Below are 144,179 nucleotides of genomic sequence, written 5' to 3'. Positions count from 1 at the left end.
GGCACTGAATGCAGCAGTGAGTGCATGGGACCTTTTGAAGGAGGTCACTATTATCTTCATTACCTCCACCATAGTTTGGTCTCAGGTCAAACAATACGGAGGGAACAGGGCCCCGCCCATCAACAGAATGCCACTATTAATGCCCCGGTATCTTCCTTCCATGGAGAAGGCAATGGCACACCACTCCAGTACTCTTGCCTGGAAAATCCCATGGATGGAGGAGCCTGGTAGGCTGCAGTCCATGGGGTCGCTAAGAGTCGGACACGACTGAGCGACTTCACTTTCACTTTTCACTTTCATGCATTGGAGAAGGAAATGGCAGCCCACTCCAGTGTTCTTGCCTGGAGAATTCCAGGGACTGGGGAGCCTGGTGGGCTGCCATCTATGGGGTCGCACAGAGTCGGACACGACTGAAGTAACTTAGCATAGCATATCTTCCTTCCATCTCCTGCCTGAGCTGCAGCACCTGGGTTACACATAACAAGTGTCTGAGTTTTTTTCCTCCTGTTTCTATGGTCACTAAACATGTATGTTTCTCAGTTCTCCCAAGAATATAATCGACCAAATAATCTAGAGATTTTCTCCTTCAGGGCACCTGAAAGAATGAGAAAAACATCACCAGCACCACCCTTAAAATTTTAATTCATAAATAGATAGGCTGCAAAGCTGCCTTCTTCTTAGCTCATATTTATTCTCCTCTAGCAGCTGGAAGTCTAACTTATGAGGAAATGGAAAATAGATGAGAGGAGGGCTTTGCCCAAGAGAGCTTTCATCAGTAAAGTACCAAAGTAATTACTGCACCTGACAAATTCCTACTCCTTGTTTTAGCCCAGTTTTAATAAAAGAAAGATTCAACAATGGTTTATATTACCTGGCATTGCCTTTAATTTCATCAAGCTCCAGCATGAAGACTTGCCACATTTACACTAAACTTCTTTTTACTCCTGAAGTTCATTTGTGAAGGCAGCTGCTGGGGCTTTAATCATCTTTTCTTCAATCTTTCATTTCTAACACACTGTGAGTGATAATGGCTCTCCCAGGCCCCCCTGCAAACTAGGCAAATTCTCCTTCATGTCACTCCCAGGTAGTCAGTGGTACAGAAAGCATCTACTAATTAAGAACTGAAAGGCCATTTCAAATGCTCTGGCTATAAAGACTTACCATTTCACATTCACGGTGGGCCCCATGCAAAGGTAAGGTCCTCCGACCTGCTGGACCAGGCAGTATTTCTCCTAACTTAGGAACAGCAGGCAAATTCTTGGCATTTCAGAGGTTCTGCAGAAATCTAGGGTAATGAAATGCTGCTCATGTTTGAGAGCACAAAGCCCTTAGAATAACCTTGTCAGTATTAAGTAGATCACAGGAGTTCAAATCTCAATCACTGAGGCCCCAATGTCTCAAGGAGCACTTAGAAAAACCTCGACAATGTTTTATGCCTCCAGGGTCATTCTTTTCACACTGATGCTACTTAAAAAGTTTATTTCCTATGATTTTCTCTAAAAACCTGTAGGCTGCAAGCTGTTGCATGATTTGAAGAGTGTTTAAAATTCCATCTGGCTCAGACTGTAAAGCGTCTGTCTACAATGAGAGAGACCTGGGTTCGATCCCTGGGTCGGGAAGATCCCCTGGAGAAGGAAATGGCAATCCATTCCAGTACTATTGCCTGGAAAATCCCATGGACAGAGGAGCCTGGTAGGCTATAGTCCATGGGGTCACAAAGAGTTGGACACGACTGAGTGACTTCACTTTTTCACTTTAAAATTCCATCTAGAAAAGTTACTGTTCAAGATGGCAACACAGGAAGATCCCAAACTGACCTCCTCCCATAGACACACTGAGTTTAGAGCCACATATGGACAAGTTTTTCTCTTAAGAAAACCTAAAGTTAGGCTGAGTGGCAAACAAGAAACCACCCGCTCCCCACACAGCTTGCCACAACCAGAAGAAACTCAAAACCCAGGATTTCTCCCCAAGAGGAAAAACTTTGAGCCCCACATTGGACACCTTACCTTTCAGTACCTGCACCTGAGAGATGAGCCCCCAAAAGCTCTAACTTTGAAAGCAAACAGGGCTCACATCCTGAGACCCACAGGACTATAGCATCCTGAGAGCATGCTTTTAAAGGGTGCACGTGCTCAGCTCTACCCACTCCAGGACCCAGCTTGGAGGCAGCCAATCAAGCCCTGAATTAACTGAAGGAGACTCACCAGTTGATAAGAGTGTTGTCCTGAGGGGCGGGCATCTAATTAACATCCACCTCTAGGAGCCTGCTGGAACTCTACAGTGAGGGAGGTGGGGGAAGGGGCCATTTTCACACTCTCCCTTTGCTCTGGAGCACCAGCATCATCCAGAAGGGAGCTTTTACCTGTGTCTGGTGCCCAGATCTCTGTGACTGCCACCAGGGGCAGTGGGTACCTCTTGACTACCTGGCTCTGGAGGCAAACCGAGCTTGCACTCCTGGTCCTGTGGGACTGTAATAATCAGTATTACCCAGAAAAGAGCTCATACCCTAATTTTTGCAGCTGCTACCAGAGGACACGTCTGTAACACCAGCCTCTGGCAGCCAGTGGGGCTTTCACCTGTAGGTCTCACAAGACTGTAACCAAAGGAGAAAGAGTTCTTAAGTAGCTACCACTCCTCAGGGCACAGCAAGAGGTAGCAGACCCAGAAGCCTGTCTCTGGGAAGAAGTGCTTAGTCATTCAGTCATGTCTGACTCTTTGCAACCCCGTGGACTGTAGCCCTCCAGGCTCCTCTGTCCATAGGGATTCTCCAGGCAAGAATACTGGAATGGGTTGCCATGCCATCCTCCAGGAGATCTTTCCCAACCATGGTACCCAGATTTCCTGCATTGCAGGTGGATTCTTTACCATCTGAGCCACCAAGGAAGCCCAAGAATACGGGAATGGGTAACTTATCCCTTCTTCAGGGGATTTTCCCAACCCAGGAATCAAACTGGAGTCTCCTGCATTGCAGGTGGATTCTTTACCAGCTGAGCTACCAGGGAAGTCCCCTGGGAAGAAGGCCTATTAGCTTATCATCATGGATGTGGCCTGAGGGGCAGGCTTCTAATTAAACACACATCCAGGGGCTGACTGTAACCTTGGAGGACAGGCACTACCTCCAGGCTTTCCTGCTGCTGTGCTCCAGGGAGCCAGTGTCTCCTGGAGGGGAGCTTTCCACTTGGCCCCAGCCTTGGCTTTTGCATCCAGTGCCCCCAGGTTTGCAGTTGCTGCCTAGGGGATGCCCTTTGATCACCTGGCTCTGATGGACAGGGGATGGGGTGCTTGCATTCATGGATCCTAATTGTGACAAATCAAAGAGCCGGTTCTTGGAAGGCAGCCAACCCGGGGACTGTGCGGACAGACTGACGCCACCCCGCCCACACCCGCCAGTCCCAGGTTTCTTGGCTTGTCCTGGAGCTCTGGCCTGAGGGGCAGGTGTGAGATCCCCCACACATCTAGCAGACTCTGGAGCGACTCTCAAGCAATGCAGGCTGTGGGTACCATCTTGGCAATCTCCTTCTGTCTTGTTCCAGCTCCCCAGTATCTCCCAGAAAGAGCTTATACAGTTGTTTGGAGCTCCAATTGTTGTGACTGCCAGATCACCTGGCTAGCAGAGTACACACTTATGATCCCACAAAAAAAAAAGTATGTATTTTCATACTTTAAAAAGCCACTACCTGAGGGGTCTGGCTTCTAAACAGTCTGAATCTAGATGCTGAGATCTTCCCCCTAGAAACACTGACAGGTCTTGTCGCATCCTCAATTACTGAGAGTTACTAAAATTATAATAGGCTGCTTGGATAAGCACAACGGTTTGAGAGACAACAAAGCATTGGGGCAGGGTTGAACAACAAGGTTCATCTCCTACACGAGGCCACTCCTTCAGGGCTGGGAGAAGTGGTTGTTTCATCGACTGTATAGAAGCCAACACGGAGTGTCGAGCAAAATGAAGAAACAAATGCAAGAACAAGGTAAAATCTCAGGGGAAAAAAAAACCTTAATGAAATGGAGGTAATAGGAAGAGCAACAGGATAAGCATCTCCAAATAAGGAGTGAAGATGGCAGGGCCAGCTGACAAGAACCATCTTTCTTGACAATTTCCTCATCATCCCCATCTGGATGGGGATGTATCCTGGGATAGAACTGATCCTGGGACAACGAAAAGCCCTGATCAGACTTCTACTTCTTTGAGATTAGCTTGAGGCATCATCTGGCCTGCTTTCCTGGGAGCTCTCTGGTTTTCACAAAGGAGAGCCAAGTGTATTGTAGAGGGAGTGGACGGGAATTTTATAATGATAAGAGTCAATCCAACAAAAGGACATAACATGTGTAAATATATATGCAGCCAACATAGAAGCACTTAAATATATAAAGCAAGCATTAACAGATCTAAACGGAGAAACAAACAGCAATATAATGGTAGGGTATTTTAAAATCCCACTTACATCAATAGATAGATGATCCACATGGAAAATCAATAAGGAAACATCAGCCTCAAATGACACATGAGATCAAATGAGATTAACATACAGAACATTCCATCCAAAAGCAACAGAATACACATCCTTCTCAAGTACACACAAAGCATTTTCTAGGATAGGTAATATGTTAGGTCAAAAAACAAGTCTTAATAAATTTAAGAGGGCTAAATTCATATCAAGGATCTTTTCCAGCACAGTGGTATGAAACTAAGAATTACCTGAAGAAAGCTGGAAAAATATGTGGAGATTAAACCACATAGCACTAAAAAACCAAAGGGTCAAGAAGAAATAAAGAGAAAAACTTGAAAATACCTTCAGACAAACAAAAATGGAAATATACCAAAATCTGGGGGATGTTGCAAATGCAGTTCTAAGAGGGAATTTCATAGCAATAAATATCTACTTCAAGAAACAAGTCTCAAATAAACAACCAAACTTTACTCCTCAAGGGAGCAGAAAAAGAAGAACAAAGGAAACTCAAAGTTAGTAGAAGTAAGGAAATAACAAAGGTTACAGTAGAAATAGAGACCAAAATGACAGTACAGAAGTTCAAACTTAGAGCTGATTCTTTGAAAAGATAAATGAAATTGACAAGTCTTTAGCTAGACTTAACCAAGAAAAAAAGGACTCAAATAATATCAAAAATAAAAAGGAAATATTACAAATGATACAGCATAAATATGAAGGATCATAAGAGGCTGCTATGAAACATCAACAAACTGAACAACCTAGAAGAAATGGATAAATTCACAGAAATATACAACCTACCAAGACATAATCATGATTAAATAGAAAATGTGAACAGACCAGCTACTAGTAAGAAGATTGAATCAATAGTCTAGAAGGACGTCAACATCATTAATCATCGGTTCAGTTCAGTTCAGTTCAGTCACTCAGTCATGTCCAACTCTTTGCAACCCCATGAATCGCAGCACGCCAGGCCTCCCTGTCCATCACCAACTCCCAGAGTTCACTCAGACTCACGTCCATCGAGTCAGTGATGCCATCCAGCCATCTCATCCTCTATTGTCCCCTTCTCCTCCTGCCCCCAATCCCTCCCAGCATCAGAGTCTTTTCCAATGAGTCAGCTCTTCACATGAGGTGGCCAAAGTACTGGAGTTTCAGCTTTAGCATCATTCCTTCCAAAGAAATCCCAGGGCCGATCTCCTTCCGAATGGACTGGTTGGATCTCCTTGCAGTCCAAGGGACTCTCAAGAGTCTTCTCCAACACCACAGTTCAAAAACATCAATTCTTTGGCGCTCAGCTTTCTTCACAGTCCAACTCTCACATCCATACATGACCACTGGAAAAACCATAGCAGAATGTGGTCCACTGGAGAAGGGAATGGAAAACCACTTCAGTATTCTTGCCTTGAGAACCCCATGAACAGTATGAAAAGACAAAATGATAGGATACTGAAAGAGGAACTCCCCAGGTCAGTAGGTGCCCAACATGCTACTGAAGATCAGTGGAGAAATAACTCCAGAAAGAATGAAGGGATGAAGCCAAAGCAAAAACAATACCCAGTTGTGGATGTGACTGGTGATAGAAGCAAGGTCTGATGCTGTAAAGAGCAATATTGCATAGGAACCTGGAATGTCAGGTCCATGAATCAAGGCAAATTGGAAGTGGTCAAACAGGAGATGGCAAGAGTGAACGTCGACATTCTAGGAATCAGTGAACTAAAATGGACTGGAATGGGTGAATTTAACTTAGATGACCATTATATCTACTACTGCGGGCAGGAATCCCTCAGAAGAAATGGAGTAGCCATCGTGGTCAACAAGAGAGTTCGAAATGCAGTACTTGGATGCAATCTCAAAAACGACAGAATGATCTCTGTTCGTTTCCGAGGCAAACCATTCAATATCACAGTAATCCAAGTCTATGCCCCAACCAGTAATGCTGAAGAAGCTGAAGTTGAATGGTTCTATGAAGATCTACAAGACCTTTTAAAACTAACACCCAAAAATGATGTCCTTTTCATTATAGGGGACTGGAATGCGAAAGTAAGAAGTCAAGAAACACTTGGAGTAACAGGCAAATTTGGCCTTGGAATATGGAATGAAGCACGGCAAAGACTAATAGAGTTTTGCCAAGAAAATGCACTGGTCATAGCAAACACCTTCATTAATCATCAGGGAAATGCAAATCAAAGCTACAACAAGATATCACTGCAAACCTATTAGAGTGGCTACTATCAACAAGACAAGAAATAGCAAACACTGGTGAAGATGTGGAGGAAAGGGAACCCTTGTGATTGTTGGTGGGAAAATAAATTGGTGCAATCACAATGAAAAACAGTTGAGAGGTTCCTTAGAAATTTAAAAATATAACTACCATATGCTATGCTATGCTATGCTACGTCACTTCAGTCGTGTCCGATTCTGTGTGACCCCATAGACGGCAGCCCACTGGGCTCCCTGTCCCTGGGATTCTCCAGGCAAGAACACTGGAGTGGGTTGCCATTTCCTTCTCCAATGCATGAAGGTGAAAAGTCAAAGTGAAGTCGCTCAGTCGTATCCGGCTCTTAGGGACCCCATAGACTGAAGCGCACCAGGCTCCTCCATCCATGGGATTTTCCAGGCAAGAGTACTGGAGTGGGGTGCCATTGCCTTAATTTCACTTCTGGGTATTTGTCTAAATAAAACACTAACTCAAAAATATATTTTCACCTCCATATTCATTGCAGCATTATTTAACAATAGCCAAGACATGGAAACAACTGAAGTGTCTATCAATGGATGAATGAATAAAGAAGTTATTGGGTGTGTACACTTATATGCTTGGAATGCAACACTGTGACAGAAATAACTGAACAATACACTCCATGCCTCGACCTCTGCACAAGACCTATAGTGTCCTTCACCCCAAGTGGCTGAATCCATGGAATATGATTGGAATTCATTTATAATCTACCTAAAACAATCTAGAAGTTGTTTTTTTTTTTTTAATGTATACAGCAAAGGGTAATGCCTAACTACTTTAATTCTACCACATGAACTTGCAGAGTGGTACAGAAATTTACTGTATGACTATTTCCACTTTGTGCCAGTATATAAATTCTTCATCTCTCCATTGATAGCTCATCATGAGATTACATGATCACTTAACACATCAGTTCTTCAAAGGGGGCAATTTCAATTACATGGAAGCCTCCCAACATTGTCATTAACAAGGAAACATAGTAGAAGGCAAAACCCCAGGCTAGATGTTCATACGGAAGAACTAATGATTACCTCCAAAGTCCACATTTCCTTAATTATAGCATCACATTCAGTAAAGTTAAAGCTTTGTCAGGCATCTCTGTGTTTATGGGGGAAAGGAATTTGTATCATTCAAAATTGACATGTTGTACAAGGGAAGGTTACCATCAAAGCGGAATGAAATAGATTGCACTGCAGTCTTCCTTTTTAGAACAACACATTCTCCCAAAAGGGAGAAAATAAATAGAAGGGTAAATCATCTCTGTTGTTACATTATTTCTAATTCTGCACTCTTTTGACACCCAAAAAAGAATGCACTCCATAGAGTGTATACTCAAACATGAAGCAGCTTGATTGCTAGTCCTGACAATTGCATAAATTAATGACAACTCTCCATCAAGATCTAATTTGATGATGTTTCAAAACAATGTCTAAATTTTTTGCAGTACCCAGATAAGATGTAACAAATCATTTCAGTTAGTGCTTCTTGGGCTAGATGTGACAAGCTATGACCTAAATGAAAGAAATATTCTTGTTTTCTGTGATTATTTCTCCTCTGAAGGATAAACTAAATCTAAATCTAGATCTTTTACAAGATACATTATTAAGCTGGACTCAATACTGCCCTATAAAATGGAGAAGGTTGACTCATGGGGTTAGAAAGTAGTGAAGAGGTGGAAGTGCTCAGTCGCTCTGTCGTGGCTGACTCTTTGCGACCCCATGGACGTAGCCCACCAGGCTCCTCTATTCATGGAATTTCCCAGGCAAAGAATACCGGAGTGGGTTGCCGTTTCCTTCTCCAGGGAGAAGTGAATGAGAAAGAGAAGGGAAGTACATCCTACTGACAATGATGGGAGAGAAGAAATTATCCAATCTCTCCATGTTAGTACCAGGTGACCTGGTCACTCAGCTGACCTATATTTCCTTTCCAGGTTTGTGAAGGGAGTGAGGAAGGTGAGAAATATTTGCCAGGGAAAGGATGCTAGCTAACATAGTGTTAGGTAGTACAGTTAAACAGAAAATGATATCAGCCTGAATCTGAGGAGTCTTGATACCTATCCCAGCTTCACTACTGATTTTGTCCGTGGCTTTGGAAATGCCCCAGTGCCTCCAGTTCTCCATTTTATCATCTGCAAAATGGATCATCTCTAAACTATTGCTCTCCAGAAAATGTACATAGTAGCACAAATGATTTATAGAGAATGCTATGCAAAGAATATTATTCGAGCTAAGTGATGCTCACCAAGAGAAAACTGTGTCCACCTCTCTATTTGCATTTATGATTTGATCATATATTTTTAATAATAAGGTCATAAGTTAAATTGGCCAAGAGGCAAATGAGTTACTCTAAATGTTCCTAATAAACCTGTATTAGAATCAATTTTTCAGGAGGGAAAAATCAAACAAGTTTTTCGATCCATCTCAATTTCTCTTTCTAGAGTCCCACGCTTTCCACCATCTTCCTAGTTACAACAAGCCGCTGTCACACCTCGAGTGTGAACCAGCCAGTATGGCTCATGCTAGTTTCTCTGCCCTCTCCATAACAGCCCTTTACAAAATATCTTTGGAGGGGAGACCTCATTCCCCACCTCCACATATCCTAGAATGTGCCTCTTACGTCCGACTTTCCCCTCTCCCCAGTGTCTTTCCCAGTTTCCCCTGCAGAATCAGCCTTCCTCGGGATGTCACCCCCACTCCCTCAGCACACACCAAACTATCCCCTTTGCTGCTCACCCCCAGAATGACAGAGTTCATCCCATGTCCTCCCTACAGAACTGTCTTTGGAGTCCACTGGTATTGATGGAGGCCTCTGCAGACATTCCATGGGGTTGCAAAGAGTCAGCCACGACTGAGCAACTTCACTTTCACTTTTCTGCAGAGTTAGTCTCAAAGAAAGAGTGTATTCTTTGTGGGTGGAAGGGTGCAATGAGCTCAGCTCATCTCTCTACAGCAGCGTTGCTGGGTTGGGGGCAGTGAGTCCTCTAACTGCAAATACAGCTGTTCTCCATTATAAGTCATCACGTTCTGGAGGATGTGGGCCCTGTGGATCTGAAGCCTAACCTCTCTACCTACACCCAACCTAGGAAGCAGTTCCTAAGAATGCTTTTACAAAGCCAACTTTAACCCAACGTCCAGAGTATTCCCCCGCTACATTATCCTGAAAGCGCTTTTGCTGCTTTCCAGGGTCACTTTCACCTACAGAAATTCGTATTAACTCCTGGAGACAACACAGATGTGGACTGGTACACAGTTCACTCCAGCTCTCCTATCACCAAATTTCTGCTTCTGTCATGGGGAAAGGAGCTTCAGTGCTTCCACAAATGAATCATGTGTGTGTTTCATAAGGAAGCAGATGACTCAAGTTACGTGAATATATAAATTAATTCCCCCCAAAGACCTAAAATGGAAAAAAAATCTATGAATTCTCACAATACCTGGTGAATGGAGAGTCCCAGTGGGTTCAGCAAGGATGGGAATGGGAATCTGGGGACCCTACGTCCATGGTATCTCCTTATGCCCTGCCTGCCTGAGCTCAGAAAAGACTCTCTCTCGCTAATCTTTCATCTTCCCCATCACCAAAATGATGAGTCAGATTTGCTGTCCCTCAGTTCCCTGCCGACCCAGACACTCAAGGATTTCTATCATACTCTTTTCTTCCATAAACAGTGAAAGCAACTGCTTCATTTTACCTTACCAGTTCACTTTTTGTAGTCAGATTTCCAATGGTAGCCCAGAATTATTTCTATATACGCTAAGTTGGGAAGCAAAGAAAACACTTACTTTTTTTCCTCATTATAAAAAATTCCACAATAAAATAATATGGAAATGTAACTTAGAAAGAGATAGTAACCCATTATCTTACTTCTCTTGGAAAATAAGTTGGTTACCGTTTCTTTCACAGTTTTATAAGACAAACGTGCATTATTCTTACTATTAATATTTTAATAAAAACAGATTTACACTAAATAGACTTATTACAAAATTGTCTTTGTGTTTAGAAATCCTTTTTTGTCAGCAAGTATAAATCTCTCTCTTTCTTTCTTATCAACTGCATTAGATTCCCCTGTGGGTCTGTACCATAATATGGTCATCCTTTTAATAAAATTTTTTGTTCAATTTCCTAATCACAAATTTCCTAAACACACAGTATCTTTATACATGTAAATGACTATTATAGAATAATTAAACCGAGACTGGAGCTTACCAACTCCTTTTAGGTTGTGTTTTGGTTTATTAATAAACCAACATGTCAGCATCCATCATTTAGTCAAATATGGCACAATACACTATCCTGGAAGGCAAATAAGAGGTAACCAGAATGTAAGTTATTATATATGATAAAACTTAATTAGCCATTTGCCTCAAAATGATTATATCTCTTTTAAAATGTCTGCCTCCTTTGTTTGCTATAAATATTCATTTAGATACATAAAATATACTAAGCAGCATTTTGTCTGCATCCCATCAAGCAAATTCACTGAGGCGTGAGGGCTATATAAGCAGTGGAGCAGAAGACCATGCTATTACATGGATAAATGCTCTGGAGTTACTGAAGCAAGACAAAAACAATCACGGGAACATGGATTTGGAATATGCTGAAGCAACCATGTTTGGGGGGATGGGGAAAAAAGGAGAGTTGCTCATAAATAAGAAAATACAGATGTCATGATATTCCATAAAATTGAGTGTGTTTAGTCTGATTCAGACAGATTGTTACTGTTATGCTATCTGCCTATCAGATATTTTAAGTTCATCAAGAAGCCATGGTCAGTTAACAGACCTACATAATGGAATGTTTTATAAGATGATTTTCTTTTAATCACCCAGAGGTCTAATAGGGTGGTTGGCCTGCTTCCCTAATAAAATTTAAATAGCTTTGCCTCAGGTCAAAGTGAAGTCGGCCATCCTACAAGGAGTTCATCTGTGACATCCATAATAGCTGCCCAGTCTCAAGGGACCATTTGAGGTTACTGCTTCTGTGGGAAAATAAATAGTCACACACACACACACACACACACACACACACACACACACACTGCAAGCAGCAGTTTCCTGGCCAAAATGAATTTCAATCCATAGTCTATGTCTTTGTTTTTAAGGGCTGAGTAAGCAGACTAACCTCATTCTATATCTTCCTGGCCCAGCACCCTTCATGACTTCCTCCTCACCTACTGCAGAGTTCCGAGATTCCCTGTGGCAGGTACCACAGCCAGAGGCCGGCAGTACAGCGCCTCTCTGCAGGCCCCATTCTCATCCCTTGGGCTATAGCCTTGGCTCTCTAGTGGTTCTGTGGCCTCCCCCCCATTTTCTGCCCCCTTGCTGCATCCATGCCTCTAGTGTAGTTTCTGCTTGACTTTTAGTGGTGTCTTCAGCCTTGGGCCCATTCTCTAATGCTGAGCCCAGATCCCAGGGCCAAGGCCCTTAAATGGGAGGAGATTGAACCTACACAGTTGATAGGCCTTTAACTGGTAATTACACATGGCACACATGTGCAAGGGCGTGCACACACACATGCACACACACACACATACACATGTTAATAAATGTATCTAACCACGTATGGGTAAACCTGCCCAGTTACTTTAAGTAAAGCTCAAAAGGCTTCCCAGGACTTGAGTTCTCTCCCTACATGTCTTTAAGTCCATTTTCTCTTTGTGGGTAACCTTACTGTGCACACATGGTAATAAGGTGAGATGACCATGGCAGCTCTAGTCCTTCAAGATCAAGCCCAGGAAAAAAACATCTCTGCCTCATCCTTGAATTCTCAGGCATACATTTGATTGTATTTTACTGGCTTTCAGTTTGTCTCGTGACATTCCCTGAACCAAATGTTTTCTGGCCAGAAAATCGTAAACAGGTGCCTTCCAAACGCACCTGAAGCACAGGTTAAGGACTGGAGAGAACCTCCAGAGATTCTGAAGATTTACTGCTGAAAGAAGAGAGAATGAATGTTGGGGTGAATGATCAAGTACCTGGACGTTAAGATAACCAAACCAATTGCTTCATATTTTTGTGCCAATTATATAAATTAAGAAACAGTTCAATTTGAGCTCACAGGCTCAAATACTAGGACGACTTAGCAATCACGTAGCTCCTGGTTATTTAAAATGTGCTTCCTGGACCAGCAACAATAGCATCACCAGTTTTAGAGTTGCAGCATCTCAGACCCCCTGGCCCTGCTGAATCAGAATCTGCAGTTTAACAAGATCTGCAGTATATACAGTAATGTTGAAAATGAATAGTCCAAATTTAACTCTCAGTTTACAGATATGGAACCTGGGATGAGGCAGATGAAGATCCTTGCCCAAAGTCATACATCCAGTAAGTGGGATATTAGAATCCAGGTCTCTTGTCATATGTGGGAGGCTTTACTCCAAATTGACGCTACTTTGCACTGTCAATTTTTCAACCAATCACAATTATATTTTCAATGATGTATTTGTTATTAAAACATACAAATCAGGAAAGAAGTCAGCATAGCATAATGGTTCAGAAGTACAACTCTGAAATCAAAGAGGTCTGGATGCAAATCTCAGCTCCAGCATTTATTACCTCAGAAATTTGGGAAAGTTATTTGACTGCTGTAAAATGTGGCATCTCAACTACCTATCTTACAGAATTATTGTAGGAATTAAAAAAGGCATATATATATATATATACACACATATATACACACATACATATATATGTTAAAAACTTAATCAGCATGTTAAGCATATGAAGCTTAAAAATATTATCTTTAACATTTTTCATAGAATAACCTTTTCCATCCATTTATTCTATTCATCTCTGTCTTCACAGGTATCAGCAATACAAACATGGATAAAAATGAGTGCCTGCCATCAAGAAGACTACATTCTATCAGAGGAGGTAGAGTAGCAACAAACTAGGTTGTGACAAATGCTAAACCATCGCACAAAGTGCCACCAAACCACAGAGAAGAAGCAATTAATTTTGCCTAGCAAAGGAGAAGGCAATGGCACCCCACTCCAGTATTCTTCCCTGGAAAATCCCATGGACGGAGGAGCCTGGTAGGCTGCAGACCATGGGGTCTCGAAGAGTCGGACACGACTGAACGACTTCACTTTCACTTTTCACTTTCATGCATTGGAGAAGGAAATGGCAACCCACTCCAGTGTTCTTGCCTGGAGAATCCCAGGGACAGGGGAGCCTGGTGGGCCACCGTCTATGGGGTCGCACAGAGTCGGACACGACTGAAGCGACTTAGCAGCAGCAGCAGCAGCAAAGGAGAACAGGCTCCTCAGAAAAAAATCATATAGCTTTCACCTGAAGGGGGCCTGAAAGTGCATCAAGGTATTCAATTGCAGTGAGTTTTTGACGAATTAACATATATGTGGTGTTGAGGGTTGAGGGCATTAAAAAATTAATAAGATCCCCAACAGCATCATAAGATCATCAAGTGCAGAGCTATATGTGACCGCTGTTGGAGGCTGTGAGGCTCAGCCAATTATCTCCCCACACCCTTGCCTTTATATTAGTTGTAACAAAGAAGGGGTAGACATAATGTGTATCTGATCCAGAGCAGAGCATGGGAGAGAGGGCCTGAGAACACACATTCCATCTGGTGCAGTTACAAGATGGTAGAGCTTTGTTCATTGGAAGGACTGATGCTGAAGCTGAAGCACCAATACTTTGGCCACCTGTTGCTAAGAGCCAACTCACTGGAAAAGAAAACCCTGATGCTGGAAAAGACTGAAGACAAAAGGAAAAGAAGGCAGCAGAGGATGAGATGGTTGGATAGCATCACTGACTCAACGGACTTGAGTTTGAGCAAACTCCGGGAGATAGTGAAGGACAGGGAAGCCTGGCGTGCTGCAGTCCATGGGGTCACAAAGAATCGGACACGACTTAGTGACTGAACAACAAGAACTTTGTGATGGCTTCACAATAGAGTTTCCTGCTGACCGAGTTAGTCATGCTGTGTGGGCTAGAAATACACTTTGGTGGAGTAAATCGCTCTGACTTGGGGGTTGCTTATTATCATAGCATAACCCAGAACACCTGACTCACGTGGGATGATAATATTCATGAAGGTGACTCCAAGGAAACTATGACTTCAGAAGGGGTAAAGGGAGGGAATTGGCTCCAAATCAAGTGTGTTTTGGGGGGTGAGGGGGGGGGCCAGAGGAAGTTTCTTACTAAACCTATCAAAATGTGTTACTAAGTAATACCTGCTAATCATATTTCCCTGCTCAAACAACAGTATTTTTCAGAATTTCATCTTGAAATCCTCCTCAGGATGCACCCTCTCTCATGACTAGTGAAACCACCGTACGTCACCGGGTCATCATGCATGTCAGTGTTACAAAAACAGCTATGAATCGCTTTAAACAAAGCAAATCCATCTGTCCGTCTTTCCATGCTACTTCAAAGCCGCCCGACCATCTAAAGTCAAACTTCTCTGGATTAAATAGGCTACAAGGCTAAAGCCCAGCAAGTGTCTCTTTTAACCTCTAGCAGATTTTCACAGCCCAGTGGCAAACTCCTCCCAAACAACATTTCTAATGGGAGGCTGACAGACTTCTAACTAAAGCAGTTCCAATGTGCCACTATAATAACCTACTTCTTTTGATTGCATTTATTTTTAATGATTATTTTCCCTGCGTGCCAATCCAACCTGTGCTTCCAGCCCAGAAAGAGGGGGGAGGGGAGGAAGCCAGGACCGAGAACGTTATCTTGGGCTGCACTGCCACCTAGAGGTACTGCGGAAGAACTGCCGCATTGCTCTTCTAAGAGCAGTGGCCGCTGTTGACACAAAGCGGGACCTTCCTCCCTCTGCATAGGGTTGGGTAAAATAACTGAAATGAGCCCCTCAGTTTCGCTTAAACAAAATACAATAAAACAATCATAAAATATATAATAATTTTTCACTTAACACACCCAAGGTGGTCCTAAAGAGGGAGATCCTTTAAGAAATGGTTCTGAGGAGCTCTTAGAAAAGAACAGTTTTCAGTATTACAACAGTTAGATTTGATTTGCAGCTTGAACTGCATAGATGGAAAAATCATTTGGAAACGGATTGTTGCCAAAGTCTGAACAGGTCTATCTGGTCAGAACTACACTTCGATTGCAAAACTGAAATTTATTCAAAAGTTATTCAGGCTCAAATCAGAAGCCAAGGAGTATCATGGAGATAGAAAAAAGGACAAGGCTAATGATGTCTTGATTACTGAAGTTCTGCAAGTGACAGAATTTGACAGGTGCATTCCTAATTGTCATTATTTCAAGGGCAAAGTCAAAAGTTTGTTGTTGACAAGGTCTTTGACGTTCTCCTTAGGCAACGTCAGCGTGTACACAAACGCAAGCTATTTTAAATAAACCTGAAGAACTTGTATTTCAGGAGGATGTTATTTCCAAACGATTAGTACAATGAACACACAAGTTCAGGGAAAAGATAATTTGGGCAGGCTTCAGGAGAGGTAATGATTTAGTCCACATTACTAATGGCACTTGCAATGAAAGAGGGGCAAAAACCTGAGATGAATCATTCAAGGGCTTGGAGATTTTCAGCTGCAATCTCTCTGTGACATTTTAAGCCAGGAATGATGGGCTGTTCTTTGACTTTAATGAGCACACGCACATTCAGGAACACATCCCAGGACCACAGACTGTGTGGTTCCCTTCGTTTGCATCGCTTCTCTGCGATCAAAAAACGGGGTTTTGAAGTTGAAAAAACAAGAAAGCAAAGAAACAGAAAAGGGGAGAAAAAAGTTATTTTGCAATGCAAAAAGCCTATTACCCTTACTAGTACAAAATTCAAAATTAGGCAAATTATCAGTTCCACTCACTGGAAGAGGGTTATTTTGGGAAAGTCAAAACAGCTCAGTTAAAGTAACTGTTTACATTTTTGAGTACTTAGAATGGTCCTGGTGCTATCTTAGGGCTTTACTCATTTAGTCCTCAAACCACCATGTGGGGTGGATACTATCACCCCATTTACAAATGAGGACAGTGAAATCCAGAGAAGTAAAATAAAGATCAAAACCCAGGCAGTTATTCTGACTCCAGAGTATCCATTCTTAAAAACCATGCTATTAAGCTATCTCATTAAAGAACATTTTCTATAGGACAATGCAAGAAACTACTGCTTTTTCCTGTGGGATTTTTCAAGACGGTGCCTCTTGATGACTTGATGAAAGTCATTGCCTTCCTGGACCATTCCCGCTGCCACTCTGTAGGTTTCCTTTCCTGCTCAATGCCCATTCAGGTCAGATCACCTCACTAATAGAAGAGGCCATAACCCTGTTAGTGTTCAGGACCTAGTGGCTTTCCCTCTTGGACCCTTCTCTGGTTGGAGCTGAGCCAGCCCATTCTTCAGTCACCCCATGAGGAATTTCCTTTTCCCACCCAGAGTCCACATGTGCCCTCCCCTCCCAGGCCTTGGGTGAAGGTGACTTTTCTGAAGTCAATCTGAGGTAGGTGTTCAATAAACAGTTGAATAGGATCGATGGAGGTATTTCCGAAAATTAATCAAGCTGGAGGCGTTTTTCAATATTGATGGGGTTCCTGGCAGCTCTTCTAACCTCACCCAAGATCCCTGATGGCTAAAGGTAGAAAGTGGTCAATGGTCTACAGACATTCTTTGCTTTCCCTAAGATGCCCTCTGAAAAAACTGGAACACTGAAAAGCCTCAATAATAAGGATTTTTATTGGTTCAGGAAAAAAAAAAAATCAGCCAAGAGAAATAAAACTCGCCTGCAAATGTCATTAAAATGAACACTTCTTTGTTATAGATCCTTTCCAGTGAGCATGAAAGGAAGGTCATTTAATTGTAACCCCCAGAAACTGCCTCTGTTAATGTAACATGTTCAATTGGTTTAATTATTCAGTCTTTTGCTATCAGAATGTGATAAAAACCTAAATTATCCATGCAATTGGGGAAAAGGAAAAGTAGAGGGAAATGAAATTCCCAGGCACGTCTCTAATATTAATTCCACTGAACCATAGCTTGTTTCTCAGGTTCAGAAGTATTGAACGAATGAATGAACAAATGAACCAACAAATCAACCTTTGAAGAAACAAGTGAATGAAGAAACCAAGATGGCCCGGGCTAATCAAAGGTAAAATGTCACCACAGAGAGTCCCAGTAATACATCTACACAATGGACAACCACACAGACCATTCCTTCCCTGTGCCTCGGCAGGGTCTGTGGCCAGGAGACGCATGTTGTCTAGTGACCTGGCTGGCCTGGCCAGGAGTCAGCTGGCTCCAGAAGGCTGAGTCCCACAGAGCCAGAGAACATGCAAGAGAGAGAGCACCAGAGATGGAAGCCAGAGGACCCTGTCTGAAATGGGTTTTCAGGACAAAGGAGACTGGTGGTGGGTATTGGGAGTCAGGAGAGAGCCAAGGTGAAGATCCAAGAGGCCAGTGAGTCAAAGGAGATTGGTCCAAGCACATTAGACTAGATGAGTGGGATCGCTGTTAGTGCCAGCACTGAAACCACAAGAATTATATTTGTTTGGCTGGCCTTTCTATTTGCTTTGTGTTTATTTTTTCTAAATAGGAAATACATGTACATTAAGCAAATCTCCAAAAAGATTCCAAAGGGTATACTAAATGGTAATCTCACTCTCACCCTTGGCTCCCAGCTCCCCAGTTCTCCTCCCCTGAATTTCTTCTGGGTCCTTCCATAGGTAGCCTGTACATATATAAGCATAAATGTATTTACATCCTATGTATCACAAATCATATCATATTATACTTATCAGTTCTTTATCTTTCTTTTACATTTACCAGTACATCTTAGAAATGGTTCCATAAGTATATGGAGAGCTGGTTCATCTTGATGGCTGAGTAATATTCCTTTGCACAGACCCACCAAAATTAATCCTGTTAAAATGTCTATTTAGCTCCTCTGTGAACTTTGCTATAACAGATAATGCTGCAGTGATGGACATGTCGGGCACATGTGAATATATGTGTAAAAGTGAAAACAGGTTAATAAAGTTCATTTTAAATTTTGATATGTATTGCCAAATTATTCTCTGAAGAAGTGATACCAATTAATATTCCAAACCATACTCTGGTATCCAAGACATCTGGGTTTGGAGTCTGATGTTGATGGACAGGGTTTGATGGAACACCTACTACCTGCAGACACACTTGTCCCTCACAACAAGCAGGAACTTGCTCTTCCACAGTGTATTGTTTATCAGAGAAAAGTTGGTTAAATGGTTTTTCTAAAGCTACATGACAAAGCTGTGCAACCTTGGGTAAATGATAACTTACCCAAGAGAGGTCTCAGGTTTCCCAAAGAATTTGTCAAAAAGCTGGAGTCATTATCTTCTTGTCTTCCAGTTCCCAGTCTGCAGTACCTTGTAATATGGCAAAAATTCAGATGTCCCATAGGGAAAAGAAGAAGGCAATGGCAACCCACTCCAGTACTCTTGCCTGGAAAATCCCATAGGTGGAGGAGCCTGGTGGGCTGCAGTCCATGGGGTCGCAAAGAGTTGGACACGACTGAGCAACTTCACTTTCACTCTTCACTTTCATGCATTGGAGAAGGAAGTGGCAACCCATTCCAGTGTTCAGACCCAGGGACGGGGGAGACTCGTGGGCTGCCATCTATGGGGTCGCACAGAGTCGGACATGACTGAAGTGACTTAGCAGCATAGGGAAAAGAAAAGCTAAGGTCCTGGCTCATGAACATGCATTAACATAACCGGCACAAAACCAGAGTCACTATGGATCCCCTCCTCTCTTATGACCAGCTCAACTCTTCATATGAAACAAGAGCTAGGGAAATGGTCACAACTTAACTCAAGCCAACCCAGTAGGAATTTACCATGTACAAGAGGAGCTGGGAAGGGGTGATGCTAGAGCCATGTGGGTCCTCAGAAGCTGGTGGCCTCTGCACCATGTTTCCCCCTTGAATCCCAGCTCGAAGTATTTTCAGACAGAATTTTCTTACCCTCTACTCTCCGATTTCTTCATCTTGGCGAAGAACCTCCAAACAACTCCAAACAACTCTAAATACTACTGTTGTTCTTTCAGTGGTTGACAATTCTGGCCTCAGTTCTCATTGAGGCTGACCTCAGTGATGGCCTGACTCCCAAGACTCACTAACATCTCCTCTCCCAACAGTGTTGCCTGCGATCACTTCCTGCATGGAAAGTGTAACACACAGATGTCACCATGGATGTCACCTGTCCTTAACTGCTGTTCTGAAAAGTGGATAAACCTGTGAATGGGATGGGGGCATCACTAAGGTTCCTAACAATACTGCCAGACTCTGAGTGCCTGAAAGTAAAAAAAAAAAAAAAAAAACTGTTCTCTGCATCTCTTTGGTCCTCTCTTCCCCACCATGCAGGCTTCTCAAAGCTTCTAGCTCTAGCAGGGGTTCTGGAAATGTCTGAGGACTGTGTTTGTTTCCAAGGGTAACTGGAACAAATGACCACAAACTATGTGATTTAAAACAACACATATGTATGCTCTCTCAATTCTGGAGGTCAGAAGTCCAAAACCAAAGAGTTGACAAGTCCAGGCCCTCTATAAAGGCTCTCGAGGTAAATCTGGTCTATGCCTGCCTCTTAGTTTCCGATGTTGCTGGCTATCCTTATGGTTCCTTGACGTTGCAGCTGCATTGCTCTCATCTCAGAGTCCATCATCGCATGCTGTCCTCCCTGCCTGCCAGTCTGCCTTCTCTTCTGATGCGCATGCCGGTCACATGGGACTAGGAGTCACCCTAGTCAGGTATGACCTCATCTTAGTTTGAGTATATCTGCAGGGACCTTATTTCCAAGTAAAGTCACATTCATCAATACTAAAAGTTAGAATTTCCACATATCTTCTGGAGGGGATACAATTCAACCCACAACTGTGATTTAATGGAAAGTGCAAGTACATGAGCAAGTTCGTACTTTGCAGAAAGAAGAAAGGAAGGAGGAAGGAAAAGAAGAAAGGAAAAAACTGAATTTTTCATAAGATACACATGATAAGAAAGTATCATAATTTATGTATCTAAGTATCACATCAGGAGGAAAAAAGGCCATTTTAACTTGGTTTTCTGAATTTATGTTCTGCAGAGTCATTATGTGATTTGTAGTCCTTTATATAACTGAGGACACATGAACAGCTCTTTTCCTCTTAGTTAATTTCTTCTTTTGCCTACTAGCTTGCTTATTAAAAAAAAAAAAAATTACCTGACAGTGAGAGCTTTGCATTAAATACTCTGAGTATTTTAGGTTAAGGTCTTAAGGGGGAAAAAATTACTTCTAAGTTTAACAGGGGCTTCCCTGGAAGCTCAGTTAGTAAAGAATCCACCTGCAGTGCAGGAGACCCCAGTTCAATTCCTGAGTCAGGAAGAACCACTGGAAAGAGGATAAGCTACTCACTCCAGTATTCTTGGGCTTCCCTGGTGGCTCAGCTGGTAAAGAATCCACCTGCAATGCGGGAGACCTGGGTTCAATCCCCGGGTTGGGAAGATCCCCTGGAGAAGGGAAAGGCTACCCACTCCAGTATTCTGGCTTGGAGAATTCCATGGACTATATAGTCCATGGGGTCACAAAGAGTTGGACGTGACTGAGCGACTTTCACACACACACACGCGCACGCGCAAGCTCAACAGGGGAGTCACTAATGATAGGGCCATATGATTCTAGTTGTCCTTCTTTCCTTCTGGGCCTGAAACAAAGCCCCCACATGTCTTGTGCCTTTACCTCCACACTCAAGAGAAGGAAGGGAGGGAGGGAAGGAGGGAAAAGCCAGCCCCACTCTCAGCTCCCAGTCCTGCAAAGGAGGAATAAGTGTGTTGGCTTGAAGACAGGAACCCTGGGCTCTCCATCTGGCTCTGAAACCACACCAAACCATCACAAGCTGTCCAGTTACTTCACCAATTAAATACAAAGTGCTTAGGATGGATAATCTCTAAAATCCCTCTCAGCAGGGCATTCGTTCTATTCTGGGTGTCCACTCACTGGATTAGGTCCATGGAGAGGTGAGTGTTTCTTCTGCTCAGCATCCAGTTGAGAAGTCATGAACTGATTCTTCGAAGAACTTGAGAGCTTCCAATACTCAAGAGGGAGAGAGAAAAACCCTATGGAAACCAGTCATTCTAAAACAAAACAGCAAGAGACCTGGCCTGCCATAGGGTAAATGCCATTGAGATGACTCAGAATGTGAATCTGAGCAAGGGTCACATTACAGTCTTTTCCCTCCTTCCAAGGAGTCAAAACAACAGAAAGCTGTTTCCTATCATTTTTAAGACATATGTATATATATATACATATATATATACATACTTAATAATAATTAAGTAGTGAAATATTTTCTTCTCCAAAATCATCTGGACTCAGTAAATCCAGTATTCTTTAACACACACATTGTCTGAGGCAGGGTGCTATAGTGGAAAGACTCAAACAGGCCCAGGTTAAATCCTATCACTACCCTCAGGCCCTCAGTCAACTGAGCTAAATCACTCACCTTGGTTAAGTGTGTTTCCTCTTCTGTTAAAACAGGGGTTCTTGAAAGGATACCATGAGAAGATCTGTGGAAAGTTTGTGGGACACAGTATTTAGGAAATACTCGTTTTTCACACTAAAATAAGAAATATATGTCCTCTCCATACCTTGCCCAATCTAAGCGAGCCGCAGTCTGGCTGATGCTCTGCAGTACCCTCTGGTATCACTCCCTTTATGATAGTGCATCTGCACAAGGTCAGCCGAACACGCCGTGATGTGTATTTTCAGTTGTTCATCTGTGTACTTGCCCAGTGCTCCCACTGAAATCCCATCGAGTCTACAATCTCCAGAGTTATAAACTCCTCAAAGGGCCATATCCATTTACAGCCATTTGAACAGCCTCTAAAATGACAAGAGGCGCAGAGTACACATTAACCCAGTGGCTAGCGGAGAAGCCCACGGGAACGCACATTCTCTCAGGCACTGCACAGCTGGGATTTATCAATGGCTCCATTTTCTCCAGCGCAGAGGAGATGGCCTCTTCTGTGATCTTGTCAACTAAATGACATGTTCCTCAGGAATAGGGAGCATACTTTTGTTTTCTTTCTGCCCAGGCTTTCAGAGAGCATTTCCTCTAATCGATGCTTATGTAAGTGTTTAGTTGGCCAACTCTAAGTCAGGTTGTGTTCATTTAGATGAACTTTATGTTTGAAATGATAAATGCTCATTTCCTAATTTCAAAAAGCATCCATGAATTTTTAAAAATCACTTCACATGTAAGTATTAAAATAGGTCTCAAAATGTTTGGTTCTGTGCTTCTATTTACGTTCTCAAAATTAGAAGATGAAAAGGCAAACTATGGAAGAGTGTAAAAGCATTCTTCCTTTATAACATTTAAATCACTTAATAACTTACAAAGAAAAAAAAATAAAGGTACAAAATTATTGTGTTGTGGCAGTAGTGAGACTAATAGCCCACCAAACTACCAATCCACAGAAACTGTAATATGTTGTTACCTTACTGGCAAAAGGATCTTTGTGGGTGTGATTAATGATCTTGAGATGCAGAGGGCATTCTGGATTATTCAGGTCATCTCAAGAAAATCACAAGGATCCTCAGAAGAGAAGGAGCAAGGGAGGAAAGTCAGAACAAGAAAGAGATGTGAAGGCAGAAAAGGAAGTTGAATGATGTCGCTGCTGGAGGGCAGGGGGAGTGATGTCATGCCAGGAGGCACAGAACGTGGGCAGCCTCTAAGGAGCTAGAAACAAGGAACAGATCCTCTCTGCAATCTCCACAAGAAATTCCATCCTGTTGACATTGTGATTTTAGTCCATGAGACCTACTTTGTACTTGTGGCCTCCAAAACTGTAAGATCACTCTATGCTGTTTTCAGTCATAGGGTTTGTGATTATTTGTCAGATCAAGAAGAAAAACAAGATGAAATACATATACTAATTATTAGGGGGAGTTGATACCAAAATTAAGAGGTGTTACTTGTAAACAAACTAGAAAGGTTAATGGATTAATTGTATTTATATCTTTTTAGTATTAGCAGAAAATAATCTTATCCATAGGCCTTGGGTAACTCATAGGAAGTGAGAAGGCTTAAGTGCAGATTACAAGCAGATATCAAGCAAGGGGAGCTCAGTCCTGGGGAGTACAGCCACGGCCATGCCCCAGAGGGTCCAGGGTAGCACCCCCTCTACCATCACTGTGGGGTGAGTGATTTAATAACTACCTTTAAGTCTGTATCACTCCTTTAGAGATAGGTACTAAGTCGAGGTTGTACACATAAGCCTGGGTTTTAGGAGATGCAGAGAGGAATGTTTGTTCCTTTAAATTTCTCTCAGGATCTGTGGAGTTCTGCTTCCCACTAACATCCATGGTGTGGGATTCCAGCTAAAGAGGAAGGGTACTCAGATGCTGGTAGTATAGAAAGTGACAAATGGCTGTCAGAGAGTCTGATAACCTGAATTATCTAGCACAGTACTTAATTAAGAAATTTAAAATTCTATTGTGAAGACCCATTTGTCTGTAGTAAGGAAAAACAGAGGCAGATGAGTAAAAAACTTTTGAATGAAATTCAAGTATCTAAATTAGAGAATATTTGAAAATTGTGTTCCATGTAATACTAATCCACCTCTTCCATCCCTCCCTTCCTCTTTATTTCCTCCCTTTCTTCCTTTCTTTCTTCCTCCCTCCTTCTGGATACATCAGTTGAAAGTCCAATGAGCTACTCTCTGGAAATAAGGCTCACTAGAGATGTGCAATCTGGGAGGATCTAGTGAGAGTGGGCACAGAATGTCTGTGGCAGTATAGGAAGGGAGAGTGTACAGAGCTCTCTTTCCCTCCCTCTCTCCTTCCTTGCTTCCCTTCCTCCCTCCCTCCTTCTCGCTTTTGTTTTATAGTCCATGCAGTCTCCCATCAAGAGGCAGAAACAGAATAATCCTATGAGGCAGAATGAACAGCTAATCTAAACAGCAGGGCATGAAGGGAAGGAAGCAGGACTCCATCAGCATGTGGAGGCAAGGACAGGAGAGCACAGCTGAAATAGAACTGGGGTCAAGCTCTCCCCACGTTCTGTCCTCAGACAAAAAGATGGTGTAATGGTGCTTGATGATGACATTTTCTCTTTTTTTATTTTAAGTGGACTTTTGTGGGGGTTTTTTCCCTTCAGTATTATTGAGATATAATTGACACGCGTTGTTTAGGCTTGCAGTGTACCGCATAATGACTTGACTTACATACATCATGAAAGTCGTATCACAAATTTAGTGAGCGTCCATCATTTCATTTAGATAAAAAAATTTAAAAAACAGAAAAAAGTTTTTCTTGTGATGAGAACTCCTACATCTTCTCTCTTAACTTTCATGTATAGCATTCAGCAGTGTTAGCTATATTTAGATTACAGCCTTCTTAAGTCACACGGCTCCAATTTGGACCAGTATCCTTTTGCACCTGGCAAAGTCTCCCATCCTGGGATCTCCCTTCAGTATCTTTCTCAGAATATTCCTGTGCTGAATCTCTTATGTCCTGTATTCTGTGTCACTTACTCTTCCTTTGTCGGAACAAGTTCTCCAAGCACTTCTTTTAAAAGCATGTATAGTGTATGAAGGAGTTTTCTGAGATTGTGAATGTCTTGAAAATGTCATCATTAATGACATTTTACTGACAGTTTGGCTAGGTATGGAATTAAAATTTAGAAATTATTTTCTTTCAGAAATCTGAAAGCATTGTTTCCCTGCCTTGTGCTTCTGGTGTCTCCATTGAAATGTGAACAGCCATTCTAATTCTTGTTTCCTAATTTTATTTCTTCTTTTCTCTGGAAACTTGCAGAGACCCTAGGCATAGGGTCCTAAGAACCTTGTACTCTATCTTCATTCCTTCTGATTTCTAGATAGGCTGTTTCAGTCTAGCAACATGTTTTTTGGTTCTGAAAGTTTGTCTTGAGTATTTACGTCATTCTGATTTTTCTGCTGTTGCCTTCTGGAAAAGCTATTTTTGAATGTTGTCCTTCCTTTCTCTCCTGGTTTCTCTTTGTGCTTTTCTTTCTGAAAGACTCCTTGAATCTGTATTCCAAACTCTGGTGTAGATTGTTTACTTTTTAAAACGTTTACTGTCATATTTCTAAGAGCTTATTTTTGCTCTATGAATGTTCTTCATTGATAGTACCTTGTTCTTATTTCATGGCTGCAATAGTCTTGTCTCTCTCTAAATATATTAATGATAGCTTTTTTCTCTGCAAAAGCTCTATTCCCCCCACCCACCCCAGGTTGATATTTTTCTGTTTATTTGCTCTCAATTTTACATGTTAGAGCCTTTCCATAAAAACCCAGTGACCCTTCAATTGTTCAGAAGATCTAAAATCCTGATTGAAAGCTCCAAGTAATGGGAGCAACTTGCCAACTTTGAACTTTACTGTAGGGTGAAGAGGACAGGGCCTATTTCTTAGAAAGAGGTCTTTCCTCTTAGCTGACCAGTATTACAGGGAAAAGTCTTTCAGTCTCTGAAAGATAAAGGCATCGGTGTCCCGAAAACTGAGTGCATATTTTCAGCTTTTAGCACTGAGCACTCAGATAGTGTCACTTAACTCTCCTGCTTTTTGAATAGTACCAACACAGTCAACAGTGCCCGGCCTAGCCCCTAATCTAGCATCCCTCCCTTTCACTCCATAAAATACATCTCCAGACTTTGGTCACAGTAGTAGTGGCACAGCATGGGAGAATATTTAAGAATAGAACTGCTTCTCAAACTGCTTTCCCCTGCCCACCTTCCCTTTTAAACCCCATGCTTCCACCAACTCCTGAGCTGTGGGAGAAATCTGCAGTGTAAATCTAGAGTACTCTCAGCTTTCCCCCACTACTGGCCTCAGATTCAGCTTTCTTGGGCTGTTAGCTCATTTCCAAACTTTAATCTGCTCTCCAGTTTCATAACTTTGTTGCTATTGTCTTCTGTCTTTGCAGGTTTGTACCTTTAAAAGAAATATCCATTTGACTCTAGTTTCAATGGAGTTTTACAGAGAAGAAAAATTATATACCATCTCACCCCAGAAAACATTCAATATTTCTGACCCTTAACCCAGTTATCTTCAATCTTTAAACCTTCCTTACTTCCTCAGCCCATGTTCATGACTGTAAGAGGGATGATTAAATCAGGTTAGTTTCAGAGCTCCAGTCTTAAGGCAGGAGTAGACTATACAACACATTCCTGCAAGGGCCAACACATTTTATCCTTAAACTTCAGCACACTTGATGGTCAAGAACTACTGGCCACATGCATCTTTTTCTTCTTTGAGATTTAGCTTGCTAACATATAAAACAGCGTATATGGTGTGAGCACCAGGCTCCCCTTGCTTGGAGCCTCAAGGAATATCTATGTATTAGCAGTAAGCAGTAAATCAGAGGTGCAGGACAGAGCAGGGAATCAAGCCCTCCTTCCCACATCAGGCTTCCAGGCTGAAGCAGCCCTGAATGAGAGCTTATAAAAAACTAACATCTCTAAATCAAATTTGGAGTTTTGATTACTACATGGGAATTATCATCTGAATATACTAAATTTGCAGCTTCTCACTCAGGGTAGGGGTTCTTATAATACTTGCGGTCATGGTCTCATTGGGTCTATGGATAAAAATCCCTATTTCTGTCTCAGATGGGAAAAAAATTACATGTTTTTGATCAATGCCCACAAGAATGTAGTCTGCTTGAGAATCTATCTTACCGCTACACTTCCCCAGTGTCTAGAATCATATCCAGGATATAGTCGAGCTCAATAAACACAAGTGAATTAGTGAGGGAACAGTTAGGAGGGAGATCACCAAGGGCCTGAGAGATCATGCTAAAAAGTTTTGGGGTTTTATCTGAGACAAAATATCTATTTCTGGAATAACCAATCAAGAAGAGATGATATTTTTGGGAAATTAATGGACATGGAACAGACTGGTTCCAAATAGGAAAAGTACGTCAAGGCTGTATATTGTCACCTTGCCTATTTAACTTATACGCAGAGTACATCATGAGAAACGCTGGGCTGAAAGAAACACAAGCTGGAATCAAGATTGCTGGGAGAAATATCAATAACCTCAGATATGCAGATGACACCACCCTTATGGCAGAAAGTGAAAGAGGAACTAAAAAGCCTCTTGATGAAAGTGAAAGAGGAGAGTGAAAAAGTTGGCTTAAAGCTCAACATTCAGAAAACGAAGATCATGGCATCCGGTCCCATCACTTCATGGCAAATAGATGGGGAAACAGTGGAAACAGTGTCAGACTTTATTTTGGGGGGCTCCAAAATCACTGTAGATGGTGATTGCAGCCATGAAATTAAAAGACGCTTACTCCTTGGAAGGAAAATTATGACCAACCTAGAGAGCATATTAAAAAGCAGAGATATTACTTTGCCAACAAAGGTTTGTCTAGTCAAGGCTATGGTTTTTCCTGTGGTCATGTATGGATGTGAGAGTTGGACTGTGAAGAAGGCTGAGCGCCGAAGAATTCATGTCTTTGAACTGTGGTGTTGGAGAAGACTCTTGAGAGTCCCTTGGACTGCAAGAAGATCCAACCAGTCCATTCTGAAGGAGATCAGCCCTGGGATTTCTTTGGAAGGAATGATGCTAAAGCTGAAACTGTAGTACTTTGGCCACCTCATGCGAAGAGTTGACTCATTGGAAAAGACTCTGATGCTGGGAGGGATTGGGGGCAAGAGGAGAAGGGGACGACAGAGGATGAGATGGCTGGATGGCATCATTGACTTGATGCACATGAGTTTGGGTGAACTCCGGGAGTTGGTAATGGACAGGGAGGCCTGGCATGCTATGATTCATGGGGTCACAAAGAGTCGGACACAACTGAGTGACTGAACTGAACTGAACTGAAAGCACATTAATTTTACTCCTAAAACCACACTGGAACTACTCATAAGACTCCCCATGCAGAGATCTTTATCCGGCTCCTGAGTTGTATCCTGCTGCACAGCAATGGGATGATGTGCCAGAAAACTGGGGTTGAAAGGTTTTTAGAAAGCCAAAATCCTAACAACAGCATAGGACTCTATGAAAATATATTTCAAATGCCATGGAACATGGTTTATGCACTGCCACCCTGCAAGGTCAAAAGTTAAAGGGTCTTACAACTAAATTTCCACTCTCTGAAAATATTTAAGAAACATAAATTCACAAATAAATCTGATACACAGATGCAGAAAAAAGAATTTTAATAAGTAATTAATCCTAGAATTTTGCACATGAAAATTTATCTTGCCCTGCAATTTTGAGTTGAAGCATTTGTGCCTCTTTTCCATTTTCAGCTATGAAGACATATCTTAACATCTAGATCTGGATAGAAGAGATGTTATTTTTACTTTAAGGCTTGCAAAACAATATGCTTTGCTAGGGATGTATTCTCATTTTGTGGTGTTTTGGGTATATCCACTGGAGATCCCTGTTGACAGGCTACATCCTATTATTAACATAAAGGTTAACTTCCATGTAGTTAGAAATCACCACCACCATTTACTATCATTTAGATTCAAAATCTTGATCAGAAGTCATATATTCTTAATCCCTTCAACTACTTCATCTAATCAGCCCTTAATAACTAGAAATTCCATACTTATAAGTACTCCATTCACAACTTTACCTTCTAACTCCATGGGCCTCATTTTTCTTTGTGATTTCCTTCTCTTTTAATCCACTCTACACAATATCCTATCCTGTATGATACACCAACTTTGTGTCCATCGAAACACCAAGAATATATGTGACAGGTGAATGAACTTATGTCACAATGAATCCTCTCCAATGCCCCATCCCCCAGGTAACAGGGTAAATTTCAGGAGTTGTCATGTACTTATGGTAGTACCCAGGGTCCTGAACAAGACAAATGCAATCAATTGTGCTTCAAATTTTTCTTTTTTAATTGACTGATCACAGTGCCAGGTACTGTTCCAAGCCCTTTTCATACATTAACTCATTTAGTCTTCATAACAACTCTTTAAGAAAGCTATTGTCATCACCCCTATTTTACCAATGAAGAAGCTGGGATACACAGAGGTTATGCCCCTTGCTCATAGTTACCTACCGGTAAGCACATGGGGCCAAGTTCAAACCATGCAGGCTGGCTGCAGAGTTCATGCCCATGGCCACTACATATGCTGTCTCTTATTTATACTGTTCTTGTCCACTGTGTATGAGTGTCTCTGTGTATGTGCCTGCAAAAACTCTGCAAATCCTGCCTTAAACAGTTCATTTTTGAAGGACTGTGTAAAGCAGAGTGGAAGCAGCAGCAAGCAGGGATAAAGCTCAGGGCATATGTCTAGCTGAACAAATATAAGAACAGTGAGGATGTTGACCAGTTGGAAAGGGTGCTACACAAAGATAGCAGGCGGCATCATCCTGGTTTGGGGTCAAGAGGGTAAACTTCCTGAAGGAAGTGATGTTTACGCTAAAGCAAAAGGGGACTTCCCCAGTGCTCCAGTGGCTAAGAATCTGTGCTCCCAGTGCAGAGGGCTCAGGTTCGATCCCTGGTCAGGGAACTAGATCTCACATGCTGCAACTAAGAGCTCACAGGCTGCAGCCAAGACCTGGCTCAGCCAAATAAAAAAATAAACATTAAAAAAAATACTAATACAAAAGGATGAATAAAAGCTATCTGGGGGACACGGGGCAGGCAGTGGAGGCGGGGGAGGTGGGTCAGAGAAAGGGACTAACCCCTGAGATCGTGAGGATGACCAGAGCACATCCTGAAAATTTTCTATGACAGCCTCACTATTCCTAACCATCACACTCCAAGCTGGTCAGCTGGCTGAGATGACAAGGCTATGCCACAGCACTGCAGACCATACGTTCATCCTCTTCTCACCCAGGCCAGAAAACAACAGTGCTTTAAGGCACGGTTTCCTGAAGGCACATCCTAGAACTAAAACTGCTTCAGGGATGCCTGCAGCCATACTGAAAGGGAACACCCAGAAGGCCCAAGTAAGCATGCTGTACTGAATTTATAATGCAGAAAACATTTGTAGTTCCTTGGACATTTGCATTGCTATAAAAATTATACTTTATGGGATAATTATTAATGGTTTGAAGAGACATAAACAGTACAAACGAAATATAGCTGATACTATGAAAATGTAAACCATGTAAATCAAAATCATAAAACAATTATTCAATACTCAGAGGCCTACTTAATATATACATATGAAATTCTTACACACATATGCAATAAAAGCCCACAAAAACCATCACTCTAAAGTCATTCACTATACAAATATGAAGATAAATCTTTATCTTTAACCTCAGTTTTATCTTCAGCAAGAGGGTTGTGTGGTTTGGCTTTATGCAAATCACATTTAGTATTAAATAATCAAATGTCACATATGTCATATAAAGCAGCAAGTGGAAAAAAATAAATTATGAAAATGTATGAGGCTAAAAGTTAACAGTGAAAAATGTCTCCATATTCAATGTTCTTTTCCATGATGAAACTAAAATATTATCCAATGTATCAGGATACATAAAAGAGTGTAGCATAATTGTGATTTTAAAAGCTCTCAAAGGAAAAATTGAGCCAAGATGAGTTACTTGCACAGAACTATGCAAATGTATTGAATTAAGTCTAAGTTAAAAACATTAGATACTTTTGTTCTTACCAAAAACATTATTTAAACTTGTGAACACCTTCATGAAATCAAATGTTGGTAATAATCTTGATTCCATTGCAAGGCAACAGAAAGAGCTTTTGTTTAAACAAGATTGCTAACTGGAACTTTAAGTCTCTAATTTGGATTTTGTTGCAAAAATATTTATCCAGGTTCAAATAGTTAAAGATGATGGCTTTGTCTATCAGAGGTACCGTTGTAATCTAATCAGTTTGGGTAAGCTGGTGGTAAAACCCAGAAGCAAAGAACAAGATGATTCTTCTATATCAAAGGTACATTCTTATATATAAATTGTAAGACAAATATTGACACTCTGCTACATGGAACTGTTTTAATTCAACAAAAAGGGATGTTCTTAGATTACTTAGTACAATAAGTAAGAACTATTATTTCTGTTTTTCTCAGCAAGCTACTTGGCCTGGCCCTATGAACCAAGGTAAATTCAAGTCTCTGTCTGGGAATAACTTGATTGGTTCAGGTCACTGAAAACCAAAACCTGAATACCAGGCCTCAGTGAGCCAGCCTGGGGTCAGGCGTTGACTCTTTCAGCTCTTAAAGACATTTTGGTGGGGAAGTCTGGGAGGCAACATAGCTTCCAGCAAGCAGGACCCACCAGGCTGTGTGCAAGAGTAAGTCATCAGTCACCTCAGACAAAAGACTCCAACTTGCCTGTCCCTTAACCACAATACCCCTTCAAAAGAGATGACTTTCCAAAACCACACAGAACATTTTATTCACTGTTCATTATTTAAGAAATAGAATGCAGGGAGAGTTAGGAAATTTGCATTATATTGGAGATTATGCTTCTAAACCATGGAGAGATTCAAGCATGCATACTTTCATTTGGCAAGATGTTAAATCATTCTAAGTACTAGTGTATTTTTTTTTCAGTCAGTTCAGTTCAGTTGCTCAATCGTGTCCAACTCTTTGCGACCCCATGGACTTCAGCATGCCAGGCCTCCCTGTCCATCACCAACTCCAAGAGTTTACTCAAACTCATATCCATTGAGTCAGTGATGCCATCCAACTACCTCATCCTCTGTCATCCCCTTCTCCTCTTGCCTTCAATCTTTCCCAGCATCAGGGTCTTTTCCAATGAGTCAGCTCTTCACATCAGGTGGCCAAAGTATTGGAGTTTCAGCTTCAGCATCAGTCCTTCCAATGAATGTTCAGGACTGATTTCCCTTAGGATGGACTGGTTGGATCTACAAGGGATCCAAGGGACTCTCAAGAGTCTTCTCCAACACCACAGTTCAAAAGCATCAATTCTTCTGTGCTCAGCTTTCTTTATAGTCCAACTCTCATATCCATATATGACCCCTGGAAAAACCACAGTCTTGACTAGATGGAGCTTTGTTGGCAAAGTAAGTCTCTGCTTTTTTTTTTTTTTTTAACATTATTTTAATTTTAATAAAAAGTTAAACCAGGGATCTCTAAATTTTGGAATCCTAGTATTAATCAACTATAAATAAGTATTAGCCCCTATCACTAACGACTGAGATGTTTCTTTCTAATGAATTGACCATTACATTTCCAAGATCTGAAATGGCCAACAGACCATAGAAAGAGACTTCTTTAGGCTCCTGTTTGAAACCAACAGCTTCAGCAAACTGCTGGCCTTGATTCAGGGCCAATGTCTCTGCTTTTTAATATGCTGTCTAGGTTGGTCATAACTTTTCTCCCAAGGAGTAAGTGTCTTTTAATTTCATGGCTGCAGTCACCATCTGCAGTGATTTTGGAGCCCAAAAAAATAAAGTCTGCCACTCTTTCCACTGTTTCTCCATCTATTTGCCATGAAGTGATCGGACCAGATGCCATGATCTTTGTTTTCTGAATGCTGAGCTTTAAGCCAACTTTTTCACTCTCCTCTTTCACTTTCATCAAGAGGCTCTTTAGTTCTTCTTCACTTTCTGCCATAAGGGTGGTGTCATCTGCATATCTGAGGTTATTGATATTTCTCCCAGAAATCTTGATTTCAGCTTGTGCTTCTTCCAGCCCAGCGTTTCTCATGATGTACTCTGCATATCAGTTAAATAAGCAGGGTGACAATATACAGCCTTTTCCTATTTGGAACCAGTCTGTTGTTCCATGTCCAGTTCTAACTGTTGCTTCCTGACCTGCATACAGATTTCTCAAGAGGTAGGTCAAGTGCTCTGGTATTCCCATCTCTTTCAGAATTTTCCACAGTTTATTGTGATCTACACAGTCAAAGGCTTTGGCATTAATGAGATATAATTCACATACCATAATATTCACCATTTCAAATACACAATTTAGTGGGTTTTAGTATATTCACAAAGTTGTACAATTCCAGAACATTTTCATCATCCCCCAAAGAAACTATACCCATTAGTAGTCACTCTGTTTCTCCTTCACCAGCCCCTGGCAGTCACTTGCTGGTGTGTGCTTTTTAAGTGAAATGTGACAACTTTCCTACACATTATGCTTTCAGTAGTGTGTTGCTTTATATGTTCTCATCAGAACTTTTAACACAGAATTCAAACCATGAACTTTACAAGTATTCTGAGATTTAAAAATACCCTCTTCTATACACAAACTTTTTCTCTTGCAAAAATATTTTCATTCTTTATACATAAAAAATAGATTTTTCTGTCTCCACTGAAGTTTAAAACATTACTATTTTTCCTCTCAATTAAATTCTGTTCTTGTATAAAAAGTAAGAAGAATAAATGCTCCAATATTTAAAAAGCATGAAGGACAAGAGTCCTTATTAACTGTGGCCATCATGCTGTCCTTCCCGCTGCTATGAGCCGAGAGGGTCCAGGTCTGAAAGGCCATGCTGCCTGCTTACAGAGGAGGAAAATGGATCTATGTGGGCTGGTGACCACAAGACTAATTAACAGTGCAGCTAGGCTGGTAACCCCCATTTCCTAGTTTTCCAGTATTGAATGTTGGAAGTAAATGTTACAGGTTATCTACAAAGTCAGCAATCTTCTATAGCTTTGATCTGAGCATATGATTTTTTTTTAACCACTTTAAAAACATTTACATGCCATCTGGTAAGATTTTGTAATGACAAGACAGGTATATTTAACCAGAGGGTCCAAATCATTCATTGAAACACAGCAAAAAAAAAAAAAAAAAAAAAAGAGCCAAGGTTCTGGAGGGACCCCAGAGCACTGCTCAGATTCCACACATGGTAACTCTCCACACGACAGTGTCCACAGGATTGCACCACTCTACATAAGAAGCAAACAAGCCACATACATTCAGTTCTCTGAGAACAAAGGCTTCACGGGCTAAGGATGTTTGAGATTTAACCACTGCAACGATTCTTATCTGGGTTGACTTTTTGGAACTGGTCCCACTCAGATTGGTAATTGTCATCCTCATTTTCATCTTTTTTTTTTTTTTTACTTCTCTGGAGAGAGAAAAAGAGAGAGAAAGATTACTGAGGTATAAAACTGAACCATAAACAGAGAAATAAAATAGCACCGCTGAGCACTTACTATGTGCTACCCAGACAGCATTCTAAATCCTTTGTAGGTCCTGACTTATTCCTTGCAACAACTATGCAATTTTGTTGTGACCCACATTATATGTGAGGAAATGAAAGAAAAAAAAGTGAAGAAATTTCCCTTGGGTCATAAAGCTGGAGAAGTGGCAGGGCTGGGATTCCAACCATGCAGGTGGATTCCAGTGCCTGCATTCTGAGCACCAGACCACACACTCATGCATGCATGCACACACACACACCCAAATGCATACATACATGTGTACACACTCACATGCACACACAGGCTACTCCTGCCCTCTCTTGTGGTTTCACATGATTTATATATAGTCTGCCACACACAGCTCACTCCTTAGGACCCTGGAACATGGCTCCCATTCCCAGCTAATGCTTATGATAAAAGTCATTGCTTTATTACCATTTATGATCATGGAGATAACAGATGGTTAAAATTCAGGGGGAAAGGTCTTCCTCTTGCCTCTTCCTAATTTTCTTGCAGAATTAACTTCTAGAGGCAATATTGGACCAAAAATATCCACAATCTTAAGAAAAAGAAGTCTCCTACCCCTGGGGATGCATGGGAAATACACCCTCAGACAAGCTGAACCACAGTCTCTGGGTGAGGAGAATGTGACAGCTCGTCCCCAAGAGTTTTCACCTCCCTGCAGTGTCTGGCACTTCCCACGAAGTGGTGAAGCTTGTGCCGCTCCCCCATGGCCAGTACCTACCTGCTCTGTGACTGCTCAGACCAGTAGAAAAGCGAGGAAAGGCTGTGCTGACACTTTCAACCCAGGCATTAGTAAGGTCTAGAGACCTCCCTGGTGACCAGTGGCCAAGACTCTGTGCTCCCAGTGCAGGGGGCCTAGGTTTGATCCCTGGTCAGGGAACTAGATCCTGCTTACCACAACTAAGACTTGGCGTAGCCAAATAAATAAATACATGTTTTTTAAAAAGAGGTCTGGCTACTCTGAGCTGCAATAAAAGCAGCCCAGGGATCTTCACTGGAGAGAAGCCAGCAGAGAGGTCCCAAGGGCTGAGATGCACAGGGAGGAGTATCCTGGCAGCAGACAGGCAAACCACGTCTAAGTCCCTGTTCATCTGACTGCAAACACATGAGGGAGAGGAACTGTGGACACTCCAGTGAGATCCAGTCAACTCCAATAATTATAAAAACTAAAAAGTGGTGCTCTAGGCAACTACAGTTTGGGCAGTTTGTTACAGAGCAGTAGATGCTGATTCCTAGGACAGTGACACTATTGAAGAGGAATAGACTGTAATCCACAAATGTCATTAAAATGTTTCAGCAGCCACATCCAAAATGTAAAGAGAAATAGGTGAAATTAATTTTATTAATATATTTTAACTCAGTATTGCAAAGATATTATCATTTCATCATGTTACCAATAAAAATATCAATGAGGTATTTTACAATGTTTATACCATCTTCAAAAGCCAGTATTTATTTAATACATTCAGCACATCTCAGCTTGGATCAGCCACACGTCAGGCAGCCAATGGCTACTAAACTGGTCAGCATAGCCCAAGAAGGAGCTGATATGCGCTAATCTTTGAAAACCACTGCCCTGTGAGTAGGGGAAAAAGGAAAAGCTTGTTCTTACTCTTTAGTGTTCATAAACACTATGCTACTATTTTCACATATTCCTTATTTAATACATGCAAAGCACACCCACAAAATCCTGATGGGTAACAGATGAGCATCAGTCTACTTACTTCACAGATGAGGAAACAAAGACTCAGGAAAAGAGAGAGTTGAACCTTCTTCACAGTTCAACCCATAAACCATATCAGACTCAGTTCAGAATTTTAACCTCCAGAACTGTATGATAATACATGTTTATTGTTTAAACCACTAGGCCAATGGGGATTTGTTACAGTGACAACAGAAAATTCACCCAACTTTCCAATGCAAAATAGCAACCATTTGGTCATTAAACAAATGTCTGATTTATGCCAAGCTCTGGGACCCTCAACCAGTGAGCTTTGAAAGAGAGAGAGATAGCTGTCTTCTAAATAAATCATTAGCATGTGCCTGAAAGAAAGTTGCTAACACAAAAGCACAGCTTTTGCAGGAACACAAAGGGTGCACTACAGCCATGCTGGGGTGACGGGAAGGCAGGCTTTGTGGAGATGCAGTTTCATGGAGACTTTGCCAGTGGAGCAACCTCTTGATGGGATAGGAATTCACCTCCATTTAATGAGGGAGATCCTAGGTGTAGGAAACAGCACGCATGAGGCAAAGAGGTATAAAAGAACGTGGCCATGACAGGAAGCAAAGTTTGCTGTGTCTATAGATTATCAGTCATTTGGGAAGCAAGATAAGAGATTCAAACAAAGGTAGGTGATGCTGGGCTCTGAGGGACTATTTGCCACTTGCTAGGGAATTTGCACTCTCTGTTGTAGGTAGAACACCAATGTCGGGGTGCGAGAAAAAAAAGTATGAACTGGATTTTCACTTATAAAGATTACCCTGATTACAGGGTAAAGAATGAACTAATGTTGGAGAAACTCTGAGGCAGAAACTTAGGTGCCTCCTGAACTAACTGGGGTAGGAAATTCTCAGGCCTAAAGAAGAACAGAGAGAGAGAAAAAACATGGACAGATTCAAGAAAGATTACAGAGAGGTCACTAAGTCAATAGGGACCCAGAGCCCACTAAAGGTAGGTGATGGAGAAAGCCAGGAAGGAGTCAAGACTGATTCTGGGTGACTATGTTTTAGTGATAATGCTGGTAGTTTCTGAGAAAGGGAATGTAGAATGAGGAATAATTGTAGAGAAAAATTAACACATTAGATTTTAGATATGTTGGGGGCAGTCATGCCTATGGAATTTCCATCTGTTGGTGGGTGGGAATGTGATCATGGAATTTTTTTAAAAGATGGAGATTAAAATACAGAAAAATACAGAAATTGGAAGTCATCAGCTAGACAAAATTCTAGAAACCATGAGGGTAGAAAACAGTCAGAGAGAGAGAGAGTAAAGAGGAAGAGAGAACAGAATCTTCAGATTACCAACATTAAAGACAAGCCAGAGGTTCAGAGTAGCAAAAAGTCCCAATTTTGCCACTTAGTATTAGGTTGCTGCAAAAGTAATTGTGGTTTTTCAATGTTGAACTTTGCTGTTTTGATATTGGATACATTCTTAAATAAATGCAGCTCTGTTATACATCATTTTAATGTGCATTTCTCACTTTATGTTTTTTACTAACCACTTATTACTTGCTGTTTATTTTATATTTATTTTAGACTATAGAAATTATGTTAGACAAAAAGCAAATTCAAGTGATTTTCTTATTCGAGTTCAAAATGTGTCATAAAGCAGTGGAGACAACTTGCAACATTAACAATGCATTAACTGCTAACTAGCATACAGTGCAGTGGTGGTTCAAGAAGTTTTGCAAAGGAGTGGAGAGCCTCGAAGATGAGGAGCCCAGTGGCTAGCTGTCGGAAGCTGACAACAAATTGAGATCATCTAAGCTGATCCTCTTACAATTGCACGAGAAGTTGCCAAAGAACTCAATGTCAACCATTCTACAGTTGTCTGGCACCTGAAGCAAATTGGAAATGTGAAAAAGCTCGATAATTGGGTGCCTCATAAACTGACCGAAAATTTTAAAAAAGTCATTTTGAAGTGTCATCTTCTCTTATCCTATGCAACAATAACAAAACCATTTCTCAATCGGATTATGACATGCAACAAAAAGTGGATTTTATAATGACAACCGGTGACAACCAGCTCAGTGGTTGGACCAAGAAGAAACTTCAAAGCACTTCCCAAAGCCAAATTTGCACCCAAAAAAGGTCAAGGTCACTATTTGGTATTCTGCTGCCTGTCTGATCGACAACAGCTTTCTGAATCCTGGCGAAACCACTACATCTGAGAAATATGCTCAGTAAATTGATAAAATGCACTGAAAACTGCAATGCCTGCACCCAGCATTGGTCAACAGAATGGGCCCAATTCTTTCCCATGACAACATTCAACCGCATGTCACACAACCAACACTTCAAAAATTGAACGAATTGGGCTATGAAGTTTTACCTCATTCACCATATTCACCTGACCTCTCACTAACCAACCACCACTTCTTCAAGCATCTCAACAACTTTTTGCAGGAAAAACACTTCCACAACCAGCAGGAAGCAGAAAATGCCTTCCAAGAGTTCAGTGAATCCTGAAGCAGGATTTTTACACTACAGGAATGCGTGTGTGTTCAGTCACTCAGTCGTGTCCTGACCCTTAGTGACCCCATGGACTGTAGCCCACCAGACTTCTCTGTCCATGGGGTTTTCCAGGCAAGAATAGTGGAGTAGTCTTCCTCCTCCAGGGGATCTTCCCGACCCAGGGATCGAACCTGCATCTCTTGTGCCCCTTCTTTGTCAGGTGGATTCTTTACCATTGCACCACCTGGGAAACCCAAACTACAGGAATAAACAAACATTTCTCGTCGGCAAAAACTGTGTTGATTGTAATGGTTCCTATTTTGATTAATAAAGATGTGTTTGAACCTAGTTATAATGATTTAAAATTCACGGTCCAAAAGTAACCACAGTTACTTTTGTACAAACCTAACAGCCATGTCAGTTTGAGCAAGCTGATTAAGCAGTCTAATTTCCCATTTTCTTATGTACAGTGGGTATAATAATCACAGCATCCTCACAAGACAACTCACATCTCTCCCTTAGGCCTCTATCAGCTACATATCGTATGATTGCCTGGTCATATAGTTTCTTTTTTCTCTAATGTTAAATTACATGGTCTATCTTATATACCCCGATATACGGGGCTTTCATGCCACATACTCATAACAATGGAGACATTACTGAACCTGAATGCAAACATTAAGAGAGAAAAGTACCCATATTGTTCACCTGGCCTTCAGTTTCTTTAATCCACCAAAAATGCGAGCACGTTCCATTTTAAGAAAATCAGGAAGACACAGTTCTAAACATCTAAAGCAGGTTAAGGCTGGGAAAATTAAATTACCTCACCAAAAAATACCATATGCTTAACAATTGCATTTTAAAAGACTCACTCTTACAGACAGATTTACACCCAGTGGGGTCAACAATGGAGCTCCACTGATACCTCCTCCAGATTTTTTTTCTTTTTTTCAAATTTCAGGTCATTGATCAATTTAATGCCTGTTGAACTTGAATTTACTGCAAAATATTGAACATTTGTGGCTCCAGTGACAGCATATGTACTTACAGTGGTTAGGATAAATGTCCTATTAGCCATACAGGAAACTGCATTTCAAGGAGAAACTTTCCCTGGGATTGAGAGGTTTTCCAGGAAAAAGCAGTGTTCAGGTTGTTAAGCAAACATGTATGACTTTCCTTCCAAAATGAATTCTGTTTCAGACAGTGAAAATCTTCAACTCTTTTAGTTCAAGTTCTTTATGACATGACATGGTAGGAAGTATCTTATGAGATCTTATGAGATCTAAATCAAGAAATTAACATGTTTTCCATTATACATAAAGTTCTAAAGGCTGTAAAACTTTTAAATGGTAAAGTTACCTGTGGAAACTATATTGTTTTCATTTAAGAAAATTTGGGTACTTTGCAAGTAAATCTGATGCCACAATAATAAAGCAAATTAAAATCTTTACATGACTATTTATTTTTAATTTTCATATTTAACACATTGTTAACATAACTTAGAGGCCTCAAGTCAGGCCATAATACCACAACAACAATTTTTAAAACTCCTGGATAAATGGTTCACAGGAAGTGCTTATGTTACCAAAACACTTCTGCATAAGATGTTTTAGGTAAAGAAACGTAAGCCTGGGTGGAAGCTACACTGTAAACAGCATGGCTGCCGAGCTAACCCAATTCACCCACAGGAGCAGGTGAGGGAAGGGCATAGACAGCCTCCAGCTCTCCTATCTTTATGATATAATAAAGAGGATTGATCCTGCATTCTGGGTATGACAATGGCAATCTGGAGTCATTTAACTGTAATATGATTCCACAAGACAACTCAGCGTTAAATAGCGATTATGTTATTCAGTGGAGTCCAGGCTGTTAAACATACAGAAGCATACACCATCAGAACTAGAAAGGGCCTTAGGCACCATCTTCTTCAGCCCCTTCCCTCACTGTACAGATTCAGTTCAGTTCAGTTCAGTCGTTCAGTCGTGTCCGACTCTTTGCAACCCCATGAATTGCAGCACGCCAGGCCTCCCTGTCCATCGCCAACTCCTGGAGTTCACTCAAACTCATGTCCATTGAGTCAGTGATGTCATCCAGCCATCTCATCCTCTGTCGTCCCCTTTTCCTCCTGCCCCCAATCCCTCCAAGCATCAGAGCCTTTTCCAGTGAGTCAACTCTTCGCATGAGGTGGCCAAAGTTCAGAGATACCGAAGGAATGATGCTAAAGCTGAAACTCCAGTACTTTGGCCACCTCATGTGAAGAGTTGACTCATTGGAAAAGACTCTGATGCTGGGAGGGATTGGGGGCAAGAGGAGAAGGGGACGACAGAGGATGAGATGGCTGGATGGCATCACTGACTCAATGGACGTGAGTCTGGGTGAACTCCGGGAGTTGGTGATGGACAGGGAGGCCTGGCGTGCTGCGATTCATGGGGTCACAAAGAGTCGGACACGACTGAGCGACTGAACTGAACTGAACTGAAAAAAGACTAAGAGACTTAGTCAAAATTGCACAGGTGTTCAGGGTAGACTTTAGACTGGACTTTGAACCTCCTGACACCACACTCCTCCAACATGCTGGGCAGAAGCCAAGGGCCACCCATAGGGCCTGACCTGCAGCATCCTTTCCTGCTCAGTAGGGGCAGCAATTCAGCAACCCCAGCTTGAGGCCAAGGTAGCACTGAGCCCCTTATTCTACTAAAGTTAAGATTCTGATGAAACCAGAATCTCAGAAATAATCAGGGGAAGAACTACATGCCTAAAGTTACATTTTTGCTTTGTCAGCAACTAAAGATCATTATGCACGGATGTGAGAGTTGGACCGTAAATAAGGCTGAGTGACAAAGAATCAATGCTGTCAAATTGTAGTGCTGGATAAGACTCTTGAGAGTCCCTTGGACTGCAAGGAGATCAAACCAGTCAATCCTAAAGGAAATCAACCCTGAATATTTGATGGAAGGACTGATTCTCAAGTTCCAATACTTTGGCCTCCTGATAGGAAGAGCTGACTCACTGGAAAAGACCCTGATGCTGGGAAAGATTGAGGGCAGGAGGAGAAGGGGCTGGAAGAGGATGAGATGGTTAGATAGTACCACTGACTCAATGGACATGAATTTCAGCAAACTCTGGGAGATAGTGAAGGACAGAGGAGCCCGGAGTGCTGCAGTCCATGAGGTCACAAAGAGTCAGACACAACTTAGCAACTGAACAAAAACAAAAAGATCATTAGCCTAGATTTTGTTAATGCACATTTTTTTTATATTTAATTCTTTTAGACCAGCAAAGACTCATCTTTTCATTTGTGACAGAAAACTGTACAGAAGAAATAAATCCAACATAAAACACTGCTATTAAAAAAACAACAACACTGTTCTTTCTTAAGAATACTGCAAGGATTAAAGTATAGTTAAATCCAAATTCCTCAATGATGCAATTTTCATTCTAATCCACATCCTAAAATGTTATTTATTATTAACACCATTGCCTTAGCTTAATAATTACCTGAGTAATAATTTAAACAAAGTGCTTCCAACTGGCATGATATACAATTTGCTTTATTGAGTTTTTTCCTCCCTTTATCTTGGAAAATGTCATAATAGACAGTTATATTCATAATAGTCTCTTGTGTTTAAAATCTAGCTCCTGGAATTGATTCATACACGTCAACTATTAGCTTTGTGATGACATTTGCAGAAATGTCAACGATTTCTCAGATGCACCTGCTTTGTTTGGCAGCAAAGGTATTATATTTTGCCAGAGTCCACAGTGAACAAGCAGCACTACCAGTTTTTATAAAAACTACATTTAATTGTTTCTCCAACGACTACTGAAAGACTAGACAGTGTTTTCTGGTGCAGACTCATGTTAGGGTCAAGAACCTTGGCACATGCAACAGCTAAGTGAAAATTCTATCTTGCATCCAGTTTTCTAAATACAAGGCAAAACTTTACCAAACTCCCACTATATTCAAACCATCTTTTAGGCTGTTTTACAAAATAATGCCCCACAGATCTATAAATACACATACACACACACACCATTAAGTGAAGGCTTTGATTAGGTTTCCTGGAATGTTAGCTTTTAAAACTAATAAAAGAAAATAAAAATATTCTCCTGTTGAGTTTGGTAAAACAAATACTTAAGAAATCGGATTCAATTTTTTACTTAATAAAAAAAAAAAAAAAGGTTTGAGCCTAGTTATTCCAGGAACAACTCCTAACTAGATTTTTATTTGTATCCAAAAAAAAAAAAGACCCTACAGTACAAAATTTCGTGATTTAAGCTTCTTACTTCTAAGAGTCACCCAGGCTACCAAGTGTTCTCTACCAATAATTTGAGAGAGAGAAAAATGATAGCTTAAGGTAAGCACTCAGGAATTAAATGTCCTTCAAAAGTACATCTTCTCGTGGCCAGAAGCTAACACACTTCCCCCTTCACCCTATCATCCCTATCATCGTTTTCTATCAAGATTCAGCAGCCTATGTCACTGCTGTCCGGTCCACCATATTTCAACCTCCCCCAGGGGTTATGCACATGATCATCCATCATACTGTTCTCCTGCTTCAAACCCTTTAATGCTTCCCCCATCCCGCTCAAGTAATGTTGAAATGCTTACCCAGCTGATAAGGCCTCACTTGTATGTGGCCCCAGCCAACCTTCCAGTTTTATCTGCCACCTCTCCCCCTCACTCACAAGGCTCAAGTTACCCTGGCTGTCCCCCTATCTCCCCAGTGCTCCAAATTCCCTGCCACCTCAGGACCTTTGTACCTGCTGTCCCCACTATCTAGGTTATTCCCTGCCCCCATAACCCCCTTTACCAGGCTTTTACCTACCTTCTAGATTTTTAGGTAATCCTCTCTTGAAGTTCAGTGTTTTCTAACTCTGAAAAGCTGATATTAGGTTTTCCTATTATTAAACCTCTTGACTTACGTATTTTCCCAGCACAACTGTAACTGACAAAGTTATTTATGTGTGTTTTTGTTGAATCAGCTGGAGACAATTTCCCTTAGGAAAGGAGAACTGGGTGTGTTGTGGGGCCGGGTGTGGCTACACAGTCCAGTGTGGGAGACGGGGAGGGTGTGGTAGGTGCTCTGGAGCAGGGAAAGAGGGAAGAACCAGGTAACAGGGACAGACTACTATGAAACCTCTACCCATGAGCCCCCAAATCCATAGAGAACCTTAAAAAACCGAAACGAATGTACTTCTAGTAGAATGGGTAGTGCTGCTAAGTTTCACAATCAATATGCTATGGGGTAAAATAGAGACCCCTTTGAAGATGCAAGAGGGTGGAGGTCGAGAGATGCATAATAACCAAATCTGAAAAATTGTGGTTAGGGAATAAAACTGGCACGTAGCCAGGAATTACAAGATCTCTAGGGGGACATGTGCATTATATGAGTTTAATATCTGTCTGCCCCTGAGAGCAAAACCATGTGAGGGCAAGGACAGTCTGCTTTATTCTTTACCCTCTGCTCAGCTCACACTGAAGTGCTTTTCATGTGGTGGATACAATTAAATATGTGCTGAATGAATCTGTTCTGTATTTCATTGCCTAGTTTTTGATTCTTATTATATCAGGTTCACAGTTCTAAAGCTTAAAACAAGGAATAAGTCCAACTTAAAATAGTGAACTCAGAACTTCCTTTTAAAGTTCATGTGTATATACTACAAAGTGGTCTTTTCATGGTGGTGAGGACAGACATCAGGTCAGATGCTATATTATGAACTTCTTATTTGACCCATCTGGTTCCTTGTTTGGGTTGTTGTTCAGTTGCTCAGTCGTGTCCAACTTTTTGTGACCCCATGGGCTGCAGCACACCAGGCTTCCCTGTCCTTCACCATCTCCCAGAGTTTGCTCAAACTCATGTCCACTGAGTCAGCAATACCATCCAACCATCTCATCCTCTGTTGTCCCCTTCTCCTCCTGCCTTCAATCTTTCCCAGCAACAGAGTCTTTTCCAATGAGTCAGCTCTTCAATCAGGTGGCCAAAGTATTGGAGCTTCAGCATCAGTCTTTCCAATCAATATTGAGGGTTGATTTCTTTTAGGATTGACTGGTTTGATCTCCTTGCTATCCAAGAGACTCTCAAGAGTCTTCTCCAGCACCATAATTTGAAAGCCTCAATTCTTTAGCACTCAGTCTTCTTTATGGTCCAGCTCTCACATCTGTACATGACTACTATGGTTTATAGCTTTGACTATACGTACCTTGTTCAGGTAGGACAAGTCATAAGAGACCCACGTAGCATTCTGACACAGTGACATAATAATAACAAGAGAATAAACACTGCTCACAGTAATAATGGGGACAGAAATGGTATTCAACTTCAATACAAACACATAACCAAAAATAATTGTATACTGTTCCAACTGAGTACGAATCCTGGAGAAAAGAACAAGTTTTCCAACTCTCTTCACCTCTTCACCAAGATGATACACTGCACCATCTACTGCCCCCTGGCACAGAGATCTTCCAGAATCAAACCCATCTTTTCCAGATAGGATACCCATTATTTTTCCTTTACCTGGATTCCAGAGCAAGAAAAGAATTTCAGAAACGGGAAGAGCGAGGAGGAAGATGGGTTAATTTTGCCTCCTCTTTGTCATTGATACTCAGCAGGGGGAAAAGATCATGTGATGGTTTTATCTCTACAAGGGATTTAATTCTTGGTGCAATTACTTACCTTCATGGGGCAGAAGGGGGCCACTGGGAGTACTGCCTGTATAAGGACAAAAGACCCAACAAACAGAGTGGAGGTTTGTCAAACAACCTCTTCAGTAAAGTTAGACAACAGTGAAAGACCCCTTCCAGTTTGGACCCACTCTCTCTCTTATCACAGCCAGTTTTTCTCCAAGGTACACTGGGACACATTTTTGTCCCTCTGCTTCAGCAGCATCATGAAGATCAGCCTTGTTTCATGCCAACACAGAGGAATGCTCTCATGGGCTACATCTTACCTCAAAGAGAAGAAAAAAACTGTGCACATGTCAAACATTTCATAAGTTACCAGGATGATGATGACAACAGCTACCATTTCCAAAAGCCCTTTATGTGCCACTTGATTTATAGACAATATCTTCAAACCTCAAACTATCTGTAAAAGGAGCCAAACTTTTTCCCACTGCCAGGTGAGTTAAATAAGACCTTGTAAGGCCAGGACCAGGGTCTAAACTGACTCTATCACCCCTGCCACTGCACAAACAATACAAACTCAAGAGGCGTGCCCACAAAATTTTATTTGGCTGCAGCACCCACATAATTTTGAACAATTTTCACTCCAAATAGTGGTGATTATGAGTCAACTTCATTATTCCAGATACAAAACACACAAGAATTACCTATGATGGGGCAAAATTGGAGTTTGAAAGTTCCACATTTGCTGTTATCTGGTTTATAACAAAAGCAAAATACAAAGGCCCTAAAGGTCAACTTTCTCCTTGTGAGGAGTCAATGAGCAATCATTCAAAGCTACAGATTCTCAGGATAATGCTCCCAAATCAGCACTGCACTCCGTCCCTCAGCCCTGGCATGCACAGAGGAGCGGGCAGCACAGCGGGAAGATGTGAGAGGCGGAGTTAAGCTGGAGACCCCGCCCCTCCCACCACCTCGCGGCTCACTGGCTGTGTGAAATCAGGCAGGGGTCTTCCTGTTTCTGCCTCCATTTCCCTATGTGTAAAATTAAGGCGTCAGTAAGGGCATATTCTCCGCTCAGCAAGCGGGATGAGAACAGAGGACAACCTGACTAGAAAAATAGGTTTCTGGTGTCTGAACAAGAGAGGCAGCAGCCCTGACTGAGATGTGGGGAATGACTCTTTGTGGTGCCAAAAGGCATCCAAGTGCTCATCTACTCTGGTGCCACACCTGAGACAGCATCAAAAAATAAGCCTCAAAAGCAATGAAACTATATTCGACTTCCTTTCTCTTCAGACCATTTTCCTCCAATGGAAGGCACCAGAGTGAAGTAAAAGCAAAGGGGAGAAGGAAATGAATGGCCTCCCCCAAAACTAGATCCCCTACCCATTAATGTTTTAAGTAATTGCATTTGGTGGGGAACCACTCAAGATCTAAGGGGGTATCACATGGAAGCCATGAGTCGAACATTCACTTAAGTGAGCCAAAAGTCTGTGCGTCTAAATGACTTCCCACAGGCATACAGGTAAAATAAATCCTGGCACCTCCTCCAGGTCCTGACTCAAATGTCACCTTCTGGTGCGGCTACCCTGACCACACTGTCTTTAGCCCACTGCCTCACTATGAGGCCTGTCACCTTTCCCTCTTTTTGTTTCTATAACATTGATCACTTTCTATCATTCTATGTATTTTACTTATGTTTGCCCTGTGTTATGTCTCCCACACTGGAGCATAAGCTCCATAAGGGTAGGGCTCCTTGCTTTGTTAGTGGATATACTGCGAGCACTAGCCCAGTACATGCACAAAACAGGTATCCCAAAAATATTTTTAAAGATGTAAAAGTCAGAAAGATATCTCACATAAATATTCAAACAATAAATTATTCATGACAGGTAAGTAAATGGCCTTAATTTTATTGTAAGATTTTATAACTTGGTTGTTTTCGATCAAAGTATATTAATTATTAATTCAGAGGGTCCATTCACCACTAACATTCGACAGCTTCTCAATCCTCTGGCCTATCCCAACGATCTCACCATGAGTTTCTACCCACTTATAGTGACCATACAAATCATCCCAGTACAACTGCCTCAAATCAGAAAATTTAAGCCATGGCAAAGTTTCATCGTGATTAGTGAAAGTCAAATGCCAAGTGGCATCTAATTTTTTCTCCATAACAAATTCAAGAATTCATTTTGAATACAGTTTTCTTCCTTTTCAGACCATATGAAAGGTAATACAAATAGCTAAAAAGGTCACATCACATGTAGATGCTTATTTAGCAAATTATGGCAGTGGGGCTCCTGGTACAGGCCATGACAGCTGGTCACTCAGGGCTATTTCAACCCAGGGGCTGACCCTGTCTTCTGTGCCTCCTTTCCTTGAATATAATCTAAAGTCTTAAAATGAACCAACAGTTTCAGCAATAAAAGATTTTGCTATAAAGCTTATATATCTGTGGGTATGAGTGAGCAAGAGTTATCCATTCTCACTGGGTTCTCTGAACTCACTCGTCTATCCCAGGAAGGTCTTCTATCCCCTCGGGCAGATCCCTCTCAGCTACACACTAACGACCTTGGAGATCCTTTCTTGATAGCAAAATCTGTTTTTTTCTTAATCTTCTGCATATTCATGTTTAATCAAAGGAGCAACCAGTATTGAATCAGGAGGTCAAATTCCCCCTTCCACCCCTAACCTTTCAATAACCAAAAACAAGTGTCATACACTTTCTATGCCTCAGGTTTCTCATAAAAAGTGAGAATAGCATTATATTTCTTACTTTCTTTCTCATACAAGTTACAGAGATGAACACAACATGGGGAAAATTATGTGAAATAAAATACAATATAAAAGTCAACACACTTTCATTGTATTTACAATCATTTTAAGTCATATTTCAGTTGAACAACATGCATTATTATTGCCTGAATCTTATCATTCATTTCAACCAGTCTTTGCTTTCCTTTTTTTTTTTTAATTGGCCATATCTCAGCATTTGGGATCTTAGTTCCCCGACCAGGGATTGAACCAGCGCCCCCTGCAGTGGAAGCACAGTCTTAACCACTGGACTGCCAGGTAAGTCCCTGAACCAGTCATTTCTTACTTCTTTAGTTAAAAAGAATACTCATTCCAGTGTTTCACAGGGTATGAAACAGGACCAACTGAAGAATCTAGAGGCTAACTTGAGATCAGATAGCAATCAGTTCTCCGTTCAGCCACCTCTTCACTTAATGCCTGTTAAAAAATTACAGACAATAGATTTACTTGAAAAATTGTATTAGCCACGGGTTTTGGTTTTTTTCCCAAGAGAGTATGATGAACCATGGCTTGAACTCTAGTTTTATAGTGATTAATGACTGTTGGTAGCACACTAACTGTGGTCAAAATCATTTCCTACTTTAAAAAAAATATTTACCATGAAACCAAAGGATATGAAAGCCTCTCAGATGAAAGACACCATCTTACCAGAGCAAAAGAAAGCACAGATAGTCACCCACATATCCTTAAAATACCAAAGGTATTTCAGCGGTACCTTGGGATGTGTAAATCACCCAAATCACTACCTCAAAGAATAAAATTGAGAACATGGCTGTTATGGAATCTGGGCCTGGCACAAGCTCACACCCAGGGAGCATTTCATCTATGCTTCCAGCACATGTGGAAGCCCCTATTACACCTCCAATCACACTCCACACTCAGCCCCACTGCCCCCTTGTTTGTGAGAGGTGCTGCTCCTTCTTGGGCTGCCTGAATTTTTGCTTACTGCCAATGGGATTCTGAAATGAAGAAGTTATTTTTTTTTCCCAGAAGCTCACTTTAGTAGCGTCCTTGGCTCTGTGGGAACTTCCCCAGCTACTAAGGCAGAGGTCAATATGGCCAGATGCCCCTGGGAACCCTGCTTCTCACACCCAATTCTTTTTGATAGTCTGGATCAGTGGCTTGGAATCAAGTTCATTTTGACAAAGGAAAAAAATAGCATTCTCCAGGACAGCCTGTAACTCTCCAGTGTAACTTTTTTGCTTCTCTGTTTGATTTCTCACCTCAATCATATCTACCCATTCTTGTACATTAAGAGAGATTTTCTCACACATAACATCATACACCAGCAAAACACCATCTGCACTTCTGAAGTAAGACTTGGCAATACTTATGAATCTGGAAAACAGAAAATCTCATTATGTAACAGTTCTAATCAATCAGTTTGGTGCTGCCTCATTCTTCATCTCTTTTATGCTCACTTTTTTTTTCTCATCTTCTAAAATAAGCCCTGATTGAGAAGAATCTAATGGCAGCCTATTATTGTGAAACAGCCATCCCCAAGGCCTACAGTAACCTGGTGAAAGGGAACAGGATAAGAATCTGGGCTACTGATTTAGAAGAGCCATCATTCTCTCCACCAAATAATTCCAAGAATATATACAAACCCCAAAGCATAACTAGAACAAGGCTGAAAGCACAATTTTTAAAAAACTTTCAGCCTCAGCAACAAGCTGGAGAAGGCAATGGCACCCCACTCCAGTACTCTTGCCTGGAAAAATCCCATGGACGGAGAAGCCTGGTAGGCTGCAGTCCATGGGGTCGCTAAGAGTCAGACATGACTGAGCGACTTCACTTTCACTTTTCACTTTCATGCATTGGAGAAGGAAATGGCAACCCACTCCAGTGTTCTTGCCTGGAGAATTCCATGGACAGAGGAGCCTGGTGGGCTTCCGTCTATAGGGTCGCACAGAATCAGAGACGACTGAAGCGACTTAGCAGCAGCAGCAAGCTACCAGATCCCATATGTGGGACACAGAGAAAGATGGAATGAGATGCACATCAGAGACAGATTATTTAGGGGGTGGTGGGTAGGGAGTATTGTGGGTGGGGGGAAGAACTAACCATGTGGAAAATCACAGGGCACATGCACAGAGTATGGGATGGGGCGGGGGGCGTCACCAGAGGAAGGACATACCTCCACCCACATTTCCTAACTCTAAACCTAGTGCAGCACGTCACAGGATCTTAAACAGGGCCATGTCAACCACATGTATTTTTTTTAATTGGAGGATAATTGCTTTAGAATGTTGTGTTGGTTTCTGTCATACAACAATGTGAACCAGCCACAAGCGTGTGTGTGTGTGTGTGTGTCCCCTCCCTTTCGAACCTCCCTCCCACCCCATCATCCCACCCCTCTAGGTTGTCACAGAGCATGACATTAAGCTTCCTGCATCATATAGCAAATTTCCACTGGCTATCTGTTTTACATATGGTAATGTTTATGTTTCAATGCTACTTTCTCAGTTTGTCCTACCCTCTCCTTCCCCCACTGTGTCCACAAGTCTTTGCTCTATGTCTGCATCTCTATTACTGCCCTGCACATTGATTCATCAGTGCCACTTTTCTAGATCCCATATATATGTGTTAATACACAATATTAGTTTTTCTCTGACTTATTTTACTCTGTATAATAGGCACTAGGTTCATCCACCTCACTAAAACTGACTCCAGTTCGTTCCTGTCCATGGCTGAGTAATAGTCCATTGTGTATACGTGTACCATGATTTCTTTATCCATTCATCTGTTGATGAATATCTAGGTGGCTTCCATGTCCTAGCTATTGTAAATAGTGCTACAGTGAACATTGGGGTACATGTGTCTTTTAGAATTGCGGTTTTCTCAGGGTATATGCCAGTAATGGGACAGCTGGGTCACATGGTGGTTTTGTTCCTAGAGTTTTTAAGGAATCTCCATATTGTTCTCCATCATGGCTGCATCAATTACCTATTCCCACCAATAGTACAAGAGGTCTCTTTTTTCCACACCCTCTCCAGCATCCACTCCAGCATTTATTGTTTGTGGATTTTTTGATGATAGCCATTCTGACCGGTGGTGAGGTGATACCTCATTACAATTCTGATTTGCATGTCTCTAATAATGAGCGATGTTGAGCATCTTTTCATGTGTTTATTGGCCATCTGTATTATTTCTTTAAAGAATTGTCTGTTAGGTCTTCTGCCCAATTTTTAATTGGGTTGTTAGTTTTTCTGATATTGAGCTGCATGAGCTGCTTATATATTTTGGAGATTAATCCTTTATCACTTGCTTCATTTGAAATTATTTTCTTCCATTCTGAGAGTTCTTTTTTATCTTGTTTAGTTTCCTTTGCTGTGCAAAAGCTTTTAAGTTCAGTTAGGTCCCATGTCTTTATTTTTATTTTCATTATTCTAGGAGGTAGGTGAAAAAGGATCTTGCTGAAATTCATGTCAAAGAGTGTTCTGCCTATGCTTTCCTCTAAGAGTTTTATAGTTTCTGGCCTTACATTGGGTATTTAATCCATTTTGAGTTTTTTGTGTGTATGGTGTTAGGAAGCATCCTAATTTCAATCTTTAACACGTAGCTGTCCAGTTTTTCCAGCACCACTCATTGAAGAGACTGTTTTTTCTCCATAATGTGTTCTTGCCGCCTTTGTCAAAGATAAGATGCCCATAGGTTCATGGTCAACCACATACGTTTTTTAAATGGTTCGTCTGTCTCAACAGAACTCAAAGCATCTTGCCTATCCTGCGCAGTGGTATCCCAGCATTGCAATATGGTTCTTCTATAATAAGAGTTTTCATTTGGAAATCAGTTTCTAAAAAACTATTCCATTGGTTTTCACTTTCAAGCTCTCTTTGGATTAGACAAGGGCCAATAAGTCAAAGTTCAGTGAAGTAGAGAGGAATGAACCTGGCTTTCAAGAAGAGTGACCTTCACAAACTATATGTCAGATCACACATGTGCACACAGACACACATCTGCAGGCTGGCTGACCTAGGGAAGGAGTTAATCTACAGATAAAAGGAAAATCCATGTTCTATTTGTCCATGTTATTAGATGGACTCAGTTATATCTGTGTGTGTACATGCACATAAACATGTCTATGTGTATACATATAAATGTATATATGCAAGAATATTCTATGTATATATGTACATGTATATGATACGTATATATGCCATGCTCTCTAGCAACTGAACCAGTATCTTTTCACGAATTAAATTGAAATGAACTTTCAACTTTGGTATCTTGAAGGATATAACAGGGAACCACAAATTTACAAAAATACCCATTGTGAAGAGGGTAATCAATCTGTTCTAACATTTCTGGTTATCAAAATAAGAACTCTTTAGATGAGAAAAAATAAATGATAATTTGCATATTTTCAATGCCTTTTTCAGATTATGCAAATTTGGGAAGTCAAGACAGTACTTTTTCCTGGTTCTGAGAGGTATTACTCATATACCCTATTGTGAAGAAGTGGAAGGAACATACATGCAGCTACAGTTTTGACCATAATGGCAAACTGGGCATCAGTAAGATCACGTTACCAAGAAAAGATGACACCTGATCACAAAGTCTTTCCTTAGGCGCCCTGTGTAGAACTATACCTCTCCCAAACTTTATTTTTTTAATTTGCTTTTCATCCAATTCCCTCCTTTGGGATGTAAGTTCCTTTCAGCCTAGGATTTAGCCAACTTTGTTTATTGTGCATCCACAGTCCTACAACAGCACATGACTCACAGGAAGACTCAGGAAGTGCTGCTGCATAAGCGAATCTGTCATCTCGGGCTCTAAATTTGGTTTGGTTGATCTCACTGGGTAAATATATATCTAAGTTATTTGTCAGTCTTCCTTTCCCCAATTTAGGCCTTAGCCAGAACAGAGGAGGACTATTCTATACACACGCCCCTACTTATATACACATGTATCATACCAAGAGAAAAAGCAAGACTGGTGTATGCATGCATGCTGTGCTTAGTCCCTCAGTCATGTACAACTCTTTGTGACCCCATGGACTGTAGTCCGCCAGGCTCCTCTGTCCGTGGGATTCTCCAGGCAAGAGTACTGGAGTGGGTTGCCATGCCCTCCTCCAGGGGATCTTCCCAACCCAGGGGTCGAACCCAGGTCTCCTGCATTGCAGGTGGATTCTTTACCACCTAAGCCACCTGGGAAGCCCATGTATCATACAGAAAGAAAGAGCAAGACCTGTGTATGTGTGTATATAATCCCTATAGAAAATAGAATCAAGCTAAAGAAGGTCTTCTTCCCATTATTCACTGAAAAAGGAACCGTACCCAGGGTGGCACCTGTATTTCCTCAAAGTCATCCTTGCAAAGTCTCATGAGGAAACTTGGCTTCCCCACTGCAGCAGCCCCAGCCAGCACAATCTTGTGAGGCTTCTGTGAACCACAGCATTTGTGGTTATCATCCACCATCCGTTTAGGGAAAGAAAGCCACCATGGATGACAAAGGTAGTGTCAGCTTTCTTCCTAGTAAGTTATGTGGCTCAAAAATTAAGTGTTCATGAATACAAGTGCCTGCAAAACCAACTACCTGTGATGAAAGAGCTAAGATGAGCTTTCTTGAAGAGCTAACAGCGCTGTCTTCACTGGCAGATCCCAGGGCTTCCAACCCAGGATGGAAGCTGCACCTTCTGATCCATACATCTCTTCATCCCTTATATTCAGGAAGCTTTTTTTTTTTAATTTTTAGTCAGCTATTATAAAACAGTCTTTCATTACACATATATATCACAAAGTAAAAAGAAGAAATATATGTACCTGAATCTACAGTCAATGATGTTATGGAACAAAATGGCCCCAAAAGGAAACCTGTGAGTTTTCCCTAACTTGGTAGAGAAAAACACACTCCTGTGTTTCATATGTATAACCTTTAAAACAATGCCCATGACAGATAAAGGTCAAACAGGATGATACATGCTTTTCTACTAAAGATGGAACCTAGGTGAGCAGTGATTTAAGGGCTTATGTCTGTGTCTCAAAATCACCTTCAAAACTCTCCTGCAAACCCTGTGATCTCTGGAATCCCCTCTGGTGCTGGTACTCCACCTCTGAGTCCTACTCATTGTAGTCTCTCAGGGTAGACAGCCTACTGTCAAAGCAGTTTTTGGGCAGGGTGTCAACGTCACAATTCATCCTCTGCATGGGATCCCAGAGGGCCAGAGAGCCACAGTCCTCACCCATGCAGGGAGACAGAATGACCTGGTGACAAAGGAGAGGACCTTTGTACCTGAAGGCTGGCAATGTTGAAGACAACACAGCAGTGAAATCAGACAGCAAGGGAATCAAGAAGACTGACATTTTCATTCTTGCCAAGAGCCACAGTGTATTCCACGATTAAGCATCAGGGGAAATAAAATGCTCAGAGCAATATCAGTTCATTCTATGCAACAATCAATTAAGATAAAGACATTTAAATCAAGCAATTAATAAAATAAACTATTTTTTTAATTACTTTCTTTATTTCCTGATACAAAAAGAATTAGAATGTCCAGGACATAAATGCAATCTCAAATTGTGTAAGAAAAAGGCACACAGAACATATGAACCTTTCTCCTCTAATGTGATCAGACCATATTCTGAACAGCTATCCATTTCTGGATATTATTTCTACTGAAAAGGGATGCCGAGAACCTGGATAAGAAACTCAACTGATGACATGATACTTAAAGCCCTCAGGTCAGTGCACTGAGTTTAAATTGTAATGGTTTCTCTCTCCAAATACCTGAAGAGCTGACACAGAAAGAATACACTGCCTCAGGCTGCACAAGACAAAATAAGGGTCAACTGAACCTTTCTGGGAGTCACATCTCTAATCAACATGGTAAGAACAGCAGGCAATTAGAAATGCGGCTCTGGAATGGTTTGACATCTGAGATGAGTTTTCTGCCACTAAGTGGTGACGTGTGTGGAAGACTCCTAAGGGAGAGACTTAACAGGGAGGTGCCTCACACAGAGGCTGCAACTCCTAACTTCTAGAGTTGGGAAATTCTAACATTTTATAAGTGAGAGAGAAGTTAACATCAAAGAGGAAAAAAAAAAAAAAAAACATCAAAGAGGAGAATAAAAGAATCAAAGAAACTGCATTTTTTAAATTTACTTTTGCTTTTCCATTTGATTCCCATAATTAAGTTTATATTGAAATAAAAACAATGGCTACAACTTATTTAGTCCCCAGTACACACTGGGCACCATCCTAATCAGCTGGCATACATGACGTCATCAGAAAGAGGCGGGGTACACAGGTCTCCAGATATAATAGTAAGACATGGGTGTTATTAGAGAAGAGAGGGTAAATTAGTTCATTGGTATCTTTTCTTTTAGAATCCACACATAAGTGGTATCAAATGATATTTGTTTTTCTCTGTGTGACTTCCTTCACTTGACACGATAATCTCCAGACTCATTGACTTAGGGAATGAATTTATGGCTACCAGGGAGGGGTAAGGATGGAGGGGAGGGATAGACTGGGAGTTTCGGATTGGTATGTACATACTGCTGCATTTAAAACAGATATACAGTCCAGGTTCGATGCATGATACAGGATGCTTGGGGCTGGTGCACTGGGATGACCCAGAGGGATGGTATGGGGAGGGAGGTGGGAGGGGGTTTAGGATGGGGAACATGTGTACACCCGTGGCGGATTCATGTTGATGTATGACAAAACGAATGCAATATTGTAAAGTAATTAGCCTCCTATTAAAATAAATAAATTTATATTAAAAAAAAAGGAAATATTTTACTTCAGGAAGCTCTGGAAACAATGTTTTGATATTTTGTTTCATTTCAGTTATTCTTCCCATGGATTATTTTTATACTTATTTAATTCAGAGTCAAAGGAAAAAAAACAGATATACAAAAAGGACCTACTGTACAGCACAGAGAACTCTGCTTAATATTCTGTAATAACCTAAATGGGAAAAGAATTTGAAAAAGAACAGGTACCCATATATGTATAACTGAATCCCTGTGCTGTACACCTGAAACTAACACAACATTGTCAATCAACTATACTCCAACATAAAATACATTTTTTACAAAATAATAAAGTAAAAATAAGCTAAAAAATAAAAGAGGGTAATCTTAAATATAAGCCGTATAAATCTAAGTCAAAAGTATTTTGGTGCCATTAGCTAATGTTTAAAATTAACTAAAAGGGTAATGTAACCACCAAACTCTCTCTAAATATACTGCTCAATTTTAAAGTCTTCATCCCAGAACAGGAATTTCATATCATCTCTCAATCTACCTAGCTAACTCCATGTGTGCAAGTTTCTGTACATTTTTTCTGTTAGTCTCATCATTTATGAAACTCTCTTTCTGAAACTGATTTTAGATCAATCTGTAAGAAACCTAAGGAAGTCATTCTACTACAATATAGTACAAATTCAGCTCCATGTCATTACTAGTCAGAATTTTATTTTTTTTTAATCTATTCATATTTTTGATAGGGAATGAAGGAGAAAAAATCCTGAATTGAAAAATCAACTCTATTAATATATAGAATCTAAATTAATAATATAGCTATAGATCAGATTTTCTCAAACTCAAATTATATAAATACCCTTTTAAAAGTAAACTATTCTTATCTGCCCAAAGAGTACTTTCATTATAATTAAATGCATAAAAACATAAAATAAGTTATATTTTTGCTAGCGTTCTTAGAAAAAGCACAAAACTAAAACAAACATACAAGTTAAAACCCAGTAAGTCCACAAAAGAAATAAAATTAAACTTACAAGATGCTTTTAAGTTTTTTAAAATTTTATTGTAGCAGTGGAAATAGTGTCAGACTTTATTTTTGGGGGGGGCTCCAAAATCACTGCAGATGGTGACTGCAGCCATGAAATTAAAAGACGCTTACTCCTTGGAAGGAAAGTTATGACCAACCTAGATAGCATATTCAAAAGCAGAGACATTACTTTGACAACAAAGGTCCGTCTAGTCAAGGCTATGGTTTTTCCTGTGGTCATGTATGGATGTGAGAGTTGGACTGTGAAGAAGGCTGAGCATTGAAGAATTGATGCTTTGAACTGTGGTGTTGGAAAAGACTCTTGAGAGTCCCTTGGACTGCAAGGAGATCCAACCAGTCCATTCTGAAGGAGATCAGCCCTGGGATTTCTTTGGAAGGAATGATGCTAAAGCTGAAACTCCAGTACTTTGGCCACCTCATGCGAAGAGTTGACTCATTGGAAAAAACTCTGATGCTGGGAGGGATTGGGGGCAGGAGGAGAAGGGGACGACAGAGGATGAGATGGCTGGATGGCATCACTGACTCGACGGACGTGAGTCTGAGTGAACTCTGGGAGTTGGTGATGGACAGGGAGGCCTGGCGTGCTGTGATTCATGGGGTCACAAAGAGTTGGACATGACTGAGTGACTGAACTGAACTGAACTGATATATATTATATAAATGATAGGTATACAATATAATGACTCACAATTTTTAAAGGTTATACTTCATTTATAGTGGCTTCCTTCATAGCTCAGTTGGTAAAGAATCTGCCTGCAATGCAGGAGACCTGGGTTCGATCCCTGGGTTGGGAAGATCCCCTGGAGAAGGGAAAGGCTACCCACTCCAGTATTCTGGCCTGGAGAATTCCGTGGACTATACAGCTGCAAAGAGTTGGACACAACTGAGTGACGTTCACTTTCCATTTACAGTTATTGTAAATATTGGCTATATTCTCCATGTTGTACAATATATCCTTGTAGCTTATTTTATAACCAGCAGTTTGCACCTTTTAATCCTGCCCCTATATTGCCCCTCCTCCCTCCCCTCTCCCCATGGGTAGCCACTAGTTTGTTCTCTATATCAGTGAGTCTGCTTCTTTTTTGTTACGTCCACTAGTTTCTTGTATTTTTTGGATTTCACATATAAGTGATATCATATAGATTTTGTCTTTCTCTGTCTGACTTATTTCACTTAGCATAATGTCCTCCAAGTCCATCCATGTTACTGCAAATGGCAAAATTTCATTCTTTTTATGGGTGAGTAATTTTCCATTCTATATATATTTACATTCCCACCAATAGTATATCAGGGGTCCCTTTTCTCTAGATCCTAACATTTTTTATTTGTGGTATTTTTGATGACAGCCATTCTGACAGGTGTGAGGAGATAGCTCACTGTGGTTTTGACTTGCATTTCCCTGATGATTAGTAATGTTGAGTACCTTTTCATGTGCCGAATGGCCATCTACATTTATTCTTTGTAAAAATGTCTATTCAGTTCTTTACCCATTTTTTATCAGGTTGTTTGTTTTTTTGATGTTGAGTTAAATGAGCTGTTTATATACATTGAATATTAACCCCTTACGCATGCTAAGTCACTCCAGTGGTGCCTAACTCTCTGCAACCCTATGGACTGTAGCCTGCTAGGCTCCTCTGTCCATGGGATTCTCCAGGCAAGAATACTGGAGTGGGTTGCCATGCCCTTCTCCAGGGAATCTTTTCAACCCAGGGACTGAACCCACATCTCTTACATCTCCTGAATTGGCAGGTGGGTTCTTTACCACTAGAGCCACCCCTTATAAGTTATACCATTTCCAAATATTTTCTCTCATTCAGTAGGTTGCCTTTTTGTTTTGTGTGTGGTTTCCTTTGCTATTCAAAAGCTTTTAAGTTTGTTTCTTTAAAAAGGAAGAAGAAATCATTGGAGGCTTCCAGTTCAGTGTGGTGGATAGAACACATGAATTTGTCTTCTTTCCCTTGTGAGATCATTAATATGGAATTCCAAAGGAAATAAACCAGTAAAATTTAAAAGAATGGGAGAGGAGTCCATCAGCAGTCAAGTGACCTAACACATTGCTAGAAAAAGGAAACTGGATGGCAATGTGCTAACAAAGGGAGGAGGGCTGGGGAAAAGGAGATCCAAAAGATGTGTGTGGAAGGTTCTGCTGTAGAGCAAAGAAGAAACAAATGGTCATGTAGAACCCCAGAAAGTGAGAAGGAGTGTTGAAAATAGAGACTCAAATTGTATAGTAAGGCACACTGCCTCTCCAGCCCATACCTGCTCTTACTCTATAGAAGAGCAGATAAGCCAGAGCTGATTCCACAAGAATTGATGCTTTTAAAATGTGGTGTTGGGAGAAGATTCTTGAGAGTCCCTTGAACTGCAAGGAGATCAAACCAGTCAATCCTAAAGGAAATCAGTCCTGAATATTCATTGGAAGTACTGAAGCTGAAGCTCCAATACTTTGGCCACCTGATGTGAAGAACTGACTCATTAGAAAAGACCCTGATGCTGGGAAAGATTGAAGGCAGGAGAAGAAGGGGCCGACAGAGAATGAGATGGTTGGATGGCATCACCGACTCAATGGACATGAGTTTGAGAAGACTGAAGGCAGGAGAAGAAGGGGCCGACAGAGGATGAGATGGTTGGATGGCATCACCGACTCAATGGGCATGAGTTTGAGCAAGCACTGGGAGTTGGTGGCACACAGGGAAGCCTGGCATGCTGCAGTCCATGAGGTCACAAAGAGTCAGACATGACTGAGTGGCTGAACTGACTGATTTCAAAAGCAGCAAAACATTGTTTGTCTTTTTAAAAAATAACTGAATGATTCCCCAAAGGAAAGCTAAGGCTTCTCTTTGAACATCTATGCCCCATGCACCTAGTAATCAAGGTCACAGCTTCACGCACAGAGCTCTGAGGAAGATGATCTTTCAAGGAGACACCTTGAGCTAAACAGATCTATTTGCCTAGTTATACAGGAATCTGTATAGTACTTTACAGCCAATAAGAGGCTCTCACATGAATCATCTTTGACTCTCGCACAACCTATCAGGCAGGCAGGAAGTCTGGAACAAGCAAGAAAGCACTAATTGTGTAAAGAGAAAGACAACCCATTGCTCATTAGCTGAGGGACTTTGAACAAGTTATTAAACATGTAACTCTGTCTTCAGCTATAAAAGAGGAAAATTTGTACCTTCCTCAGGGAAAGTTTGAGAATTTTATTTTTTTTAATTATGAAAAACAGCATAATTAACTACAGTCAATAAAATGTCAATTATGGTAAGATAGAACAGTTTATTATTAATCCCTTTTTACAGATGAGACATTAACAAACAGAATGATGAAAACAACTGTCTCACATGTTACAGGCAAAAATTAGCATAGTCTTAATAAGGACTCTGGTCTTGTCACCCCTGACTCTTACTGTTAAGTGCCTATATGGTCTTCATCATATGCTGTATCAAGGCAAGAAATTCTGTGTTCTCTTGCAAACATTCTCTTAGTCTAAAGATTTGGGATGATGTTGAAATAAGTAAAAAGTGTCTAGGAGCACCAGTGACTCTAGCATAAAGCAAAGAATTGGTTCAAATTCTGTAATAAAAGCATAGTATGTATAGTCTAATGACCTCTGGAAATCAGATATAAGGTTGACATTGATAATTTTCCAAGGAGGATACTGGGAAGAATTTTTTAAAATTCCAGACGTTTAGATGGCAATAGACCACAAAATGTATTTAATTGTCAAAACTCATTCAGTATGAACACTGGAAAGAGCACTACAGATTATATTATGAACAACTGGGAAAGCAAAGTGAGGTACCCAAATTTTACAATGCCAATTTCAGGGATGATTATTTTTTAAGCACCCATTTTCGTTTTAGCTGAGATATTTCCATTAGTTATAGAGAAAATCCACATGCAGAAAGTGAATCCAGTTCTGTGCCAGAGCCAATGTGCACCAGCAAGTGACAGCCTATTTATTTTAAGCATCTCCTCCCCAACTCTACATTCAGTGATGTCAGCTTGGTAGCTTGAAATCAGAAATGGTGGAGTAATTATTCCATGGAAATTGTCAAATACTACAAATTCCTCCTTCCTTTCTCCCTCTCTGCAGAGCCTGTTGGTAAACATCTACCAGCACAGCAGAGTGAAACCAACCTACTCATCAGAAACCAAACAGAGCAAAGGCCAAAACCAATCACACTTTTGCTTTCACTTCAACAGGTTCTCTCCCACTTCTTGCTGATCAGGGATCCTCTAGATCTGGAACTTTCACAGGGAAAAGAAATATTCTTTTCATTTAATAAATATTCACTGAATACATGTACCTCGCAGTAAGCTGGGTGTAGGGCTACATGACTAGGAAAGACGGTGTCCCTGCTGTCATGAGCAGACAGTCCACTGGACACCTAGGGCCTAAGGGTAGTTGGTTGGTAAAGACAATAAAAGAAAACTGAGGTCTGATGGACAACTGTTCAAGGGTTCAGAAATATCTATTCAATTCAGTTCAGTTCAGTTCAGTCGCTCAGTCGTGTCCGACTCTTTGCGACCCCATGAATCGCAGCAAGCCAGGCCTCCCTGTCCATCACCATCTCCTGGAGTTCATTCAAACTCACGTCCATCGAGTCAGCGATGCCATCCAGCCATCTCATCCTCTAGCATCCCCTTCTCCTCCTGTCCCCAATCCCTCCCAGCATCAGAGTCTTTTCCAATGAGTCAACTCTTCGCATGAGGTGGCCAGAGTATTGAGTTTCAGCTTTAGCATCATTCCTTCCAAAGAATACCCAGGACTGATCTCCTTTAGAATGGACTGGTTGGATCTCCTTGCAGTCCAAGGGACTCTCAAGCGTCTTCTCCAGCACCACAGTGCAAAAGCATCAATTCTTTGGTGCTCAGCTTTCTTCACAGTCCAACTCTCACATCCATACATGACTACTGGAAAAACCATAGCCTTGACTAGACGGACCCTTGTTGGCAAAGTAATGTCTCTGCTTTTCAATATGCTCTCTAGGTTGGTCATAACTTTGCTTCCAAGGAGTAAGAATCTTTTAATTTCATGGATGCAATCACCATCTGCAGTGATTTTGGAGCCCAAAAAATAAAGTCTGACACTGTTTCCACTGTTTCCCCATCTATTTCCCATGAAGTGATGGAACCAGATGCCATGATCTTAGTTTTCTGAATGTTGAGCTTTAAGCCTACTTTTTCACTCTCCTCTTTCACTTTCATCAAGAGGCGTTTTAGTTCCTCTTCACTTTCTGCCATAAGGGTGGTGTCATCTGCATATCTGAGGTTATTGATATTTCTCCCAGCAATCTTGATTCCAGCTTGTGCTTCTTCCAGCCCAGCGTTTGTCGTGATGTACTCTGCATAGAAGTTAAATAAGCAGGGTGACAATATACAGCCTTGACGTACTCCTTTTCCTATTTGGAACCAGTCTGTTGTTCCATGTCCAGTTCTAACTGTTGCTTCCTGACCTGCATATAGGTTTCTATCACACCTATGCAAAAGGTAGGCTGGTACCCCAGTGTTCATTGCAGCAGTATCTATAATAGCTAGGACATGGAAGCAACCTAGATGTCCATCAACAGATGCATATATAAGCCATGGCATGTGTGTGTGTGTGTGTGTGTGTGTGTGTGTGTGTGTATATATATAAAACGGATTATTACTCAGCCATAAAAAGGAATGAATTTGAGTCAGTGCTAATGAGGTGGATGAATCTAGAACCTATTATACAGAGTGAAGTAAGTCAGAAAGTGAAAAATAAATATTGTATATTAACACATATGCATGAAATCTAGAAAGATGATACTGATGAACCTATTTGCAGGGCAGCAATGGAGATGCAGACATAGAGAACAGACTCGTAGACATGGTGCAGAAGGAGAGGGTGGGACAAATGGAGAGTATCATGGAAATATATACATTACCATATATAAAATAGATAGCCATTGAGAATTTGCTGTATGAGTTGGGGAACTCAAACTGGGGCTCTGTGACAACCTAGAAGGGTGAGATAGGGTGGGAGGGAGGTTCAAGAGGGAGGGGATATATGTTTGCTGATTCATGTTGATGTATGACAGAAACCAACACAATATTATAAAGCAATCATCCTTCAATTAAAAATAAATACTTTTTTTAAAATGGTAGTCTTCCCTTAGAAACAGAAAAAGAAATTAGAGGCCTTTAAATTTTTTTTCTTGCCAGGGAATCCAATTTGATTCTGAAATCTGATCCATCCACTGCTTCAATATGATTACATATGTTTTAGGTTGCTAATAATTCATACACACTGAAATATCCTCAGAGTCCAGCTGCCCTGTACCTACCTTTTTGAGTTTCTTTATCATCACTGTAGATATGTCAGTTCTGTTTTATACAAGTCACTGAGGGCTTCCTCAGCTTTGCATTTTTCCTGAAAGAAAAAGATTTTTTTAAATAAATTCTTCAAAACTATGTAGGTGAGAAACATATTGTGTCAAACTAAGGCTGATGCCAAGTCTCCTACAGAGATAGTTTTCCAGTCTTTCTGTTTAATGCAAAGAGAGACCAAAAAAATATCAAACTAAAATTAAAAAAAAAGAAAATTTCTTACAGTTTTCTTGAACACATTTCTTCTTTAAAACAAAATGCTGTTGATATCTTCAATTTTGACATTTCAGTGGTTAAAACCCTTTGAGAGTGTCTTGGTCTCATTCAGTGATGCCTGGGGTGTATTAATATTTTCCACAAGGTAGAAGTTTCCTGAGTTACACTTCACTGCTCATCAACTTTGCACTTCACTGCTTCCCCAGAAACCTGCAGGAAAGTTTAATTACTTTTTCATTTGATTTTCTGAAGAACCGATGGGTGATTTTCTGAAATGTTATTTTAAAAAGAAAGTAGCCAAAAATCCTATTAAGACCTGACTTTTTCACATTATACCAGGATCAGTTGCCCTGAAAACTAGTCCACTTTTAAGCTCCCAGAGCTACACCTCACTAAAACAGCACACAATCTTCAGATTTGCAAACACTATGTCCTGAAGTAATCTGACCTCAAACCTTAGGAAAGCTAAGAAAAGAAAAGTCAGTCTTGGGCTTCCCAGGTGGCTCAGTGGTAAAAAGAAAAATCCACCTGCCAATGCAGGAGACATTGGTTTGCTCCCTGGTCCAGGAAGATCCCACATGCTGTGGAGCAACTAAGCCCACGCACCCATGTGCTCTAGAGCCTGGGAGCCACAACCACTGAACCCACATGCCACACCCTAGAGCCCGAGCTCCTCAACAAAAGAAGTCACCACAATGAGAAGCCTGTGCGTTGCAACAAAGAGTAGCTCCCCCTCTCCGCAACTAGAGAAAAGCCTGCACAGCAATGAAGACCCAGCTATTGATTAATGAAATTATTTTTTTAAGTCAGTCTTAATTGATTCATCACTTAATTCACTGGTTCATCAGATAAGGAAAAGGCAATTTCAATCAACTGTGTATTTACATTTATCTCAGTTTACATTTTTCATCCCAATCCTTTATTCTTCCGTGGTTTCCAGTTCTGGTTCCCTGAGGTATGAGTTGCCCTCTCTCACCTGTGTGGATAACATCCTTCTGGGGCAGTACAACTAGTTTAAAAGCTACTAATCAAAACAGAAATAAATGCAGAATGGTTTCTTTAAAAGCAAGTGGTGCTAAAGAAGGAGCTGTAATAAAGTTAGTACAGTAATCTTGAATGGACAAGGAGAACCCACAAAGTGGTAGTATCTGTTTCCCTCCATGTACAGTTTCTGTAGCATTTTCTCAAGACTCAGAAAAAAAAAAAAAAAGCATTAAAAATAATTTCAGTGACCAACCATTGCACTGAGGGCCCAAGACACAGAAGCAAGCCCGAATCTTGCCAGACTCTTGTGGCTTCATATCAGCATAATACTATGCCCACTCTTGGCCAGACAACTACTTCTCACATGTATCAGTGATACTATAAATCCATGTTTCGTGTTGACCTTTTGAAATGGCATGATTTCTATAAAGGTAATTTAGAACTACAGTGTCTACTTTGGTGAACTTTCAAAATGAACAAAAGAGGGAAAGGAGTTAAAATATACATCAAAATGGAAAAGGAATAAAATGGTTAAAAATAATAATAATGATTTCAAAATGACGGCAGTACTCCAGTCATCTGAAATTCATGTATTTGGTACCATGAAGAATCCAAAAGCAGACTGAAAATCAAGAAAGAATGAACAGCAGCCTGTGAGATATCCCTCCTTGGCACAGGAATAACAGGGATTAAAATACAATTCTAGTATACCTGATCATTTTGCTTTCTGAGTTTTCAGGTACCCAGGAAGGAAAGAAGGATTGACCATCATAAATTGTAACACAGTAGCCTGACAGCAAGAACACAAATGAAAATGCACACAAGAACTCAAAAAGCCAAGCTGAACTACCATCCCCACAAATCCTGGGGATATCACTATACCACAGCCCAGGATGAAACTCAGCTTCATAATGATGACCCTAAGTATACAAGGAAAGCTGAAGTTATTTTAACAGTTATTAAAAGCAAGGCATCGAGTGACTCCATATGTTTACCAAAAGATGTATGATGGACTGCCCATGGCAGCACTATATGCGACAACCACAAAGTACCAAGTACCCAAATGGCCATGAACAGTAAAATGGATAAATGAATTGTGGTATCTTCACCCAATGAATATCTATAGCAATGGAAATGAAAGATCTACAAAAGTTCACAAGCAACAGTTTTGAATGCTAGAAGCCAAACCCATGTAGTAAGAAAAAGAACAGGCAAGAGCTTGTGCACGGGGACAGAGAAGGGCTATAGTGATGGGAAGGGAGCATGGGGGCTTCTAGTAACATGCTGTTTCCTGATCTGGGTGCTGAGTATGCAAGTATGCAAATCTTTCCATCTGGAAAGACTAGGCAAGCTGTACACCAACTCTCTGTCCTTTTCTCTATGTGCATTTGTCTCTGAAGAACACATTCACAAAATATTACACAATATACTTGGAAATATAAACTTCTTATCTTCATGGTAAATCCAATCATGAATACAGATTTCAAGTAACCAGAGGCAACCCTCTGCAAAATCTGAAGTGCATGATTTATCTTTCCTACCTCAGTTCCACATTCTCTTTCTAGGGCTTTTCTACCTTTTGAAAAGCAACTCCCAACCAAGTGTGGTCACATACCACACCCTCATTTCTCATTTCCTCAGGAGAGTTTAACACACAAATCTCCAAAGATGCTTCAGTAGGTCTGTGGCAGGACCTAAAGCCTGCATGCCTAGAAAAGCTCCCTGCTGTTGCTGCTGCTGCTGCTGCTGCTAAGTTGCTTCAGTCGTGTCCGACTCTGTGCGACCCCATAGACGGCAGCCCACTGGGCTCCCCCATCCCTGGGATGCTCCAGGCAAGAACACTGGAGTGGGTTGCCATTTCCTTCTCCATGCATGAAAGTGAAAAGTGAAAGTGAAGTCGCTCAGTCGTATCCGACTCTTAGCGACCCCATGGACTTCAGCCTACCAGGCTCCTCCGTCCATGGGATTTTCCAGGCAAGGGTTCTGGAGTGGGTTGCCATTGCCTTCTCCCAGAAAAGCTCCCAGGGGTGGCTAATACTACTGGTCTTCAGAGCCTGACAAAAGATGCAACTTAAAACCAGTGTCTGCCAAGCTCCTGGGACCTGAGGAATGCCCCATCCCAGGAATCTGAGCATAGACATTTTAGGACTCATATCTGTTACAGCATTCTGGGCATCCCTATGCCTCTCTAACTGCATCCCTGTTCAGTCAGTTCACTTCAGCTGCTCAGTCATGTCCAACTCTTTGCGACCCCATGGACTGCAGCACACCAGGCTTCCCTGTCCTTCAACCATCTCCTGGAGCTAGCTCAAACTCAGTCAATAAAGTGGGTGATGCCACCCAACCATCTCATCTTCTGTCATCCCCTACTCCTGCCTTCAATCCTTCCCAGCATCAGGGTCTTTTCCAATGAGTCAGTTCTTCACATCAGATGGCCAAAGTATGGGAGTTTCAGCTTCAACATTAGTCCTTCCAATGAATCTTCAGGACTGATTTCCTTTAGGATGTACTGGTTTGATCTCCTTGCTGTCCAAGGGATTCTCAAGAATCTTCTCCAACACCACACTTCAAAAGCATCAATTCTTCAGCACTCAACTTTCTTTATGGTCCAACTCTCACATCCATACATGACCGCTGGAAAAACCACAGCTTTGACTAGAACCTTTGTTGGCAAAATAATGTCTCTGCTTTTTAATATGCTATCCAGATTGGTCATAGCTTTTCCAAGGAGCAAGCGTCTTTTAATTCCATGGCTGCAGTCACCATCTGCAGTGATTTTGGAGACCAAGAAAATAAAGTTTCTCACTGTTTCCCCATCTATTTGCCATGAAGTTATGGGACCAGCTGCCACGAGCTTAAGTTTTCTGAATGTTGATTTTAAGCCAGCTTTTTCACTCTCCTCTTTCACTTTCATCAAGAGACTCTTTAGTTCCTCTTCACTTTCTGCCATAAGGGTGGTGTCATCTGCATATCTGAGGTTATTGATATTACTCCCAGTAATCTGAATTCCAGCTTGTGCTTCATCCAGCCTGGCATTTCACATGATGTACTCTGCATATAAGTTAAATAAGCAAGGTGACAATATACAACCTTGTCGTACTCCTTTCCCAATTTGGAACCAGTCCATTTTTCCATGTCTGGTTCTAACTGTTGCTTCTTGACCCCTGCATCCCTGTCAGCATCCACCAACTCAAGGACAAAAATGAGCAGTTGGGGACAGTAAAGTAAGAACTAGTTCCTTCTGGAGGGAGTTTTGTACTATTTCTCATTAAAACGTCACCTTTGGACTTGTTAGATAGTGTCTTTTCCACAGTATTTGCAGAAGGAAGGATGGAGAAGGAGGGAAAAGAAATGAGCAAGCAAGCAGTTAGTCTGCCTGGGAAAGTGCAGCAAAGAAAAGTGCTGGCATGACTTGCCAGATGGCTGAGGCTTCTTAAATCTAAGATGTCTCTCCTGTGAGGGGGCTCAGTTTGAAGTTAAGGATATGTGATAAGTGAGATTGTAGAGTGAGAATGGAGGGGTAGACACCAAGATGAGTAAGCCCTCTTTTCCCAGGGTGGCATCTCAAAGTCATGAACACAGGTAGGCCAAGACTTTTCTTGACAGATAGAAAAATGTTAATAACTTTACAACCACCCCAGAAACTTGGTATGTGGTTCTGAAGTGTTTAGGCATTTGGAAGGGGTGCCAGGGGAATATAACATATGTACAGGGATTTTTCCCAGATTCAAATAAATATTTGAAAATTTTCTGGTGCATGTTTTATCAGATGGAAGCAATTTTTAAAAAATGCTTTCTGATCTCTCCAAAACTGATTCCTATAACATAGGAAATCTTAAAAACAGAGTATCTGAAAAACATTTTTTAGCAGCTGCAAAGGTTAATTTTATGTGCCACTTTAGCTAGGCTGCAATGCTTAAAATATTTGGTCATCCATGTCTAGATGGTGCATGAGACTAATAGATTGTACATGAAATTTATAGATTTTGAGTAAAGTAGATTACCCTCCATAATGTGGGTAGGCCTCTTCCAACGAGTGGAAGACCTTTAAATGAAGACTGACCACCCACAACAGCAGGAATTCTGCCAGTCCACTGCCTTTGGACTCAAACTGCTATTATCAACTCTTCCCAGGGTCTCCAGTCTGCCGACCCACCCTGCAGATTTCAAACTTGCCAGCCTCCACAATCATGTGAGTCAATTTCTTAAAATAAATCCAGCCCCCGCCTCTATATACTCACACCCATTCACATCTTATTAGTTGTTTCTCTGGATAACCCTAACTAATATAATTAGTTATATATCATTGTACTTTCACTGGAGTTAATTACATAAACAAATGTACCAGCTTCACAGTGAATATATGTTAGCACTGCTTAAAAGAGTTGAGTAAGATTATTCAGCTTACTTACAGTTGAATAAGTTGAATTCAATAAGAACTGAATTCTTACTTGGCTGCTGAATAAGAATTTTAATTTTAAATATCATTCAACAGAATAGGTCACTTTTTAAGGGCCCAAATGCTCACCTATAACATAACATTTTAATTCTTGCCAGGGTTCATTAGGATTGTAACAGCCTGTCTAATAGCTATAAAGACTTTTGTGGACAGGTTTTATTAGCCTGAAGACAGCTTATTCTCTGTAATCTTTTAGGAGAGAGGCAATGCACTATCTATTCAGACCAATATAAATCCTCCAGATCTGTACACACAGAATTAATCTAACTCTCATTTCTGGCTTGATGCCATGCTTTAGCCTCCCATGAATTTGGACTGAAGAGTAGGACTGCTCAGACACAGTGCATGTTCCTACAGCATCAATTAGCTTGTCCCCTAGGTCAACAGGTGAATGATGCAGGAGTGGAAGTTGCATTTCCCAGCATTTCAATGCTCTGGGCCCAAGTAACAGCCACCCAATACAAGCCCATTACTACAGCTGAATGCAGTCAGCTGAAAGTGAACACACAGTGCTGAGCTCAATGCCCACTCCCTGGGCACTTCCTCCTGGCACAGACTGTCCACAAGCTTTGTCTTTGGGCATGCCGTCCTTTTCCCAATGACTCGGTGGTCACAGTCCATATACCTCCATCCATCAAATTACCTTCACTTTAAAAAAGAACCCACAAAATCCAATATTTTTGCTGTTTAAAACATCAACAGTTGAGGCTCAAACAAGATGGCTGAGGAGTAGGTAGACAAATACATCTCTCTCCAAGGATACATCAGGAACACACCTTCAGATATAGAAATGCAGGCAGAACACCAGCTGAGAGCAGACCAGAGTACCTGAGCAGCGGAAAAGAATATACAGAACCACACAAAACTTGGTAGGACAAAGGAACTGGGGGAAAAACAGGAGTGTTAGTAGGACTGGACCTTCCCTGGGAGGCTGGGGGAAACTGAAGCAGGGGTCTGATCCCCACATTGGGGCAATTGTCTGAGTCAGAGGAGAAACATTCAAGGCTGAGAGTGAAACAGCTGATCTGTGGAAGCTTAAATGGAATGAGAATCAGACAGTCCTTGCTGCAGCCATACATTTGCCAGACAGGAATGCTAGTCTCCTGGAAGGCGCAACAGCTGGGAGCTGGAGTTTAGGGATTGTGGAGCAATCCCAGGGCAAGCGCTGCTGTTGACTGTGGACAGACAAATTGAGGGGATGCGAGGGAGGAGATCCTGGTGGGAAATGCCAGTGGAGGAAATCAGGCAGCCATGGAAGCAAGGCGATACCGCTGAGTCATGCATAGGGGATACAGCCATCACCATAGCCTCTCACTCCCCCCACACACCAACATCAGCAGCTGAACAATAGAGAGGCTGGCCCATCAAATGCCGGATGCACTGAACTACAGAGTAGGACCCCACCCAAGGTGCTCCTTTAAGAGATTGATGCGCCACCCCAGGGGCCCCCATCTAGGTACCTGACACGCCAAACAACAGAAGGACCCCAGGCGAGGGAGCCCGCTAAATGCCTGAATGGGAGGAGCTACGGAAAAAGACTAGCCAAAGAGGCCTTCTGATAGCCAGCTACAAGAGGCTCAAAAAAAAGACTCTGATAGGGCCATAACTCCTGCAGTAGCAGTCCATGTCCCTGCACACTTGGTGCTGCCAGGGTCCCCACAAACCAAGCAGCTGTGCCACCTTCATGCTCAACTCTCACTGGGGCAGAGCTGCACAGGCAAAAAAAGTCTTGCATCTATGTGCACAAGGTTGCTTCAGTCATGTCCAACTCTTTGCAACCCAGTAGACTGTGGCCTGCCAGGTTTCTCTGTCAGGGAAGGGAGTTCTCCAGGCAAGAACACTGGAGCGTATTGGCCAATACTGGTTGCTATACTCTTCTAGAGCACTATATATCCTGCTGCCCTAGCCACCAACTCCCCTGAGTACCTGGTGCTTCCAGAACCCCTGTGACCCAAGAAGCTGCACCACCTCCACACCTGGCCCTCACAGGGGCAAATCCAAGTCCTGCAGGGCAGCCTCAGGAGCAAACCCCAGTGGACAAACCACATGTAGTGGTGGAAATAAAACCACAGTTGAAACTCAGGGGAAGTATGGCTAAGGAAGAAAATGCAAAACCTTCCCACCAGCTGTATTAGCTGCAGATTAAATCCACACAATCAACTAGGCAGACTCTGTGTCTATGGAAGATATAAAAGGTCACTGAGAGCTCCCACGAAAGAAAACACAGTAGTTTAGATAGCTGTGGACATTGGAGGCAAGAACGCATAGGAATAGGATGAGATTAGAATCTGAGTTGCCCCCACAGCAGGTCCAGAGATAGCACAGTGTTAGAGGGCAACCTAGGGAAGTAAGGTGGGCTGTGACTCCCAATGAGGGAAAGGACTCTGACAGCAGTGACTCAAGAAAAACTTTTATTACTCTTATTTTTTGACTGTTCTATAGATTCTTTTGGATTTTCCCTTTTTTCCCCACTCTGTTGTCGTTCTCCATTTTATAGGACTATAAAATCCAATTAAGCCTTTGAGTTGTTTTGGTTTTTTTTTCACAGTCACATTTTTTATTATTGTTATAAACCTCTGCCCCTGTGCTGGGCATTGGCAGTTCTGTGGAGTTTTCCTTTTTTATTTTCTTTTCTCTTTTTTTTAATTTTAATTTTTAATTTATCTATTATTATTTTATCTACATGTATTTCTGTTAGTTTTCCTACTATTCTTATCCCCTTGCAATTAATCTTTAACATATATATCTTCTTTATCTACCTCTATTTAACTTTGCATATCTATTCTTTCTTTTCTTTCTTTCCTTCACCTCAAAATATTTGTTAGTTTTATTTTCATTGCTTTATTCCCCAACTGGCACTTTGCTTTAGTTTTGCTTTCCTGTTTCTGCTTTAATTAGTTTTGCTCTGGTAGATATAATTTTTGGTTTCCTTTGTTTGCCAGGTCAATCTATTGTACTTTATTTTTGTTGCACTATTTTGATTTTGATTATGGGTGTATATGTATACGTGTATATTCAGTCACACTTTTTATTGTTTCCTCTGTCTCTACGTTGGGCTATTGCAATTCTGTGGAGTTTTCCTTTTCTTTTCCTTTTTCTTTCTTCTTCTGTTGTTTTTTTTTTCCTCTCTTTCTTTTTTTTATAATTTTAACTTTTTAATTTTTTAAAACCTATTATATTTTTTCTACATTTATTCCTTTGTTTGCCTTTCCTACTGTTCTTTTCCCCTTGCAGTTAATCTTTAATGTATATAAATCTTTTTCATCTACTTTTATTTAACTTCACATATCTATTCTTTCTTTTCTTTCTTTCCTTCCCTCTCAACATATTTGTTAGTTTTTATTCCATTTCTCTATTCCCCATCTGGCACCTTGCTTTAGTTTTGTCTTCCAGTTTGTGCTTAACTTAGTTTTGTTCTTAACTCATAAATATAATTTTTTATTTCATTAGTTTGCTGGGTCAATCTACTGTACTTTATTTTTGTTGGACTATTTTGACTTTGTTCATGGATGTGTAAGTATATATGTATATTCCATTATTTTAATAATTATTCATCTGATATTGTAATTGCCATTTGTCTGGGGTTCATCTTTGGTATCTTGATTTTGGATATCTGTTTTAATCTCACTTAATGCCATAACAAACCACTTGTGGAATCTTCATTCCTGACCAGAGATCAAGCCCTAGGCCTTTGGAGTGGGAGCACTGACTCCAAGATCCTAGACTACCAGAGAACTAACCCTAGGGAGTATCAAATAGTGAGAACTCACACAAAAGAAACCACTGGAATGCAAGACCCTGCATCACCCAACCACCAGTAGCACCCTGTGCAGGATGCCTCATCTAAACAACAAAAATACAAACCAAATCATCAACAGACAGGATTACCACCTCACTTAGCCTTTCCCATCAGAGGAAAAACAAACAAACAAACAAAAACCTATATGAAGCTTACACAAACCACTGGATCAACCTTACAAAAAAACAAAGACAAAAAAGTCTCTCAGTCATGTCCAACTCTTTGCAACCCCATGGACTGTAGCCTACCAGGCTTCTCCATCCATGGGATTCTCCAGGCAAGAATACTGGAGTGGGTTACCATTTCCTTCTCCAGGGGATCTTCCCGACCCAGGGATTGAACCTGGGTCTCCCACATTGGAGGCAGACGCTTTAACCTCTGAGCCACCAAGGACGAACCTTAGGAGGGCAGAAACCAAAAGGAAGAAAGAATTCAACCTCCTTTAAGGAAAGAATTCACCTCTCCCTGAAGCCTGGGAAAAGGAGACCTCAAACACAATAACTTCTTTAAAAAAAAATAAGGAAAAGGCAGAGAAATACTATGTAAATGAAGGAACAAACTAGAAACACAGAAGTCCAAATAAATGAAGAGGAAATAGGCAAGCTCCCTGAAGAAGAATGAAGAATAATGATAGTATAGATGATCAAAAACCTTGACAACAAAATGGAGAAAATGTAAGAATCAATTAACAAAGACCTAGAAGAATTAAAGAATAAACATACAGAGACAAACAACACAATTACTGAAATTAAAAATGCTCTAGAAGGAATCAATAGCAGACTATCTGAAACAGAAGAACAAATCAGTGAGCTGGAAGATAAAATGGTGGAAATAACTTCTGCAGAGCAGAATAAAGTAAGAAGAATGAAAAGAATTGAGGAAAGTCTCAGAGAATCTGGCACAATATCAAACACACCAACATTTGAATTATAGGGGTCCCAGAAGAAGTAGAGAAAAAGAAAGGATATGAGAAAATTTTTGAAGAGATTAGAGCTGAAAATTTCCTCAACATGGAAAAGGAAATAGTCAATCAAGTACAAGATGCACAAAGAGTCCAATACAGGATACACCCAAGGAGAAACATGCCAAGACACACACTAATCAAACTAACAAAGATTAAACACAAAGAAAGAATATTAAAAGCAGCAAGGGAGAAGCAACAAGTAACATACAAGGGAAACCACATATGCTTAACAGCTGATCTTTCAGCAGAAACTCTGCAGGCCAGAAGGGAATGGCAGGATATATTTAAAGTATTGAAAGGGAAAAATCTACAGCTAAGATTACTGTACCCAGCAAGGATCTCATTCAAAACTGATGCAAGAATAAAAAGCTTTTCAAACAAGCAAAACTCAAGAGAATTCAGTACCACCAAACCAGCTTTACAACAAATGTTAAAGGGACTCATATGGTCAAGAAATAAAACAGAAGAAAAAAGATCTACAAAATCAACCCCAAACAATTAAGAAAATGGCAATAGGAAAATATATATCAATAATTACTTTAAATGTAAATGGATTAAATGCTCCAACCAAAAGACACAGACTGACTGAATGGATACAAAAACAAGACCCATATATTTGCTGTCTACAAGAAACCCACTTCAGACCTAAAGACACATATGACTGAAAGCGAGAGGATGGAAAAATATATTCCATGCAAATGGGAAGCAAAAGAAATCTGGAGTAGCAATCCTCATATCAGACAAAATAGACCTTAAAATAAAGAATATTCCAAGAGATAAGGAAGGACACTACATAACAATCAAGGGATCAATCCAAGAGGAAGAACACAATTGTAAATATCTATGCACCCAAAATAGGAGCACCTCAATACATAACACAAACACTAATAGACATAAAAGGAGAAATTGACAGTAACACAATAATAGTAGGAGACTTGAACACCTCAATCACACCAATGGAGAGATCATCAAGACAGAAAATTAATTAGGAAACACAAGTCATAAATGAAACATTAGATGAGATGGATCTCATTGTATCTTTAGGACATTCCATCCAAATGCAGAACACACCTTCTCAGGTGCACATGGAACATTCTCCAGGATAGACCACATCTTGGGTCACAAATCAAACCTCAGTAAATTTAAGAAAATTGAAATCATATCAAGCATCTTCTTTGACCACAATGCTATGAGGCTAGATATCAATTGCAAGAAAAAAACTGTAAGAAACTTAAACACATGGAGACTAAACAACACATTTCTGAATAACCAACAGGTTACTGAAGAAATCAGAAGGGAAATCAAAAAGTATCCAGAAACAAATGAAAATGAAAACATGACAACTCAAAACCTATGAGCTACAGCAAAAGCATTTCTAAGAGGGAAGTTTATAGCAATACAATCCTACCTCAAGAAACAAGAAAAATATCGAAAAGACAACTTAACTTTACACCTAAAACAACTGGAAAAAGAACAACAACAACAAATAAAAATTAATAGAAATAAATCATAAAGATCTGAGCAGAAATAAAGGAAAATGAAATGAAAGAAACAATAGTAAACATTCATAAAATAAAAGCTGGTTCTTTGAGAAGATAAACAAAATTGATAAAACTTTACCAAACTCATCAAGTAAACAAAAGAGAAAAATCAAATCAACAAAATTAGAAATTAAAAAGGAGAGTTTACAACAGACAATGCAGAAATACAAAGTATTATAAGAGACAATTATGAAAAACTATATGGCAATAAAATAGATAACCTGGAAGAAATGGACAGATTCTTAGAAAAGTTCAGTCTTCCAAGACTGAACTAGGAAGAAATAGAAATTAGGAACACCCAATTACAAGCACTGAGATTGAAGCGGTGCTCAAGAATCTCCCAAAAAAACAAAAGCCCAGGACCACATGGCTTCACAGGAGAATTCTATCAAACACTTAGAGTAGAGCTAATGCCTATCCTTCTAAAACTCTTTCAAAAAATTGCAGAGGAAGGAACACTTCCAAACTCATTCTACAAGCTCACCATTACCCTGATACCAAAACCAGACAAAGACAACACAAAAAAAGAAAACTACACACCAATATCACTGATGAACATAGATGCAAAAATCCTCAACAAAATTTTAGCTAACAGAATTCAGCAACACATCAAAAAGCTCATACACCATGATCAAGTTGGATTTATTCCAGGGTTTCAAAGATTCTTCAATATACACAAATCAATCAATGTGATACACCATATTAACAAATTGAAAGACAAAAACCATATGAAAATCTCAATAGATGCAGAAAAAGCCTTTGACAAAATTCAGCACCCATTTACGGTTAAAACTTTTCCAAAAATGGGCATAGAAGAAACCTACCTCAACATACTAAAGGCCATATATGATAAGTCTATAGCAAACATTATTCTCAATGGTGAAAAACTGAAAGCATTCCCCCTAAGATCAGGAACAAGACAAGTGGGTCCACTTTCACCACTATTATTCAACATAGTTCTGGTTCTAGCTACAGCAATCAGAGAAGAAAAAGGAAAAGAAATAAAAGGATTGGAAAAGAAGAAGTTAAGCTCTCGCTGTTTGCAGATGACATGATACTATACATAGAAAACCCTAAAGATGGTATCAGAAAATTACTAGAGCTAATCAGTAAATTTAGCAAAGTTGCAGGATACTAAAGCAATACACAGAAATCAATTTCATTTCTATATACTAATAATGAAAAATCAGAATGAGAAATTAAGGAAGCAATCCCATTCACCACTGCAACAAAAAGAATTAAACATCTAAGAATAAACTTACCTAAGGAGGCAAAAGAACTGCACACAGAAAATTATAAGATACTAATGAAAGAAATCAAAGATGACATAAACAGATGGAGAGATATTCCATGTTCCTGGGTAGAAAGAATCAATATTGTGAAAATGACTGTACTACCAATCTACTGATTCAATGCGATCCCTATCAAATTACCAATGGCATTTTTCACAGAACTAGAACAAAAAATTTCACAGTTCATATGGAAACACAAAATACCCTGAATAGCCAAAGCAGTCTTGAGAAAGAAGAATGGAGCTGGAGGAATTAACCTTCCTGACTTCATATTATACTACAAAGCTACAGTCATCAAGACAGTATGGTACTGACACAAAAATAGAAATATATACCAATGGAACAAGATAGAAAGCCCAGAAATAAACCCACGCACCTACAGGGCCCTTATTTTTGACAAAGGAGGCAAGAATATACCATGGGACAAAGACAGCCTCTTCAATAAATGGTGCTGGGAAAACTGGACAGCTACATGTAAAAGAATGAAATTAGAACACTTCCTAACACCATACACAAAGATAAATTCAAAATGGATTAAAGACCTAAATGTAAGACCAGAAACTATAAAACTCTTAGAGGAAAACATAGGCAGAACACTCAATGACATAAATCAAAGCAAGATCCTCTATGACCCACCTCCTAGAGTAATGGGAATAAAAACAAAAGTAAACAAGGGGGACCTGATTGAACTTAAAAGGCTTTTTCACAGCAAGGGAACTACAAGCAAGGTGAAAAGACAACTGTCAGAATGGAAGAAAATAATAGCAAATCAAACAACTGACAAAGGGTTAATTTCCAAAATATACAAGCAGCTCGTACAACTCAATACCAGAAAAAAAAATAATAATAATAACCAATCAAGAACTGGGAAAAAGACCTAAACAGACATTTCTCCAAAGAAGACATACAAATATCTAACAAACACATGAAAAGATGCTCAATATCACTCATCATTAGAAAATGCAAATCAAAATTACAATGGCATATCACCTCACACCAGTCAGAATGGCCCTCATCAAAAAGTCTATAATAAATGCTGGTAGGGTGTGCAGAAAAGGGAACACTATTGCACTGTTGGTGGGAATATAAATGGATACAGCCACTATGGAAGACAGTATGGAGATTCCTTAAAAATCTAGGAATAAAATCATCATATGACCCAGCAATCCCACTCCTAGGCATATACCCTAGGGAAACCAAAATTGAAAAATACACATGTATCCCATTGTTCATTGCAGCACTATTTACAATAGCTAGAACATGGAAGCAACCTAGATGTCCATCAACAGATGAATGGATAAAGAAGTTATGGTACATATACACAATGGAATATTACTCAGCCATAAAAAGAAATGCATTTGGGTGAGTTCTAATGAGGAGGATGAACCTAGAACCTATTACATAGAGTGAAGTAAGTCAGAAAGAGATAAATATCGTATTCTAATGGATCAAGACCATTCCCATGGAATAGAAATGCAAAAAACCAAAATGGCTGTCTGGGGAGGCCTTACAAATAGCTGTGAAAAGAAGAGAAGCGAAAAGCAAAGGAGAAAAGGAAAGATATAAACATCTGAATGCAGAGTTCCAAAGAATAACAAGAAGAGATAAGAAAGCCTTCTTCAGTGATCAATGCAAACAAATAGAGGAAAACAACAGAATGGGAAAGACTAGGGATCTCTTCAAGAAAATCAGAGATACCAAAGAAACATTTCATGCAAAGATGAGCTCGATAAAGGACAGAAATGGTATGGACCTAACAGAAGCAGAAGATATTAAGAAGAGATGGCAAGAATACACAGAAGAACTGTACAAAAAAGATCTTCATGACCCAGATAATCACCATGGTGTGATCACTCACCTAGAGCCAGACATCCTGGAATGTGAAGTCAAGTGGGCCTTAGAAAGCATCACTACAAACAAAGCTAGTGGAGGTGATGGAATTCCAGTTGAACTATTCCAAATCCTGAAAGATGATGCTGTGAAAGTGTTGCACTCAATATGCCAGCAAATTTGGAAAACTCAGCAGTGGCCACAGGACTGGAAAAGGTCAGTTTTCATTCCAATCCCAAAGAAAGGCAATGCCAAAGAATGCTCAAACTACCACACAATTGCACTCATCTCACATGCTAGTAAAGTAATGCTCAAAATTCTCCAAGCCAGGCTTCAGCAATATGTGAACCGTGAACTTCCTGATGTTCAAGCTGGTTTTAGAAAAGGCAGAAGAATCAGAGATCAAAGTGCCAACATCCGCTGGATCATGGAAAAAGCAAGAGAGTTCCAGAAAAACATCTATTTCTGCTTTATTGACTATGCCAAAGCCTTTGACTGTGTGGATCACAATAAACTGTGGAAAATTCTGGAAGAGATGGGAATACCAGACCACCTGATCTGCCTCTTGAGAAATTTGTATGCAGGTCAGGAAGCAACAGTTAGAACTGGACATGGAACAACAGACTGGTTCCAAATAGAAAAAGGAGTACGTCAAGGCTGTATATTGTCACCCTGTTTATTTAACTTATATGCAGAGTACATCATGAGAAACGCTGGACTGGAAGAAACACAAACTGGAATCAAGATTGCTGGGAGAAATATCAATAACCTCAGATATGCAGATGACACCACCCTTATGGCAGAAAGTGAAGAGGAACTAAAAAGCCTCCTGATGAAAGTGAAAGAGGAGAGTGAAAACAGTTGGCTTAAATCTCAACCTTCAGAAAACGAAGATCATGGCATCCGGTCCCACCACTTCATGGGAAATAGATGGGGAAACAGTGGAAACAGTGTCAGACTTTATTTTTCTGGGCTCCAAAATCACTACAGATGGTGACTGCAGCCATGAAATTAAAAGACACTTAGTCCTTGGAAGGAAAGTTATGACCAACCTAGATAGCATATTCAAAAGTAGAGACATTGCCAACAAAGGTTCGTCTAGTCAAGGCTATGGTTTTTCCTGTGGTCATGTATGGATGTGAGAGTTGGACTGAGTGAAGCTCAGTGAAGAAGGCTGAGCGTGGAAGAATTGATGCTTTTGAAGTGTGGTGTTGGAAAAGACTCTTGAGAGTCCCTTGGACTGCAAGGAGATCCAACCAGTCCATTCTGAAGGAGATCAGCCCTGGGATTTCTTTGGAAGGAATGGTGCTGAAGCTGAAACTCCAGTACTTTGGCCACCTCATGGGAAGAGTTGACTCATTGGAAAAGACTCTGATGCTGGGAGGGATTGAGGGTAGGAGGAGAAGGGGACGACAGAGGATGAGAAGGCTGGATGGCATCGCTGACTCAATGGACGTGAGTCTCAGTGAACTCCGGGAGTTGGTAATGGACAGGGAGGCCTGGCATGCTGCGATTCATGGGGTCACAAAGAGTCGGACACGACTGAGCGACTGATCTGATCTGATCTGATCTGAATGCATATATACAGATCTAGAAAAATGGTACTGAAGAATTTATTTGCAGGGCAACAGTGCAGAAACAGACATACAGAATAGACTTATGCTCATGAGGAGAGGGGAGGAGAGGGTGAGATGTATAGAAAGAGTAACATGCAAACTTACATTACCATATGTAAAATAGATAGCCAATGGGAATTTGCTATATGGCTCAGCAAACTTAAACAGGGGCTCTGTATCAACCTAGAGGGGTGGGATGGGGAGGAGATGAGAGGGAGTTTCAAAAGGGAGCAGATATATGTATACCTATGGCTGATTCATGTTGAGGTTTGACAGAAAACAACAAAATTCTGTAAAGCAATTATCCTTCAATTAAAAATAAATTTTTTAAAAAATCAACAGTTTATTCTGCACTGGTATTCTGGATTGTTTTATGTCTCTATTAAGAATGTAACATGGGACTTTTTATTGTGCTAACATCTTATTAGGATGGTTACTATTTTTTGAGTATTCTGGTTGCAAAGCTATACAGATATGGAGAGACTGGCCCCATTCCTACTTTTTTCCCCCATTTGTCCTATGTGTGTTTGCAGAATATTAGGTTTTTCTGGAATGCATATACTATGTTAGAGCAGAAATTCATGTACTGTAATACATTCATTAACATCCCCAAGCTAACCATATCTGCCAAACTGAAGTACATGCTATGCCAACAGATCCCAAGAAGGAAAAGAAAAACTGTTTGCATCACAAAGGCTAACACTAGTTTATGGCATGTTTGTCTGAAAACATGACCTATGAACATCCTAAAACATGGATTTTTCTAAGCAAATGTTAGTTGACTCCTCACAAATTCTTATACCTCAGCCAGAGTAGACTGTAACTCTATTTTACAGGAACGAGAATTATGAGGTGACTGTCACATGAAGGGATGAACTGTAAAGCCGCCACACCTAAGGGACTGGCAACAAGCCAGCCCATGCTGCCACAACCTCCTGACCCTCCACCTGGGGACCCTCCACCTGGGGATCAAGGAGGCTGCTGGCAGGGGAGACTTCTACCACTGCATTCAGGTTTCAGAATGAATAACTCACTTGCACTTTTTTGTTTTCTGGTCAGACATAATACTCTAGGTCAGAGATACCATTATGATAAAAAGGCCACTTAGGTAGGCTCCATAACTGTGTAGTTATAAATGATGACAAGCAGGTACCATGGCTCATATGTATGTATGTGCTAAGCCACTCAGTCACGTCCAACTCTTTGCAGCCCCATGGACTGTAGGCCACCAGGCTCCTCTGCCCACAAAATTTTCCAGGCAAGAATACTGAAAGGAGTGTCATCTCCTTCTCCAGGTGATGTCCCCAACCCAGGGATCAAACCTGTGTCTCTTGCATCTCCTGCCTTGGCATGTAGATTCTTTACCACTGCACCAACTGGGGTACCCATGCCTCAAAGGAAAACACACACACACACACACACAGGTGTGAGTATCTTTGAAGGGCAACCCTTGGGACTTCTCTGGTGGTTCAGTAGTTAAGACTGTTCTTCCAATCTGGGGGGCCCAGGTTCAATCCCTGGTCAGGGAACTAAGACCCCACACGCTACACAGTGAGACCTGAGAAAACAAAGGGGCAACCCTTGGTGGAGCCTGTATTTGGTACTGACCCAAAAAGATACAAGACACAGATCTTTTGTGGCTATCCAAATTTCTTATCTCTATAAAAAAGAAATTTCATATTTCCATAATGTTTGCTTTTCTTGTGTTTAAGAAATATATAATGTGATACCTACCTTCTTAACAAACTTGCAAATATACAGAAACATATAATGTGATACCTACCTTCTTAACAAACTTGCAAGTATAAGGTATTGTCACGTGCACCATATCACATGGCAAACCTCTAGAGCTTGTTCATGTTAAACAACTGAAACTATAAACTGCTGAACAGCAACTCTTCATTTCCCAATCCCCTTGCCTCTGGCAACCATCATTATACTTTCTAAGAGCTGGCTACTTTAGATATGTCATATAAGTGGAATTACACATGATTGGCCTTCCTGTGACTGGTTTATTTCACTTAGTATAATGTTCTCAAGGTCCACGCATGTTGTCGCATACTGAGTGATATTCTATTGTATGTGTACATCCCATTTTCTTTCTTCACTCGTCTGTCAATGAATGCTTGAAATGTTTCCACCTCTTGGCTACTGTGACTAGTGCTGCAAATACCACAGGTATACAGATGTCTCTTCAAGATGCTGATTTCAATCCTTTAGCTCTATGCATGCAGAAGTGAGATTGCTGAATCATATAGTAGTTCTATTTCTAATTTTTCTGAGGAATCTCCATATTGTTTTCCATAGTGCCCACACTTTTCATTCCCAGCAACAGTGTACAAAGGTCCCAATTTCTTGACATTCTCACTAGCACTTACTACTTTCTGTGTTTTGGTAACAGCCATCATGGCAGATATGAAATTATATTTCACTGCAATTTGAGCTATACTTCTCTGATGACTAGTGATGTTGAGCATCTTTTCATCCCCTAAAAGTTTTTTTTTTTTTTTTCACCTGAAGGACAAAATATCCCAACAATGAAAGGAAATACCACTGTGGTACCACAAAACATAACTCTCATCACTAAATTTCCTTATTTTTAATCAGAAATAATGCCATTCCAATTGATTTTTTAACATGTTTAAAAATGTGACAGATAAGTACTTTTAGCTTTAAATAAAGATAAGGAAAGACAGTGGGGTATAAGGTGTTCTGGTCATCTCAAAGCTTTCAGAGCTCGGCCTTCCTCCCACAAGAATACACCTAATAGAGCAGCATAATCTGGAGGCAGAAAATACTGTACAGCAACACATGTTGAGCCTGAACAAGCTAAATCTAAAAAGTACAAGAACATCCAAGAGTGAAAAAGAGAGTAAAGACAGACTACCTTTGGGTCAAAATACTATCCCACAAAATTGGAAGGGGAACAAGTAACATGATTAAAGTTCTAAGTTCTAGTTCTAGTTCAGTCTCTCTGTCGTGTCCGACTCTTTGTGACCCCATGAATCGCAGCATGCCAGGCCTCCCTGTCCATCACCAACTCCCGGAGTTCACTCAGACTCATGTCCATCGAGTCAGTGATGCCATCCAGCCATCTCATCCTCTGTCGTCCCCTTTTCCTCCTGTCCCCAATCCCTCCCAGCATCAGTCTTTTCCAATGAGTCAACTCTTCCCATGAGGTGGCCAAAATACTGGAGTTTCAGCTTTAGCATCATTCCTTCCAAAGAACACCCAGGACTGATCTCCTTTAGAATGGACTGGTTGGATCTCCTTGCAGTCCAAGGGACATGCAAGAGTCTTCTCCAGCACCACAGTTCAAAAGCATCAATTCTTTGGTGCTCAGCTTTCTTCACAGTCCAACTCTCACATCCATACATGACCACAGGAAAAACCATAGCTTTGACTAGATGGACCTTTGTTGGCAAAGTAATGTCTCTGCTTTTGAATATGCTCTCTAGGTTGGTGGTAACTTTCCTTCCAAGGAGTAAACGTCTTTTAATTTCATGGCTGCAATCACCATCTGCAGTGATTTTGGAGCCCAGAAAAATACAGTCTGACACTGTTTCCACTGTTTCCCCCATCTATTTCTAAGTTAGGGCACCATTGAACCACAGGTCTTCAAAGCAAGTTCACAACTGACACTTGAATTTACCAGGGCATGTTCACATGTAGGAAACAGGGACTTCAAACTGGAAACAGTATCTTTTCCACCTCACAAAATATGCAAAATTGGAAATTTATATGGAAAGGTTGGATATTTCACCATGCTTCATAAGTTGACATTGCTGGCAACACTGGGCATACATCCTGCGTGGCAGCATCTGTCCCTGCCCCCAGCAGATAAAGCAGAGATTGGCACTGTGCCCCAACTCCACTCTAACAAGTCAATGTTTCCCGAATGACCCAGAGGTTTTGAGTCCCCCACTTCGTGACATCACACAACCCACGAGATGGTGAAGATGGGCGGGGGGCGGTACCAGGAGATAATCCGACCAGGGCCTAGAGTCTCTCTTACTAAACTATAACACCACCACACAAGATAAATGAAGATAATTTCCCTACTGAAGAGAGGAAGAAACCCCCTGAATTTAGCTGGTCTGCTTGATTTCTGACCTCTAGTGAGAGCTCAACCCAGACTATCTACCTTGTGATTCCCATTCATTACACTCAATGGTGCCATCACCTCTGGAAAGAGAGTAACTGACCAAGAAACTTTGATTTTTGACTGGATACAATTTAAAGCACACAATTCTTAGTGCAGCCCTAGGCACAAGTAGATTAAAAAAAAAAAAAAAAACAACGTTTTTTAGATGAAGGAATTGAAGGAAGCCCTTTAAAAAAAACTATTACATATTATATACATATGTAACTATACAGTCCATGGAATTCTCCAGGCCAGAATACTGGAGTGGGGTAGCCTTTCCATGCTCCAGGGGATCTTCCCAAACCAGGGATCGAACATGAATGACAGAGGGAAAAGGCAAGAGGAGTTTCTTCTGTGGGCAAAAGACAAAGATGATCCTTAAGACTAGGACCAATTTAAGATGAACTTCTTTAACAATATCATGCCCTCAATTTAAATGACAGACAAGATCAATAAGCAGGAAAAATGGAGAAAATAATGTTTTCAATCTTTTACAGTTCTCAAGGAGTTCAAGTTCCTTTAGAACAGTATTTTTCACACTTGAGTAACATACAGACCTTATTAAAGAAAATATTTCCCAGGGACTCTATAAATGATGTAAACATTGTTTGTAGCATGCTACTTAACTATGAACAAACATAAGCCAGATGTAAGCTCCTTACGGGCTTCCCTTGTGGCTCAGCTGGTAAAGAATCCACCTGCAATGAGGGAGACCTGGGTTCGATCCCTGGTTTGGGAAGATCCCCTTTCAGAAAATTCTGAAAGAGATGAGAATACCAGACCACCTGATCTGCCTCTTGAGAAACCTACATGCAGGTCAGGAAGCAACAGTTAGAACTGGACCTGGAACAACAGACTGGTTCCAAATAGGAAAAGGAGTACATCAAGGCTGTATATTGTCCCCCTGCTTATTTAACTTCTATGCAGAGTACATCATGAGAAAAGCTGGGCTGGAAGAAGCACAAGCTGGAATCAAGATTGCCGGGAGAAATATCAATAACCTCAGATATGCAGATGACACCACTCTTATGGCAGAGAGTGAAGAGGAACTAAAAAGCCTCGATGAAAGTGAAAGAGGAGAGTGAAAAAGTTGGCTTAAAACTCAACATTCAGAAAACGAAGATCATGGCATCTGGTCCCATCATTTCATGGGAAATAGATGCTGAAACAGTGGAAACAGTGTCAGACTTTATATTTCTGGGCTCCAAAATCACTCCAGATGGTGACTGCAGCCATGAAATTAAAAGATGCTTACTCCTTGGAAGGAAAGTTATGACCAACCTAGACAGCATATTGAAAAGCAGAGACATTACTTTGCCAACAAAGGTCCATCTAGTCAAGTTTTTTTTTTTTTCCAGTGGTCATGTATGGATGTGAGAGTTGGACTGTGAAGAAAGCTGAGTGCTGAAGAATTGATGCTTTTGAACTGTGATGTTGGAGAAGACTCTTGAGAGTCCCTTGGACTGCAAGAAGATCCAACCAGTCCATTCTGAAGGAGATCAGCCCTGGGATTTCTTTGGAAGGAATGACGCTAAAGCTGAAACTCCAGTAGTTTGGCCACCTCATGGGAAGAGTTGACTCATTGGAAAAGACTCTGATGCTGGGAGGGATTGGGGGCCGGAGGAGAAGGGGATGACAGAGGATGAGATGGCTGGATCACTGACTCGATGGATGTGAGTCTGAGTGAACTCCGGGAGTTGGTGATGGACAGGGAGGCCTGGCATGCTGCGATTCATGGGGTCGCAAAGAGTCAGACATGACTGAGCCACTGAACTGAACTGAAAATGAAAACAAAAATATTTAATCTTTTAAGACTCCCATGCATACAAGTAAAGACCCGAAGGACCCCTGACTTAGAAGCATTGTTGACATAGTCTGAGGATGTGCCCAGAGGTATTTTTCCATTTATTATATAGCATCCTAGGTCCTTCAAGTGTCAGAAACTCCTAGTTATTTAAAAAGATGAGACAATAAGTTTCTGAAAGGTCAGTGTCATTCTAGTGCCTGGGACATCAGCAGGCACATGAATACTGAGGGAGTTAGAGAAATAATTATAGAAAGATGCTTGAGCTACTGTATCTATACATCTTTATATTAGGAAATACAGACTAAGGTCTTAAGATTTAAAATTCACTTTTTGCTTTTTGTAATTTGACAAAAGCAATTACAAATTTGGAAGACCCCAAATATTCACCAGCTAAAGCAATGAAACTGTCCTTTTGAGGAACTGATTTCAAAGAAATCATACGTATTATTCCACCATTACAACTTTCCTCAGCTGAAACAGTGCTTACTTCCCATCTCACAATGTGGCATAAGACTAATACAGCCAGATGGAAGCAGCCTGAATACCATGATAAATAATCTCTTCCCATTTCTTCCTCCAACGACATACCACAGTCAGATGCCACTTAAGCTTTAACAAGCTACACATGAAGCAAGAAAGTATATTGTATATACTCTCTCAGGAGAAAAAAGTAGACATTTGAATCACTACAGCAACTTAACCTCTCCTAGCATCTAAAAGGTCTCTCCGCCATCAGCCACCACGCTTCCATTCAAAGCAGATTAGCCTGATTCAGCTACTTCCATTTTACAAATGAAATAAGATCATGTAATCTGGGAAGAAATGGAGAAACAGGAGAAGATGTTTATGTGCTCAAAGTGACAGGAGTAGTATGACTATAAATTTGAACAGTGATTCAAGATAGGAGTAAATGAAAACTTCAGGCTAAAAAACAAGTCAGAAAAGAGTCTGTGGTTCTTGGAACACAGTCTTCCAGTGACACCCCATTTTAAACATTTCTCTTTTTGCCCACACCGTAAGGCAGAGTAAACAATCTCTCATCAAAACCTGACAGCAAACTCGGAAAAATCAGTGAGGTCTGAGCATCAGAGCCAGCCATTGTCCCAACGGCCAACATTGACAGTCCTCTAAGGATGGGAAAGCCAGCATACCTTTCTGGGGCCAAGAGGCCAAAAAGAAATTACTATCTTGAGATGTAACTCAAATATTAGAACCAGAAAGGGTCACCATCAGCAAGCAGAGCTCATAAAAACTAAGCCACACACAGACTCCTGCTGGGTCCAGGAGCAAGGTTTGAAAGCTTCAAGATAGAGCTGTTGTCTTAACAGACAGGTTTCTCCCACTCAGGAGTAGGGTAATATAGTAATTGTGATAGAGGATATACTGAAGAGAGAAAACAAAAAGCAACATACCAGCAACCGTTAGAAAATAAAGATACATAGAGAGATATACAGATAAAGATATAGAGATAAAGGTATTCATTTACCTATATATCTATCTCTATATACCTCCAGTTCTGAATGCATAAAAGGCAGAGACTAACTGGAAAACTCCTGGCTAGAACACTGCTGGGGTCCAAAGCCAGTGCCAAAGGAAAGCGTCACACACAGTCAAAAACACCCCTGAACTTCTTCCAGGACTGAGGGTCAACCCACCATTATGTCTCAAGGCTGGAACAAATCTTTTATCTCCTTGGATGAGCATCAGACACTACTGGCCATATGAGTAAAAGAAATGGGTTTTTATCTTCAAACACTATAAACACACTCCAAAGCACCCAGATGCTCACATTTGGAAGATACTCAAGAGCTGAGATCAACCAGAGAAGAGCCGATTTAACTCTCACATCAAAAGCTGCCTCAGGGCCATAACCTCATTGAGCAGGAAGAGAGGGGAAACTGAGGCCTCACTCCGTGTCTCCAACCCTCTCTCTGTGTTTGTTTCTCTTGGCATCCACCTCTCTTCTCTCCCTTTCCCATCTTGCAAAGCACCATATCATGTAGGCGAAGTGGGGAAAGCCCTAACGTGGAACCCAAGAAAGGGAAATGTAAAGGAAACCATGACCAGTGCTGAAACTATGCCTCTGCCCACTTGTAGCTGTGTGTGTGTTTTTAAAATCTCCTAGTGAAGTGGGTCTGGCCCTGTGGAACCTGTTGCTCTTTTCCTCTCTATTTTAGTCATCATCTTTATAGTTATTTGTCAGGCTGAAATAAAACATTTGACAACCCATATTCGGGTCGCACATGGGTAGTTTCGGTTCTTCCCAACTAAATTTCCTGATTCTAAATTATTCAGAAGACTCTTCAACACTGTACATGCAGAAAGGATACAAATCATGTGAAACAGCTGACCACACAGGTTCAATTTTAGTGCCTGAACAAATCCCACCCTAGCCCTGTCTGGCAGGTCACCAAATCACACTAACTGCTATTACACTGGAAGCACCCACTCTGAGTGTGGTCTGGTTATGGGGGAAAAAATCAGTGCCCATTCACAAATGCACTGAGGTTCCAGTGCTGCTGGAACCCTGTGTTTCTGCTTCTGAGGATGTGGGATTCTAACTTAATTTATTGATGTGAATCAGTCCACAAATGACATTATCACTACAAATGTAAAGGAGAAAAGTCTGGAAAGTGTTGGCTCTGACACTGAGAGATGAATTCCTGCCATGCACCTGCCTCAGTCAAATGCTCAATATGCACGTGTGTGTAAGTGCACACACATGCACCCATATGCACGCGGACACACACCCTATATCCTCTCCTTGCCAATCTCAGAACATACCAGCTCTCACTAGGAACTGGAAAGTACAGGGATGCATGCTTCATTGCTCAGTTGTGTCTGACTCTTTGCAACCCTCTGGACTGTAGCCCTCCAGGCTCCTCTGACCATGGGATTTCCCAGGCAAGAATGCTGGAGTGGGTTGCCATTTCCTTTTCCCAAAGTATAGAGAGGGAACCAACAAAATAAAATTAGAAAAAAAAAAAAGAAAATACATGGAACCAACAAAAGAAATGAAGAGAAAGCAGGCAGCATGAGCTGCAGTCTCAGTATATGAAGCAAGGAATCAAAGAACACAGGTTTATTTGATTCATTCAGCAAATACTGAGTACATTTACTAAGTACCTACTAGGTACAAACCCCACTTTCACCAAGATAATGCCCCTGGCACCAGAAACTGGCTAGGCCAGGTTATTACAGGTCTGCTCTGTTTCGGAGAAGGCAATGGCACCCCACTCCAGTACTCTTGCCTGGAAAATCCCATGGACAGAGGAGCCTGGTAGGCTGCAGTCCATGGGGTTGCTAAGAGTCGGACATGACTGAGCGACTTCGCTTTCACTTTTCACTTTCACACGTTGGAGAGGGAAATGGCAACCCACTCCAGTGTTCTTGCCTGGAGAATCCCAGGGACGGGGGAGCCTGGTGGGCTTCCGTCTATGGGGTCGCACAGAGTCGGACACGACTGTAGTGACTTAGCAGCAGCAGCAGCTCTCTGTTTCTCCCCAGACATTCTCCAACCACTTCATATGCTTTTTTGGCCTAATACAATCCTCCTTCCAGAGTTCTCTTACATAACTACATTGCCTTGCCCATTCTGGTTTCACCTGTCGGTTGACCTTGTTCCAGCTTACTAGGAAATGGTGACAGCCTAGGCTGACACTCTTAACCATTTACACTGGCCCAGCCCAGGTCAATAGATTACATGGCTGCTCAAGACACTCCCCTCCTTGGCCTTTAAGGAAAAGAGTCCCTCAGTTTTCTAAGAGGAAATGAACTTAAGAATGTATTAACAACATCCCAGAGACCATTTTTATTCTTTTCCAATGCAATATTATTTTCTAATTATCACCATTATTGATGACTGAGGAATTTAACCCACATTTGCTTAATATTTTGATCTAAGAGCTTGAATTTATCTTTGAAATGGAAATCACCACTACATTTTGCCTCTACAGGAACCAAACATTCTCATATTCTCCTCAAAGTGTACATGAACACCTCCCAGGATAGGCATGAGACAGGGTGACCTGGGGGGAGATGGAATGCCAGGTGGAAACTAAGCCACCAGATGAAATGGCACACCTTCCCAGAGAGACAATTTTCCCCTTGGAAGAAAATATAACATTTTAAGTTAAAACAAGCCCCAATATAGAGTAAAATGAACAAATACAGTACATGATTTTTTAAGATAAGAACTCAAGAAGGCTTCAAAGAAAGTTCCTGTTCTCAGTCTGTTGGTCAGGCTATGCCCACAATATAAGGAGCTTCCTGCAAATAACTCTCCTGCCTTTACAAGCTCTTCAAGGAAATTTGTGAGAAATTTTTCACTCACACTATGAAATTCTTGAGAGCACAAATCAAAATGGAGCAGGACGCTATGGTCCTTGCCCCTGAATGCCTCTTTTATCTTTGGAAAAGCTTTAGTCAAAGAATAAGTTTAATCAGAGAAATGAAAACTTGCAGAAATTAAAACAGTCCAAGGAGACCAAATAATAATGTACTCATTAAGCAAAGTCAATGGCCTTTAGTTCCTTCTCAAGGACTATAGATAATACTCTGAGCCATATCCTGTGAGCTGTCTTGTAGAGACCGAAACCCCCACCAGGTGGAAGAAATTAACTACCTGATAACCAGACTGTAGCCATGAAATAAGCTGCCACAATTCTGAAATTTGGCCTCAAAGAAATGGAAAGAAATTGACCCTGGTATTGAAGATTAACTGTACCTAAAACAACCAAGACGACACTGGTCAGACCACTGATGACCAATATGAAGACAATTATGAGAGATGACTTTTTTTGCATGGTGCCCCTCCCTCTGTCTATAAAAGCTCTTACCTCTGCTTCTGGGGAGGGGGTGGGGGGGTGCAGTGGGACTCGGCCTTTGGACAGATGTCCAACCCCCCACACCCATTGTCAGCATCTGAAATAAAGCAAACTTTCCACCAACCTGGCCTCTTTATTGGCTTTTAAACAGCAAGCAGCCAGACCCCTTTTTTGGTAACAAAACTACATATCCTCTCCCTCTTTGTCTCATAGGGACCTAGGACAGTGTGTAAGACAGTGCCTGGCACAAAACCGGCGCTCTAATGTGTGCAGAATAATTTGGCTGAAATAATGGCAATAACAGTCAATGACAAAAGTTTTTCTTTTTTTAAATCACATTTGAATGGGAGGAAGGGAAGGTGAACAGCTGTATGAGAACATGGAATAGAAGCAACCCAATTTACCCAAGCAGCTAATGGCTGCCAAGTAAACAATCAGATGAAGCAATTCAGTTCAGTTCTTCTTTACTTGAACAAGTACAGTAAGGCAAATGTTGTGCTTGTTAATCTCACAGAAAATAGTCATAGGGCTTAGGACACAAGTCTACCAAATGACACTGGTGACGTTAAATTTAATAACTTATGAAGAGTTGGAAGAGCATTGTGATAATAATAATGTCACCAATGATATTAAGTCCTGGTTTAACAATGACCTTAAGAAGGTTATTTTGATCATTTGAAAGTTGTGTCAAATATTTCCTACTGAGACTTGACAACTCTGAAAAGTAATTCAGTGTGTGTATGTATAAAATATGGTGTGGGCTCACCTCTCCTTATTCCTAATATTGTTACCTTTTTCAGCCAGCTGGACCCAAACCAAGTTACAGATGAAAGATGATTCAAAGTATATGACTTACAGCAAAATTTAAATTTTTCTACTTCCCTGGTGAAAGCACTGCATTTTCACTCATTTGTAAATAATAGAAAAGATGGGTATCACACACATACACATTGTCTACACAAGCCATCTTATACTGCAATGAGTCACCTTCCACGCCCAGTATACTCCAAACCTTCCAAACTGGAGGGAGAAGCTGGGCAGAGGGGGAATTGAGGACCCCCAGCCCTCAGGTCCGGAGAAGGCAATGGCACCCCACTCCAGTACTCTTGCCTGGAAAACCCCATGGATGGAGGAGCCTGGTGGGCTACAGTCCATGGGGTCGCTAAGAGTCGGACACGACTGAGCGACTTCACTTTCACTTTTCCCTTTGATGCATTGGAGAAGGAAATGGCAACCCACTCCAGTGTTCTTGCCTGGAGAATCCCAGGGACGGGGGAGCCTGGTGGGCTGCCATCTCTGGGGTTGCACAGAGTCGGACACGACTGAAGCGACTTAGCAGCAGCAGCCCTCAGGTCTAAGCTGCGAATGGTGAGCCAGGCCACTGCTGCCTTCTGCAGCTATTTCTTTTGCTAAGTCTTATGCCTCAAATACAGGAACTGTCAACCAAAATCATACCTTTCAGATCTTCCTAACAATGGCAGCCAGAGATCCATAAAATATCAACAGGAATCCAGAGAGCAGAAAAACATTTTCTAGTATTAACATGTTTGTAGCTCCTGAGGAAGAAGTGAAAATAGCTCAAGACCTACCATGACTCCAGGCAGAGACAGATACAAATTAATCTCAATAAAACCTGACTATATGTCCCTCAAGTAACTTGATGTTACGTTATTTCTGTAGGAGCCACAGGAGTAGAGTGTCTATTTTTCACGATTTTATCATTTTATTTTTGGTTTAGAAGTGACAGCTTTTTGGTTTACAACATCTGAGGATCAAATGCTCTTTTATTGACTGGACAAGTCCCTTAACATTTTTAGGTCTAAAATTCTTCATCGATCAGAAATAAAAAAAGTGTATGACCCCATCTAATTATGAAAATTAGATGAATGAACTTGTAAAATAGGTATCGATGAATATCTGTGTCTAGCAATATAAATGCACGATAATGTCTTGTTCTCTACACGCCAGCAGGAAAACAACAAATACAAAAACTACTACAGAATGCCAAACTGGCTAACAGCGGGGCCACAGGACTGACCCTCAGGTGCAGCCTAGAGGCCTAGAGTAGAAGGTGACATAACCAAGTCGCTGAGAAGCTGGGTCTCCTAAAGCAAGTCAGGGAAGAATCTCCAAACGCTGTGTAACTACACTCTATCTACAGAGTGCCCTTTTCAGGGCCCAGATTCAAGCAAGTATAACTTTCTCCCCAAATTCAAGCTCTGAACTTGCCCTCGCCCCTGAAGCATGCCTGGAAGTCCTGTCAGGCCTGCTGGGGCTCACCAGGTCCCAGGGGCAGCCAGAGCCGCCGCCTCATCCTCGTCACCCTCCTCCTCCTTGCTTTCCTCGGGGTCGGACCCACCTGGTTCTTGGCAGAGAGCAATATTTAAACAAGGACCGAGGTAGCTTTTGTTTTCCCTTTTAACAAACCTTACGGGAATTATATATGCAGATGCGTGTTAACTTTTGATCTTAAACCCTTATTTCAACAGTGTTATTGTTTCTTTAATACTGGCTACTTAATGGGTATAAGATCTTCAAAAGTGAAAAGGAGAGTGAAAAAGTTGGCTTAAAGCTCAACATTCAGAAAACTAAGATCATGGCATCTGGTCCCATCACTTCATGGCAGATAGATGGGGAAACAGTGGAAACAGTGGCTGACTTTATTATTTTGGGGGGCTCAAAAATCACTGCAGATGGTGACTGTAGCTATGAAATTGAAAGATGCTTACTCCTTGGAAGGAAAGTTATGACCAACCTAGATAGCATATTGAAAAGCAGAGACATTACTTTGCCAACAAAGGTCCATCTAGTCAAAGCTATGGTTTTTCCAATAGTCATGTATGGATGTGAGAGTTAGACTATAAAGAAAGCTGAGCCCCGAAGAATTGATACCTTTGAACTGTGGTGTTGGAGAAGACTCTTGAGTCCCTTGGACTGCAAGGAAATCCAACCAGTCCATTCTAAAGGAGATCAGTTCTGAGTGTTCATTGGAGGGACTGATGTTGAAGCTGAAACTCCAATACTCTGGCCACCTGATGCAAAGAGCTGACTCATTTGAAAAGACCCTGATGCTGGGAAAGATTGAGGGCAGGAGAAGGGGACGACAGAGGATGAGATGGTTGGATGGCATCATTGATTCAATGGACATGAGTTTGGGTAGACTCCAGGAGTTGGTGATGGACAGGGAGGCCTGGCGTGTTGCAGTCCATGGGGTTGCAAAGAGTCGGACACGACTGAGCGACTGAACTGAATTGAACTGATCCTTTTATTAATTTTGTCTTATTTTCAAGAGACCATCACTCTGTCATATGGCTTATGTAATGTTCCTTTGGTGACTCTCATACCTTGTGAATATGCATTTGGGTTGTTTTATTTTATTCACATCAATTCCCTCCACTTTTTAAACTTTTTATTTCCATTTCTTTTAGTTATGACTGTATCACATTTATTCTCATTCTGGATTCTCTTTATTGCTTACTACTTTGCTTTTAATATAATAAAAATAGACGATTTGACTGACACATTTCTTCAAGTTGGTGTTCTTAAACAGAAAGCTAAATGCTAAACATCTGAAGAACTCTTTCTTCTTGCATAGTAAAAATAAGGTCAACACTCATAGCATCTGTCAAGCTGTAAATGCCACTGATACTTGCCATCTGTAAATTTAAATGGTAAATTATGAGAGGTGTTCTATTAAGAAGCTCCTGTCTTAGCAATCTAATTGCTAAGTGAATATAATTCTGTACAAGTAGAGAGCTAATACATTGAAATGAATTTTATTATTAGTGCAATATAAATTGTTATTGATTTTGAGTTTATGTGCTTTCCTGTTTATTCTAAAGATTGATTTTTCCACATAAAGTAAAAAGTAGCTACCTCGGTAATGCCTTTAAAGCTTTACAAACATACTTATTAAACTGAATCTTTGAAACATTATCATTATTCTGTTAGCAATTAATAAGTATCTGTATTTTTCAAAATAGATGAGTTAATATTTTTAACTGTTTAGGCAGAAATGTTCTTTTCTTTTTTTTTCAGAAATGTTTTCTTGAATACTGCTCGTCCAATTTCCTTCCTTAACACACACTGACCTTTATACTCAGTTTTAAATTCTTATATTGTTTTGACCTTCTTTGTCCTTTAAATAAGCCCCTTCACTGAAGAGTCATCAAGAAACACGGATTATTCCAAATGTCTTATGTACACACCTTCTCATTTCCACTGATTTTAATCTACTTCAGACATATTACAACAGTTTCTATCACTTCATAACAACACAGCAAAGTAATTTAAAACAGCAACCATTTTATTTGCATAATTTCATTGCCATCAACCTGGGTAGGGCTCAGGTAGGTGGTTTTTCTGGTGGCTTGCCTGGGATCATGCAGTCATGGTAGCTTTATTGTGGCTTCATGGTCTTAAAGCGCCTCACTCATCATTTGGAAGTTGGTGCTGGCTGTTAGGGGGACGTGTGTCTTCAGAAGGCTCACACTGGCTTTGTCACATAGTGGCAGTGTTTCGAGAGGTTTAGTAGCAGTGCACAAATGCTTTTCGAGCCTCAGCATCTATCATATTTGTTAATATTCCATTGATCAAAGCAAGTCACATGGCCAAGCCCTAAGTCAATGGGGAGGGGATTATACAAGGTCATGAACACAGGGAGATGTACTTTATTGGAGGCCCTTACTATAACAATATACCATGGTTGTTGTTTAGTCACTAAGTTGTGTCTGACTCTTTTGTGACCCCATGGACTGTAGCCCACCAGGATCCTCTGTCCATGGGATTACCCAGGCAAAAATACTGGAGTGGGTTGCCATTTCCTTCTCCTAAGGATTGAACCCACATCTCTTGCATTGGCAAGCAGATTCTTTACCATGGAACCACCTAGGAAGCCCAATAATATACCATACCTAGCCTCTTAATACATTCTCTCAGGCTCCTGTCCTAAGAAACTCCAGTTTATTCTATACAACCACAGCTGGACAGTCCTTCTTACACACTAATTATTCTATCATTTTGGAGCTTAGTGTTTCTCAACCAGTGGTAATTTTGTTCCCCAGGAGACATTTGGCAATAACAATTTTTAGTTGTCACAATCTGAAAAATGGGAGATGCCACTACCATCCATTAGAGGCCAGGGGTGCTGCTAAACATCCTATGTTACACGGGCCCAGCCACCCATAACGAAACAATCTGGTCAAAAATGTCAGTCATGAGATTGAGAACACCTTCACCCTAGCTCATCAACCCCTGGAGATGCCCCAATAAAAAAGAAAATGAAGGGTAAACTCTGTCCGGACATCCAAAATCTGCAATCTGATCTCACCTTATACATACAAACATTTCTCCCTTTGGTCTCAATCAGGGTTCCTGCTGCTGCTGCTGCTGCTGTTTAAGTCGCTTCAGTCGTGTCTGACTCTGTGCAACCCCATAGACAGCAGCCCACCAGGCTCCCCCATCCCTGGGATTCTCCAGGCAAGAACACTGGAGTGGGTTGCCATTTCCCTCTCCAATGCATGAAAGTGAAAAGTGAAAGTGAAGTCACTCAGTCGTGTCAGACTCTTAGCAACCCCATGGACTGTAACCCATCAGGCTCCTCTATCCATGGGATTTTCCAGGCAAGAGTACTGGAGTGGGGTGCCATTGCCTTCTCCGAATCAGGGTTCCTACTGTTCTCCAAATATGCCATATTTGATTGCATGACTAACTTGATAGCTTGTCACTGTGACAAAATGTAAATACCAAACATCCTTTAGCTTTTTTCCCTTCTGCCTAACCAAATCTTTTCCCAGCCTCAGGGGAAGAGTTGGATCCCGCTTGTCCTACCAAAGTTTCCACAATTTCACTGTGACCTTACAAGGACATTGCGTAGCATGTACTATGTCAGCTCAGGCCACAGAATGCTTTTTTATTTCTAGTCTTTTTCACAGTTTTATTTGTCATTTTAAAGCTCTGATTCATCTGGAATTTATTTTGGGTCAGGTGTGAGCTGACAGATTCAGCTTTATTTTGTCCCAAATTTCTACCTAGTTATCTCAACATCATTTATGTAACAATCTCTTCCCCTCGGATTTAAATACCACCTTTAGCATGTACTAAATCCTCGTATATATTTCAGTTTATTTCTGGACTTTCTAGTCTGTTCTATTGAGGAATTACTCACATTTTGAAAGGATTCTTCAGCTTATAAAAAAGATTCCTAGAGGAATCCTATTGGACTGTCTTTTGTATTTTTAACTGTTTAAAGTACTTCACAAGGTCCTAAGGAATGCTTTTGAATATTCCCAGCAATATTCTCAGGGGAATGCCAAGGTTACGTAATCTGTCTGTTATATTTTGAATAATTAGAGAAAAGAGAGGAGGAAAAAAGAAACAAGAGGCATTTCTTTTCTATTTTAGCATCCAGAAACAGCTAAAAGCAGTGCATAACTACCTCCTTGGCGTGAAATATACTCTACTGTGACTTAAGTCTAAGGGTGTGGCATGGTCTGCAATTTGTGAAAAGACCCTATGGAATACATGGGCTACGTAGAAGCCACTGCAGTGCCCTGACACAGGTCCTGCTGAAATCAACACATCCGACATTGTTGTAGTACACAGAAACCCAGAGTATATACAATTAAATATCTGAATTAAAAGAGAGAAAATATTCCTTCCAGAGTGATCCAACTTACTCTTCTCTCATAATAAGTGACTGAAGAAAAGTAGATTGCAATGTACCATAGTAATGTCAAGTAAAAATTAAAATGCACTACAAACAAATGATAAAAACAAGGAAATATAAATACTTAAAACATACTTTTTTTACTTTATCATTATTTAGAGGGGTAGATGGGGCAGAGATGGATGCAAAATGCATTGTTTTTGTATGAGATGCCAAAATTTCATATGCAATTACCCCTTGATTATCTCCATCTAAATTTGAAAAGAATTTATGTCTTACTTTAATAGGGAAATTTTTAAATAGGCTTATTTAAGTATATTTTCAAAGTCTTTGTTGCTAGAAATTCTATTTTCCTGAAAACATGAGCAGATAAGGGCAGACGTGTGAAATACTATGACTCTTTTGTAAGGTTCTTTTATTTTGCACAGGTCAGAAGTGATAGTACAGCCACAAAAACAGACAATCTTCAATATAAAAAAGGAAAGACAAGGCCATAGATTTGTGGCAGAGATACAGTTCAGCCTAGATTCTAAGCATGATAAATGCATGAAAAGTCTTTAAAGTAACCTTGACTTGTACTTTAGGTTTTTCAAAGGAGAGAGATGCCATCAAACTTGAGAATAACAGATACAGTTTTTAAATCTGTCACATAAGTGAAGGAATAGTGAGAATGTCTGAAGTTAAAGACCAGCTATGTTCCAAAGGAAAGGGTATTAGGCCCTGCTGTGTGAAAGAATCACTGTCCATAGATAAAGTTTTTTTGGAACACAGTCACACCCATTCACTTTCACGCTATAGAAACACAGCTGAGCAGCTGCAACAGACACATATGACCTGCATAACCTAAAATATTTGTTCCCTGTCCCTTTACAGAGATAGTTTGCTAACACTGCTATATATGAAGAAATGCATTGGCAAAAAATTTTCTTAATTTCAAACCATTATACCCTGAAGGTAGTATCAGTGCTTCTAAAAATTCTTCAAACCCAATAAAAACAGAATAATTCAACTTACAGGAGAATTAAAGTCATCACAAGGAAATGGTGATAGGATAAAAGAATAATGCAGAAATTCTATTAATGATACTTTAATTAACATTTTTTAAAATAAGAAAATACCAACTAACCAGAATCTTGTGCAATTTTGTCTGGTTGCTAAGTTTTTCTGTTCCTCAGCAATACAGAAGAACGATAAATTGTGCTTGCTGCTGCTGCTGCTGCTAAGTCGCTTCAGTTGTGTACAACTCTGTGCAACCCCAGAGACGGCAGCCCACCAGGCTCCCCTGTCCCTGGGATTCTCCAGGCAAGAACACTGGAGTGGGTTGCCATTTCCTTCTCCAATGCATGAAAGTGAAAAGTGAAAGTGAAGTCGTTCAGTCGTGTCTGACTCCTACAGACCCCACGGACTGCAGCCTGCCAGGCTCCTCCATCCATGCGATTTTTCAGGCAAGAGTACTGGAGTGGGGTGTCATTGCCTATGTATTAATTTTCCCTTTAATGAAGAATTGCCAAGCCTCCTATTAGAAGGCAAAAGGGACCATGGTTTCATGGTATAATATTTCCCATCTTGTTTCCCTGCCAGTGGTTTCAAACTGAAACCACTGTAAATGTAAATTACATTTAGTGCTAAAATGCAGGACTTAAAAAATTGAGTTTGACCTCAATTCCATTGCTGCTCTTTCTCTAGTTGGTTTCTGATGAAAAACATTCTTAGTTTAATTTTGAATTGTTCAGCTGTATATGTGCGTGTGTGTGTGTGCGTGTAACAATAAAATGTCTCAAAGCCTTTTTGAAAGCAGGCAGTATTTATAAATTATAAATAATTGTAAACAACTATTAGATGGTTATGTTCATTTTAATATTGGTAAATTTGGAATGATAATTATGTCAATATTTCCTTGTTAGCAAATTCCTATTTATTTTAGAACTGGTCAGGACACATACAACTTTTTCCCAAACTTGTATTCTAACAATAGGCAGATCATGTTCTAAGAACACAATGAATTTTTTCCTAGGGAAGCCTATATTTTATCTCAAAACTCAAAAATGACTTTTAGCTCTAGAGAATGCAATGTGTGCATTGTTAGATCAGAGATACATTTATATTCACCTAAAATAATGGAGAAATGTACATTTCTGTGTGACATGAAAGTTGTTCCCAATTCTATAATATGAAAAGATGTTAAAATATTAATCCCATTTTTTAGACCAAAAAAGATTAAAGCTCCTATTCCCAGAAGTACAAAATGAGACAAACTATATCAGTCAGAAAGAGATCTATAAAATTCTAAAATCATCCCTATTCCTTTGGAAAGGATTATATCATTCAGAATACAAAGGCTGAGGTATTCAAATAAGGTTCTTTTCACCAAAACCCAAGAGCCTCAGCTTAGCAATGAACTAAGACACTCATTTTTTTTTTTTTAACTAATACAGTAACTGGAAATACAGAATCAGGATTTCTAATGTTGTTCTCGTATTCCTTAATTTGCAACTCTTTAATGTTATAGAAGATGAGAGAATAACATGAAAGTTAACTTTAAAAAGAAAGTAACAGGTCACATTTGCACCATACAATGAGATATAATTCTTGCCCACCAATGCATTTATTGATAATGCAATACCTTTGAAGATGATTTTTTAAAACAATGTAGATTTCAGTATGTCTTTTATGCTCCCAATTCATGTCTCCCAGTAATAAACAAATTATTAATCTTTATATTTACAGTTGGAAAAAGGAATTTCCTCAAACTATTTCAAATTTTGTTTTGAAACCTAAAAAGTTCCAGGGCCCATATACAAACATTTGTTCTGTGTATTCCACAGTTTTTCTATGGATCCCCCCATTTCATAATCTAATAATCTAAGATTATTATAAACCTTAGATTTCATTCAAAGAACTCAGATTTCACAAAGTGGACTAGACCTAATAAAATAACTTTTGAAATATAGAGACTCTTGAAATGGGTAACTTCATCTCTGATAACTCCTAAATGTTTATCTTTCCTTAGCTTGTATAATTCTAGTAAATGGTGTTCTAAGGACAGAGGCCAAAATAACTGAAAGGCATTTCATTAAAGTTTTCCAAATTTTTTTTTTCTGAACTTTTTAATGAATTCCTAAGTACATTTGAGATGTCATGAAGACTTCCTTTAGTCTTTTTTTTTTTCTTTTTTTTTTTTCCTTTCCTCTTTAGGGCCTACATACATTTATTTGTTGACAAAATTTACTGACCCCAACCCCATCCCAGCACTGGGTTTCTCCTGAGCAGCTGTAGGCCTGTGCATATGACATGAGTAGCCCAGGAAGGAAGCCAATAGGAGCTGGGACCAAAGGAGAGAAGGCGATAGCAGTCTGCTACAAGTCACCTTGGTTTAGCCTTAAATGAAGTTACCAGAAGCTATTTTCTGGGAAATATTTAATGATTGCCAGAATTCTCTGAATAAAATGGCAACGATGGCAAGGATTTATAAGGAAGCACAAATCAACGCACAGCTAACAGCAAGCTTCCTCTTCACTTCATGATGTCATTTAGGGCTGAAAGAGATATGGGTGGACAACATCAACATTCTCTTACTGTCTACAATTTTTCCAAAGTTTTTTTAACCACATCCAGGATGACATTCTTGCAGGAACTGAGTTTACACATTCCAAACTAATATGACAATAATTATTCAAAGACCAAACTGTGGAAAAGAGAAAGAGGACAAAAGAGGACTATCTAATAATAGTTTATTAGAGTAGATTGTGAAATGTACTTTTTATGAAGTTTACAAAAATTCAACCCTCAAATTTACCTTACCCCTGAAAGTCAAAGTCGCTCAGTTGTGTCCAACTCTTCGTGACCCCCTGCACTATGGAGTCCATGGAATTCTCCAGGCCAGAATACTAGAGTGGGTAGCCTTTCCCCTCTCCAGGGGATCTTCCCAACACAGGGATCGAACCCAGGTGTCCCACATTGCAGGCAGATTCTTTACCAGCTGAGCCACAAAGAAAGCCCAAGAATACTAGAGTGGGTAGCCTATCCCTTCCTCTCCGGGGGATCTTCCCGACCCTGGAATTGAATCAGGGTCTCCTGCATTGCAGGCGGATTCTTCACCAATTGAGCTATGAGGGAAGCCCCTACATATCCACTAACCCCACCACCCCATCCCTCCTCACCTTCTGGTCCTGCCCTTCCAAACAGACAGAGGCTACAAATGGAACGTTCGGAAACACACACAATGACCACACCTAATACAATTTCTAGACCATAAAAATCAAGTTAAAAAGTAAAAAATTATAGGGGCAAAGATCTAAAGATGTCAAAGTTTCATTTTAGGATGCTTAGAAAAACAGTGATAGTAGATAAGTCAGGATAATTGTTAGTGTTTTCATTTTCATGTGTGCTTAATAATAATGAGGTTTCTACTGAGTGTTTTCATGAGCACACGAATGGTGTTTCATATTTTCATGAAAACAAATTCACTTATGTGAGAAATGCAACGTAAGGACAGGTTTTACATTTCTCTAACATGTTTTTCTCAAATCATTCAACCACCATCGGAAGTTCCCATCATTATCGCTTTGAGAATAGAACTTTTTTTTTTCCTCATAATTGAATAAATCCTAAAATTAGCCAGGCTCTCCTCAATAGATACCATTGTTCAAAGAATTGTAGTAAGAGAAGAAGATGGCAGAGGACTAGGAGGACATTGAGTACATCTCTCTCCATGGATACATCAGGAAGACATCACTTCAGACACAGAAGTGCGCACAGAACACCAACTGAGAGCAGACAGGAGTACCTGACCAGTGGAGAAGAATATATAGAACCACGCAAAACTCAGTAGGATGAAGGAACTAGGGGGAAAAACAGGAGTGTTAGTAGGACTGGACCTGCCCTCAGCAGGTGGGGGAACTGAAGCAGGGGTCTGATACCCACAGCAGGGCAATTGTCTGAGTCAGAGGAGAAACATTTAAGGCTGAGAGTGAAACAGCTGATCTGTGGAAGCCTAAATGGAATGAGAATCAGACAGTCCTTGCCACAGTCACACATACCCTGGACAGGAATGCTGGTCTCCTGGAAGGGGCAGCAGCTGGGAGCTGGAGTTTAGGGATTGTGGAGCAATCCCAGGGCAAGCGCTGCTGTTGACTGCGGAGAGAGGGATTGAGGGGATGTGAGGGAGGAGATTCTAGTGGGAAATGCAGGTGGAGGAAAGCCAGGCAGCCATGGAAGCAAGGAGATACTGCTTAGTCATGCACAGGGGATTGAGCCATCACCGTAGCCTCTTGCTCCCCACACACTCCAGCATCCACAGCTGAGCAGTAGAGAGGCTGGCCCATCAAATGCCGGATGCACTGAACTACAGAGTAGGACCACACCCAGGGAGCTCCTTTAAGAGACTGATGCACCAAACAATAGAGAAGGACCCCAGGCAAAGGAGCCCTCTAAATGCCTGAACGGGCAGAGTTAAGGAGAAAGACTGGCCAAAGGGGCCTTCTGATCACCAGCTACAAGAAGCTCAAAAAAAGACTCTGATAGGGCCATAACTCCTGTGACAAAGGCAGTCTGAGTCCCCGCACACTTGGCGCCACCAGGGTCCCCACAAGCCAAGCAGATGCGCCACCTTCACATTCAACTCTCACTGGAACAGAGCTGCCACAGGCAAAAAGTCTTGCCTCTATGCACTCAGGGTCACTTTGGTCGTGTCTGACTCTTGACCCTGTAGACTGTGTCTTTCCAGGCTTCTCTACAAGAGAGGGGGTTCTCCAGGCAAGAATACTGGAGCGTTTTCTTTTGTGGGAACTCTCAATGACCTTTTGTATATTCCATAGACACAGAGTCTGCTTAGTTGATCGTGTAGTTTTAATCTGCAGCTAATACAGCTGGGGGGAAGGTTTTGGGTCTTCTTCCTTAGCCACACTGCCCCTGGGTTTCAATTGTGGTTTTATTCCACATCTACATGTGGGTCGTCCACTGGGGTTTAGCTCCTGAGGCTGCCCTGGAGGGCTTGGGTTTGCCTCTGTGAGGGCCAGGTGTGGAGGTGGTGCAACTGCCTGGGTCGTAGGGGTTCTGGCAGCACCAGGTATTCAGGGGAGTTGGTGGCTAGGGCAGCAGCGTATTCATTGCTTTATTCCCCACTTGGCACCTGGCTTTAGTTTGGTTTTCCAGATTGTGCTTAAGTTAGTTTTGTTCTTAACTCGTAAATATAATTTTTTATTTTCTTTGTTCGCCAGGTCAATCTACTGTACTTTACTTTTGTTGGAATGCTTTCACTTTTCTCATGGGTGTATATGTATATGTGTGTATTCCATTATTTTAATTACTATTTGCCTGATTTCTCTCGGGTTCATCTTTGGTTTCTCATTTTTAGAAATTTGTTTTAATCTTGGTGATGGACAGGGAGGCCTGGTGTGCTGTGATTCATGGGGTCGCAAAGAGTCAGACACGACTGACAGACTAATCTGATCTGATCTGAATACCACAAAAAACCACTTGTGGAATCTTCGTTCCTGACCAGAGATCAAGCCCCGAGCCTTTGGAGTAGGAGAACTGACTCCAGAGAACTAACCCTAGGGAGTATCAATAGTGAGAACTCACACACACAAAAAAACCATTTGAATACAAGACCCTGCATGACCCAATCAAAAGTAGCACCCTGTGCAGGACATCTCATCTAAACAACAAACAAAACAAAAATACAAACCCAATCATCATCAGATAGGATTACCACCTCACTCAGCCTTGCCCATCAAAGGAAAAACAAACAAAAACTCAGTGCAAATCTCACTCTATATGAAGCTCACACAAACCACTGGACCAATCTTAGGATGGCAGAAACCAAAAGGAAGAAAGAATTCAACCTTCTTTAAGGAAAGAATTCAACCTTCTTTAAGGATTCAACTTACCTTGAAGCCTGGGAAAAGGAGACCTCAAACACAATAACTTTAAAAAATAATAATGAAAGGTAGAGAAATACTACACAAATGAAGGAACAAACTAGAAACACAGAAGTCCAAAGAAATGAAAAGGAAATAGGCAAATTCCCTGAAAAATAATTAAAAATTATAATAGGAAAGATGATAAAAAACCTTGAAAACAAATTGAAGAAAATGCAAGAATCAGTTAACAAGGACCTAGAAGAATTAAAGAATAAACATACAGAGACAAACAACACAATTACTGAAATTAAAAATGCTCTAGAAGGAACCAATAGCGGAATATCTGAAACAGAAGAACAAACCAGTGAGCTGGAAGATAAAATGGCGGAAATAACTTCTGCAGAGCAGAATAAAGTAAGAAGAATGAAAAGAACTGAGGATAGTTTCAGAGACCTCTGGCACAATATTGAACGCACCAACATTCGAATTATAGGGGTCCCAGAAGAAGAAGAGAAAAAGAAAGGATATGAGAAAATTTTTGAAGAGATTAGAGCTGAAAATTTCCCCAACATGGAAAAGGAAATAGTCAAGTCTAAGAGGCACAAAGAGTCCAATACAGGCTACACAAGTCCAAGAGGCACAAAGAGTCCATACAGGATACACCCAAGGAGAAACATGCCAAGAAACACACTAATCAAACTAACAAAGACTAAACACAAAGAAAGGATATTAAAAGCAGCAAGGGAGAGGCAACAAGTAACATACAAGGGAAATCCCATATGCTTAACAGCTGATCTTTCAGCAGAAACTCTGCAGGCCAGAAGGGAATGGCAGGATATATTTAAAGTACTGAAGGGGAAAAATCTACAACCAATATTACTGTACCTGGCAAGGATTGCATTCAAAATTGATGGAGAAATAAAAAGCTTTTCAGACAAGTAAAACTTAAGAGAATTCAGTACCACCAAACCAGCTTTACAAAAAATGTTAAAGGGACTCATATAGTCAAGAAACAAAACAGAAGAAAAAAGATCTACAACATCAACCCCAAACAATTAAGAAAATGGCAATAGGAAAATATATATCAATAATTACTTTAAATGTAAATGGATTAAACTGACTGAATGGATACACAGCAAGACCCATACATATGCTGTCTACAAAAAACCCACGTCAGACCTAAAGACACATATAGACCGAGAGTGAGCGGATGAAAAAAATACATTCCATGCAAATGGGAAGCAAAAGAAAGCTCGAGTAGCAGTCCTCATATCAGACAAAATAGACCTTAAAATAAAGATTCCAAGATATAAGGAAGGATGCTACATAATGATCAGGTGATCAAACCAAGAGGAAGACATAACAATTGTAAATATCTATGCACCCAACATAGGAGCACCTCAATACATAACACAAACACTAACAGACATAAAAGGAGAAACTGAGAGTAACAAAATAATAGTAGGAGACTTTAACACCCCACTCACATCAATGGACAGATCATCAAGACAGAAAATTAATTAGGAAACACAAGTCATAAATGATACATTAGATGAGACAGATCTCACTGATATCTTCAGGACATTCCATCCAAATGCAGAACACACCTTCCTCAGGTGCACATGGAATATTCTCCAGGATAGACCACATCTTGGGTCACAAATCAAACCTCAGTAAATTTAAGAAAATTGAAATCATATTAAGCATCTTCTCTGACCACAATGCTATGAGGCTAGATATCAATTACAAGGAAAAAAACTGTAAGAGACATAAACAAATGGAGACTAAACAACACATTTCTAAATAACCAACAGGTTACTGAAGAAATCAGAAGGGAAATCAAAAAATTTCTAGAAACAAACGACAAAGAAAACATGACAACTCAAAGCCTATGGCATGCAGCAAAAGCAGTTTTAAGAGGGAAGTTTATAGCAATACAATCTTACCTCAAGAAACAAGAAAAACATCAAAAAGACAATTTAACTTTACACCTAAAACAACTGGAAAAAGAACAACAACAATTAAAAAAATTAAGAGAAGGAAAGAACTCATAAAGATCTGGGCAGAAATAAAAGAAAAACAAATGAAAGAAACAATAGTAAACATTCATAAAAATAAAAGCTGGTTCTTTGAGAAGATAAACAAAATTGACAAAACTTTACTAAACTCATCAAGAAAGAAAGAGAAAAATCAAATCAACAAACTTAGAAATGAAAAAGGAGAGGTTACAACAGACAATGCAGAAATACAAAGGATTGTAAGAGACCATTAAAAAACTATATCACAATAAAATAGATGACCTAAAAGAAATGGACAGATTCTTAGAAAAGTTCAATCTTCCAAGACTGAACCAGGAAGAAATCGAAATTAGGAACAAGGGAACATTTCAAGCAAAGATGGGCTCGATAAAGGACAGAAATGGTATGGACCTAACAGAAGCAGAAGATATTAAGAAGAGATGGCAAGAATACACAGAAGAACTGTACAAAAAAGATCTTCACAACCCAGATAATCACGATGGTGTGATCACTCACCTAGAACCAGACAACCTGGAATGTGAAGTCAAGTGGGCCTTAGAAAGCATCACTACAAACAAAGCTAGTGGAGGTGATGGAATTCCAGTTGAACTATTCCAAATCCTGAAAGATGATGCTGTGAAAGTGCTGCACTCAATATGCCAGCAAATTTGGAAAACTCAGCAGTGGCCACAGGACTGGAAAAGGTCAGTTTTCATTCCAATCCGAAAGAAAGGCAGTGCCAAAATACTCAAACTACCACACAATTGCACGCATCTCACACACTAGTAAAGTAATGCTCAAAATTCTCCAAGCCAGGCTTCAGCAATATGTGAACCGTGAACTTCCTGATGTTCAAGCTGGTTTTAGAAAAGGCAGAGGAACCAGAGACCAAATTGCCAACATCTGCTGGATCATCAAAAAAGCAAGAGAGTTCCAGAAAAACATCTATTTCTGCTTTATTGACTATGCCAAAGCCTTTGACTGTGTGGATCACAATACACTGTGGAAAATTCTGGAAGAGATGGGGATACCAGACCACCTGATCTGCCTCTTGAGAAATTTGCATGCAGGTCAGGAAGCAACAGTTAGAACTGGACATGGAACAACAGACTGGTTCCAAATAGGAAAAGGAGTACGTCAAGGCTGTATATTGTCACCCTGCTTATTTACCTTATGTGCAGAGTACATCATGAGAAAAGCTGGGCTGGAAGAAGCACAAGCTGGAATCAAGATTGCCGGGAGAAATATCAATAACCTCAGATATGCAGATGACACCACCCTTATGGCAGAAAGTGAAGAGGAACTAAAAAGCCTCCTGATGAAAGTGAAAGAGGAGAGTGAAAAAGTTGGCTTAAAGCTCAACATTCAGAAAATGAAGATCATGGCATCTGGTCCCATCACTTCATGGGAAATGGATGGGGAAACAGTGGAAACAGTGTCAGACTTTATTTTGGGGGGCTCCAAAATCACTGTAGATGGTGATTGCAGCCATGAAATTAAAAGACGCTTACTCCTTGGAAGGAAAGTTATGACCAATCTAGATAGCATATTGAAAAGCAGAGACATTACTTTGCCAACAAAGGTCCGTCTAGTCAAGGCTATGGTTTTTCCTGTGGTCATGTATGGATGTGAGAGTTGGACTGTGAAGAAGGCTGAACACAAGAACTGATGTTTTTGAACTGTGGTGTTGGAGAAGACTCTTGAGAGTCCCTTGGACTGCAAGGAGATCCAACCAGTCCATTCTGAAGGAGATCAGCCCTGGGATTTCTTTGGAAGGAATGACGCTAAAGCTGAAACTCCAGTACTTTGGCCACCTCATGGGAAGAGTTGACTCAAGAAAAGACTCTGATGCTGGGAGGGATTGGGGGCAGGAGGAGAAGGGGACAACAGAGGATGAGATGGCTGGATGGCACATCACTGACTCGATGGACGTGAGTCTGAGTGAACTCTGGGAGTTGGTGATGGACAGGAGGCCTGGCATGCTGTGATTCATGGGGTCACAAAGAGTCGGACACAACTGAGCAACTGAACTGAACTGAACTGAATGTGCTAATTAGTGCTCCGATTATAAGCACTGAAATTGAAGCTGTGCTCAAAAATCTCCCAAAAAACAAAAGCCCAGGACCAGATGGCTTCACAGGAGAATTCTATCAAACATTTAAAGAAGAGCTAATCCCTATCCTTCTAAAACTCTTTCAAAAAATTACAGAGGAACACTTCCAAACTCATTCTATAAGGCCACCATCACCCTGATTCCAAAACCAGACAAAGACAACACAAAAAAAGAAAACTACATGCCAATATCACTGATGAACACAGATGCAAAAATCCTCAACAAAATTTTAGCTAACAGAATTCAGCAACACATCAAAAAGCTCATACAACATGATCAAGTTGGCTTTATTCCAGGGATGCAAGGATTCTTCAATATACACAAATAAATCAATGTGATATACCATATTAACATTAAAAGATAAAAACCATATGATAATCTCAATAGATACAGAAAAAGCCTTTGACAAAATTCAGCACCCATTTATGGTTAAAACTCTTCAAAAAATGGGCATAGGAAAAACCTACCTCAACATAATGAAGGCCATATATGATAAGCCTACAGCAAACATTATTCTCAATGGTGAAAATTTTAATGCATTCCCCCTAAGAAAATTATAAGACACTAATGAAAGAAATCAAAGATGACATAAACAGATGGAGAGATATTCCATGTTCCTGGGTCGGAGGAATCAATACTGTGAAAATGACATACCCATAGGTGCATGGGTTTATTTCTGGGCTTTCTATCTTTTTCCATTGGTCTCTCTTTCTGTTTTTGTGCCAGTACCATATCGTCTTGATGACTATAGCTTTGTAGTGTAATATGAAGTAAGGAAGGTTAATTCCTCCAGCTCCATTCTTCTTTCTCAAGACTGCTTTGGCTATTCGGGGTCTTTTGTGTTTCCATATGAACTGTAAAATTTTTTGTTCTAGTTCTGTGAAAAATGCCACGGGTAATTTGATAGGGATCGCATTGAATCTGTAGATTGTGTTTGGTAGTATAGTCATTTGCACAGTATTCATTCTTCCTACCCAGGAACATGGAATATCTCTCCATCTGCTTATGTCATCTTTGATTTCTTTCATTCAATTCAGTTCAGTCTCTCAGTCGTGTCCGACTTTGCGACCCCATGAATCGCAGCACACCAGGCCTCCCTGTCCATCACCAACCCCCAGAGTTCATTCAGACTCACGTCCATCGAGTGAGTGATGCCATCCAGCCATCTCATCCTCTGTCGTCCCCTTCTCCTCCTAACCCCAATCCCTCCCAGCATCAGAGTCTTTTCCAATGAGTCAACTCTTCACATGAGGTGGCCAAAGTACTGGAGTTTCAGCTTCAGCATCATTCCTTCCAAAGAAATCCCAGGGCTGATCTCCTTCAGAAAGGACTGGTTGGATCTCCTTGCAGTCCAAGGGACTCTCAAGAGTCTTCTCCAACACCACAGTTCAAAAGCATCAATTCTTCAGCGCTCAGCTTTCTTCACAGTCCAACTCTCACATCCATACATGACCACTGGAAAAATCATAGCCTTGACTAGATGGACCTTTGTTGGCAAAGTAATGTCTCTGCTTTTCAATATGCTATCTAGGTCGGTCACAACTTTCCTTCCAAGGAGTAAGCGTCTTTTAATTTCATGGCTGCAATCACCATCTACAGTGATTTTGGAGCCCCCCAAAATAAAGTCTGACACTGTTTCCACTGTTTCCCCATCCATTTCCCATGAAGTGATGGGACCAGATGCCATGATCTTCATTTTCTGAATGTTGAGCTTTAAGCCAACTTTTTCACTCTCCTCTTTCACTTTCATCAGGAGGCTTTTTAGTTCCTCTTCACTTTCTGCCATAAGGGTGGTGTCATCTGCATATCTGAGGTTATTGATATTTCTCCTGGCAATTTTGATTCCAGCTTGTGCTTTTGCCAGCCCAGCGTTTCTCATGATGTACTCTGCACATAAGGTAAATAAGCAGGGTGACAATATACAGCCTTGACGTACTCCTTTTCCTATTTGGAACCAGTCTGTTGTTCCATGTCCAGTTCTAACTGTTGCTTCCTGACCTGCATGCAAATTTCTCAAGAGGCAGATCAGGTGGTCTGGTATCCCCATCTCTTCCAGAATTTTCCACAGTGTATTGTGATCCACACAGTCAAAGGCTTTGGCATAGTCAATAAAGCAGAAATAGATGTTTTTCTGGAACTCTCTTGCTTTTTTGATGATCCAGCAGATGTTGGCAATTTGGTCTCTGGTTCCTCTGCCTTTTCTAAAACCAGCTTGAACATCAGGAAGTTCACGGTTCACGTATTGCTGAAGCCTGGCTTGGAGATGTTTGAGCATTACTTTACTAGTGTGTTAGATCAGTGAAATTGTGTAGTAGTTTGAGTATTCTTTGGCATTGCCTCTCTTTGAGATTGGAATGAAAACTAACCTTTTCCAGTCCTGTGGCCACTGCTGAGTTTTCCAAATTTGCTGGCATATTGAGTGCAGCACTTTCACAGCATCATCTTTCAGGATTTGAAATAGCTCAACTGGAATTCCATCACCTTCACTAGCTTTGTTCACAGTGATGCTTTCTAAGGCCCACTTGACTTCACATTCCAGGATATCTGGCTCTAGGTGAGTGATCACACCATGGTGATTATCTGGGTCGTGAAGATCTTTTTTGTACAGTTCTGTGTATTCTTGCCACCTCTTCTTAATATCTTCTGCTTCTGTTAGGTCCATACCATTTCTGTCCTTTATCAAGCCCATCTTTGCATGAAATGTTCCCTTGGTATCTCTAATCTTCTTGAAGAGATCTCTAGTCTTTCCCATTCTGTTGTGTTCCTCTATTTCTTTGCATTCATCGCTGAAGAAGGCTTTCTTATCTCTTCTTGCTATTCTTTGGAACTCTGCATTCAGATGTGTATATCTTTCCTTTTCTCCTTTGCTTTTCGCTTCTCTTTTCACAGCTATTTGTAAGCCCTCCCCAGACAGCCATTTTGCTTTTTTGCATTTCTTTTCCATGGGGATGGTCTTGATCCCTGTCTCCTGTACAATGTCACGAACCTCCATCCATAGTTCATCAGGCACTCTATCTATCAGATCTAGTCCCTTAAATCTATTTCTCACTACCACTGTATAATCATAAGGTATTTGATTTAGGTCATACCTGAATGGTCTTGTGGTTTTCCCTACTTTCTTCAATTTCAGTCTGAATTTGGCAATAAGGAGTTCATGATCTGAGCCACAGTCAGCTCCCAGTCTTGTTTTTGTTGACTGTATAGAGCTTCTCTATCTTTGGCTGCAAAGAATATAATCAGTCTGATTTCGGTGTTGACCATCTGGTGATGTCCCTGTGTAGAGTCTTCTCTTGTGTTGTTGGAAGAGAGTGTTTGCTATGACCAGTGCATTTTCTTGGCAGAACTCTAGTAGTCTTTGCCGTGCTTCATTCCATATTCCAAGGCCAAATTTGCCTGTTACTCCAGGTGTTACTTGACTTCCTACTTTTGCATTGCAGTCCCCTATAATGAAAAGGACATCTTTTTTGGGTGTTAGTTCTAAAAGGCCTTATAGGTCTCCATAGAACCATTCAACTTCAGCTTCTTCAGCATTAGTGGTTGGGGAATAGACTTGGATTACTGTGATATTGAATGGTTTGCCTCGGAAACGAACAGAGATCATTCTGTCTTTTTTGAGATTGCATCCAAGTACTGCATTTTGAACTCTTTTGTTGGCCATGATGGCTATTCCATTTTTTTGAGGGATTCCTTCCTGCAGTAGTAGATATAATGGTCATCTGAGTTAAATTCACCCATTCCAGTCCATTTTAGTTCACTGATTCTTAGAATGTCAACGTTCACTCTTGCCATCTACTGTTTGACCACTTCCAATTTGCCTTGATTCATGGACCTGACATTCCACGTTCCTATGCAATATTGCTCTTTACAGCATTGGACCTTGCTTCTATCACCAGTCACATCCACAAATGGGCATTGTTTTTGCTTTGGCTCCATCCCTTCATTCTTTCTGGAGTTATTTCTCCACTGATCTCCAGTAGCATATCGGGCACCTACTGACCTGGGGAGTTCCTCTTTAAGTAGCCTATCATTTTGCCTTTTCATACTGTTCATGGGGTTCTCAAGGCAAGAATACTGAAATGGTTTGCCATTCCTTTCTCCAATGGACTACATTCTGTCAGACCTCTCTACCATGACCCGCCCGTCTTGGGTGGCCCCACGGGCATGGCTTAGTTTCATTGAGTTAGACAAGGCTGTGGTCCTAGTGTAATTAGATTGACTAGTTTTCTGTGAGTATGGTTTCAGTGTGTCTGCCCTCTGATGCCCTCTTGCAACACCTACCATCTTACTTGGGTTTCTCTTACCTTGGACGTGGGGTATTTCTTCATGGCTGCTCCAGCAAAGTGCAGCCACTGCTCCTTACCTTGGACAAGGGGTATCTCCTCACCACCGCCCCTTCTGACCTTGAACGTGGAATAACTCCTCTAAGCCCTCCTGCACCCGCGCAGCCACCGCTCCTTGGAGGTGGGGTAGCTCCTCTCGGCTGCAGCCCCTGGCTTCCGACGTGGGGTAGCTCCTCCTGGCCGCCACCCCTGACCTCGGATGTGGGGTAGCTCCTCTCCACCGTTCCTGCACTGTCACAACCTGGCACTCTCGGCCGCTGCCCCTGACCTCGGTCGTGGGGTAACTCCTCTTGGCCGCCTCCCCTCGGGCATGGGGTCCTCCCGGCTTCTGCGCCTGACCTCGGACATGGGGTAGCTCCTCTCAGCCACGCTAAATGCGCCAGTCACAGCGCATGATTTCTTTCATTAGTGACTTCTAATTTTCTGTGTACAGTTCTTTTGCCTCCTTAGGTAAGTTTATTCCTAGATATTTAATTCTTTTTGTTGCAGTGGTGAATGGGATTGCTTCCTTAATTTCTCTTTCTGATTTTTCATTATTCAGTTCAGTTCAGTACAGTTCAGTTGCTCAGTCGTGTCCAACTCTTTGCGATCCCATGAATTGCAGCACGCCAGGCCTCTCTGTCCATCACCAACTCCCAGAGTTCACTCAGACTCATGTCCATCGAGTCAGTGATGCCATCTAGCCATCTCATCCTCTGTTGTCCCCTTCTCCTCCTGCCCCCAATCCCTCCCAGCATCAGAGTCTTTTCCAATGAGTCAACTCTTCGCATCAGGTGGCCAAAGTACTGGAGTTTCAGCTTTAGCGTCACTCCTTCCAAAGAAATCCCAGGGCTGATCTGCTTCAGAATGGACTGAATGCAATTGATTTCTGTGTATTGATTTTATATCCTGCAACTTTGTTAAATTCACTGATTAGCTCTAGTAATTTTCTGATACCATCTTTAGGGTTTTTTATGTACATCTGCAAACAGTGAGAGCTTTATTTCTTCTTTTCTGATCCTTTTATTTCATTTTCTTCTCTTATTGCTGTAGCTAGAACTACCAGAACTATGTTGAATAATAGTGGCAAAAGTGGACCCCCTTGTCTTGTTCCTGATTTTAGAGGGAATATTACTCAGCCACAAAAAGGAACGCATTTGAGTCAGTTCTAATGAGGTGGATGAACCTAGAACCTATTATACAGAGTGAAGTGAGTCAGAAAAAGAAAGATAAATACCATATTCTAATGCACTGAACTGTGGTGTTGGAGAAGACTCTTGAGAGTCCCTTGGACTGCAAGGAGATCCAACCAGTCCATCCTAAAGCAGATCAGTCCTGGGTGTTCATTGGAAGGACTGATGATTAAGCTGAAACTCCAACACTTTGGCCACCTGATGCAAAGAGCTGACTCATTTGAAAAGCCCCTGATGCTGGGAAAGATTGAGGGCAGGAGGAGAAGGGGACCACAGAGGATAAGATGGTTGGATGGCATCACCGACTCAATGGACATGCGTTTGGGTAGACTCTGGCAGTTGGTGATGGACAGAGAGGCCTGGCATGCTGCAGTTCATAGGGTCACAAAGAGTCGGACACGACTGAGCAACTGAACTGAACTGAACTGAATGCATATATACGGAATCTAGAAAAATGGTACTGAAGAATTTATTTACAGGGCAACAATGAGAAACAGACATAGAAAATAGACTTATGCACATGGGGAGAGGGGAGGAGATGGTGAGATGTATGGAAAGAGTAACATGGAAACTTACATCACCATATGTAAAATAGATAGCCAATGGGAATTTTCTGTATGGCTCAGGAAACTCAAACAGGGGCTCTGTATCAACCTAGAGGGGTGGGATGGGGAGGGAGATGGGAGGGAGTTTCAAAAGGGCGGGGATATATGCATACCTATGGCTGATTCATGTTGAGGTTTGACAGAAAACAAATTTCTGTAAAGCAATTATCCTTCAATAAAAATACATTTGAAAAAAAAAAAGAATTGTAGTAAAACAATGACACACCAGGGTGTTCACAGGCCTGTCAGATATTTACCTGTTTGATCACCTTTCTATATATTAAACTATTGAAGTACTGACTAGGTACAATAAATAATGCAATGTAACTGGTTTTGAATTCACATTTGAATTGACTGAATAGTTTATTTAAGACATGGAAGTAAAATATAAATGGAAGATATCAAGTAGGACTGAAGCAGATAATCCTCTAAGAAAGTGCCAGGAGAGCCAAGGAAAATGGAGATGTTGCCATAGGTACCAGGAAACACAGTACTAGAATCTCAGTGTCAGAAAGAAATTGAAAATGCAGCAAAATAAGCTCAATTCAGTGGTCATTTCTGCCTCTGTACTTTAACTAATGTGATCTTGGCCTTTGGAAACAACCCAGAATAGGGGGGGGGGGGGGGGCAAAGGTGGGGAGTGTCTTAAATTCTTCCTATTGACAACAATCTATTCTTATGAAGCTCTCTCTCTCTGGAGCCTCTATTACAAATCAGTGTAATCAGAGACACAACCTCCTTCTAAAATGATCTCCTGATTAAGGAATTGATCTGACCTGTCTATCATTCAACACCATCAGTAACCTAGGAAAACTGAGGTTCTAGTAGAATCGCCCTTTTGTCAGTTCTATATCACCCATGGGAGCTTTTTTGTCTCATAGACAAAGTCAGTAGTAAAAATCTAATAGTTGCTTATCATTAGCCCCAGCATACCCTATATTCACTTTTTTCTTCATTTTATTTTAGTAAGACTTATAAATGAAATCCAAATATTTATAGCAAGCTGATCAAAGGGACCATAATCACAATATTCACAGATGAAAAACACAAAGAAAGGCAGAGAGAGGGAGAGAATTTCTATCTGTAACAGGGCTTACACATAATAACAAACTAGGCCTAAAGTAAAATTGGGCTAGGGACTTTCCTGGTGGTCCAGTGATTAAGAATCCACCTTCCAATGCAGGAGTCATAGGTTTGATCCCTGGTGTGGGAACTAAGATCCCACAACCTGTGGGGCAACTAAGCCCACATGGCGCAACCACTGAGTCTGCACTCTGCAACAGGAGAAGCCCACAGGAGAAGTCCGTGCCCCACAGGGAAGAGGTTATGCATCTCAACAAAGACCCAGAAGAAGTCCACAAGAGAAGTCCATGCCCCACAGGGAAGAGGCTATGCACCTCCACAAAGACCCAGGAGAGCTCAGTTCAAAAAAAAGAAAGTTGGGTATTATGAAGTAAATTTATTATGTCTTCCTATTAACTGATTTTTCTCATATAAAAGTTTGTAGGACTCAGAAGTCTACTCGGTCTACCAACTGCTACATAAATGATGGAGATTATAGATAGAAGTATAATTAGAAAGAGGGACATCTGTGAAGTAACAAACAGGAAGGGAAGCATGCTAATGTTGGAAATCTAACAGAAGTCGGTGAGCCCAGTGATCTGTAAGTATAGCACTGTGTATCTGTGGTAAATGAGTGAAAAATACTTGAGTAGCTTGAATTCATGTCTATTCAATATCACCTGACTTTTTTCCATTCAGATCCATTTCTGGACCTTGTATCTCATATATGCAAAGTTCCACAGGAAGAAATTGAGTACAACCACTTTCTTCTAGAACATCAATAGGTCATGACTTAAATGCCATCTGAGAGCAGATGAGTTCCATAAAGAGCTTTGTGTGTGACTCTCCAGAATTGGTAAATGATTGTCTCATATATTATCTTTAATCAGAGATTTTCAAGTGTAAGAACTTTATATGCTTATCATTTTAAGTCATATATATTTTGTACATAATATGTACTCAGTATATCAAGAAAACTCAAGAGAATTAACTGAAAAACTTCATAAATTATATACTTGGATTAATTTGTACAAAATATTTTAAAGACTAAGCATTAGTATTATAATATCTCTAAAGAATATGTACAAATCTATGAAATAAGATGTATGCTTAAATAGTAAAAGGAGGGGAAAAATCCACACATAAACACGCATGCACATAAGAAACCAAAAAATGCAAAATGCCATTAAGAATATTTTTAAAAATTAATGTCAAAAATCATCAAAGGACTTCCCTGGTCACCCAATGGATGGGAATCTGCCTTGCCATGCCAGAGACCCAGGTTCAATCCCTGGTCCAGGAGGCTACCACATGCACAGAGCAGCTAAGCCCATGCACCACAACTACTGAGCCTGTACTGAAGCCCGCCAGCCCTAGAGCCCATATGCTGCAGCTACTGAGCCTGCGTGCCTAAGAGCACGTGCTCCACAACAAAAGAAGCCACTGCAGTGAGAAGCCTGGGCATTGCGGCAAAGAGCATCCCCCACTCGCCACAACTAGAGAAAGCCCACATAAAGCAATGAAGAACCAGTGCAGCCAAAAATAAATAAATAAATATAAGTAATCATCAGGAAACAAATTAAAATAAGATACCCTCTACATAATATTGGCTATATGGTTAACAGAGCACTGAAGTTTCCAATGGTGTGGCAAAATAAGCATTTCCATACATCACTATAAGGAGAATAAATTATACAGTCTTATTGAGGACAGTTTAACAATTTTTATTTGAAATCTTTAAAAATGTTCATTTTGTAACTTTTGAGCCAGTAATTCCTTTCTATGGCTTCATTCCAATTAAACAATAAAAAATGTAAACATTTGAGCGCAAGAACATTTTTTACTGTCATATTTCTCATGAGTGAAATTAGAAGCAATCTGTGTGTTCTGTAGGTTCAACATAGAGTAATATTTAAATAAATTATATAAAATTTCTATAATGGAATAGCAAGCAAGCATCTAAACAATGTTTTTTTTAAAAAATGGATAAAAAGAACATAGTACAAATTTAGATGGAAAACAGACAGATACAAAACTATATTTACAGGATGATTCACACTGAAGTATGTTATAATAATGCCACATCTTATTTTCATTTTAATAAACTAAAAATGTTTCATTTGATCATAAAGATCCTAAGTCAGTGATCAACACGCTTTTTCTTAAAGGTAAGATCACAAATACTGATAGTTTAGGCATTGCAGGATTTAATTTGTATTTTATTTTGTATCTGATCACAGGCTAAGAGGCAAAATCAAAGATATAATAGAGGTTACCATATAACCATTAAAATACAACAAATTAAAGTTGTAAAATCATTTTCAGGTTGTAGGCATTTTAAAAATAACAGGCAGCTGACTGCAATTTTCCAACCCCCTATCCTATATTGACAAACTTAGTAAGTTCTCAAGTCATTTTCTGGTTTAAAATGTCCTATTCAACAGATGTGAATATTAATACCTGCCCTGGGCACCTCATGGATTTTAATAAGAAGCTGACATGTAAGGAAGCTTTGGGCAAATATAAAATTTTTTTAAAATCACAATATGGAAGAATCTGCTCTCACCTGGAGTTCCTTTTTCCTTTTTCTGCCCACCTAAATCCTACCAGTCCTTCAAGGACTGTCTGAGATTAAACCCTATTCCAAGAGGCCACTCCCACTCCTAAAGCTCCACCATCTCTTTCTTCTTCAGACGGTGAGAATACCATTTAGATTTCTGCATGTGGTGGCGCTAGTGGTGAAGAAACTGCCTGCCAATGCAGGAGACATGAGAGATGTAAGTACGACACCTGGGTCGAGAAGATCCCCTGCAGGAGGGCACAGCAACCCACTCCAGTATTCTTGCCTGGAGAATCCCACGGTTAGAGGAGCCTAGCAGGCTACAGTCCATGGGGTCACAAAGAGTCGGAAACGACTGAGTGACTAACACTTTAACTTTCATGTGTAAGTGATATTACTTTTTTCTCAAATTAGATGATATGTATCTTGAGAAAAAACTTGTCTTGGACATTATTTTCTATCTCTCACTACAAATAACTAACCATAATCATTTTAATGTATTATACATTTAAAATGGGCTTCCCTGATGCCTCATCAGGTTAAAAAAGATCCACTTGCAATGAAGGATATGCAGGAGATGTGGGTTCGATCCCAGGGTCAGGAATATCCCCTGGAGGAGGAAATAACAACCCGCTCCAGTATTCATGCCTAAAAAATTCCATGGACAGAGGAGCCTGGTGGGCTACAGTCCATGAGGTCACAAAGAGTCAGACATGACTGAGCAACAGAGCACACACACATGTACATTTAAAATATACCAATTAAATTAAATGACAGGAATTGTACTATTGCATCTATTCCAGAAATACTCAAGTTTGTGATACCAGGGAATAAGACTTAACTACAAAGCAGTCTTTTATTTTAAAATTTTAAAAGAAATGTCCCAATAAAAACAAACAGGTACAAAAACATCATTTAACTTTCCAGGGAAGCCAACTGCTTCCAGTAAACCACAGCTACCACCATGACCTCCCACTTTACTGCAAACTGAAAACGATAACAGTTCATGATCAAATACCTAGGACTGCAGAGTCCATTTACTTCCAATAATCATAGGGAATTGATTGTCTATATATTAGGTTATTCTAAGCTATTCTCATTTACAAATATAAAATCTCATTTTTTATGACATGAAATTATTATGTGTCCAATCAAAAAGAAGCTGCAAAACTTCAAATACTGATTAATAATGTGCATGTGGTGACCCTACACACTGCACATATTCTATACCAATATCCCCTCAGTGTTTTTTATTTCATTACTTTTATCTTAAAAATTTTTTTCAGGTATCTTTGGCAAGCTATGACAAACCTAGACAGCATATTAAAAAGCAAAGACATCACTCTGCCGACAAAGGTCCATATAGTCAAAGCTATGATTTTTCCAGTAATCATGTACAGATGTGAGAATTGAACCATAAAAAAGTTTGAGCACTGACAAATTGATGCTTTCAAATTGTGGTGCTGGAGAAGACTCTTGAAGGTCCCTTGGACTGCAAGGAGATTAAACAAGTCCTAAAGGAAATCAACCCTGAATATTCATTGGAAGGACTGATACTAAAGCTGAGGCTACAATACTTTGGCCACCTGATATGAAGAGCTGACTCACTGGGAAAGACCCTGATGCTTGGAAAGACTGAAGGCAAAAGGAGAGGAGGGCAGCAGAGGAAATGGTTAGATAGCATCACCGACTCAGTGGGCATGAACGTGAGCAAACACTGGGAGATAGTAGAGGACAGGGAAGCCTGGTGTGTTGCAATCCATTGGGTCGCAAAGGGATGGATATGACTTAGCAACTGAACAACAAATCTTTGGCAAAGATACTTTAAGCAACGACGTATTATTTGGAGCTTATCCCTGAATGACCTAATTGTATACTAAATCTGCTAGGAGTTATGAAGAATGTGAAGAAGTACAATTAACCTCATAAAATCACAGTAGACTGTGCTGTAAGGCCAGGGAAGAGTCATTCTCGTTATACCGTTTCTCGGCTTTCTAGAAGTGAGATAGATTTTACACAAAACAAAAGAAACTCCAGGAGATAGTAAAATCAAAAGAGATTCCCTCAAGGCCATCATTAAAAGGTCTCAATTCAGGTCAGTCCCTCAGTCATGTGCGACTCTTTGTGACCCCATGAATTGTAGCACGCCAGGCCTCCCTGTCCATCACCAACTCCTGGAGTTCACTCAGACTCACGTCCATCGAGTCAGTGATGCCATCCAGCCATCTCATCCTCTGTCATCCCCTTCCCCTCCTGCCCCCAATCCCTCTCAGCATCCAAGTCTTTTCCAATGAGTCAACTCTTCACATGAGGTGGCCAAAGTACTGAAGTTTCAGCTTCAGCATCATTCCCTCCAAAGAAATCCCGGGGCTGATCTCCTTCAGAATGGACTGGTTGGATCTCCTTGCAGTCCAAGGGACTCTCAAGAGTCTTGTCCAACACCACAGTTCAAAAACATCAATTCTTCGGTACTCAGCTTTCTTCACAGTCCAACTCTCACATCAATACATGACCACTGGAAAAACCATAGCCTTGACTAGACGGACCTTTGTTGGCAAAGTAATGTCTCTGCTTTTCAATATGCTATCTAGGTTGGTCATAACTTTCCTTCCAAGGAGTAAGCATCTTTTAATTTCATGGCTGCAATCACCACCTGCAGTGATTTTGGAGCCCCCCAAAATAAAGTCTGACACTGTTTCCACTGTTTCCCCATCTATTTCCCATGAAGTGATGTGACCAGATGCCATGATCTTCGTTTTCTGAATGTTGAGCTTTAAGCCAACATTTTCACTCTCCACTTTCACTTTCATCAGGAGGCTTTTTAGTTCCTCTTCACTTTCTGCCATAAGGGTGGTGTCATCTGCATATCTGAGGTTATTGATATTTCTCCCATCTATCTTGATTCCAGCTTGTGCTTCTTCCAGCCCAGTTTCTCATGATGTATTCTGCATATAAGTTAAATAAGCAGGGTGACAAGCAGCCTTGAAGTACTCCTTTTCCTATTTGGAACCAGTCTGTTGTTCCATGTCCAGTTCTTTTTTTTTTCCATGTCCAGTTCTAACTGTTGCTTCCTGACCTGCATACAGATTTCTCAAGAGGCAGGTCAGGTGGTCTGGTATTCCCATCTCTTTCAGAATTTTCCACAGTTTACTGTGATCCACACAGTCAAAGGCTTTGGCATAGTCAATAAAGCAGAAATAGATGTTTTTCTGGAACTCTCTTGATTTTTCCGTGATCCAGCAGATGTTGTCAATTTGATCTCTGGTTCCTCTGCTTTTTCTAAAACCAGCTTGAATATCTGGAAGTTCACGGTTCACGTATTGCTGAAGCCTGGCTTTTTTGAGCATTACTTTACTAGCGTGTGAGATGAGTGCAATTGTGCAGTAGTTTGAGCATTCTTTGGCATTGCCTTTCTTTGGGGTTGCAATGAGAACTGACCTTTTCCAGTCCTGTGGCCACTGCTGAGTTTTCCAAATTTGCTGGCATATTGAGTGCAACACTTTCACAGCATCATCTTTCAGGATTTGAAATAGCTCAACTGGAATTCCATCACCTTCACTAGCTTTGTTCATAGTGATGCTTTCTAAGGCCCACTTGACTTCACATTCCAGTATGTCTGGCACTAGGTGAGTGATCACACCATCGTGATTATCTTGGTCGTGAAGATCTTTTTTGTACAGTTCTGTGTATTCTTGCCACCTCTTCTTAATATCTTCTGCTTCTGTTAGGTCCATATCATTTCTGTCTTTTATCGAGCCCATCTTTGCATGAAATGTTCCCTTGGTATCTCTAATTTTCTTGAAGAGATCTCTAGTTTTTCCCATTCTGTTGTTTTCCTCTATTTCTTTGCATTGATCGCTGAGGAAGGCTTTCTTATCTCTTCTTGCTATTCTTTGGAACTCTGCATTCAGATGTGTATATCTTTCCTTTTCTCCTTTGCTTTTCGCTTCTCTTCTTTTCACAGCTATTTGTAAGGCCTCTTCAGACAGCCATTTTCCTTTTTTGCATTTCTTTTCCATGGGGATGGTGAAAGGTTGTTGTTGAATCACGCGAAGACACTGGGATTCTTGGCCCCCAGAGGAGAAGAATTCAATCCAGGGCCAGAGACGAGGTTTGATTGCTAAGAGCTTTTGTGTAATAAAGTTTTATTAACGTATAAAGGAGATAGAGAAAGCGTCTAACATAGGCATCAGAAGGGGGCAGAAAGAGTACCCCCTTGCTAGTGTTAGCAATGAAGTTATATACTCTCCAATGAATCCAAAGAATGTCTGGAGGTTGTAAAGATCTCACCAGACCTACTCCCATAATTTATATTTTAAGATAACAGAATTAGCCAGAAGGTTTAATCCGGAGACTGTCCTCAGGCAGGATACATTATTGTTATATAATCCTAAGGAATGTAGAGAAGGAGAAAAAGTTTGTCCTTTCTTCTTCCTTGAGAATTCCAGACCCCTCTCTCCTTGAGGACCCCTAGACTCCTTATCAAGCTGCCTAGGAAATGACTCTCTCAATGGTCTTGATCCCTGTCTCCTGTACAATGTCACGAACCTCCATCCATAGTTCATCAGGCACTCTATCAGATCTAGTCCCTTAAATCTATTTCTCATTTCCACTGTATAATCATAAGGGATTTGATTTAGGTCATACCTGAATGGTCTTGTGGTTTTCCCTACTTTCTTCAATTTCAGTCTGAATTTGGCAATAAGGAGTTCATGATCTGAGCCACAGTCAGCTCCCAATCTTGTTTTTGCTGACTGAATAGAGCTTCTCCATCTTTGGCTGCAAAGAATATAATCAATCTGATTTCGGTGTTGACCATCTGGTGATGCCCATGTGTAGAGTCTTCTCTTGTGTTATTGGAAGAGGGTGTTTGCTATGACCAGTGCATTTTCTTGGCAAAACTCTATTAGTCTTTGCCGTGCTTCATTCCATATTCCAAGGCCAAATTTGCCTGTTACTCCAGGTGTTTCTTGACTTCCTACTTTTGCATTGCAATCCCCTATAATGAAAAGGACATCTTTTTTGGGTGTTAGTTCTAAAAGGTCTTGTAGATCTTCATAGAACCATTCAACTTCAGCTTCTTCAGCATTACTGGTTGGGGCATAGACTTGGATTACTGTGATATTGAATGGTTTGCCTTGGAAACGAACAGAGATCATTCTGTCGTTTCTGAGATTGCATCCAAGTACTGCATTTCAGACTCTTTTGTTGACCATGATGGCTACTCCATTTCTTCTAAGGGATTCCTGCCCGCAGTAGTAGATATAATGGTTATCTGAGTTAAATTCACCCATTCAAGTACATTTTAGTTCACTGATTCCTAGAATGTCAATGTTCACTCTTGCCATCTCCTGTTTGACCACTTCCAATTTGCCTTGATTCATGGACCTGACATTCCAGGTTCCTATGCAATATTGCTCTTAAAAGGTCTACAAATAAAGAATTCTGGAAAGGGCATGGAGAAAAAGGAACCCTCCTATATACTGCTGGTATGTAAACTGGCATAGCCACTGTGGAGAACAGTTTGGAGGTTCCCTAAAAAACTGAAATCAGAACTACCATATGACCTTGCAATCCCACTCCTGGGCATATACCCGGAGAAAACCATACTTCAAAAAGATACACGTGCCCCAGTGTTTATAAGAGCACTATTTACAATAGCCAAGACAGGGAAGTAACCTAAAAGTCCATCGACTGAAGAATGTATAAAGATGTGGTGTGTGTGTGTGTGTGAATGCAGGGGAGGGTCAGCAAAGCCCCAGATGTCAAAATATCAGAATAAAAAGACATGTGTAATACACATCCCCAAAGGCCACTCTCCTCTGGCTATGCGCACACTCTTCAGTGGGTCCACAGGTGCCATAAGACCAAAAGAAGGGAGCTTCTGCCCAGAGCAGTTGAAGTCAAATACCCAAGGAATAGCTTTTTACATAGCATAGTCACATCTACTACAAAGTGTAAAATGACTTAAATATTTATGAGACCCAGGTTGGAAACCCACTGCCCCTGAGAATGTCATTTAACCACTCAAAACCTCTTTTTTTTTTTTAATCTGCTCAATACTGGTGATAATATAATATATCAAATTTTTGTGATAATCTAATGAAGGCAGGCTAGAACTATAAAGCACTATGTAAGTTTTAGCATTTGTAGTTATTTTAACAGCATAAAAATAGATCGACAGGAGTGAATACTAAAGTGTTTATGGTTGAAATAATAAATGCAGAATTTTCTTTAAGTGATCCCAGAAAACAAACAAGAAAGTGGAGATTGATGACAGAAGATTGAAAAAAAAAATAGTAATTATTGAAGCTGAGTGATGTACATGGGAATTCATTACACAGTTCTTTTTGTGTATTCATGAATATTTTCATAGTAAAAAATTTTAATGTAATTTGAGAGATAAAGAAGCATTAACAATCATTGGAGTACTGCTATTTTATTCAAACCCAAACTCTACTGTACAATATTTATTTTTGCTATCATGAATCAAAAGCTAATGTTCTTTCTATAGACTCCTGGATTACTAAGATTACTTGATCTTTTTTCAATGGCTCCAAATATCTCCAGGCTAAAATTGACTTAGGTTAATCAAATTCTTATTATAATCCAGTTGTGTTAAGCAATGGAATTCCTAATGGTAAAACTATAATCAACATGTTATGACTGTTTCATGATGAAAGGTCCTATCCAATTAGGGAATTTCCCTTATCAAAGGCCCTTCACCCTCAAGAGACCTTCGCTGAATAGCAATGGAGGTTGCTTAATTAGTGAGGTTAAAACATCCTTCAGAAACAAGGTCAAGATGACATTTCTATCTGTGCCAAGTAGATGAAAGAATCCTCCAAACACAGCACTCAGAAATCTTGGTGTGAAAATTTCTTTAAGACTTAACCAACAGAAGGAAAGGTAAAATACATTGATCTTAATGGTATCAACAAATTTTTCTAGCACATTCTAGGTATTAGAATTACATAAGTATTTCCATAAAGTTTCCATAAAGTGACCAACTTTTGCTTGAGAAAACTTTTCCCCAAATTCATTGTTTTTAAGAAACAAGAATCTTTTAAAAACAAACAACCATGAAACATAATTCCGTAACTATAAAACAATCAACAGAGGAAATTTAAAAAGAAGCAATTCTCTGAAAACCTTCTTTTCATGATATCTATAAAGCCTCTTAAAGAGACTGCAGGAAATATTGAGTTAGTCTGTGATTATCTCTCAGGAGATGAACAATATAAAAGACCCTTTAATCAAAATACTGTATTCAACAATACAGCACTTGATAATCAGTGTCTGTTAAAGGAAAAGAGGATGCATCTACACAAATATACTTGGTGGTGTCAGATCATTCAAACTGCAAAGAATCATTTCCTTTTTCTTCCCACAAAAAAAAATCTCAATGACAAACCCCCCATAATTCTTTGCTACATCTGACCAAACAATTCTCCATTTTCTAAATGATTAAATTATTGGTAGCATCAACTGTCAAAATTCTCATTTAATTTTGTATACTTTAATAAGCTTTGTGTACTTTAATACAGTTACAATGATATAAATACGTAAGATGCTACGTTTCAACACTTCATGCCCTTTCTACCTCTTTTTGCTACTTCAAAGGCCAAATTGAGCTTCACATTACTAGCTAAGTGTTCAGGATAGCTGCCACTGTCACCCAATCTTAAAGAGTCACAAAGCTAAATGAGAGAATACAGATTCATGCATTGAGGAACACTGTTGAGGTTTGACAGAAAACAACAAAATTCTGTAAAGCAATTCAGTTCAGTTCAGTCGCTCAGTCTGTCCGACTCTGCGACCCCATGAACCACAGCATGCCAGCTCTCCCTGTCCATCACCAACTCCCAGAGTTTACCCAAACTCATGTCCATTGAGTCAGTGATGCCATCTAACCACCTCATCCTCTGTTGTCCCCTTCTCCGCCTGCCTTCAATCTTTCCCAACATCAGGGGCTTTTCAAATAAGTCAGCTCTTTGCATCAGGTGGCCAAAATATTGAAGTTTCAGCTTCAACATCAGTCCTTACAATGAACACCCAGGACTGATCTCCTTTAGGATGGACTGGTTGGATCTCCTTGCAGTCCAAGGGATTCTCAAGAGTCTTCTCCAACACCACAGTTCAAAAGCATCAATTCTTCTGCGCTCAGCTTTCTTTATAGTCCAACTCTCACATCCATATATTCAAAAAAATTTTAAGTGAAGAAAATGAAGAATAGAGAGAAGTCATCATCAAGTCTAGAAAACAGCATGAAGACCCAGCTGCTGTAAGTTGGTTTCAACTTCATCCATTCAGAGGCACTGAAAATTGACAAAGGGAACACCTTGCCTTTCACTACCCCCCACCTTATTTTTTAAATATTAACCCCCTTCAATGTGTTTTTTGTTTCTACTTGACAAACCAATTAGTCTAATGGAAATTATTAACCCAAAATAAAATTCTCTTTTCTCAGCCTTAACTGTGAAAAAGCCATAAGAGAAAAGCTTTGTTTTTATGAAGACAAAGTAAAATGCATAGTATTATATGGGGTCATGTGCTTGACTCAAAGTACCTTGAAAATTGTTCTAAAAGCTGTTAACTCTATGGAAGTGTATGACTGCATTACTATAGATGCCAGCCAAATTATCACAAGCAACTATGATAGTAGGATACAAAAGCTGACCAGAATCATAGCCAGGAATTTGGGTTATAAAGTTGAATGCTCCAGCTGCAGGGTTGCAGCATAGAAGAACAGCACCGAAGGCCAAGTGACTGCAGAAATTGAAGCTGCTCGGACCAACATCTTTTAAGAGAAGTCTTAGAAGTCCATTACCCACGGCCCCCTCTTTTAAAAGAGATTAACTGTAAGCCTACTTTGCATGTTCTCCAGGAATACCCAAAGAATGCATCTCTGGCCATCCATTCTCTCCTCCATTCGCATCCCTTCTGCTTGGTACTTTGGGATCCTTGACCCTTCCCATCTATGTCCTATGCATTCTAAACACTGAATTGAGCACTGCTCGTAAAAGCATTATTTGCAATATGCCAAAATTGGACAGCCTCAATGTCCAAAAGTAATAGACCTGATAAATACAAAAAGTGTGACATATCAATGATTTGGGATACTATACATTAATTAAATTAATGCACCATAACCATATGCCTTAACACCAGTGTAATATTAAACAAAAGAAGCAAATCACAAAGTAAGGTAAACAGAATGATTCCAGTCATGAAGATTTTTTAAAGAGGCAAAATTAAGCAATTTTTTAAGATGCATACATATGTGGTAAAACTGTAAATAAAAACAGGATGATGGTTATCACAAGGGTCAGGCCATTTATGGTCTCTATTTTAGAAACAGGATAATGTACTGAATGGATTTTTATTCATTGGAAAATATTTTATTTCTTAAGATAATTGATAGTTATACAAGTGATTTCCAGTTAGTCTCTATGCTTTATAATTATCTTTCAAATTGTCTATATGCTATAAATACCATTTACACATAAGAAATTTTTCAAATACACAGAATTTTTAAAAATATAAAACTAAAAAAGACTTTTGTACTGAAAATGTTATTTGTGAAACATCTGAAAACAGGGCTTTGGAATTATAGAGAAGGGTAGGAAGGCTATAATGGGCAAAAGTGCTATATAAACTGTTACTACTAATTTAGGCTGTGGAAGAACTGATGCTAAAGCTGAAATTCCAATACTTTGGCCACCTCATGCGAAGAGTTGACTCATTGGAAAAGACTCTGACGCTGGGAGGGATTGGGGGCAGGAGGAGAAGGGGATGACAGAGGATGAGATGGCTGGATGGCATCACCGACTCGATGCACATGAGTTTGGGTGAACTCCAGGAGTTGGTGATGGACAGGGAGGCCTGGCATGCTGCAATTCATGGGGTCACAAAGAGTCGGACACGACTGAGGGACTAAACTGAACTGTTATAAAATATGGGATAAGTCATTGGAATCATTGTGTAAATGAAGTCCCCAAATAAGTAGTATGTGTGTGTGAGTTGGGGCTCAGCAAAGAGGTAACACACACATGAACGTGAACTGTTATGAAAAACAGTTCCTAGAGAGATTGTGGGCAAGCTGAAGTAAGAGATGAAAATCAACAAAATCAGATGTTTTCATAAAAATATCTGTCTGTTGGAGGAAGGTCAAGTTGCCACGAAGTAATAACCTGCTTAACAAAACAGCACTGGAAGATGGGATGGACCTAAGTCCACGTGAAGATGGTAGGCCCCAAAATGTGTTATCAATCTAAGAGCAAATGGTATGTCAACATTTACTGCATAAAAGTAGAGGTAGTTAGGTAGAATCATGAGAACTAAGCAGGTAACTATTATGACACAGAGAGTGCAGGCCTTTCTTAAGAAAAATCTACTGTAAACCTAGTAGAGGAAAACCTTGAAAGTCTAGACATAGGAATGGTGGAAAATACATGTTGCTCCAGCAGGAACCCACATTAGTAAGTTCCCATGGCTACAAAAAATTCAGGGGCAGAAGCAATCCAGAGCTGGATAATAATCTGGATAGGTATCCAGAGCTACCATCATTCATCTAATTTCATAAGGAGAACTCCTAGGAATCATCCTTGGTATCTTCTGTTCTTCATGTACTATTCCAGTTTCTCCAGAATTTCTAACCCATTTTAACTCATCAATATCTTATTTCTGAGTTTGTATTATCACTGCCCGCGGATACCATCATCTCTGGTCTAAACCATATCAATAATGATTACTAGATGAGAGTCCTGCTACTCAAAGTTTGTTTAACATGCAAGCAGCATCAGTGCTCTGTAGGGACTGGCCAGATACACAGATTCTCAGGCTACACCAGGACCAGCTGACTCATAATCTGCATCTTAACAAAACCCCCAGGTGGTTTGCATGCACATTAAAATCTGAGAAGCACCGGATTAAAGGGCATTAGACACTTCCTTAGGATTCTATGGACAAATGGCAGTATTAAACCAAATTAGTTCCCACCAATCTGAGGGTAAAGAGAAAGAAGAGCCTTCGCTCCTTAATAATATGTCTAGACCTTTACTCTCTCCAATGACAAAGAATACTCAGTTTCAATTTGTTGATGTAATCTGTTATTTGTAGCAGCTCTTGAATTGCAATTTCTGTTTTTGTGGTTTAACTCCAAGTGGTAGGAGGGTGGAGATAGGAATTCTCCTGCATTTTCTTGTGGCCCTTAGTCCAGTGACACAAGCACCAAAAGGACCAAGAAAATCTTGCTATTTAAGCAAGAAGGGTCTTCAGGAATAACAATATTATAAATTAACCAGGACATCTAAACAAAAAGTCTGTGTATTCAAAAACAGATGAATCTCAAAACATTATGTTGAGTAAAAGAAGCCAAACACACATACACAAAAACACATTGCTCTACAATCTCATGTAAATGAAGCTCAAGGAAAGATAAAATTGGAGAAGGAAATGGCAACCTACTCCAGTACTCTTGCCTAGAAAATCCCATGGACGGAGGAGCCTGGCACAGCCTACTGTCCATGGGGTCGCAAAGAGTCGGACACCACTGAGCGACTTCACTTTCACTTTCACTAATGTCAAGTGGTTAAGACTCCACACATCCATTGCAGGGGGCACAGATTTGATCCTTGCTCAGGGAATTAATAATCCCACATGCATGCGGCGCAGTCAAATTTTTTTTTAAGAGAAAAGGTAAAGCTAAGTTATGATGATAGAAGAAAGAAGAATGGTTATTTCTGGGGGAGGGAGAAGATTATGACTAAAGAGGAATATAAGAGACATTTCTGAATTGATGGAAATATTCTATATCTTGATGTGGGTGGTGGCTACATGGGTATTTACACATGCAAAAATTCACTAAGCTGTACATTTAAGAATTGTTCATTTTATTCCATGTAAATTATACTTCAGTAAGAAAAAAACAAAATTAAGTAAATAAAATTCATATGTTAAGTATGATTTTTTAAAACAATTATAGTTAATGTACAATGCTGTGTTGTTAGTTTCATGTGTACAGCAAAGTAAATATAATTCATATAAAAGTGAAAACTTGAATGTACTTCAGCACAGTATTTTGAAAGTTCCATCTTAACAAATAATAGCCTAAATCAGAAGTGGGAAACCTAAGGCCCCGGGGCTACAGCCACACCCATCTGTTTACAGAGACTAAATGCTCTTCAAAGCCTAAAATATTTACTACCTTGTGCTTTTCAGAAAAAATTCACCAACCCCTGCCTTAGGCCAATAGTTCACAACTTTTTTAGGAATTCATGACTATCTTAGAATCCAGTGAAAGCTATAGATTATCTATGCAGGAAAACACACAGCTTCTTAAATATAAAATGTTATTCATAATTTCAGGAAATTCACAGATCCTCTGAGGCAGTCATCAACCCCAACTTAAGACTTCCTGTTTGAGGTTTTCATCACACATTACTAAACCACTCTACTGAGAAGGCCACTCTACAGATGGGCTCTCTTTTCTTTGAACCACAAATGATTGAACTTCCATTTCACATTCTTCTTTGCTCTATGGAACTACTCACAGTTATAGGCAATAACAAAGTTGCCCAGGTCACAACATCTAGTCCTGTGTCAATCAAATTTTTTCTCCCTCTAGGTGACAGTCTATATACTACTTAGCCGTAAGAAGTCTTTCTGAAAATGTAATATAGTTTGGTGCCAAGGGAGACCAAGAATATCAAAAGTGAGGAACTAGCAGTCCCCAGCCTTTGTTTTAGAAAAAAAAAAAACAAAACAAGAGTTTACAGACAGAGAAGTGACCAGTGTCGCAGTCACGAGTGAATAACATTGCATGTTTCCACTCCTGGGCATATACCCAGAGAAAACCATAATTCAAAAAGACACATACCCACCAATGTTCACTATAGCGCTGTTCACAATAGCCAGGACATGGGAAACAACCTAAATGTCCATTAACAGAGGAATGGATAAATAAGATGTAATACATATATACCATGAATTATTACTGTCATAAAAAGGAACAAAATTGGGTCATTTGTAGAGACTGTCATACAGAGTGAAGTAAGAAAGATAAAAATAAATGTATATTAATCTATGTATTTGGAATCTGAAAAAATTGTTATAGACTATCTTACTTACAAAGCAGAAATAGACATGCAGACGTTGAGAACAAAAGTATGGATACCAAGGGGAGGAGGTGGGGAAGGGTATGCAGAATGAATTGGGAAATTGGGACTGACACATATAAACTATTGATACTATTTATAAAACATACAACTAATGAGAATGTATTATATAGCACAGGAAATTCTACTCAGTGCTCTGTGATGACCGACATGGGAAGGAAATCCAAGAAAAAGAGGATATGTGTATACATGTAGCTGATTCATTTTGCTGTATGGTAGAAACTATCACAACATTGTAAGGCAACTATATTCCAATAAAAATTTTTTTAAAATATTGGCAAATTTATTCAATAGATCAAAAATGTGGAGGAAGAATATATGGGGATTCCTTGGTAGCTCAGAGATAAAAGAATCCGCTGCCAATGCAGGAAACATGGGTTCGATCCCTGATCCAGGAAGATCCCACATGCCTTGGAGCAACTAAGCCTGTGTGCCACAACTGTTGAGCCTGTGCCCTAGAGCCCAGGAGCCACAGCTACTGAGCCCACCTGCAGCAACTACTGAAGCCTGCACACCCTAGAGCCCGGGCACCGCAACTTAATAGAGGAGCTTCCCCTTGCCACAACGAGAGAAAAAGCCCTCGCAGCAACGAAGACCCAGTACAGCCAAAAAAAAGAATATAGACAAAGTAAAAAACTGTGGACCAAACAATGGAATGTATATGGATACTATAAACTCTTTTACAGCAGGGCCATTTTTGTGCATCCACTTCGTCCCTGCAGTGCCTTACACATTGTAGGAACCTAAGAAGCAATAAAAAAATAAAAGCATGGATTAAATTAAACCAATTTATAAAAACAAAGTCATTATTTTATAAATAGGTTTAAGCTTCCTGGGAGCACTACGATAGTTTGATTTATTTTGAATTCCAGAAAAAGACAACCATGAGTGGGGAACACTCCCTATGTTTCTATAATTCTGAATTCTTATTCATGTGCTCATACAACATATATTAAATGTCTAGTTGGTGGGAGGCTGGCCAACTTATTAGCACCATTTATTGTTCTAAAAGAAGCATTCACAGAAGTCATTTGAGGAGGACAATGCATGTTTTGACCAATTTCAGAATAATAAAAAAAAAGTCTTCACACAAAACAAAGACACTGTAGCCAGCATGATCTCTGATCTAATGCTAGTTCTTCAATTTTTCATTACTGCCTTCCTCACTGCTGTATGAACAGTGGGTGGCATTCAGCAAAAGCTGATTAATGCTGGGATTTCAAATTGCTGAAAATTGAAGGAATGTGCCCCCATGCTGACAATTTGTTAATCAAAAATTGTCATTTCTACACCATGCAAGCTCTAACTCATCTAATTTTCTTCCCAGATGCAGTATTATATATTCTCCTTTCAATGAGATTGAATGGTTTTTTCCTAACAGTAAAAAGATAATATGGGTTCATCAAGAGGCTAAATCTCTCCAAAGAATCAATTTCCAAAGTGGAGGGAACATATTTTGTTCATATTTGCTACTTCTTGTATCAAGTTGATTAAGAATCCATAGATTTGTATGGACTCTGAACTCTTACAAGTTTATTAAAAAAGCATTTTCTTGATTATCAATTATATTTTTAAAGAAGAGTAAATGTGTGTATTCATTTCTAGTAGTTGGCAACCCATTCCAGTGTTCTTGCCTGGAGAATTCCAGGGACGACAGAGCCTGGTGGGCTGCCGTCTATGGGGTCACACAGAGTCGGACACAACTGAAGTGAATTAGCAGCAGTTAGCATTATCAAGGCTTCAGAGCAACTGGCATACATCAGCCTATACAAAGTGGCCATCTTAACATGGACACATGACAACTATCAGAACAACCATATTTAGGAGGCAGAATGGACTCAAAGAGGGCTTCCCAGGTGGCACAAGTGGTAAAGAACCCACCTGCCAATGCAGGTAGATGTAAGAGATGCAGGTTCGATCCCTGGTTCCAGAAGATCTTCTGGAGGAGGGCACGGCAACACATTCCAGTATTCTGCCTGGAGAATCCCTTGGACAGAGGAGTCTGGCAGGTTGCAGTCCATAGGGTTGCACAGAGTTTGACACACCTGAAGCAACTTAGAACACACACACACATGGACTCAAAGAACAGAAAAAGGACATAAGGCCCTGTGGCTCCTAAACCACAGGGGACATGGGCCAAAACTCTCCTAGTGGTTCTCATCACCCTTTCCTCTTGACTTGAGGTCAAGGACACTTCCCTTCCCATAAGCGTATACCAATGACTCATTTCAAGATAGTCCCTCCCCTCAACTCCAACTTATACTTCTCATACAGGCTGAGTGTAGGTGTTTGCCATCCTACAAAACTAATATCACATTCCCTTAACATGCCTTATGTGACTGGCCTAGTATCTTTTTTATATATACAAATTAACTTTATTTCTTTGTATCAGCAATAAAAGATTAGAAAAAAATTTTAAATGGAAAGGTATACTTCATTTATGAATTGGAAAGATGGCAGCTCTCTTCAAATTGATCTAAGTAATTCCAATAAAAAGCCAAGTAGGTATTTTGTTGTTGTTGTTGTTGTTCAGTCACTAAGTCATGTCTGATTCTTTGTGACCCCGTGAACTATAGCACACCCGGATTCCCTGTCTTTCACTATCTCCCAGAGTTTGCTCAAACTCATGTCCATTGAATCAGTGATGCCATCCAACCATCATCTCATCCTCTGTTGTCCCCTTCTCCTCCTGCCCTCAATCTCTCCCAGCATCAGGGTCTTTTTCAGTGAGTCAGCTCTTTGCATCAGGTGGCCAAAGTATTGGAGCTTCAGCTTAAACATCAGTCCTTTCAATGAATATTCAGGACTGATTTCCTTTAGGATTGACTGCTTTGATCTCCTTGCTCTCTAAGGGACTCTCAAGAGTCTTCTATCAATTCTTTGGTGCTCAGCCTTCTTAATGGTCCAACTCTCACATCCATACATGGCTACTGAAAAAAACATAGCTTTGACTATACGGACCTTTGTCAGCAAAGTGTTTATAAATGCTGACAATTCTTCCAAAATAACTTAAAGTCCTGCAAAGAATTTGATAAGAAAATTCTAGAGAAATTTTTATGAGAAAATTATTCTAAATATTGTCTGGAAAGCAATCAGGGAAGGATGGAGAATAAAAAGTTTACAAATTAAATATATGAAAGGAATTTTTTCACATATTAGAATATTTAATAAAAAATATATAGAAAAATAAGATATTAGCACAGTAATTGACAAAGTAATGTAATAGAGTGGATAGTCATTAAAGTGTGACCAGTTTTACAGGTGATCCTGTATCTGCAAGCAGCCCTGAAACAGGATACGAACAGCAAAGATGTGGGAGACTTGGCATGTCTACCAAAATGTATACCCCAAGGATGCAGGAGCCACTGACTAATAAAAACAATTCAGAGATGATTTCTCTAATTTTTCATGCATTTCAGCCAAAACCAAACCTTCTTGTGGTTTTCCCATATTTCTTAGATGAGTTGCTGTTTGCTTCTATTCATTGATCTGAAACTCAAAGAACAAGGCCAAGGAAAAGAGTGCCTACCACTACAAAGGGATTTTTTGAAAAATCTAATGGAATTATATCCAACACTTCTTCTTCTCTGCTCTGTAATTTATGTAAAGACAAAATATTTTCATTATGAAACATTTAGCCATTCTAAACTCTTTAATAATGATGATGATGACAGCTTCAATTTCACATTATTTTATTCTTTTAAATTCTACTCTAATACTTTGTTAACCACAATTTCAGCAAAATCAATGGGTTCTACCCCTATACTTGTCAGTTACCTTTAAATAAAAATGAAGAGAAAAATCAAGTTATTATCTATGTCAAACTATATACTCTTAATTCTTGTCAGATGATTTACAAATAGTGCCTTTGGGGACAAGATGGTTCTGGGTAAAATCAATAAAAATTCATCACTAGTATGGGAATGAATTTTAAGTACCTTGACTTATAGTCAATTCAAGTCAATTTTAAAATGATGTAGCTGCTTTGGAAGAGTCTAGCTATTCCCCGGAATACAGAGTTCCAATATGATCCCACAATTCTATTCCCAGGAGGATTGAAAACAAATATATATTCACACAAACACTCATCCACACAAACACTCATAAGCAAATGCTCATAGCAATATGATCATAGAAGACAAAAAGTTGGAACAATCCAAATGTCCGTCTATTGACAAATGGATAAACAAAATGTGGTATTATCAACCAACAAAGGAATTATTTATCCATAAAAAATGAAACACTGATCCATGCTATAACATTAAAACCTTAAAAACATTATGCTAAATGAAAGAAGACAAACACAGGGACTTTCCTGGTGGTCCAGTAGTTAAGACTCCAAGCTTCCAATGCAGGGAGCATGTGTTCCCATCCCTGGTCGGGGAACTAAGATCCCACATGATGCTCAGTGTGGCCAAAAAAAAAAAAAAAAAGAAACCAGACACAAAAGACCACTTAAATCATATGATTCCATTTATATGCAATGTCTTAAATAGGGAAATTTATAGAGAAACTACAACACAAGATGAGATGGCTGGATGGCATCACCAACTCAATGGACATGAGTTTGGGTAGACTCTGGGAGCTGGTGATGGACAGGGAGGCCTGGCGTGCTGTGGTTCATGGGGTCGCAAAGAGTCAGACACAACTGAGTGACTGAACTGAGCTGAACTGAACTGACAGAGAAAGTAGATCAGTGGTTACTGCAGGCTGCAGGGAGGAGAAATAGGGAGTGACTGCTAATGGGTACAGGTTTTCTTTAGTGGTATAAAAATCAATAGAGGGCTTCCCTGCTGGCTCAGTGGTAAAGAATCTGCCTCCCAGTGCAGGAGACATGAGTTTGATCCCTGGTCTGAGGATCCAGCATGTTATGGAGCAACTAAGCCTGTGTACCACAACTATTGAGCCTGTGCTCTAGAGCCCAAGAGCTGCAACTACCGGGCCCTCACTCCTAGAGTCCGTGCTGAGAACCCACCACAATGAGAAGCCCACACGCCACAACTAGAGAGTAGCCTACACTCTCTGCAACTAGAGAAAAGCTTGTGCAACAACAAAGACCCAGCACAGCCAAAAATAAATAAATAAAATTATAAAAAAGATTCAAAATTTGATAGAAGTGATAATTGTACAATTCAGTAAATATACTAAAAACCCCTGCATTATACACTTTAAAGGGGTGCTGTGGTTTGTAAATTATCTCAATAAACCAGTTATTTCTTTAACACATGTAAATCCAAGACATAAAAATAAGCAGTTAATATTTTCAGTGTTGCAAATTATCTCCTAGTGGGTACCCACCAGTCAATCCATTCAAAAATGGTCCCATCCGTTGTTGTGGCAACTACAGCTTGGGATGCCTCTAAGCCTTGTTCTCTATATGCAGGAAACATGACACGCTTTCTGCTTCATAGGTCTGCTAAAGTAGACAATGCCTCAAGAACTTTTCTTCCAAGCTTCCCCTCAATCTTTAGTTGACATCACGTTTCCGGCTCTCTTGTAAATAATCATTAATGAGTATATCAGGCTTCCCTGGTGGCTCAGTGGGTAAAGAATCCTCCTGCAATGCAGGAGATTTAGGAGATGCAGGTTCAATCCCTGGGTTGGGAAGATCCCCTGGAGGAGAAAGCATGGAAACCCACTCCAGTATTCTTGCTTAGGAAATCCTATGGACAGAGGAGCCCGGTGGGCTACAGTCCATGGGGTCGCAAAAGAGTCTGACACAACTTAGTGACTAAACCACGACCACAGTGAATTTATCAATATTAGTGGAGAGCCTATCGGTCAGTAAGTAACAACTACAATTTCCCTAGGAGACCAACAGCTTCACTCAGTTCAGTTGCCCAGTCGTGTCCGACTCTTTGTAACCCCATGGACTGCAAGCCAGGCTTCCCTGTCCATCACCAATTCCCAGAGCTTACACAAACTCATGTCCATCGAGTCACTGATGCCATCCACCAGCTTTACTAGTCTCATAAAAATGTAAACTAAATATGTATACATTTATGGAAATATATGGATAAATATTATATAGAGAAACCATTTTATATTTAATTTCTTAATTAAAACTGATATTAAAAATATATAAAATAATAGTAAAACAAGTCTACAACCCACATAAAACTGATTTTATTTATGCATGCATGCATATGTCTTTTATGTGCTAATAGAATTTTTATAGCTTCAATCAGAACATAATACTATGCATTCTGTTTAATAATATTTGCTTGGTTTCATAACAAACCCTTTGTGCAAAGTGAAAATGCAAGCAACCATTCTCCTAAAATTAAATATTATAAAGTTAGATTGAATATCTTTAGCATATAAATATATATAGAATATAGAAATATTCACTATTTATATCTATTTAATCTGTACATATGAAATATTAATATATTTAACCTTGGCTACTTCATTAGGATAAATTTATGCATGAGGTATGATATGCCCTTATTACAAATTAACATGTTACCTTCAAAAGGTCACCAATTTAAAGAGCCACTATAAGGAATATGTACCAATTCTACGATAACACTGCTGATACTTTATGCTTTTTTTAACTATTATAGTTGGCATGTTTTAGCCCATGTCCAGAGTTATTTATTTCACTTATTTATCCATACAGCAATAAGACTTTAAGATCTTGCAGTAATAAGATTTTACTTTTTATTTGTGGCCCCCTAATCATTTATTTACTCAATACTGATTATATACCTATTATCTATGAGTGCCATGTGCTCAGTCATGTCCAACTCTTTGCGACCCCATGCATTGTAGCCCTCCAGGCTCCTCTCTCCATGAGACTCTCCAAGCAAGAATACTGGAATGGGTTGCATTTCCTTCTCTAGGGGATTTTCCTGACCCAGGGATCGAACCCATGTCTCCTATGTCTCCTGCATTGCAGGTGGATTCTTTACCAGCTGAGCCATCAGGCATTTTCTGTGAAGTATCAGGAAATGTCCCTGTCCTCTCAGAGCTTACAGTCTAGTGAAATGCATTGATACCCTCTTTTTTATTAATCCTTCCAAATTTGAATGTCTTCTTCATAAATGTGAATTTTTACAAATATTGTATATATCAGCCCCTTTGGGGTTTTTTAGTGGTATAGAAATCTCAAATACATATATTCTTGAAGCTATCAATCATCCATTTACATCTTTTTAAATTTCTTCCAAAAGGAATAAGTTATCCTCTATCTATATATTTCATGAAAGTGAAAGTGAAGTTGCTCAGTCGTAACCAACTCTTTGCAACCCCATGGACACCAGGCTCCTCCGTCCGTGGGATTTTCTAGGCAAGAGTACTAGAGTGGGTTGCCATTTCCTTCTCCAGGGATTCTTCCCAACCCAGGGACTGAACCCAGGTCTCCCACATTATAGACAGACGCTCTACTGACTGAGCCACCATTTAATCTTTGTCAATTTCTATTATAATTTGGTTCAATGTTTACATTTTTATTCCATATTGATTGACTTTGAAACACAATAAAGGAGGGATTCACCTTAAACTACTGAAATGTTACCTGTTTCTATAATACCCTATCTTAAACAACCCTTTCTGAACCTCTTTAAACATACAGAGTTTTATATACATATAATTGTCTATGTCGGTACTCTCTAGTCTATTGTATTAATTGACATTCCTATTATTATTGCAGTAAATACTATTTGGAGAATTGCAGGTTTATGGACTAACCTTGATAGTACACATAAAAAAAGAACATAAATAAATAAGTTAGTATGTAATAAAAAATAATAATCATAAAAACTGAGTAAGTCAAAGTAGGTAGATAAGGGCTGTGAAATATTTGTATTAAAAGTTAATCTTGATAAATGTATTGCTAGGTCTGTCTTCAAGTGAGATTTCCTATAATAGTGGAACATAATTTAGTAGACAGAAAAAAGGACAATTATGAATGTTCAGAAAGACTAGAGACAGCAAAATAATAACAGATGAGTTCATGCTGGAAATAATAAAAATAGAGCTATACCAATAAATATTAAAACACTTGCTCCCTGAAGTCAGAAGCTGGATCCACGGGGACAGGGTCTACTGGACGATGCTTAATCAGAATGATATGGAAATTCATGAAAAGCTTAATTAGGCACAGTTTGGGACCCAGAAGAGTTAGGAGGCTGGAAATTCAGTAGGGAGTGTTGAAGCGGCCATAAAGGATTTTTTTATATGACGGGACTGAAAAGGAGAGCATTAAATGCTAAGAGGCAGGGAGGGAAGAAGGCAGGAAGGAAAGGAGAGATGGCTATAGGCTAAGGCAGCAACAAACTGCTTCTTAAAAAGTAAGATGAAAGATACTTAAAAGACTAGTTTTTGGTAGAGAATATACAAAACTTGAACATTATTGAACAGAGCTGACTATTTTAAGACATAAGTGAAATTTAATTTTTAGTTATTTCATGAAACTTAAAGTATTAAAAACAACTATAATGAATTGTCCAAGGCTACAGAACTGGTGTCAATGCTGCTTGCATTAATTTGCTTTTTCCAAACATTTAAGGTATTTAAAGCTTCCTGGGCATGGTTGCTTTCCTGCCTGTATCCACTGACCAAACCACCCCAACTATTTTCAGGTGGTGCTATCACTGAAAACACCACCATTACCTTTCTTCTACATGAAAGCTCAAGTTTACTCTTTGGGCATTTCTAGCTAAATGCCTTGTAATCCTGAGCTACAACATATAAACTGAAACTGCCAATCATGAAGAAGATTCTCTAAAGAAAATATTAGAATAAGAAAGTAATTACGTTGGAGGAGAGGTCTAGAAAACAGTGAGCAACAAGCAGGCTGAGGAATAAAAGCAGTCTTATCCTGAAAAGTAACTCATTTAAGTCTGACACCATGAAAATGCCCAAGTTGGCAAATAAAAGACTACACACTACGAGTGATTTGGGCCCCAAATCACGGACAGAGCATGCCAACTCTTCTAGCACGGTACTGCTCTTAACATCAGTATCCACATCACCAGGGATCTTGTGAGAACCACAGAATCTGCATTTTAATAGCATCCTCAGGGGATCCATATGCACATGAAATGTTTAGAAGCACTGTATATTAAAATTTGATGTTTGCTGCTCTAGTACACACTCCTCCAAATATTTCTGTGCATAGAAACTATAGCAGTAAATGTATTTTTCAGGGATATAAGCTGAAAAGCTTAGTACATGCATGCTCAGTTATGCCCAACTCTGCAACCCCATGGACTGTAGCCTGCCAGGCTCCTCTGTCCATGGCATTTTCCAAGCAAGAATATTGGAGAGGGTCTCCATGCTCTCCTCCAGGGGATCTTCCCAACCCAGGGATGGAACCTGTATTGACAAGCAGATTCTTTATCCTTAAGGGTTCTATTAGTTAGCCAGTATTTGGATACTTTCAGTATATGGTAGCAGGCAGTTAATTTCCCCCTCAAACTTAATACTGATGTGGTAGGAAAATACAATAGCAGAGGAAACTAAAGATATAAATCAGTGATATCAATGGTGTTTTTTAATCACTGGAAGGAATTAGTTCTGTTATGTAGATGGGTCATACTGAGAAATGATGGCCAGTGAGCTCATGTAAGTGTCTCTGAAAGACAGCACACAGCCATAAACATTGACCATCATATTAGAGACCTAGTTCCTGAGGGGAATCTTCCTCTCTAAGAGAATTCTTCCCTGAGGATTCTTCAGTGCTTCATTCCTAGATTCACTTTGGAGTCTTATAACATCCAGTAATTGAACTTGGCCCATCAGTATTATACCCTGTGGTGTCAAGACATGAGTTGGGGGGGCAGGGTACAGAAAGAGAAAGAAATCCACACTGGAGACTGGATTACCCATGCTCTACTTCCAACAAAGCAGAGTTACCATGTTGACTCAACGTTTTCAGTAGTAAATACACTAGTTCTGAGTTAGAAAACCAGGTAATGGGAACAAAGTCATGACTCAATAAAGTAATGCTGAACTGGATAAATGTCTTCTAGACATTAAAAACTTCAATGCTGGGATGGGTGCATCTGCTTGGCTTTTAGCTTCTTTCTTGAAAGAGAATTGTAACAGTACATTGGTGGATGGTGAAAGAATCTAAATAGAATATGAGACCTATCAGCTGGCAAATATCAGACTAGATCTATCCTCTTTGTTCAAAGTTGAGTAAATTAGGAAAATTATATAAAACGCAGCATTTGAAAATCAAAGAATACCATTGTTCCAAAAATAGAGAAAATTTTTTCTTATTAATACTATGAAATCAAATAAAAAACATGAAAGAAACTTTATAAAATTAAGAAAAAAATGATAAAAATAAACTGAGATGCCAGACTGATGTAAAGAGGTAGACAGCAAGGACACATTACAAACTTACACCTAATAGTCGCTCAGTCGTGCCCGACTCTTAGAGACCCCATGGACTGCAGCCCACCAGGCTCCTCCGTCCATGGGATTTTCCAGGCAAGAGTATTGGAGTGGGGTGCCATTGCCTTCTCTGATAGCTAACTAAAGCCCATCTCAAAGACACTGCAGAGTAGAAGAAACAGAGATGATGATGATAAGATAAAGAGAGACAGCAATTGATTACAAAGTTCCAACTAGCTGCACTGATATCATTGAGGGAAAAAAAAAAAAAATCAAAGTAAGCCTTCTAGCTAATGGCTGACTTAGGAAGTCAGCAAAGCATTTTCCTCAAAACAACTGCAAACAATAATCTGTGAAATATTTGTGCTTAAAAAAACAGCTGAACTTTAAGTAGGAACAGTGAGAGTCTGAAGCATTCTTGTCTAAAGCAGCTCCAATCACTCCCCAGCTCAGTAAGGTTCTGCCAGGGCAGGGGACAAGTTGTGGAAGGAAGTTCACTCCATGTGGAGTGATGGCCACACCCATGTCCAGCGGCATTGTTGGGAAGTGATGACCTCAGTGATGAGTGAATAAGGAGGGCTGATGACTGCCCAAGGTTGAGGTCATGACTGGGTCAAGTGTATTTCTGGCTTAAGTTTGGCTAGAGCTGGGGCAGGGGGTTGGGGGTGGGCAAGGGGTGGTATGGCTGGGAGCAGGGATCAACTGCAAATAAGAACAAAGGGACTTTGGGAGATGATGAAAATGTTCTGAAATCAAAAATCATTGAGCAGTTTACCACTTAGCATGTGTAAATTTTATATGAAATTTAAAATTTAAAACTATATACCCAAAGGAAAACTTGCTAGGGTGAAAAAAAAGTCTAAATCTAAAGCTCTAATGAGACCAAGCCCCTGACAAAAATTAATTTAATGTTGCTCAGTTTTTAATTTGTCTTGACAACAGTTTCATTTTTGTGATTAAAAGCTATATAAAAAGAATGATCTTATCTATGCAGGAAAAGAAAGCCAAACAAAAAGATTACTTGCAAAGGAAGAACATTTACACTAAACTTGAGCTTCTCCTATGCAAAAGTAAATGTCATAATAAAATAAATTTTTACAGAATTTTAATAGGACAAATTGAGCTCTTGGAATTATATGCCAGGCTAAGATGTAGCTCTTGTCAAGGAAACAAATATAATCAAGTCTGCTCATTTGATGTACAAAAGAGTTAAGTGTATAGTTACAGTTGATTCCTCTGAATAGCAAACTACATACATTTCAGATGGAATTTGTCAACAATATTTTTCCACAATATTTCTTAGAAACACATCTGTTGCAAATCTGAGGACTCAAGTTCAGTTGTCTTCAGTGACAGGCAAGAACACAAATGCAGGAAAAAGGCCAGGTGTATTTCCATGGTATGCCAGAGTCACTATTTGCGGGGTTTAGTGCTGCTCTTCATACATAGTTTCTGCATCAGGGAAACTTTAGGGAATAATGAGGACTGTGCTAAACTGGAGAAGGTTCCAGAAGATTGACACTTTTCAAGAATGAGAAACCAAAACCTTATTGCTGGGTCTTTAAATTTTTCAAGAGAAATCAAATTACCTAGATTTTATATTAGAAAATCTTCAATTCACTGATCTGAAAATAGTTTGTCCAGAATCAGTGGTTTTCATGATGTTTTATGCCAGAGAAGCCTTTCTTCAAATTAAATTCTCCATAAAACACAAAATATATGAGCCAGAACTAGATTATCTTTCAAATACCTGTGATTCTATGGAATCCTAAATAAGAGTTGGCTGAATAATGAATGGTCTATTATCTAGCTAGTCAGCATATTTACCTTATGCCAGTTTAATTCTTTAGGTTAGCTCAATTTAACACATATTAAGTGATTATTATGGACCAGACACTGTGCTTTTATGGATGCATGATCCCACCACTGAGAGTCATACATACCTATTTCAGGGCAGGGAAAGTAGAATAACACAGAGGATGTAGAAAACTCTGCTTCTGGAGGAAGACATCAGCCAAGGGCACATTTCCACCGTGCCTTAAAGGATGGGTTAAGTTTTTCAAAGTTAAAGTAGGACAGTGGGTGTCTGGAAAAGCCTGAAGAAACACACAGAGGTGTTAAAGTACAATAGTACCTCCAGGGAAAACGAGACAGCTTGTACACAAAAGGAAGCAGCACCCAGAAATTAAGCATTAACTGTTTACTGGTGAGTAACTGAGTTACAGTAAGCAGTCATCTTCTTACCGGATTTGCATGGAGGAGGAGAAAAAACGGGCCACAGAGTGGTGAGGATGTAA

General features: G+C 40.2%; 1 long non-coding RNA gene and 1 other non-coding gene across 2 annotated transcripts; both read right to left on the bottom strand.

The window, feature by feature from the left end:
- Window positions 1–32,760: 32,760 nt before the first annotated feature.
- On the bottom strand, window positions 32,761–32,896 carry LOC138989028 (small nucleolar RNA SNORA2/SNORA34 family). The gene has a single exon (XR_011465273.1). It is a non-coding gene; the product is annotated as a small nucleolar RNA SNORA2/SNORA34 family (small nucleolar RNA).
- Window positions 32,897–60,396: 27,500 nt separating this feature from the next.
- Window positions 60,397–143,972, bottom strand: LOC138988978 (uncharacterized). Its single transcript, XR_011465236.1, has 4 exons — window positions 143,826–143,972; window positions 63,703–63,905; window positions 63,437–63,522; window positions 60,397–62,470 (listed from the first exon to the last, which is right to left on the bottom strand). It is a non-coding gene; the product is annotated as an uncharacterized lncRNA (long non-coding RNA).
- Window positions 143,973–144,179: the final 207 nt, after the last annotated feature.

Source organism: Bos mutus, chromosome 8 (assembly GCF_027580195.1).
Source record: "Bos mutus isolate GX-2022 chromosome 8, NWIPB_WYAK_1.1, whole genome shotgun sequence".
Classification (NCBI taxonomy): Eukaryota; Metazoa; Chordata; class Mammalia; order Artiodactyla; family Bovidae; genus Bos; species Bos mutus.
This window is presented reverse-complemented; position numbering and strand designations above follow the sequence as displayed.